Raw genomic sequence first — 126,442 nt, 5'->3', positions numbered from 1 at the left:
AAAATGCTACAGTCTGATTGGTCCTAGAACAATAGGATCCAACATGCAGCAGTCTGATTGGTCCGCAGGAGCCACTCAATCCAGCTCCAGGTGGAAGTGAATCCACAACCTGATTGGGCTACAGGAGAATCCCAGAATTAGCCAATCACGTGCAGCCCATTGTGTAAATAATGTATATAAAGCAGATATTGTGGGGGAACTTTCATTCCTCGCTACTATGAGCTGAATATAGAGCATGAAATCCACTCTCGACTCCGAGTATATTTCAGGGGAAGAGCTGTTTGGGATATTTCCTGCTTGTGAATTATTATTTGTGTGTGTGTGTGTGTGTGTGTGTGTGTGTGTGTGTAAAAAACATGCCTAAAGCTTTAAATCTGGGATGGGCATGGAAGTTCCGAGGTGGGCCACCAGGTGGCACTGCAGGCCACGCTCCAGCTGCTGCTGCTGCTGCTACAGGTGCCAGTAAGTCTCGCATTTTCAACCTCTTCCTCCTCCATTGCACTAGCTAAATGATTCCTTGCTGGACTCCCATCGCTGAGGCCAAATGTACCTTTACCGAGCAAAATATCCTTTTGAATTATACACCCAGCACATGGAACCTGACCAAGGGGCAATACAAGTGGACTCTCTGTGCCCTTACCACAGTAAAAAGACTGATACTGGTGAGCTGGAAAAATAAAAATGCGTCTCCCTTCTATGATTGGATTGAGGACTTCTACAAACTCACCACATCTGAACAACCTGCAGATAAACGCAGACTTGCCATGGACAAATTCAATGATACAGTGGTACCTCGGGTTAACATACACTTCAGGTTACAGACTCTGCTGGTAGCCTTTTTAGCCTCGGGTGAGAAGAGCTTTGCGCCCGGGACGGGGAAATGGGAGTCAACAGACACTCAAGGAATAGTTTCAGAGAAAAGCTTTATTCTGCCATCCGGGGTGGCAGAAGGAGCAAGTGTGATAGATTCACAAAAGAAGCATGAGTTCACAGCCATTTGCGCAGAGCATATATTCCCCTCCCAGTTCCCTCCCCTTTCTCCTCCTCCTCAAGAGCCCTGCCCCATTGTGATGAAATTCCAGTGCCTGTCTTCGGAGAACTTCCTGACATTAGTGACAAAGATGCCTCCAGTGCTGAAGGACATGAAGAAGAAGTGGTTCTTGAAGATGATGCTCCACATCCATTTTCCCAAAAGGAGTTGAATGATCTAGTTCGCGACCTCAGCTTGTCAAAGGACTCTGCCGAACTGTTGGCATCCAGATTGGTTTTTTTTTTTAATATTTTTATTGAATTTTTAAGAGAAGAAGATAGCAAAACATATATCAGACACAAAACACATAGCTATCAACAATATATAAAGAAGAAAAGAAAAAACTCACAGTTTTCCATACATATTTTCCATAACCAACTGGACTTCCTCACAATAAAAAAATTCCTTCCAGTAGCACCTTAAAGACCAACTAAGTTAGTTCTTGGTATGAGCTTTCGTGTGCATGCACACTTCTTCAGATACACTTTTGACTATGGCAGACCAACACGGCTACCTATCTACTACTGGACTTCCTCACATTTCCCTTTCCTGCGTTCTCCATAGAAAAGTTATGTTTAGCAAATTATTACCTTCTTTCCAATTTTATGTTCTAATTCTAATGTATTATGCCTCTATTAAGTATTTCCATCAAATATTTAAGTGCTTAGTTTTGGCATAACTTTACTTCAAATCTCATCTTTGTATTTCAACTTATTCTCATCCATATCTCATTTAAACTTCTGATGCCATAGTCTTTCCTTTCATGCACCTTCTTAACATTCATGCAATTTATATAATTTTTGTAAATAGTCTTTAAACTTCTTCCAGTCCTCTTCCACCTCCTCTTTTCCCAGGTCTCGAATTCTGCCAGTCATCTCAGCCAGCTCCATGTAGTCTATCAGTTGCGTTTGCCATTCTTCCAGTGTGGGTAAATCTTGTAACTTCCAGTATTTTGCAATGAGTATTCTTGCTGCTGTTGTTGCATACATTAAAAAAACTCTGTCTTTTTTTAACACCTTCTGGTCGACAATACCCAAAAGGAAGGCCTCTGGCTTCTTAGGGAAGGTATACTTAAATACCTTTTTTAACTCATTGTAAATCACTTCCCAGAAGGCCTTCACTTTCGGGCAGGTCCACCACAGGTGAAAAAACGTTCCTTCAGTCTCCTTACATTTCCAACATTTGTTATCATGCAGGTGATATATTTTTGCAAGCTTGACTGGGGTCATGTACCACCTGTATATCATTTTCATAATATTTTCTTTCAAAGCATTACATGCCGTAAACTTCACACCGGTGGTCCATAACCTTTCCCAGTCAGCAAACATGATGTTATATCCAATATCCTGTGCCCATTTTATCATAGCTGATTTAACTGTTTCATCTTGTGTGTTCCATTTCAACAGCAGATTATACATTCTTGAAATTACCTTGGTCTTAGGTTCTAACAATTCTGTTTCTAATTTCGATTTTTCCACCTGGAATCCTATCTTTTTATCCATATTGAAAACCTCCTTAACCTGGGCATAATGTAACCAATCTCGCACTTTACCCTCCAGTTTCTCCAAGCTCCGCAACCTCCAGGTTTCTCCGACCTTTTAAATTATTTCCCAATATTTCGGCCATTCAGCCTCCATATTGAGTCTTTTCTGAGCCTTAGCCTCCATAGGTGACAACCACCTTGGAGTCTTGTTTTCTAACAAATCCTTGTATTTTGACCAGACATTAAATATTGCTTTCCTGACAATATGGTTCTTGAAAGTTTTATGAATCTTTACCTTGTCGTACCACAAATAAGCATGCCAACCAAAAGCATTATTAACCCCCTCCAGATCCAGGACATCAGTGTTCTCAAGGAGTAACCAATCTTTCATCCAGCAGAAAGCTGCAGCTTCATAATACAACCTTAAATCCGGCAGGGCAAACCCCCCTCTTTCCTTTGCATCGGTCAAAATTTTAAATTTTATTCTGGGCTTTTTGCCCTGCCAGATAAACTTAGAAATATCTTTCTGCCACTTTCCAAAACATTCCACTCTGTCCACGATCTGTAGGGCCTGAAACAAGAACAACATTTTTGGCAACACATTCATCTTTATAGCGGCTATTCGGCCCAACAAGGAAAGTTTCAATCTTGTCCAAATTTCTAAGTCTTTTTTAATTTCTGACCAACATTTTTCATAGTTATCTTTAAACAAATTCAAATTTTTCGCAGACAAGTTGACCCCTAGGTATTTCACTTTTTTAACCACATTTAAATCAGTCTCCTTCTGAAACCTCTCTGTTTCCATGGATGTCAAATTTTTTTCCAACACCTTAGTTTTCTGCTTGTTTAATTTAAATCCCGCCAACCGACCAAATTCATGAATCAATTCTAAAGCTCTTTTCGTACTAGATTCTGTCTCCTGTGATGTTAAAACCAAGTCATCTGCAAACGCCTTTAATTTGTACTGTTTGGCTCCGACCTGTATCCCTTCCACCAACCGGTCCCCTCTAATCATGTTCAAAAGAACCTCCAGAACCGAGATAAATAACAGAGGGGAGATAGGGCAACCTTGTCGTGTTCCTTTTTCAATCATAAACTCTTCTGTCACCACATTGTTAACTATCAGTTTAGCTTTTTGCTCTGAATAAATTGCCTCTATTCCATTTTCGAACCCCCGTCCCACTCCCATCCCTTCCAAATTTTTCTTCATAAACTTCCATGAAATATTATCAAATGCTTTCTCCGCATCTATAAAAATTAACACTGCTTTAGTATTGATATTCGTCTGTAAAAGTTCCAAAATGTCAATAATGTTCCTCGTGTTATCAAACAAATGTCTACCTGGGAGAAAGCCTGCCTGATCTTTATGAATTACTTCGTTTAGCACTTTTTTAAATCTACTTGCCAAAATGCCAGCAAAAATTTTGTAATCCACATTCAGGAGCGAAATGGGACGGTAGTTCTTAAGTTGGGTCTTTTCAGCTTCCGATTTAGGTATCAATGTGATGAAAGCTTCTTTCCACGATTCCGGTGCCTTCTTCCCCTCCAAGATCTCATTACAAACCTCCAAAAGTGGTTGTGTCAGATAGTCTTTCAATGTCTTATAATATTTTGAGGTAAGTCCATCTGGCCCTGGAGACTTGCCAAGTTGCATATTCTGAATGGCACCTTCAATTTCTTGTTGTGTTATTTTGCAATTTAGGATTGACCTCTTTTCCTGAGTTAATTTTGGTAGTCCATTCTTCTTTAGAAATTGATCAATCTCTGTTTCTTTTTGTGGCCCTTGCATATAGAGTTGTTTAAAGTATCTCTGGAAACACTTTCTAATCTCTTCGGGGTTTTGTATATTTCTCCCTTCATTTTCTAAATTTGTCACCGTGTTCAGTTTTTGTCTCTTCTTCAGCTGCCATGCTAGCAGCTTCCCACATTTATTTGCTGACTCAAATGTCTTTTGTTTCATTAATTTGATTTTCCACTCCACTTCTTGATTTACCAATTTGGTATATTGAGCTTGATGAAATTTAATTTCTCTCAAAATCTCCTGCGACTTTGGTTTCAGTCTCAACTTTTTTTCTCCTTCTCTTATTTTCTCCAAAATCTTATCTTTTCTCTCATTCTGTGCTTTTTTCTTAATGGAGTTCTGTTGTATCAAAAAACCCCTCATAACAGCTTTGCTTGCGTCCCAGATTACTCTTTTTTCCACTGTAGTGTTCAGATTTATTTCAAAATAGTCTCTTAATGTCTTTTGGGCCTTCTTAATACCTTCCTGATCTCTAAACAAGGTGTCATTCATTCTCCATCTGAAGGAGCCGGTTGGAGTTAGTCTCATTTCCATTTTCATAGCGTTATGGTCGGAGCAAGTTTTTGGGCAGATTTCCACTTTTCTAGTCTTCGGTGCCAGTCCTCGAGTTATCCATATTTGGTCGATTCTTGTCCATGACAGATGAGCTTCAGAGAAGAATGTTCCTTCTCTTCCTAGGGGGTTCTTTGTCCTCCAAATGTCAATCAAGTCCAGATTGTCAGTTAGCTCAAAAAAAGTTTTAGGTAGTCTGCTGTCTTTTGTCAAGTTTTGGTTTTGTGATTTGTCCATGTTGGTAGATACCACCCCATTCATATCTCCCATCATGATGATGTTATTGTAATCCAAAAAATCCAGCAATGTCTCATGCAGCTTCTTATAAAATTCTGACTTCCCCTCATTTGGAGCATAAATTCCCAATATCAAAACCTTTTCGCCTTGTGCTTGTATCTCAATTGCCAAGATTCTTCCTTGCTCATCTTTAAATAAAAATTTTGGTGCTAGGCTCTCCTTTGCGTAAATCACCACTCCTCTTTTCTTGACTCTGTCCGATGATATAAACTCTTGGCCTCATCTCTGGTTGACTAACACTTTCCTGTGGAGCCTAGTCACATGCGTTTCCTGCAAGCAGATAATGTCCCGTTGCTCTTTCCTTCATATGGGAAATATTCTTCTCCTTTTTTCCGGGGAGTTACCACCGTTGATGTTCCAACTAAGAACCCAAAGATTGGAGACTGTTCATTGACAGCAGCAAGCGATCACTGAAATGTGTTCTGCTACACAACGGCAACCAGTTTGCCTCTATACCCCTGGCTCACTCGACTACACTGAAGGAGAACTATGAAGCAGTGGAGTATGTGCTGGAGAAAATTGGTTATGGTCAGCATAAGTGGTTTATTTGTGTTGACCTGAAGATGGTGAACTTTTTGTTGGGACAACAGTCTGGCTTCAACAAGTACCCATGTTTTCTGTGCATGTGGGATAGTAGGGACCGTGCTCAGCATTACACGAAGAAGGACTGGCCTCTGCGGGAGGAATTGGTGCCTTGCAAAGAAAGGAACATCATCAACGACCCTCTGGTGGACAGAGACAGAATACTCTTCCCACCGCTGCACATCAAGCTCGGCTTAATCAAGCAGTTCACCAAAGGCTCTGGACAAGGATGGTGACTGCTTCACTTGTGGCAGGATTGACCATGGAGAAGTTGAAAGCTGGCATCTTTGACGGTCCTCAGATCCGTCAGCTCATCAGAGATCCAGAGTTCCGAAACTCAATGAACGAAATGGAACTGGAAGCGTGGAAGGCATTTGTTCTGGTAGTGAAGAACTTTCTAAGCAACAATAAGGTCAGAAACTATGCAGAACTTGTCAACAACATGCTGACTGCTTTCAGAAACCTGGGCTGCAACATGAGCGTCGAGATGCACTACCTATTTTCACATATGGACCGGTTTCCTGAGAACCTGGGTTCAATGAGTGACGAGCAGGGGGAGAGATTCCATCAGGACATGAAAGAGATGGAGACCAGGTATCAGGGTCGCCCGGACGCAGTCATGATGGCTGACTACTGTTGGACTCTGAAGAGAGACCTCCCTGCCGCTGAGCATTCCAGGAGTTACAAGAAACGGAAGTTCAAGCCCTGAAGTTTGAAAAATGGTGAAGCAACATGCAACTTATGTGTACTTACCTTTCTCAATGCCCAGCATTCAGTTTACAGTAATCGATGTTTCTATCAGGTAATCAATATATGTTGTTGGAAAAACATTATTTTCTCTTAAAAACATATTTAGGATGATATGTCTTGACAAAAATGAGCTGATAATGCCACAAAATGTAATCGATTTTGTCACAAGATCTGATTTTTTACAAATCAACAAAGCACAACAACCTGACCTGATGGAGAGAAACGGATGCCATTTCCTGATTCAGCAGTGCAAAAAGACCCTAAATCAATTGTAGAAATCTAGACAACATTCAAAAGGTAAAAAATTGTTGCCCAGTGTATAATTTAACATCTTTTGGGGGCAATTCCAAACCTGTTATTCCAAGAAGAAAGGCCTCTGGTTTCTTTATAAATGTATATTTCAACATTTTTTTCAATTCATTATAAATCTTTTCCCAGAAGTCTTTCACCTTGGGGCAGGTCCACCACATATGATAGAAAGTACCTTCATTTTCTTTACATTTCCAGCAATGGTTATCACAGTTATGTTAATTCTTTGCTAATTTAACAGGGGTCAGATACCATCTATACATCATTTTCATTATGTTTTCCTTTAGTACAGTACATGCAGTGAACTTGACCCCTTTCTTCCACAATCTTTCCCAATCCTCAAACATTATGTTATGTCCTACATGTCTTGCCCAATCTATCATCACTGATTTAACTTGTTCATCCTTCGTATGCCACTCTAACAATGGGAAATGTAGTGTTTTCAAAGCCCCCCCCCCCCAATGCTGCAGGGGGCATTCTCTGGGTGTTTGGTGCTGCTTTGGAGTGAATCAGATGACATTGGACCTTTGGAGAAATCGTGACCTGTGGGTTAGGGCACTGACGCCTCATTTTTTGGGGGGGCGCCATAAAACGTGGGGTTTTCACTGCCGTGGATCACAAAACGGCTGCTGTTTTGTGCAAAGCTGGTAGACTGAGAAACTTGTATTTTATTCTTATTTTTAAAAAAGATAAACTAAAGGTGTGTGCTTACAGGTAAACAGATACCAGTGTGCATGCCCATTATGACCTCAGGCAAGAATCAAGAAAATACAGGTGGTCCCTCTTAACTGACATTCTGAACTGAACAGAACTGAAGGGAGGGGCTGGTTCTGGAGCACAGCTGTTTAGATTGGGTTTGGGTGGATGTGAAGAGGATGCCTCCAACTTCTTGGGCTTTGCTTCTCAACTTATTCTGCCTTCTGGGACCCCCCAGCCCAAGACCAACCACCTCTTGAATAGGTGAGCATGCAGATATTTTGGAATGTGAGTGTGGGGCAGGATGACCGCGTATGAAAGCTCCTTTGAGCACAAGTGCTGGCCCCCCTTTTCTCTCCCATGGAGGCCCTGAACTGGCCAGCTCCTTGTTCAGGGTCAAAAAAGGGAGAGAAAAGGGAACCTCAGTTACTCTTTGCCTTCTGAGGACAATGTCTCACTCCCAGAGCCCCAAGACTTACGGCTGCTGCTCTATCAGCCTCAGGACATCCAAGGGATCATGAGCAAAGCACACAAGCCCTGCCCGCCAGATGTGAAGCACTCTACGGAGAGAATTTGGGTTTTTTAACTGGCTGAACAGAGTTTCAGCCGTTGGGGAATTTGATTTCTTAAACATACACCTTCCCCTTCCTTGTGTCCCTGGGGAGAAAAGCCAATCCTGCTTTCTTCCTTTGGTAATTTAATCAGAGGAAATAACTCTTTCAATGGTCTAATAGATTTGCTGAATCATGAATTCTGTACATGCACAGAGGCTATACCTCTTGAAACCCCAAAGATGGGCAAGATGGGGCATTTCTCTCCACTTGGCTCCACCGGATATTGCTGATGGCCAATGAAAGCCCAAGTAGGGATTCCTAGTGGGGGATGTTGCTGTGGTATATTGGAGGAGCAGGGCCAGGAGGCTAACTTGGACACCTGAGAACACAAAAAAGCAGCAGCAAAACAACTACATGTTTCCTTTTAAATGGGCCTTCCTGCTGAGTGTAAAGCATAGATCCTCATTTTTTAAGGGAAAGGGGAGAGAAGGCTTCTCCCAAAGTCTTAGAAGGCCACAAATAATGTAACAATAGAACAAAACAAATGTGCCGTTTCATGTGATACAGAATCCTATGTTCAAATCTGTTAGATTGAGAAATTTGTACTAAATAAGAAAAAAAAATTAAAGGTGTGTGCTTGCAGGTAAACAGATTGGAGATTTTCTGCAAGATCTTGTGAGATCTCATTGAAGTCTTGCAAGATGTCCAGGAGAGCAAAATATGTATTGAGATTTGGGAGAGATCTTGCATGCTCTTTCAGGGACCAAAGCCATCACTGCTGCAGCGCCAAAGGCAGGTGGCTAAGGGGTGGTGAGTGTCCCACGGGGCGAAATGGGATGTACCCCCCCTCAAGCTCAGGATTCCAGAACTAACAACTGTCAGTTGGGAGGGCCGGAAGGCAAGGACCCACAGCCCAGGTGGGGCTCACTAGCTTGGGGAGGAGGTGTGTGATTCCTCAGCTGGAGTAGATGCAGGACAGTTGAGGCTCACATGCCTCATCACGGCAGAAGCTATCACTGGAAAGCTGTCCTGGCCAGGCCTGTGTCCTTTGGCTCCAGTTGGGAGTGAGACGGATGACGTCTGATTTTTGGCGAAATATTTTTTTTTAAAAAAAAAGGTGGAGGCCAAGGCTCGAAAAAGACCCAATATGGAGGCCTACTGGCCGAAATATTGGGAAATAATTGAAAGAATTGGAGACAAATGGAAATTGCAGAGCCAAGATAAATTAAAAAATAAGGTGCGAGATTGGTTACATTATGCTCAAATTCAAGAGGTTTTTAAAATGGATAAAAAAGTTGGTTTCCAGGTGGAAAAATCGAAATTGGAGACAGAATTGTTAGAACCAAAGACTAAGATACTATCGAGAATGTATAACTTGCTGCTTAAGTGGAATACACAGGATGAGACAGTTAAATCTGCCATGATAAAATGGGCACAGGATGTTGGACATAACATTATGTTTGAAGACTGGGAAAGGTTATGGAACACCGGAATGAAATTCACGGCATGTAGTGCCTTGAAGGAAAATATTATGAAAATGATATACCGGTGGTACATGACCCCAGTCAAGTTAGCTAAGATATATCATCTGTCTGACAACAAATGTTGGAAATGTAAGGAGGCAGAAGGGACTTTTTTTCACCTCTGGTGGACCTGTCCAAAAGTGAAGGCCTTCTGGGAAATGATATATAATGAATTGAAAAAGGTATTTAGGTATACCTTCCCCAAGAAACCAGAGGCCTTCCTGCTGGGCATGGTGGACCAGAAGGTGTTAAAGAAGGACAGAACTTTGTTTATGTATGCTAGTACAGCAGCAAGAATACTCATCGCAAAGCATTGGAAGACACAAGATTTACCCACGCTGGAGGAATGGCAGACGCAGTTGATGGACTATATGGAATTAGCCGAAATGACTGGCAGAATCCGAGATTTGGACGAAGAAACAATTGAGGTGGATTGGAAAAAATTTAAAGATTATTGACAAAAATACTATAAGTTGTATGAATCTTGAGATAGTGCACGATTAGAAAATGTTATGCTATAGCAATATGATTAAGTAAACGGTAAAATAAGTTATAAAAGAGAAAAAGAGACAATGTGAATCAAACATATTATGTTTATTTTAAAGGTATTAAAACTGAGTTACAACATAATGAATTTGGAAACATAATAATTGAAAGTTACAATAAGGTATGAAACAAGGTAACAAATTGCTGACATTGTTTAATATAAAGAACGCAGATCTGGAAGGTGTGGGGAAGTCGAACAGGGATTTATGGACAGTTGAATTATTACATATTCATAATCTTTTTTGTATCTTTTTGTTAAAAAAAAAATTGTTTCTTGCTTTGTTTTTTTTTGTATTTTCTGGAATGTATAAAAAACATTATAAAAAAAAATAAAAAATATGATTTTCAAGTTTATACATTTCAATAATTTTGCAGTCATTTTAACATTTCAAAACTTGACTTCCTTCCCCCTCTTTCTGCAGTTCTTTAAATTGATTCTTCATATCTTATGCATATCGAAATTACCTCAATTTCTTGATTTATGCATCTGCTTTAAATAGATAATCTTATTCAACTGCAGGTTATTCCAATAATCCTGCCAATGTTCTTATCTGTTTACAGTTTGTAACTATTCATTCAACCATTTCCATTCTTTAATAAAAAGTTTGTTCTCTTGCTCCTAGAAACGGTCAGCATGTGACAGAGGCCACATCATGGGAACGGTTTGACTGGCCACCTAAACCAGGTGAGAGCAGCCAAAGAGTCTCAAATGCACAGGAACTTCCCCTGTGTGCAAAGACAGGCTCCAGAAGATTGAGCGGACAAGACCAAGCGTGGGCCCAGTGGTCAAGAAGGTGGTTTCTGCAATGCTGTGGAGGGAAGTGAGGGGCAGATGGGGCTCATCCACCTAGAAAGATAGCCCATCAAGGAGAAGGAAAACTCTGATCCTAATTTGCCTTGTGGGATATCTTTGGGAGCTGAAAAGGCTAAGGAGTAAAGCCTACACAAATCTGGAGTGGAGTCCCTCAGGCGGTTGGATGGCGCCGTTTACAACCCCTTCTGACATCTCCTGCAGCCCAACTGGTGCCTAACTCTGCTTTCCTTGGAGACACATCTGCAAAGCCAAGAGAGGGAGTCTTGTCATCTGGGAAGCCCAGGACCTCCAGACACACTGCCCAGTCTTGCTCCCTGGAGAGGTCACTTTGGGACTGCTGACACCGTTGCTTGACTTTTGACCTCACCCCTGGAGACGCACTCCATTGCGTCTCAAGACAGACAAATGCCAACATTAAAAAACTATTTGAAAGAATTTTATTTCATTCACAAAAGACAATCTGGCATGTGATTAGGACAGTGGTTTTCAGACAACGGGTGACACGTTTATTGATCCAGTTTGGAAGTCTCTGTCTTGTCTTCGCACATGCACAGTTCCATCTAGGAGCAACAACAAGGGAAGGAGCCAAACTGTTGACTCCTGCAGCGAGACTCAGGATTTCCACTCATGCTCACAAACGTAGGAAAAAGCACCGCCTAGGATAAAAGGATGATCACAGAATAGCATGTTTGTAAAGGAACTTGATTAGAATAATAATGATGATGATGATTTTTATTTTATTTTTCTATTTGGGTTTGTGGGGAAGGGGGGAACTGGGTCTTGGTGGGGAGGGAGATCTGTGCTGGAGTTGCTGGCCTCACTGCTGTCGCTGCCCGGAAGAGAGAAGAAGAGAAAATACTTTTAATCTTTCCATTTATTATTATGTTGACAACCCATCTTTCCTTCAAGGATCTCCAGGTGGCTTACGCTATTCTCCCTTTCTTTAATTACATTTACTTCCTCATTCCATTTCTCTTCCAATATCTCTTCCTCCTCCTCCTCGCAGACCAGGGGGTGGATTTTAGGGGCACGACAGCAGGAGGCCAGCAGCTCGCACAGCCTGCCACACTGGCCATTCTCTCTTTCAACAGCCTTGGAGAACAACTGAGTAGGCATCTAGAGTGTCAACTGAACAGGCATGTGGATCAGCTAGTCACTGGGCACAGTCTATTCTTTTGGAGGGGGCTTTCCCCAGTTTCCATTTATAAGAAGTTTGAAAGGTTGCCTCTTTATAAAGTCTGTTTCCTTGTGACGAGAGACCACACTGGAGACTCAGTGTTTTTGAAATATATCAAGGTAAAGGGACTCCTGACCATTAGGTCCAGTCGTGGCCGACTCTGGGGTTGCAGCGCTCATCTCGCTTTATTGGCGGACCGGTCATGAACAGCTTCCGGGTCATGTTGCCAGCATGACTAAGCTGCTTCTGAACCGGAGCAGCGCACGGAAACGCCCTTTACCTTCCCACCGTAGCGGTACCTATTTATCTACTTGCACATTGACGTGCTTTCGAACTGCTAGGTTGGCAGGAGCAGGGACCGAGCAACGGGAGTTCACTCCGTCATGGGGATTCGAACTGCCAGCCTTCTGATAGGCAAGTCCTAGGCTCTGTGGTTTAACCCACAGCGCCACCCACATCCCTATTATTTATTTATTTAGATACTTGGGTTTTGGGCGAAGGGAGAACTGGGTCTTGGAGTGGGGTAGAGCTGTACTGGAGCTGCTGGTCTCACTGCTATCGCTGCCTGAAGAGAAATGAAGAGAAATGAAGAGAAATGAAGAGAAATGAAGAGAAAGAATTCTTAATTTTTTCATTGATTACTACATTGATGGCCCATCTTTCCTGCAAGGATCTCCAGGTGGCTTGCGTTATTCTCCCTTCCTCCCTTCCTCATCCCATCCCTGAACTCTTCTTGAATCAGGGAGCTGCCTCCCCCCATCCCAGTGATCCAGATTCTCTCTGGCCTCCCTGTTCCTCAAGAACAAAGATCAACACTCCCCATCTATAGATCGGTGGCATCCATCCCCTGGTCGCTTGGTCTTACATAAATTGTTTTCACCTTCACTAAAGATTCCTTCTGATCTTCATAACCATCACTTCATCCTCCCATTTCTCTTCCAATATCTCTTCCTCCTCCTCCTCACAGACCAGGGGATGGATCTTTGGCACGTGACAGCAGGAGACCAGCAGCTCACGCAGCCAATCTTTATAAACTAATCTAACCATGACTTGGTTCCCTATGTTTCTGAATCTTGAGGGATAGTAAAAGAAACAGAATGCAGAAGGAATTAGGAATTAGGAATCCTACTTATACTTTATATGAAGAAAGTCTCTTCATTACACCAGAAAACGTATTTCCTTTCTCACAAACTACCTCCTCAAGCTAAAGATGCTCTTCTTTAATTTTATAGTCCCTTTCCTCTTTTGTGCAGTTCTGCCCCTCCTTTCACCACTTTTCTTCTCTTCCCGATTCTCCAATTAGTCCAGCCGTTTCTCCTAGACCACGCTATGCCATCTTTGCCATCTTTATAGGTTAGTGTTTAATATAAGTTCAATATTAAAAGTGTTGCCTTCTCTTTTACCTTTGTTTTCCAGTAACTTCCACTCTTTTACCACAAATAGCGCTGACAATCCAAGTCTTTTAACTCAGTCTCTTTTGCTGGGCTCATGCCACTTCAAAGTAAAAAACAAGTTAAGTCCTTGAATTCCGCTTCTTTTAATGGGCTAGTACTGCTGCTGCAGAGTGAAATTTGAATCTGTCTTCCTTTTCTTACTGATACTTGTTAGAGAAATCTTTGCTTATGCTTACGTATAATGAGAAAGATTTCCAATATGTTTAAGATAAAATCTCCCGTTCTTTACTCTTTATGTGCTAGTCTTTTGGGTCTGTTTCTGAGCAGTTCAGTTTGTATAAATAAGTCTCACAGACCCTCTTCTCCTCAAGCTCTCCTTGTTAGCTGCCGTTCTTACCCTTTGCGACTTTGAGGCTTGCTGCTGAGGATTGCTCGTGTCCTTGCGTCTAGGTACTCTCTGTCGACTCACCTCCTGGTTAGGACGTGGGCTTCGAAGGGTTCCTTTTTTGACACTGCCGGACAATGTCAGCCCTGGGCCATGCCCAGAGCCTTTTTGGGGGTCGTGTAGCCTCCGCGTTGCCCCCCAAAGTTCCCTCTAACAGCTGCTAGGCGCGGAGAACCCGCGAAGCACATCCACAACGGAGGGCGGAAAAACTGGAAGCCCTTACATACCAGGTTTGGGAGGTGGATTTGGTCTGCGATAGGCTTTTTCCGTAGGGACACGGGTGGCCACAGAGCCTAGGGCTTGCTGATCAGAAGGTCGGCAGTTCGAATCCCCGCGACGGGGTGAGCTCTCGCTGCTCGGTCCCAGCACCTGCCAACCTAGCAGTTCGAAAGCACAAAGTCGAAGTAGATAAATACCGTATTTTTCGCTCTATAGGACGCAATTTCCCCCCTCCAAAAATTAAGGGGAAATGATCAAAGCAGCAGAAATAAGAGATGATTGGATCCCTTTAAGAGCTCAAAGCATGGGTACCCCCAACAAAAATTTAAAATTCGGATTTGTAATTTGGAACTAATGTGATTTGATTGGTTTGCTAATAAAAAATATATTATAAAAAAAACAAAAATTAAGGGAAAATTTGTGTGCGCCCTATGGAGTGAATGCAGGCTGCGCAGCTAAGCCCAAAGCCAGAGCAGGCAGAAGGAGCGCTGCACAGCGCTCCGTCTCGCTGTTCTAGCTTGGGGTTAGCTGCGCAAAGCCTCCGTGAAGGCCCCCTGCTGCCCTGCGAAGGCTTCAAAGGCCGTCCCCGAAGCCAGAACAGTGAGGCGGAGCGCAGCGCAGCGCTCCGTCTAACTGTTCTAGCTTGGGGATGGCTGCGCAAAGCCTCCGCAGGACACCGGGGTGCCTGCAGAGGCTTCAAAGGCTGCACCCGTTGGCTTCAGGCAGCTATCCGCAAGCTTTCGGAGCGCAGCAGGAGTTCCCACTGTACTTCAAAGGCTTGCGGATATCCACCTGAAGTCACCTAGCAGTTCAAAAGTGGAAGTAGATAAATACCGTATTTTTCACTCTATAGGACGCACTTTTCCCCCTCCAAAAATTAAGGGGAAATGATCAAAGCAGCAGAAATAAGAGATGATTGGATCCCTTTCTGAGCTCGAAGCATGGGTACCCCAACCAAAATTTAAAATTCGGTTTTGTAATTTGGAACTATTGTGATTTGATTGGTTTGCTAATAAAAAATATATTATAAAAAAAACAAAAATTAAGGGAAAAATTGTTTTGCGCCCTATGGAGTGAATGCAGGCTGCGCAGCTAAGCCCAAAGCCAGAGCAGGCAGAAGGAGCGCTGCGCGGTGCTCCGTCTCACTGTTCTAGCTTGGGGATGGCTGCACAAAGCCTCCGCAGGGCAGCGGGGTGCCTTCAGCCCGCTGCTCTGCGGAGGCTTCAAAGGCTGCGCTCTGGGGGCTTCAGGCAGCTATCCGCAAGCCATCCAAGCGCAGCAGGAGTTCCCGCTATACTTCAAAGGCATGCGGATAGCCGCCTGAAGCCTGGAGAGCGAGAGGGGTCGGTGCAGTTTTCCCTCTCTGCGCAGCACCCCTTCAGCGAAGCGGGAGGAGAAATGGAAGGGGCTCCATTTCTCCTGCCGCTTCGCTGAAGGGACACTGAGCAGAGAGGGAGAGAATCCCCCCCCCCGTTCTCCCCCTCCTATAATCCGGTGCGTCTTATGGTCCGGTGCGTCCTATAGAGCCAAAAATACGGTAGGTGCCGTTCTGTCGGGAAGGTAAACAGCCTTTCCGTGCACTGCTCTGCTTTTGCCAGAAGCGGCTTCGTCATCCTGGCCACATGACCCGGAAGCTGTACGCCGGCTCCCTCAGCCTATCGTGCGAGATGAGCGCGCAACCCTAGAGTCGTCCGTGACTGGACCTAACGGTCAAGGGTCCCTGTACCTTTACCTAGGCTTTTTCCAGATCTGCCTTACTGCCCTATGTTTCTAAATCTTGAGGGAGAGCAAAAGAAGCAGAATGCAGAAAGAATTAGACATCCTACTTACACTCAAGAAGAAGAAATCTTTATTTTGCCGGAAAACATCATTACTTCTCACAAACCACCTCCTTTCTCCTGAACTATCCTCAAGTAGTTGCTCTTCCCAAAGTCCTCAGCCAAGTCACTCAGCAGGGGGACGTGTCACAATGGAGGCCCTGACCCTGTTGCTTTAGCTACCTTGCTTAACAATGTGAATTGTTCCCCTTAACATTAATTTTTCAAATATATCTTCCAGTGGGTTTTTATTTTTTTTATTTAGGAAGGATCTAGAGCTGGCTTCATCCAGCACGGTGCATTTCTGGACAGGACAGGAAACACCTTGCAAACACACACTTTTCAACATGGCGGTGTCACCAAGGAAAAACACTCCTGGCCTAGACTATGGCTGCTGTTTCTCAATTCATAGTAAAAAATGACCCTTCTCAACATCCTGTAATAATCTGTCCAGTATTAGGATGGACAGGAGCAGGACTTCACCCTTAGACCCCCTGATCCCCCTGTTACTTTCTGTTTCTGCCCAGTGTCTTCTGCCAATCAACAGCTTTCCTTAGCTTGCAAGGAAGTGAAATGTTATGAGTTACTTGGTGCCAGACTCCCCTTTGCCATGAGTTTCTGGGTGCCAGGCACTGAACCCCTGGACACTGAACATCGGGGGAATTGATCTAAGCTGTACCCCAAGCACTACATTTGATTGTTGGTTATTAGAAACTGATTGAAACCATTTTATTTCATTCACAAAAGAAATTTTGACATGTGATTATGATAACAGTTTATATAATAAAGGTGACACGTTTATTGATCCTTTTTGTAAGTTATTATTTGTCTACTTTAATGTATTTTATATATATATATTAATCAGTAAGGGGGTGGGGTGGGAAGCAGTTTTGCATATGAAAGTGGTGGATGGCTGTCATTAATCCAGATCAATTTCATAGAATCATAGAAACTTATAGCTGGAAGGGACACCAAGGGTCATCTAGTCCAGCCCCCTGTGATGCAGCAATCTCAGCAAAAGCATCCATGGCAGATGGCCAGCCAACCTCTGCTTAGTAACCTCCAAGGAAGGAGAGTCCACCACCTCTCCTGGGAATCTGTTCCAATGCCAAACAGCCCTTACTGCCAGAAAGTTTTTATGAATGTTTAGTTGGAATCTCCTTTCTTATAACTTGAATCCATGGGTTCGAGTCCTACCATCTAGAGCAGGAGAAAAGAAGCTTGTTCCCTCTTCCATGTGACAGCCCTTCAGATATTGGAAGATGGCTGTCAGATCTCCTCTCAGTTTCCTCTTTTCCAGCCCAAACCTCCCCAGCTCCTTCAAGTGTTTCTCTTCCATCTTAGTTTCCAGACCCTTGGTTGTCTTGGTTGCCCTCCTCTGCACACATTCCAGCTTGTCAACATCCTTCCTAAATGATGGTGCCCAGAACTGGACACAGGACTCCAGGTGTGGCCTGACCAAGGTAGGAGAGAGTAGGACTTGGACTTCCTTTCATCGGGACCCTGGACTTCCATAGATGCAATCTAGAACAGCGTTACCATTTTCTGCTGCTGCACATTCCTTGTGGCTGAGGCTCAGGGTAACGCCCCCGGGACCTTTCAGTTCATGGTGTCCATGGAGGCGCAGGTCAATTCTGTGTCCAGGGCAGCTTTTGACCAGCTTCATCTAGTACGCAGGCTGAGACCCTATCTGCCTGCGGATTGCCTCGCCAGAGTGGTGCATGCTCTGGTTATCTCCCGCTTGGACTACTGCAATGCGCTCTACGTGGGGCTACCTTTGAAGGTGACCCGGAAACTACAACTAATCCAGAATGTGGCAGCTAGACTGGTGACTGGGAGTGGCCCCCAAGACCTACATTGGCTCTCAGTATGTTTCCGGGCACAATTCAAAGTGTTGGTGCTGACCTTTAAAGCCCTAAACGGCCTCAAAGGCCCAGTATACCTGAAGGAGCGCCTCCACCCCCATCATTCTGCCTGGACACTGAGGTCCAGCGCTGAGGGCCTTTTGGCGGTTCCTTCCCTACGAGAAGCCAAGTTACAGAGTAGTGGTGCCTGCCCTGTGGAACCCCCTCCCACCAGATGTCAAAGAGATCAACAGCTACCTGACATTTAGAAGACATCTGAAGGCAGCCCTGTTCTGGGAAGCTTTGAATGTTTGAGAGACTTTTTTATTTTAATATTTTGTTGGAAGCCGCCCAGAGTGGCTGGGTATAAATAATAAATTATTATTATTATATTATGATGATGACTGTGAGGTGTTACAAGTCATTAACTTCAAGCCACACTGCCATGCCTTTGAAGACACAAACCACCCCAGCTTTTCAGAGCTGGCTATCATGGCTTCTTTAATCTTTGTGTATTGCTCCACCATGTGGCTGAATCATATAAAGCACTGACTTTTACATATCTCTTGACCTCTAATTGCAAGAAGATCTCGTTAACTTGGATTATAATCTTTATAAATTGGAGTTGTGGAGCAGGTCCTCGAGAGGGGGGGGGGTTCCCACCATTCCTCCTCAGTCCAGCCCCTGACCACCATGTGGGTTACAGCGATAAGGGCTCATTTTGTGGGGCGATGTGAAACGTAGTGTTTTCACCCCCAAACCTTGCAGGGGGCATTCTCTGGGTGTTTGGCGCCACTTTGGAGTGAATCGGACAACGTCTGACTTTTGGAGAAATTGGGATCGAATGAGTTAGGGCGCCAAAGGCTCATTTTTGGGGGTGCCATGAAATGTGGGGTTTTCACCGCCAAACATTTCAGGGGGTCTTTAGCAGGTGTTTGCCGTTGCTTTGTTGTGAATCCTAAGACATCGGGTTTTCAGCAAAATCGTGGCCACCATATCTATCCTGACAGATGATTTGGCCTGTCACCCTTGTGTGGAAGTAAAGGATGAGATTCCCCTACTATTCCGCCTGGGGTCTCCAATGTGGTGCACCCTGCCTCCACTCACACTATTCCTATGCTGGGGGATTTGGGGGTGGTTTGTGGGGATGTTATGTACTGAGTTGAATAGGATCCAAAATGCTACAGTCTGGGACTTCCGGAGGCGGCGCGAAATAAGCAATGGCGGTCCTCTTTGCGCTGCGAAGAGGGGCTCCGCAGAAAAGGGTCGTTCGTTGCGGAAAAGCGACGACCCGTTAAGATAAACCACGAGCAGAGTGAGCTCGTGGCCGTGGGACTCGGCGGGCACCTAAAGCGACCCCCAAAACGAAGAAGGGACCCCGTAAGGGGCTCCGGAAGCGCGGAGGGGAAGCGGTGCTGTGGGTTCATCGCTCTTTCTGCGGGAGTGAAGCCGCGCGGCTGTTGCTGCTGAGCGCCGACCTTTCTTCCTTAATATTGGATTACAAATCAACTACTCGTGAGTAAGAGTTACTTGAAATTGGATTACAAATTTATGAATTTGGCTGAAAGCGGGAGACGAGAAAAAGGAAGTCCGTCTCCCGGCAAGGCTTACAGATCAAAGGCAAAGAGCTGACAAGCTGGAGGCAGCGGAAGGGACTTTTAAAAAAAGGGAATATCGTGCATTTGAGTTGGTATTTGAAAGGAAAGGCAAGTCTTTTTTCTTTTGCTTTCGGGATAATTTAAGCTGGGAACTTTCCTCCCTTTGTGGACTTTGTAACCTTAAGAGTCCAGACCTCGGGCTGACGGAGGGGAAAAGAGCTGTCTTTGCGGATACAGTATATATTCGGATTTGCTACACTGTTACATTTGGGCGATGTTGGAAGAGATAATTAAGTAACTGTAACTTGCACCCGTGAGAAGCAAATAAACTGCAACTTGGAAGGCTCTGTAAGTGGAAAAGCCTGCGGAAAAAGTTTTAAGAACTATTGCAGAGTTATTATTTAAACGCAGGGACTTCAATGGCGGCTAAGTTTCTTTCTTTCTTTCCTGAACTGCAACAATACTCCCTCTAGTGGAACTTGGGATTTATTAATTCCTGGGAACTAACTTTGTTTTGACTCTCTGCTGTTTTGATATCTAATCTGAGGAACTGTCCCTCTCATGGAACAATAGACAAGTTGACCTTGGCGCTTTGACGGGTGTGGAATGAGTGGTCCTCCGAAAACAAGAGCTGCAAAAGCGAAAGCAGGGAAAGGCCAGCTTGTGCAAACAACATTGACTTCTCAGTCGCGCAGATCATCAGTCCCTGCGGTCCTTGAATCTTTAACAACAACAGATGTGCTGAAGGAAACTGAACAGCCAACAACAGAGGATATGGCTGCAGGGGGATCTGATACCCTTCTAAAGGAAATGCTACAACAATTTGCAATTCTAAACAAGAAGGTGGATGATCAGACAGCAAAAATTGATTTAGCCACATCCTCTATTACTAAACTATCTGAACAAGTGGCACAACATTCTCAAGCAATTGCGGATTTAAAAGACGCCACTTCTGAGAATCGGAAACTGGACGAGGCTGCTAGTTTGAAGGCGGACCAAGCGAATCAGAAAGTGGACGAATTGAAAGGAGAGGTAAAGCCATTACACAAGCACATCAGTGACCAGCAGGCCTACCTGTCATTGGCGGAATTGAGAAATCGGGAAAATAACTTAAGATTACGATCTATCCCAGAGCTTGAAAAGGAAGACCTGACAGGCTATCTGACAACAGAATTTGCTAAGTTCTGGGGTATAGAAGAAGATAAGGATTTCAAAATTACAACTGCGTTTAGACTGGGAAGAGTAGCAAAGAGAGACAGACCCAGAGATTGTCTGATTATTTTGAGGACTAAACAGGAGAGAGACAAAATACTTGACCTCCATTTCAAGAAAGCACTTGAGATCCAGGACAGAAGAGCAGAGATCTACAAGGATATACCAAAACAACTCTTGGATCTCAGAGCTATTTACACTGACCTAGCTAGACTTTTGAGAAGCAACGGGATATCATACAGGTGGGAGTTCCCACAAGGTTTATCATTTAACTACAAAGGAAAGAAAGTTAAAATTAAAACTACAGAAGACAACCAGAAGTTCCTGCACGACCACGGAGAAGATCTTCAGAAGGGAGCAGTAGCTTCTTGGCCACCGGCACCGCCTGGAATAGTACCAACACCTACACCCTCGGGTTCGGAAGAAAAGAAGGACACCCCAGAATAGAAACACGAGATTAATCCAGGATGTCTCTGCAGCTATACAGTTGGAACATTAATGGAGCAAATTCCCCGGAGAAAAGGAAAAGGATCTTTCATATTTTAAAAAAAGAACATTTGGACTTAATTTGCTTGCAGGAAACACACGTGACAAGACTCCATAGGAAAGTGCTAATCAATAAAAGACTAGGCCAAGAATTTATCTCATCAGACAGAGTCAAAAAGAGAGGCGTGGTGATCTATGCAAAGGAGAACTTGTCACCGAAATTTTTGTTCAAAGATGAACAAGGAAGAATTTTGGCAATTGAAATACAAACGCAAGGAGAAAAAGTTTTGATATTAGGAATTTATGCACCAAACGAGGGGAAATCGGAATTCTACAAAAAGCTGCATGAGACCTTGCTGGACTATATGGACTATTCGAACATCATTATGATGGGAGATATGAATGGGGTGGTTTCTACCCTTATGGATAAGTCGCAAAATCAAAATTTGACTAAGGATGGCAGACTACCAAAAACCTTTTTTGAACTAACAGACAATATGGATTTGATCGATATTTGGCGGACAAGGAACCCCCTAGGTAAAGAAGGAACTTTCTTTTCTGAGGCCCACCTGTCATGGACAAGAATCGACCAAATTTGGACAACTAGAGGGCTGGCACCAAAGACTATAAGAGTGGAGATCTGCCCAAAGACTTGCTCCGACCACAATGCCCTGAAAATGGAAGTGAGATTTACTCCAGCCGGCTCCTTTAGATGGAAAATGAATGACAGCCTATTTAGAGATCAAGAGTTGGTAAAGAAGGCCCAAAAAACTTTAAAGGATTACTTTGAAATTAATTTGAACACCTCGCTGGAAAAAAGAACGATCTGGGACGCAAGCAAAGCTGTAATGAGAGGGTTTCTGATACAACAAAACACGATTAAGAAAAAACTCTGGAATGGAAAAAAGGATAAAATATTAGAGAAGATAAGAGATGGAGAGAAAAGACTGAGATCCAACCCAAAATCAAAAGAGATTCTGCGAGAAATTAAATTCCACCAGTCACAATATATGAAATTGATAAATCAAGAAGTGGAATGGAAAATTAAACAAATGAAACAAAGATCTTTTGAGTCAGCGAACAAGTGCGGGAAACTGCTGGCATGGCAGTTGAAAAAAAGACAAAAAATGAACTATGTTACCAATCTAGAGGTGGAAGGGAAAAATATCCAGAAACCAGTTGAAATTAGAAGGTGTTTCCAGAAGTATTTTAAAAAGTTGTTTGCTCAAGGGCCTGAGGAAATATCTGAGATAGACCAGTTTTTGAAACTTAATGGCCTACCTAAACTATCTCAGGAGAAGAGATCAATCTTGAACTGTAAGATAACACAACAGGAAATTGAGGATGCCATTCAGAATATGCAGTTGGGCAAGTCTCCAGGCCCAGATGGACTTACCTCCAAGTACTATAAGACGTTGAAAGACTATTTGATACAACCACTAATGGAGGTGTGTAACCAGATTATGGGGGGAGGAAGGGCACCGGAAACGTGGAAAGAAGCCTTCATCACATTGATACCCAAAGTGGAAACTGAAAAGACTCAACTAAGAAACTACCGTCCCATCTCACTCCTAAATGTGGATTACAAAATATTTGCAGACATTTTGGCAAATAGATTTAAAAAGATTTTAAATGAAGTAATTCATAAGGACCAAGCAGGCTTTCTCTCTGGTAGACATTTGTTTGACAACACTAGGAATATTATAGATATTCTAGAACTTTTGCAAACAAATATTAACACCAAAGCAGTCTTAATTTTTATTGACGCAGAGAAGGCCTTTGACAACATTTCTTGGAAATTTATGAAGAAAAACCTGGAAGGGATGGGAGTGGGACGGGGGTTTGAAAATGGCATAGAAGCAATTTATTCAGAACAAAAAGCTAAGTTGATAGTGAACAATGTGGTGACAGAGGAGATCCACATTGAAAAAGGAACACGCCAGGGGTGCCCTCTATCCCCTCTATTATTTATATCAGTCCTGGAGGTGCTGTTGAACATGATCAGGAGGGACCGGCAAATACAAGGGATACAGGTCGGAGTGAAACAATACAAACTGAAAGCATTTGCAGATGACTTGGTTTTGACATTACAGGAGCCAGAATCTAGTACAAAAAGAGTTTTAGAACTGATTCAAGATTTTGGTCGGGTGGCAGGATTTAAATTGAATAAACAAAAAACTAAAGTTTTGGGGAAAAATTTGACACCTTCAGAAACAGAGGGGTTTCAGAAGGAAACAGAGCTAACTGTGGTTAAAAAAGTGAAGTACCTGGGGGTAAACCTGACGTCTAAAAATTTGAATCTGTTTAAAGATAACTTTGAAAAATGTTGGTTAGAAATTAAGAAAGATTTAGAAACTTGGTCACGATTGAAGCTTTCCTTGCTGGGCCGAATTGCGGCTGTAAAAATGAACGTTTTGCCAAAGATGTTGTTTTTGTTTCAAACCTTGCAGATCGTGGACAGAGTGGAATGTTTTAGAAAGTGGCAGAAGGATATTTCAAAGTTTGTTTGGCAGGGCAAAAAGCCCCGAATTAAGTTTAAAATACTAACTGATGCAAAAGAAAGAGGGGGGTTTGCCCTGCCAGACTTAAGGTTATACTACGAAGCTGCAGCCTTCTGCTGGATGAAAGATTGGATTTTATTAGAGAACACAGATGTCCTAGATCTGGAAGGTTTTAATAACTCGATAGGCTGGCATGCGTATTTGTGGTATGGCAAGGTAAAAACACATGGAATGTTCAAAAACCATATTGTCAGGAAAGCAATTTTCATGGTCTGGATGAAATACAAAGACTTATTGGAAAGTAAGACCCCGAGGTGGCAGTCACCAATAGAGGCCAAGGCTCAGAAAAAACCCAATATGGAGGCCGGATGGCCGAAATATTGGGAAATAATAGAAAAAATTGGAGATAATTGGAGGTTGCAGAGCTTTGAAAAATTAAAGGATAAGGTGCAAGACTGGTTTCACTATGCCCAAATTAATGAGGTGGTTAAGCTGGACAAAAAAACAGGTTTCCAGGTGGAAAAATCGAAACTTGAGACAGAGTTGTTAGAACCAAAGACCAAGGTTTTATCGAGAATGTATAACTTGCTGCTTAAATGGAACACTCAGGATGAGACAGTTAAGTCAGCCATGATAAAGTGGGCTCAAGACATTGGGTACAACATTATGTCTGATGACTGGGAAAAGTTATGTACCACTGGTATTAAATTTACGGCATGTAATGCCTTGAAAGAAAATATTATGAAAATGATATATAGGTGGTACATGACACCAGTCAAGCTTGCAAAGATATACCATCTGTCTGATAATAAATGTTGGAAGTGCAAGGAGGCTGAAGGGACATTCTTTCACCTTTGGTGGACTTGTCCAAGAGTGAAGGCCTTCTGGGAAATGATCTATAATGAGTTAAAAAAGGTGTTTAAGTACACCTTTCCCAAGAAACCGGAGGCCTTCCTCTTGGGCATTGTGGGCCAAAAGGTGTTAAAGAAGGATAGAACATTTTTTATGTATGCAACTACTGCAGCAAGAATTCTTATCGCTAAACATTGGAAGACTCAAGATTTGCCCACACTGGAAGAGTGGCAAACGCAATTGATGGACTACATGGAATTGGCCGAGATGACTGTCAGGATTCGAGATCTGGGAGAAGAAGCAATGGAGGAGGACTGGAAAAAATTTAAGGACTACTTACAAAAATTTTATAAGTTATATGAACTATAGGAATTTGCACGATCCGGAAGGTTAGCCCCAGCAACGAGAGTGGAATATATATGAAATTAGATAATAATTATGAAAGAACCAAGGTTTAAAGGTGTTTTTTTTTAAAAAAAAAAAAAAGATGAGTAATTTGGATAATAAGTAATTTAAACCTAAAATGTATTTGAAGTTACAAAAGAAACACACGAAATAAGGTTATAATTTGCTGTCAAATTTATTGTTGAGAATGCACTGTGCGGGAGATGTCCGTTGGTGGATTGAAAAAAGATTTGGAAATGGTCTGTTCTTTTTTTTTCTATCTTCTCTTTTCTTGTTGATTTCTTCTGTGCTGTTTATTTCTATCTGAAAAAATGCAATAAAAAATATTATAAAAAAACAAAAAAAACAAAATGCTACAGTCTGATTGGTCCTAGAACAATAGGATCCAACATGCAGCAGTCTGATTGGTCCGCAGGAGCCACTCAATCCAGCTCCAGGTGGAAGTGAATCCACAACCTGATTGGCCTACAGGAGAATCCCAGAATTAGCCAATCACGTGCAGCCCATTGTGTAAATAATGTATAAAAAGCAGATATTGTGGGGGAACTTTCATTCCTCGCTACTATGAGCTGAATATAGAGCATGAAATCCACTCTCGACTCCGAGTATATTTCAGGGGAAGAGCTGTTTGGGATATTTCCTGCTTGTGAATTATTATTTGTGTGTGTGTGTGTGTGTGTGTGTGTGTGTGTGTGTAAAACACATGCCTAAAGCTTTAAATCTGGGATGGGCATGGAAGTTCCGAGGTGGGCCACCAGGTGGCACTGCAGGCCATGCTCCAGCTGCTGCTGCTACAGGTGCCAGTAAGTCTCCCATTTTCAACCTCTTCCTCCTCCTTTGCACTAGCTAAATGATTCCTTGCTGGACTCCCATCGCTGAGGCCAAATGTACCTTTACCGAGCCAAATATCCTTTCGAATTATACACCCAGCACATGGAACCTGACCAAGGGGCAATACAAGTGGACTCTCTGTGCCCTTACCACAGTAAAAAGACTGATAATGGTGAGCTGGAAAAATAAAAATGCGTCTCCCTTCTATGAATCATAGAATCATAGAATCATAGAATCATAGAGTTGGAAGAGACCACAAGGGCCATCGAGTCCAACCCCCTGCCAAGCAGGAAGCACCATCAGAGCACTCCTGACATATGGTTGTCAAGCCTCTGCTTAAAGACCTCCAAAGTAGGAGACTCCACCACACTCCTTGGCAGCAAATTCCACTGTCGAACAGCTCTTACTGTCAGGAAGTTCTTCCTAATGTTTAGGTGGAATCTTCTTTCTTGATTGGATTGAGGACTTCTACAAACTCACCACATATGAACAACCTGCAGATAAACGCAGACTTGCCATGGACATATTCAATGATACAGTGGTACCTCGGGTTAACATACACTTCAGGTTACAGACTCTGCTGGTAGCCTTTTTAGCCTCGGGTGAGAAGAGCTTTGCGCCCGGGACGGGGAAATGGGAGTCAACAGACACTCAAGGAATAGTTTCAGAGAAAAGCTTTATTCTGCCATCCGGGCAGAATAGATTCACAAAAGAAGCATGAGTTCACAGCCATTTGCGCAGAGCATATATTCCCCTCCCAGTTCCCTCCCCTTTCTCCTCCTCCTCAAGAGCCCTGCCCCATTGTGATGAAATTCCAGTGCCTGTCTTCGGAGAACTTCCTGACATTAGTGACGAAGATGCCTCCAGTGCTGAAGGACACGAAGAAGAAGTGGTTCTTGAAGATGATGCTCCACATCCATTTTCCCAAAAGGAGTTGAATGATCTAGTTCGCGACCTCAGCTTGTCAAAGGACTCTGCCAAACTGTTGGCATCCAGATTGAAGGGGGGAAAACTCCTCTCTGACATCAGCTTCTTCCGCAACAGGCATCAAGAGTACCTCCGTTTTTTCTCAGAAGAGAAGGACTTGGTGTACTGTGCAGATATTGCGCAGCTTCTGCTCAAGCTTGGAGTGCCACAGTACGAACCCAAAGATTGGAGACTGTTCATTGACAGCAGCAAGCGATCACTGAAATGTGTTCTGCTACACAACAGCAACCAGTTTGCCTCTATACCCCTGGCTCACTCGACTACACTGAAGGAGAACTATGAAGCAGTGAAGTATGTGCTGGAGAAAATTGGTTATGGTCAGCATAAGTGGTTTATTTGTGTTGACCTGAAGATGGTGAACTTTTTGTTGGGACAACAGTCTGGCTTCAACAAGTACCCATGTTTTCTGTGCATGTGGGATAGTAGGGACCGTGCTCAGCATTACACGAAGAAGGACTGGCCTGTGCGGGAGGAATTGGTGCCTTGCAAAGAAAGGAACGTCATCAACGACCCTCTGGTGGACAGAGACAGAATACTCTTCCCACCGCTGCACATCAAGCTCGGCTTAATCAAGCAGTTCACCAAAGGCTCTGGACAAGGATGGTGACTGCTTCACTTGTGGCAGGATTGACCATGGAGAAGTTGAAAGCTGGCATCTTTGACGGTCCTCAGATCCGTCAGCTCATCAGAGATCCAGAGTTCAGAAACTCAATGAACGAAATGGAACTGGAAGCGTGGAAGGCATTTGTTCTGGTAGTGAAGAACTTTCTAAGCAACAATAAGGTCAGAAACTATGCAGAACTTGTCAACAACATGCTGACTGCTTTCAGAAACCTGGGCTGCAACATGAGCGTCAAGATGCACTACCTATTTTCACATATGGACCGGTTTCCTGAGAACCTGGGTTCAGTGAGTGACGAGCAGGGGGAAAGATTCCATCAGGACATGAAAGAGATGGAGACCAGGTATCAGGGTCGCTGGGACGCAGTCGTGATGGCTGACTACTGTTGGACTCTGAAGAGAGACCTCCCTGCCGCTGAGCATTCCAGGAGTTCCAAAAAATGGAAGTTCAAGCCCTGAAGTTTGAAAAATGGTGAAGCAACATGCAACTTATGTGTACTTACCTTTCTCAATGCCCAGCATTCAGTTTACAGTAATCGATGTTTCTATCAGGTAATCAATAGATGTTGTTGGAAAAACATTATTTTCTCTTAAAAACATATTTAGGATGATATGTCTTGACAAAAATCAGCTGATAATGCCACAAAATGTAATCGATTTTGTCACAAGATCTGATTTTTTACAAATCAACAAAGCACAACAACCTGACCTGATGGAGAGAAACGGATGCCATTTCCTGATTCAGCAGTGCAAAAAGACCCTAAATCAATTGTAGAAATCTAGACAACATTCAAAAGGTAAAAAATTGTTGCCCAGTGTATAATTTAACATCTTTTGGGGGCAATTCCAAACCTGTTATTCCAAGAAGAAAGGCCTCTGGTTTCTTTATAAATGTATATTTCAACATTTTTTCCAATTCATTATAAATCTTTTCCCAGAAGTCTTTCACCTTGGGGCAGGTCCACCACATATGATAGAAAGTACCTTCGTTTTCTTTACATTTCCAGCAATGGTTATCACAGTTATGATAAATCTTTGCTAATTTAACTGGGGTCGGATACCATCTATACATCATTTTCATTATGTTTTCCTTTAGTACATTACATGCAGTGAACTTGACCCCTTTCTTCCACAATCTTTCCCAATCCTCAAACATTATGTTATGTCCTACATGTCTTGCCCAATCTATCATCACTGATTTAACTTGTTCATCCTTCGTATGCCACTCTAACAATGGGAAATGTAGTGTTTTCAAAGCCCCCCCCCCAATGTTTCAGGGGGCATTCTCTGGGTGTTTGGTGCTGCTTTGGAGTGAATCAGATGACATTGGACCTTTGGAGAAATCGTGACCCTGTGGGTTAGGGCACTGACGCCTTATTTTTTTGGAGGGGGCGCCATAAAACGTGGGGTTTTCACTGCCATGGATCACAAAACGGCTGCTGTTTTGTGCAAAGCTGGTAGATTGAGAAACTTGTATTTTATTTTTATTTTTAAAAAGATAAACTAAAGGTGTGTGCTTACAGGTAAACAGATACCAGTGTGCATGCCCATTATGACCTCAGGCAAGAATCAAGAAAATACAGGTGGTCCCTCTTAACTGACATTCTGAACTGAACATAACTGAAGGGAGGGGCTGGTTCTGGAGCAAAGCTGTTTAGATTGGGTTTGGGTGGATGCGAAGAGGATGCCTCCAACTTCTTGGGCTTTGCTTCTCAACTTATTCTGCCTTCTGGGACCCCCCAGCCCAAGACCAACCACCTCTTGGATAGGTGAGCATGCAGATATTTTGGAATGTGAGTGTGGGGCAGGATGACCGCGTATGAAAGCTCCTTTGAGCACAAGTGCTGGCCCCCATTTTCTCTCCCATGGAGGCCCTGAAATGGCCAGCTCCTTGTTCAGGGCCTCCAAGGGAGAGAAAAGGGAACCTCAGTTACTCTTTGCCTTCTGAGGACACTGTCTCACTCCCAGAGCCCCAAGACTTACGGCTGCTGCTCTAACAGCCTCAGGACATCCAAGGGATCATGAGCAAAGCACACAAGCCCTGCCCGCCAGATGTGAAGCACTGTACAGAGAGAATTTGGGTTTTTTAACTGGCTAAACAGAGTTTCAGCCCTTGGGGAATTTGATTTCTTAAGCATACACCTTCCCCTTCCTTGTGTCCCTGGTGAGAAAAGCCAATCCTGCTTTCTTCCTTTGGTAATTTAATCAGAGGAAATAACTCTTTCCATGGTCTAATAGATTTGCTGAATCATGAATTCTGTACATGCACAGAAGCTATACCTCTTGAAACCCCAAAGATGGGCAAGATGGGCCATTTCGCTCCACCTGGCTCCACCGGATATTGCTGATGGCCAATGAAAGCCCAAGTAGGGATTCCTAGTGGGGGATGTTGCTGTGGTATAGTGGAGGAGCAGGGCCAGGAGGCTAACTTGGACACCTGAGAACACAAAAAAGCAGCAGCAAAACAACTACATGTTTCCTTTTAAATGGGCCTTCCTGCTGAGTGTAAAGCATAGATCCTCATTTTTTAAGGGAAAAGGGAGAGAAGGCTTCTCCCAAAGTGTTAGAAGGCCACAAATAATGTAACAATAGAACAAAACAAATGTGCCGTTTCATGTGATACAGAATCCTATGTGCAAATCTGTTAGATCGAGAAATTTGTACTAAATAAGAAAAAATAAATAAAGGTGTGTGCTTGCAGGTAAACAGATTGGAGATTTTCTGCAAGATCTTGTGAGATCTCATTGAAGTCTTGCAAGATGTCTAGGAGAGCAAAATATGTATTGAGATTTGGGAGAGATCTTGCATGCTCTTTCAGGGACCAAAGCCATCACTGCTGCAGCGCCAAAGGCAGGTGGCTAAGGGGTGGTGAGTGTCCCACGGGGCGAAATGGGATGTACCCCCCCTCAAGCTCAGGATTCCAGAGCTAACAACTGTCAGTTGGGAGGGATGGAAGGCAAGGACCCACAGCCCAGGTGGGGCTCACTAGCTTGGGGAGGAGGTGTGTGATTCCTCAGCTGGAGTAGATGCAGGACAGTTGAGGCTCACATGCCTCATCACGGCAGAAGCTATCACTGGAAAGCTGTCCTGGCCAGGCCTGTGTCCTTTGGCTCCAGTTGGGAGTGAAACGGATGATGTCTGATTTTTGGCGAAATAATTTTTTTTTAAAAAAATTATGATTTTCAAGTTTATACATTTCAATAATTTTGCAGTCATTTTAACATTTCAAAACTTGACTTCCTTCCCCCTCTTTCTGCAGTTCCTTAAATTGATTCTTCATATCTTATGCATATCCAAATTACCTTAATTTCTTCATTTATGCATCTGCTTTAAATAGATAATCTTATTAAACTGCAGGTTATTCCAATAATCCTGCCAATGTTCTTATCTGTTTACAGTTTGTAACTATTCATTAAACCATTTCCATTCTTTAATAAAACGTTTGTTCTCTTGCTCCTAGAAACAGTCAGCATGTGACAGAGGCCACATCCTGGGAACCGTTTGACTGGCCACCTAAACCAGGTGAGAGCAGCCGAAGAGTCTCAAATGCACAGGAACTTCCCCTGTGTGCAAAGACAGGCTCCAGAAGATTGAGCGGACAAGACCAAGCGTGGGCCCAGTGGTCAAGAAGGTGGTTTCTGCAATGCTGTGGAGGGAAGTGAGGGGCAGATGGGGCTCATCCACCTATAAAGATAGCCCATCGAGGAGAAGGAAAACTCTGATCCTAATTTGCCTTGTGGGATATCTTTGGGAGCTGAAAAGGCTAAGGAGTAAAGCCTACACAAATCTGGAGTGGAGTCCCTCAGGCGGTTGGATGGCGCTTTCCTTGGAGACACATCTGCAAAGCCAAGAGAGGGAGTCTTGTCATCTGGGAAGCCCAGGACCTCCAGACACACTGCCCAGTCTTGCTCCCTGGAGAGGTCACTTTGGGACTGCTGACACTGTTGCTTGACTTTTGACCTCACCCCTGGAGGTGCACTCCATTGCTTCTCAAGACAGACAAATGCCAACATTAAAAAACTATTTGAAAGAATTTTATTTCATTCACAAAAGACAATCTGGCATGTGATTAGGACAGTGGTTTTCAGACAACGGGTGACACGTTTATTGATCCAGTTTGGAAGGCTCTGTCTTGTCTTCGCACATGCGCAGTTCCATCTAGGAGCAACAACAAGGGAAGGAGCCAAACTGTCGACTCCTGCAGCGAGACTCAGGATTTCCACTCATGCTCACAAACGTAGGAAAAAGCACCGCCTAGGATAAAAGGATGATCACAGAATAGCATGTTTGTAAAGGAACTTGATTAGAATAATAATGATGATGATGATTTTTTATTTTTTATTTTCTATTTGGGTTTGTGGGGAAGGGGGGGACTGGGTCTTGGTGGGGAGGGAGATCTGTGCTGGAGTTGCTGGCCTCACTGCTGTCGCTGCCCGGAAGAGAGAAGAAGAGAAAATATTTTTAATCTTTCCATTTCTTATTATGTTGACAACCCATCTTTCCTTCAAGGATCTCCAGGTGGCTTACGCGATTCTCCCTTTCTTTCATTATATTTACTTCCTCATTCCATTTCTCTTCCAATATCTCTTCCTCTTCCTCCTTGCAGACCAGGGGGTGGATTTTAGGGGCACGACAGCAGGAGGCCAGCAGCTCGCACAGCCTGCCACACTGGCCATTCTCTCTTTCAACAGCCTTGGAGAACAACTGAGTAGGCATCTAGAGCATCAACTGAACAGGCATGTGGATCAGCTAGTCACTGGACACAGTCTATTCTTTTGGAGGGGGCTTTCCCCAGTTTCCATTTATAAGAAGTTTGAAAGGTTGCCTCTTTATAAAGTCTGTTTCCCTGTGACGAGAGACCACACTGGAGACTCCGTGTTTTTGAAATATATAAAGGTAAAGGGACTCCTGACCATTAGGTCCAGTCGTGGCCGACTCTGGGGTTGCAGCGCTCATCTTGCTTTATTGGCGGACCGGTCATGTACAGCTTCCGGGTCATGTGGCCAGCATGACTAAGCTGCTTCTGAACCAGAGCAGCGCACGGAAATGCCCTTTACCTTCCCGCCGTAGCGGTACCTATTTATCTACTTGCACTTTGACGTGCTTTTGAACTGCTAGGTTGGCAGGAGCAGGGACCGAGCAACGGGAGTTCACTCCGTCATGGGGATTCGAACCGCCAGCCTTCTGATAGGCAAGTCCTAGGCTCTGTGGTTTAACCCACAGCGCCACCCGCATCCCTATTATTTATTTATTTAGATACTTGGGTTTGGAGCGAAGGGAGAACTGGGTCTTGGAGTGGGGTGGAGCTGTACTGGAGCTGCTGGCCTCACTGCAATTGCTGCCTGGAAGAGAAATGAAGAGAAAAAATTCTTAATTTTTTCATTGATTACTACATTGATGACCCATCTTTCCTGCAAGGATCTCCAGGTGGCTTGCGTTATTCTCCCTTCCTCCCTTCCTCATCCCATCCCTGAACTCTTCTTGAATCAGGGAGCTGCCTCCCCCCATCCCAGTGATCCAGATTCTCTCTGGCCTCCCTGTTCCTCAAGAACAAAGATCAACACTCCCCATCTATATATCGGTGGCATCCATCCCCTGGTCGCTTGGTCTTACATAAATTGTTTTCACCTTCACTAAAGATTCCTTCTGATCTTCATAACCATCACTTCATCCTCCCATTTCTCTTCCAATATCTCTTCCTCCTCCTCCTCACAGACCAGGGGATGGATCTTTGGCACATGACAGCAGGAGACCAGCAGCTCACGCAGCCAATCTTTATAAACTAATCTAACCATGACTTGGTTCCCTATGTTTCTGAATCTTGAGGGATAGTAAAAGAAACAGAATGCAGAAGGAATTAGGAATTAGGAATCCTACTTATACTTTATATGAAGAAAGTCTCTTCATTACACCAGAAAACATATTTCCTTTCTCACAAACTACCTCCTCAAACTAAAGAGGCTCATCTATAATTTTATAGTCTCTTTCCTCTTTTGTGCAGTTCTGCCCCTCCTTTCGCCACTTTTCTTCTCTTCCCGATTCTCCAATTAGTCCAGCCGTTTCTCCTAGACCACGCTATGCCATCTTTGCCATCTTTATAGGTTAGTGTTTAATATAAGTTCAATATTACAAGTGTTGCCTTCTTTTTTACCTTTGTTTTCCAGTAACTTCCACTCTTTTACCCCAAACAGCGCTGACAATCCAAGTCTTTTAACTCAGTCTCTTTCGCTGGGCTCACGCCACTTCAAAGTAAAAAACAAGTTAAGTCCTTGAATTCAGCTTCTTTTAATGGGCTAGTACTGCTGCTGCAGAGTGAAATTTGAATCTGTCTTCCTTTTCTTACTGGTACTTGTTAGAGAAATCTTTGCTTATGGTTACGTATAATGAGAAAGATTTCCAATATGTTTAAGATAAAATCTCCCGTTCTTTACTCTTTATGTGCTAGTCTTTTGGGTCTGTTTCTGAGCAGTTCAGTTTGTATAAATAAGTCTCACAGACCCTCTTCTCCTCAAGCTCTCCTTGTTAGCTGCCGTTCTTACCCTTTGGGACTTTGAGGCTTGCTGCTGAGGATTGCTCATGTCCTTGTGTCTAGGTACTCTCTGTCGACTCACCTCCTGGTTAGGACGTGGGCTTCGAAGGGTTCCTTTTTTGACGCTGCCGGACAATGTCAGCCCTGGGCCATGCCCAGAGCCTTTTTGGGGGTTGTGTAGCCTCCGCGTTGCCCCCCAAAGTTCCCTCTAACAGCTGCTAGGCGTGGAGAACCCGCGAAGAACATCCACAACGGAGGGCGGAAAAACCGGAAGCCCTTACATACCAGGTTTGGAAGGGGGATTTGGTCTGCGATAGGCTTTTTCCGTAGGGACACGGGTGGCCACAGAGCCTAGGGCTTGCTGATCAGAAGGTCGGCAGTTCGAATCCCCGCGACGGGGTGAGCTCCCGCTGCTCGGTCCCAGCACCTGCCAACCTAGCAGTTCGAAAGCACAAAGTGGAAGTAGATAAATACCGTATTTTTCGCTCTATAGGACGCAATTTCCCCCCTCCAAAAATTAAGGGGAAATGATCAAAGCAGCAGAAATAAGAGATGATTGGATCCCTTTAAGAGCTCAAAGCATGGGTACCCCCAACAAAAATTTAAAATTCGGTTTTGTAATTTGGAACTAATGTGATTTGATTGGTTTGCTAATAAAAAATATATTATAAAAAAAACAAAAATTAAGGGAAAATTTGTGTGCGCCCTATGGAGTGAATGCAGGCTGCGCAGCTAAGCCCAAAGCCAGAGCAGGCAGAAGGAGCACTGCGCAGCGCTCCGTCTCACTGTTCTAGCTTGGGGATGGCTGCGCAAAGCCTCCGCAGGACAGTGGGGTGCCTTCACCCCGCTGCTCTGCAGAGGCTTCAAAGGCTGCACCCGTTGGCTTCAGGCAGCTATCCGCAAGCTTTCAGAGCGCAGCAGGAGTTCCCGCTGTACTGTGATTTGATTGGTTTGCTAATAAAAAATATAGTATAAAAAAAAACAAAAATTAAGGGAAAATTTGTGTGCGCCCTATGGAGTGAATTCAGGCTGCGCAGCTAAGCCCAAAGCCAGAGCAGGCAGAAGGAGCGCTACGCAGCGCTCCGTCTCGCTGTTCTAGCTTGGGGTTAGCTGCGCAAAGCCTCCGCAGGGCAGCGGGGTGAAGGCACCCTGCTGCCCTGCGGAGGCTTCAAAGGCTGTGCTCTGGGGGCTTCAGGCAGCTATCCGTAAGCCTTCCAAGCGCAGCAGGAGTTCCCGCTGCACTCAGAAGGCTTGCGGATAGCCGTCTGAAGCCTGGAGAGCGAGAGGGGTCGGTGCACAGTTTTCCCTCTCTGAGCAGCGCCCCTTCAGTGAAGCGGGAGGAGAAATCGAAGGGGCTCCGTTTCTCCTGCCACTCCCGCTGAAGGGACACTGAGCAGAGAGGGAGAGAATTCCCCCCCCCCCGTTCTCCCCCTCCTATGATCCGGTGCGTCTTATGGTCCGGTGCGTCCTATAGAGCGGAAAATACGGTAGGTGCCGTTCTGTCGGGAAGGTAAACAGCCTTTCCGTGCACTGCTCTGTTTTTGCCAGAAGCAGCTTCGTCATCCTGGCCACATGACCCGGAAGCTGTACGCCGGCTCCCTCAGCCTATAGAGCGAGATGAGCGCGCAACCCTAGAGTCGTCCGCGACTGGACCTAATGGTCAGGGGTACCTGTACCTTTACCTAGGCTTTTTCCAGATCTGCCTTACTGCCCTATGTTTCTAAATCTTGAGGGAGAGCAAAAGAAGCAGAATGCAGAAAGAATTAGACATCCTACTTACACTCAAGAAGAAGAAATCTTTATTTTGCCGGAAAACATCATTACTTCTCACAAACCACCTCCTTTCTCCTGAACTATCCTCAAATAGTTGCTCTTCCCAAAGTCCTCAGCCAAGTCACTCAGCAGGGGGACGTGTCACAATGGAGGCCCTGACCCTGTTGCTTTAGCTACCTTGCTTAACAATGTGAATTGTTCCCCTTAACATTAATTTTTCAAATATATCTTCCAGTGGGTTTTTATTTTTTTTTATTTAGGAAGGATCTAGAGCTGGCTTCATCCAGCACAGTGCATTTCTGGACAGGACAGGAAACACCTTGCAAACACACACTTTTCAACATGGCGGTGTCACCAAGGAAAAACACTCCTGGCCGAGACTATGGCTGCTGTTTCTCAATTCATAGTAAAAAATGACCCTTCTCAACATCCTGTAATAAACTGTCCAGTATTAGGATGGACAGGAGCAGGACTTCACCCTTAGACCCCCTGATCCCCCTGTTACTTTCTGTTTCTGCCCAGTGTCTTCTGCCAATCAACAGCTTTCCTTAGCTTGCAAGGAAGTGAAATGTTATGAGTTACTTGGTGCCAGACTCCCCTTTGCCATGAGTTTCTGGGTGCCAGGCACTGAACCCCTGGACACTGAACATCTGGGGAATTGATCTAAGCTGTACCCCAAGCACTACATTTGATTGTTGGTTATTAGAAACTGATTGAAACCATTTTATTTCATTCACAAAAGAAATTTTGACATGTGATTATGATAACAGTTTATATAATAAAGGTGACACGTTTATTGATCCTTTTTGTAAGTTATTATTTGTCTACTTTAATGTATTTTATATATATATATTAATCAGTAAGGGGGTGGGGTGGGAAGCAGTTTTGCATATGAAACTGGTGGATGGCTGTCATTAATCCAGATGAATTTCATAGAATCATAGAAACTTATAGCTGGAAGGGACCCCAAGGGTCATCTAGTCCAACCCCCAGTGATGCAGCAATCTCAGCAAAAGCATCCATGGCAGACGGCCATCCAACCTCTGCTTAGTAACCTCCAAGGAAGGAGAGTCCACCACCTCTCCTGGGAATCTGTTCCAATGCCAAACAGCCCTTACTGTCAGAAAGTTTTTATGAATGTTTAGTTGGAATCTCCTTTCTTATAACTTGAATCCATGGGTTCGAGTCCTACCATCTAGAGCAGGAGAAAAGAAGCTTGTTCCCTCTTCCATGTGACAGCCCTTAAGATATTTGAAGATGGCTGTCAGATCTCCTCTCAGTTTCCTCTTTTCCAGGCCAAACCTCCCCAGCTCCTTCCAGTGTTTCTCTTCAAGCTTAGTTTCCAGACCCTTGGTTGTCTTGGTTGCCCTCCTCTGCACACATTCCAGCTTGTCAACATCCTTCTTGCCCAGGATGATGGTGCCCAGAACTGGACACAGGAATCCAGGTGTGGCCTGACCAAGGTAGGAGAGAGTAGGACTTGGACTTTGTTTCATCAGGACCCTGGACTTCCATAGATGCAATCTAGAACAGCGTTACCATTTTCTGCTGCTGCACATTCCTTGTGGCTGAGGCTCAGGGTAACGCCCCCGGGACCTTTCAGTTCATGGTGTCCATGGAGGCGCAGGTCAATTCTGTGTCCAGGGCAGCTGTTGACCAGCTTCATCTAGTACGCAGGCTGAGACCCTATCTGCCTGTGGATTGCCTCGCCAGAGTGGTGCATGCTCTGGTTATCTCCCGCTTGGACTACTGCAATGCGCTCTACGTGGGGCTACCTTTGAAGGTGACCCGGAAACTACAACTAATCCAGAATGTGGCAGCTAGACTGGTGACTGGGAGTGGCCCCCAAGACCTACATTGGCTCTCAGTATGTTTCCGGGCACAATTCAAAGTGTTGGTGCTGACCTTTAAAGCCCTAAACGGCCTCAAAGGCCCAGTATACCTGAAGGAGCGCCTCCACCCCCATCGTTCTGGCTGGACACTGAGGTCCAGCGCTGAGGGCCTTTTGGCGGTTCCCTCCCTACGAGAAGCCAAGTTACAGGGTAGTGGTGCCTGCCCTGTGGAACCCCCTCCCACCAGATGTCAGAGAGATCAACAGCTACCTGACATTTAGAAGACATCTGAAGGCAGCCCTGTTCTGGGAAGCTTTGAATGTTTGACAGACTTTTTTATTTTAATATTTTGTTGGAAGCCGCCCAGAGTGGCTGGGTATAAATATTAAATTATTATTATTATATTATGATGATGACTGTGAGGTGTTACAAGTCATTAACTTCAAGCCACACTGCCATGCCTTTGAAGACACAAACCATCCCAGCTTTTCAGAGCTGGCTATCATGGCTTCTTTAATCTTTGTGTATTGCTCCACCATGTGGCTGAATCATATAAAGCTCGTTAACTTGGATTATAATCTTTATAAATTGGAGTTGTGGAGCAGGTCCTCGAGAGGGGGGGGGCTCCCACCATTCCTCCTCAGTCCAGCCCCTGACAACCAAGTGGGTTACGGTGTCGAGGGCTCATTTTGTGGGGCGATGTGAAACGTAGTGCTTTCACCCCCAAACCTTGCAGGGGGCATTCTCTGGGTGTTTGGCGCCACTTTGGAGTGAATTGGACAACGTCTGACTTTTGGAGAAATTGGGATCCCGTGAGTTAGGGCGCCAAAGGCTCGTTTTTTTGGGTGCCATGAAATGTGGGGTTTTCACTGCCAAACATTTCAGGGGGTCTTTAGCAGGTGTTTGCCGTTGCTTTGTTGTGAATCCTAAGACATCGGGTTTTCAGCGAAATCGTGGCCACCATATCTATCCTGACAGATGATTTGGCCTGTCACCCTTGTGTGGAAGTAAAGGATGAGATTCCCCTACTACTCCGCCTGGGGTCTCCAATGTGGTGCACCCAACCTCCACTCACACTATTCCTATGCTGGGGAATTGTGTGGGGCAACTTAAGATTTATCTGTGAAAGAGGACTTAGTATTTTTCTTGCTTTTTAGTGTAATGTACTATGAAAAGCTCTTAATGGAATTTTCTTTTTTAAATGGAATTTTAATGGAATTTTCTTTTTTCTTTTTTGTTATTACCCTGTTTGCCAGTGTTTGTCCCTGGTAATTAACTGCCCTGATGTCTTTGTAAAACAGAAAAACAACTAAAAACCCACAATGATTTCACTGTGCACACAAGGTGTGTTTGAAAGTGAATGTGAGTTACAAGAGATGCTAACCCACTTGTTCTAAAGTGAAAGCCTTCTGGGACATAATATACAACGAGGTAAAAACGGTTTTGAAATATAATTTTAATAAAAAACCAGAGGCATTTTAATTAGGCTTAATTGGTGAGGAAATACATAAAAGTGATGTAAACATGTGTATGTATGCCAAAACGGCTGCAAGGACACTTCTGGGTCAGAAATGGAAGCAGCAGGAACTTCCAACACTGGAAGATTGGCAGGTCAAGATGATGGAGTACGGAGAGATGGCCAAGTTGACGGGGAAGATCCGGAATCAGCGTGACGAACTGTTTCGTAAGGACTGGAACAAATTTATATTTTCTATGAAAGAAAATTGTAAACATTTGAAAATGTTTGTAGGCTTGAATTGAAAGGCTCTGTAATGTAAATATAAGGAACTGATTTACCGATAAAAAGGTGAAATATTATAATTTGACAAGGGTAAATAAGTGCTTATAGAAATGCGAAGAATATGGAAAGTTATGTGGAAGTCAGAAAGAGGGAGGGAAGGAGGTCGATGCTCTTACAGAGTAATATATTAAGTCATAGAATTATGTAACAAAATGTGAATATGTGGAAAACTCAATAAAAAATATTTTTTTAAAAAATACAAGAGATGCTAGCCCTTTCTCCCTGCCTCTAGTATAGGAGCCAACTCCTAGGGACCAAGGTCACTTCAGCCCACCCCCCATAAAATATTTGAGGGGGCCCGCCTTCCCCCAAAGTTGATGGGCATTGCCATTCAAATGGTATGTGTGCACCATGTCATGTGATCGATTACACAGGACGGGGTTTACCTGGTCCCCCCACCTGATATTTTATTCAACTTGCCACCCCCTGGTCTCTAGGCCTTCACAGCACAATCCTACGCCTGCTTGCTGAGTCCCGTGAGCCTTACTCCCAATGCAAAAAGGCAGAGACACCCCTGGATTACTCAGTAGAACATATACATGGGGGAAAACAGAACTTCACTAGACTCCCTTACACCCCACTGCACGTTCTTCCCCTATTTATTTTGAATTGCTTAGGGGGAGGCAACCTAATATTTTGACTGCTTTAGGGCCTCTAAAGGTCTTCATCTTCATGAAAGGAAGAAGTGAAATACTAAGGGCTGCCTATTTCAGGGAAAGGGCAAGGGAAGGGGGTGCTTCTACAAGTTTCACTGGGACCCAGAGGTGTGGATTGTAGTTCTGCGTAGGGATTCTAGCTGCAGCTAGCAGCAACTGACAAATTGGTCCATTTCAGTGTCCATCCATTTCTCATTTTCCCAGTCTTAGATTTGATCCTCCACATTTCTGCAGTACTTTCCATTTTTAAAGAGGAGTCCTCATGCAAATCCAGTGCTGCATGCAATTTTCGTAATGTTCGCATTTATGCAAGCACCTTTCCTGAATATAATGCATGCTTGTATGTTCTGTTTCTACACACACGCATTGTAGAGGTGCTTGGCTGCTTAACATGGCGGACTCAGAGACTACTTCGATGATGGAGGGCTTAACACCCAGCGCCTCACACACACCCCGCTTCCATGGAGGCAGGAATGGGCTCGGGAGATGATTGCGGGTCTCCTTTCTAATCGATACCCCTCAACAAGGTATGGAAGGCAATTCAGCCTCAGGCTACCCCCCTCCCCTCTTCCAGAGTCTCCTGCGAATGGGTGAGATGCTGCCATTGCCACAGACTGGAACAAGAAGCCCACTCCGCCACTGTTAGTGAGTGAAGCAAGCAGGGGCGTAAGCCCTGGTATTATAATATAATTGCAGTATTGGATCAGCACAGCTACCCAGATTATTGGACTCTCCTTGTTAGCATGGCTATATGACAGCTGTCCTGATGAGATTCTGTCCTTTAAAATATACTGTACTACAGCACCAGTGGTTATAGCGACAGTTCAAATCAAACTGATAATGGCTACAGTTTAATATGCAGAAGCACATATAAGCATATTCAGGATGGAACATAAAAAGGAGGAAGAATATGCCTCTTTTAGAAAGGATTTCCTCATAAACAAAACTTGCTGCTCCAAAATGTTTCAACATGGAATGCTTCTTTTCTGGAATTCAGACTCTTGGGGCTTATCCAGTTACCTTCCTCTGCCTTTTCCAGGAACAGTCCAAGCTTACCCTGTGATCTGCCATGTTAAGTTGTGGGTGAACATATCAGTGATTCTTCAAACAGCTCTTGTTTATTCACAGGCCAGAACAGAACTGAACTGAAGGGTTCAGCCAACCTGCTTATATAGAGCTCCAGTATCACACAACTGTAACAACTTTCTTTAACTATCCAATCACTGAACATCACTTTCAATCCCTTATTTGCATATGTGGACCTGAGTGAAAACTATCTACAGTATCCCCCTCCTGGCCCAGGGTGAGAACTTCAGTACATAACACACCATTTGTTCCGATTGAGCTTTAAAGAGTGGATTTTTGTGAAGAAAGCTCTGGGGCAAAAACCAGCAACAACAGTGCTCAATCAATGCTTTTAAGCATGGACTCTGCCTGGAAAGTGTGTGGCAAAAGGCAAGTGTGGATAAGCCCTCAATTTCATACACACACATACCTCAGTTTTCTCACTACCCCCCTCCAAAACACTCCATTCCCAGCTCAGTTCTCGTTGAACTACTTTTGGGGGAAGTCCCCCCTCCCGCAAAAAAAAAATAAAAGATTTGTGTACTCTTGCAAACCTTGTGCATGTTCACAAACCCAAGTCTGATTATCTTTCCCTCTTGCATGCTGTTTTGACTACCTAAGGCCTGGGGCTCAGAGACTTGAGATCATCACTGTCAGTCATGATGGAACTGTGCCAGGGCTCTCCTTTAAGGCACTAGCATCCCCTGGTGTACATTTGTGTACCATCTCTGCCAAACCCATACACAAATTCAGCCAATTTGTGGTGCAGCAGAAAAGGGGAAGATCTACTGCACAATCAGAACTGCTTGCAAAATCTTCCAACCTTCCCATACTTCTCTGAGGGTGGGTAAGTAGGTGTGCTGTTTTGGATACTGCCTTCAGATGTGCAGTGGCAAAGGGGAGCTCAATCTATTAGCGGCTCAGGCCAAGTTCTCACAAACAGCAGCTGAGGAGGCAAACATGTTTCTGGGCTGCTCCACTTTAGATTGTAGGTGGGATTCCCGAGGTTGAGAGCTGCTACAGACAAAATATATAGACAGAGATTAATTCTGTACATAGAAAAAATTTATCAGGGGAAACTGAGGCTGCATTCAGACCTGGGGTTTATAAAGTTACTGCTTCTGCACCAATTTCTAATGCTCTTTTTACACTCTAGTATCTTGTTGCGTTATGAAACTGTGGCTTTTTGATCAATATACATTTCTGTGTGCTGCTCTGGTTTGCCAGAAGCAGCTTAGTCCTGCTGGCCACATGACCCGGAAGCTGTACGCTGGCTCCCTCGGCCAGTAAAGTGAGATGAGCACCGCAACCCCAGAGTCATCCGCGACTGGACCTAACGGTCAGGGGTCCCTTTACCTTTACTTACCAGAATTGTATGTATACAGGGGCAGGGGCGCCGACTTATAAAAAATATTGGGGGGGCCCATACCGGGGTCCTGCCCCGGGAAGTTTTCTAAATTTTAGATGAATTGCCACTCTCAAAATGGCCGCCGGGAATCACGTGGACCAACCCAAGATGGCGCCTGCCTCCCTTGCGGCCTGCTTGTCTGCGAGAAACCAGGGGCCTAGATGAGAAACGAGGTCAGAAGCGAGGGATAAGTTCCGGGAAAGATGAACAGAAGCCCGAGCGAGAGTAACAGCGACGGAGAAGGAAGACCTCCAAACCGCTGCTGCTGGGGGAACGAAAGGGCCGAGCCCCGGGCTGCCCCGACCTTAAGTGAACCTGTGAGGGCCCGCCCTTTGCGGCAGCCGATTGGCTGCCGCCGTGGGCGGTGAATATTAATGAGCTAGGGGGAATCCCCGCTTCTCACGGGGCTGACGCCAGCCCCGCATGATTGTTGATGGGTCGAGAGCCCGCAATAATTTTCTTAAATTATTGGGGGGCAGAGCCCCCCCCAAACGAATTTTTGAGGGGGCTCGGGCCCCCTCAAGCCCCATGGAGTCGGCGCCTATGTACAGGGGTGGCGCTGTGGTCTAAACCACAGAGCTTAGGGCTTGCAGATCAGAAAGTTGGCGGTTTGAATCCCTGCAATGGGGTGAGCTCCCATTGCTCCGTCCTAGCTCCTGCCCACCTAGCAGTTCCAAAGCACGTCAAGTGAAAGATAAGTAGGTACCGCTCCAGTAGGAAGGTAAACAGCGCTTCCGTGTGCTGCTCTGGTTTCACCAGAAGCGGCTTAGTCATGCTGGTCACATGACCCAGAAGCTGTCTGAGGACAAATGCCGGCTCCTCGGCCAGTAAAGTGAGTCATCCGCGGCCGGAAGAAGATTGGAAAATTTAAAGTTTTTATTAAAGTATATACTAAGTTTAAAGCTTATATGAAAATAACAAAACAAAAAAAAATTGAGGGATAGAAAAACGGTGGATTGACACTTCATGGATTTAGCAGAAATGTTATGAGAAGTTAAGCATCTATAAGTTTTAGCTTTAAGGTTAAAATAAGGTTAAGAAAATTATGTTATGTATGAGATTATGATAGAGATTGAATTATGATAGAGATTTAAAAGAAAGATGGAAAGGATTTGCTGAAATTACCAAATAGAAGTGGAATACAAGAAGGGAGGTGAGAGGAAGTCGGGGAAACAAGTGAATGAAAGAAAGGTTGTGTTTTGAAATGTTTTCTTTTTTTTCTTGTATTGTGTTACTGATTTGGTTTGTTTTATCCTTGTTGTGTTTTTCTTTTTTTGATTTGTTAAAAGTAATAAAGATCATTTTTTTAAAAAAAATAATGTATATAAAGCAGATATTGTGGGGGAACTTTCATTCCTCGCTACTATGAGCTGAATATAGAGCATGAAATCCACTCTCGACTCCGAGTATATTTCAGGGGAAGAGCTGTTTGGGATATTTCCTGCTTGTGAATTATTATTTGTGTGTGTGTGTGTGTGTGTGTGTGTGTGTGTGTGTGTGTAAAACACATGCCTAAAGCTTTAAATCTGGGATGGGCATGGAAGTTCCGAGGTGGGCCACCAGGTGGCACTGCAGGCCATGCTCCAGCTGCTGCTGCTGCTGCTACAGGTGCCAGTAAGTCTCGCATTTTCAACCTCTTCCTCCTCCATTGCACTAGCTAAATGATTCCTTGCTGGACTCCCATCGCTGAGGCCAAATGTACCTTTACCGAGCAAAATATCCTTTCGAATTATACACCCAGCACATGGAACCTGACCAAGGGGCAATACAAGTGGACTCTCTGTGCCCTTACCACAGTAAAAAGACTGATACTGGTGAGCTGGAAAAATAAAAATGCGTCTCCCGTCTATGATTGGATTGAAGACTTCTACAAACTCACCACATATGAACAACCTGCAGATAAACGCAGACTTGCCATGGACAAATTCAATGATACAGTGGTACCTCGGGTTAACATACACTTCAGGTTACAGACTCTGCTGGTAGCCTTTTTAGCCTCGGGTGAGAAGAGGGGAAATGGGAGTCAACAGACACTCAAGGAATAGTTTCGGAGAAAAAGCTTTATTTCTACCATCCATGAACTGGTAGAAGGAGCAAGTGTGATAGATTCACAAAACAAGCACGGGTTCCCAGTCATTTGCACAGAGTATATATTCCCCTTCCAGTTCCCTCCCCTTTCTCCTCCTCCTCCGGAGTCCTGCCCCATGACAAGTTTCCTGAGCATGAACAGAAAGCTCCTGTCTTGGGACTCTCTTGGACTCTTGGCGCCCTTCCCAGGAAAGGGGGATGAGAAGCCTTGCTTTCAGCATGTCCAAGAGATGTTTCTTTTCTCTTGCTCTATTGGCACAGTTCCCAGAAAGAAAAGTTGCAAGGTGAATGTACCTTTTGGCAAGGTCAGCTAGCCTGAGAAGCGACCTTTGTTACAGCAGAGCGAAATGCTTCTGATGCTTAGCTAATGCCTTTTAGCTGCTGAGAAAATGATTTTGAGAAGCTTTGAGAAGCCTTGAGCCTGCTTTGGGGGGGGGTGACTTCGGGCCTAGGTGGGGTCACCTGTCCTCACCTCCTTCATGCTAACCCAGAAATAATACCTCGGGTTAAGAACGTTGCTTCAGGATGAGAACAGAAATCGTGCTCCGTCGGTGTGGCAGCAGCAGGAGGCCCCATTTGCTAAAGTGGGGCTTCAGGTTAAGAACCCGGTCTTAACAGTGAGTCCGTAAGTGACTGTGGAGGCCAATTCTGGATCCCCACGTCCTTCCACAGTGGGGACATTGGATTCCGGGTGGGAGTTGATCACTGTGAGGGTTTGCCAAGCGTGCCTTCCTCTTAGCACATGTCTTCCTTTTGTCCTGAGTTCGAGCGTCTTCAAAGCACATGACACCTTTGGTAAAAGCTGTTCTCCAATTGGGGCACTCGCAGGCTAGTGTTTCCCAGTTGTCGGTGTTTATACTACATTTTTAAAGATTTGCCTTGAGAGAGTCTTTAAACCTCTTTTCTTGACCACTAGCATTACGCTTTCCATTTCCAAGTTTGGAATAGAGTAGTTTCTTTGGAAGACAAGAATCAGGCATCTGAACAACATGACCAGTCCAATGAAGTTGATGTTGAAGAATCATTGCTTCGACACAGGTGATCTTTGCTTTTTCCAGTACAGTCATACCTCATGTTACGTTTGCTTCATGTTACCTTTTTTCAGGTTGGGTCCCGCGGTGACCCGGAAGTACCGGAAAGGGTTACCTCCGTGTTTTGCCACTCGCGCATGCGTAGAAGCGCTAAATCGTGTCAACATGATTCATGGTGTCAACATGACTGTGATGTGTTACAAGTCATTAACTCCAAGCCTCATGGCCATGCCTCAGAAAACACAAACCACCCCAGCTTTTCAGAGCTGGCTATCGTGGCTTTAATCTTTGTGCATTGCTACACCTGATGGCTGAACCGTATAAAGCACTGACTTTTATATATCTATTTTCACTGCCAAATGTTGCAGGGGGCCATTTTCCGCAGTTTGGCGCTGCTTTAGAGTTAATCGGATGACGTCAGGTTTTCGGTTAGAGCGCCAAAGGCTCATTTTGTGGGGCGCTGTGAAATGTGCGGTTTTCCCTGCTAAACATTGCACGGGCCATTTTGCCAGTGCTCTGCGCAGGAATCCCTTTCCCATAATATACATTTTAGACAGCACTTTTACAGTATGCAACAGGTCTCTCTCCATTTGTGATATTTGGCAAAATCTTGATCCTGAGGGTTAGGGCGCTGAGGGCTGATTTTGTGGGGTGCAGGAAAACATAGTGTTTTCACTGCCAAATGTTGCATGGGGCCTTGTTACAACAGCATATGGCTCTGCTTTGGAGTTAGTCGGACAACCCTTGATTTTTGGCCAAATCTTGAAACTACTGTTTAGTGTGCTGATGGCTCATTTTGGGGGGGGGAGCTGTGAAACGTCTTTTTACAGGGGCTCTTCCTGGAGCACCGCTTTGGAGTTAATCGGATAATGTCATATTTCTGGCGAAATCTTTACCCTGCAGGTAAGGGTGTCGAGGGCTCATATTGTGGGGCGCCATGAAACGTAGTTTTTTCACTGCCAAATGTCACATGGGGCCTTCTCCAAGCATTTGGCGAAACATAGTGTTTTCTCGACAAACGTTGCAGAGGCTTTCCCCCGCAGCTCAGCACCCTTTGTAATCATTCGCCGGACCTTGGATTTTTGACGATATCTTAACCCAGCAGGTTAGGGCACTCAGGGCTCGTTTTGTGGGGTGCTGGGAAATGTAGTATTTTCTTTTTTTCCCAAAAAATTTTTATTGGTTTTTTCACAAAAATTTAAACACAGAGACAGATAGACAAACAAACATAAATCATAACCTTGTTAAGACTAATCTAATTAACATTGTTAAGTGACTTCCTCGTATCCCCCTGGTTGGATTTCAGTGCATATCATTTTAACGGTTTTCCAAATCAATATTTTTATAAAATTAATTTAATCACTTAACATCTTTCTTACTTCCCAGTTCAGTACTAAACATATTAATTCGTCACATATTACATATTTAAATCCTACGCCAATCCGCTATATGCAAGCTTTTTCCAATTAATTTAACTTAACATATTTAACTAAATAGTCATTAAATTTCGTCCATTCTTCCTGATACTCCTCCTCCTTCTGGTCAGGGACTCTTCCAGTCCGATCGGCTAGCTCCAAAAAATCCATCATCTTTATCTGCCATTCTTCCACTGTTGGTACTTCTTGCGTTTTCCAGTTCTTAGCTAACAAAATTCTTGCTGCAGTTGTGGCATACAGAAATAATTTAACATCTTTTTGGGGCAATTCCAAACCTGTTATTCCAAGAAGAAAGGCCTCTGGTTTCTTTATAAATGTATATTTCAACATTTTTTTCAATTCATTATAAATCTTTTCCCAGAAGTCTTTCACCTTGGGGCAGGTCCACCACATATGATAGAAGGTACCTTCTTTTTCTTTACATTTCCAGCAATGGTTATCACAGTTATGATAAATCTTTGGTAATTTAACAGGGGTCAGATACCATCTATACATCATTTTCATTATGTTTTCCTTTAGTACAGTACATGCAGTAAACTTGACCCCTTTCTTCCACAATCTTTCCCAATCCTCAAACATTATGTTATGTCCTACATGTCTTGCCCAATCTATCATCACTGATTTAACTTGTTCATCCTTCATATGAAGCCTCATTTTTTGGGGGGGGGCGCCATAAAACGTGGGGTTTTCACTGCCATGGATCACAAAACGGCTGCTGTTTTGTGCAAAGCTGGTAGACTGAGAAACTAGTATTTTATTTTTATTTTTAAAAAGATAAACTAAAGGTGTGTGCTTACAGGTAAACAGATACCAGTGTGCATGCCCATTATGACCACAGGCAAGAATCAAGAAAATACAGGTGGTCCCTCTTAACTGACATTCTGAACTGAACAGAACTGAAGGGAGGGGCTGGTTCTGGAGCCAAGCTGTTTAGATTGGGTTTGGGTGGATGCGAAGAGGATGCCTCCAACTTCTTGGGCTTTGCTTCTCAACTTATTCTGCCTTCTGGGACCCCCCAGCCCAAGACCAACCACCTCTTGGATAGGTGAGCATGCAGATATTTTGGAATGTGAGTGTGGGGCAGGATGACCGTGTATGAAAGCTCATTTGAGCACAAGTGCTGGCCCCCCTTTTCTCTCCCATGGAGGCCCTGAACTGGCCAGCTCCTGGTTCAGGGCCTCCAAGGGAGAGAAAAGGGAACCTCAGTTACTCTTTGCCTTCTGAGGACAATGTCTCACTCCCAGAGCCCCAAGACTTACGGCTGCTGCTCTATCAGCCTCAGGACATCCAAGGGATCATGAGCAAAGCACACAAGCCCTGCCCGCCAGATATGAAGCACTGTACAGAGAGAATTTGGGTTTTTTAATTGGCTGAACAGAGTTTCAGCCCTTGGGGAATTTGATTTCTTAAGCATACACCATCCCCTTCCTTGTGTCCCTGGTGAGAAAAGCCAATCCTGCTCTCTTCCTTTGGTAATTTAATCAGAGGAAAGAACTCTTTCCATGGTCTAATAGATTTGCTGAATCATGAATTCTGTACATGCACAGAGGCTATACCTCTTGAAACCCCAAAGATGGGCAAGATGGGGCATTTCTCTCCACCTGGCTCCACCGGATATTGCTGATGGCCAATGAAAGCCCAAGTAGGGATTCCTAGTGGGGGATGTTGCTGTGGTATAGTGGAGGAGCAGGGCCAGGAGGCTAACTTGGACACCTGAGAACACAAAAAAGCAGCAGCAAAACAACTACATGTTTCCTTTTAAATGGGCCTCCCTGCTGAGTGTAAAGCATAGATCCTCATTTTTTAAGGGAAAAGGGAGAGAAGGCTTCTCCCAAAGTGTTAGAAGGCCACAAATAATGTAACAATAGAACAAAACAAATGTGCCGTTTCATGTGATACAGAATCCTATGTGCAAATCTGTTAGATTGAGAAATTTGTACTAAATAAGAAAAATAAATAAAGGTGTGTGCTTGCAGGTAAACATATTGGAGATTTTCTGCAAGATCTTGTGAGAGCTCACTGAAGTCTTGCAAGATGTCTAGGAGAGCAAAATATGTATTGAGATTTGGGAGAGATCTTGCATGCTCTTTCAGGGACCAAAGCCATCACTGCTGCAGCGCCAAAGGCAGGTGGCTAAGATGTGGTGAGTGTCCCACGTGGCAAAATGGGATGTACCCCCCCCCTCAAGCTCAGGATTCCAGAACTAACAACTGTCAGTTGGGAGGGATGGAAGGCAAGGACCCACAGCCCAGGTGGGGCTCACTAGCTTGGGGAGGAGGTGTGTGATTCCTCAGCTGGAGTAGATGCAGGACAGTTGAGGCTCACATGCCTCATCACCGCAGAAGCTATCACTGGAAAGCTGTCCTGGCCAGGCCTGTGTCCTTTGGCTCCAGTTGGGAGTGAGACGGATGACGTCTGATTTTTGGCGAAATATTTTTTTTAAAAAAAAATATGATTTTCAAGTTTATACATTTCAATAATTTTGTAGTCATTTTAACATTTCAAAACTTGACTTCCTTCCCCCTCTTTCTGCAGTTCTTTAAATTGATTCTTCATATCTTATGCATATCCAAATTACCTCAATTTCTTCATTTATGCATCTGCTTTAAATATATAATCTTATTCAACTACAGGTTATTCCAATAATCCTGCCAATGTTCTTATCTGTTTACAGTTTGTAACTATTCATTCAACCATTTCCATTCTTTAATAAAAAGTTTGTTCTCTTGCTCCTAGAAACGGTCAGCATGTGACAGAGGCCACATCCTGGGAACGGTTTGACTGGCCACCTAAACCAGGTGAGAGCAGCCAAAGAGTCTCAAATGCTCAGGAATTTCCCCTGTGTGCCAAGACAGGCTCCAGAAGATTGAGCGGACAAGACCAAGCGTGGGCCCAGTGGTCAAGAAGGTGGTTTCTGCAATGCTGTGGAGGGAAGTGAGGGGCAGATGGGGCTCATCCACCTATAAAGATAGCCCATCGAAGAGAAGGAAAACTCTGATCCTAATTTGCCTTGTGGGATATCTTTGGGAGCTGAAAAGGCTAAGGAGTAAAGCCTACACAAATCTGGAGTGGAGTCCCTCAGGCGGTTGGATGGCGCCGTTTACAACCCCTTTTGACATCTCCTGCAGCCCAACTGGTGCCTAACTCTGCTTTCCTTGGAGACACATCTGCAAGCCCAGGACCTCCAGACACATTGCCCAGTCTTGCTCCCTGGAGAGGTCACTTTGGGACTGCTGACACCGTTGCTTGACTTTTGACCTCACCCCTGGAGGCGTACTCCATTGCTTCTCAAGACAGACAAATGCCAACATTAAAAAACTATTTGAAAGAATTTTATTTCATTCACAAAAGACAATCTGGCATGTGATTAGGACAGTGGTTTTCAGACAACGGGTGACACGTTTATTGATCCAGTTTGGAAGTCTCTGTCTTGTCTTCGCACATGCGCAGTTCCATCTAGGAGCAACAACAAGGGAAGGAGCCAAACTGTCAACTCCTGCAGCGAGACTCAGGATTTCCACTCATGCTCACAAACGTAGGAAAAAGCACCGCCTAGGATAAAAGGATGATCACAGAATAGCATGTTTGTAAAGGAACTTGATTAGAATAATAATGACGATGATTATTTTTATTTTATTTTTCTATTTTGGGTTTGTGGGGAAGGGGGGGATTGGGTCTTGGTGGGGAGGGAGATCTGTGCTGGAGTTGCTGGCCTCACTGCTGTCGCTGCCCGGAAGAGAGAAGAAGAGAAAATATTTTTAATCTTTCCATTTATTATTATGTTGACAACCCATCTTTCCTTCAAGGATCTCCTGGTGGCTTACGCTATTCTCCCTTTCTTTAATTATATTTACTTCCTCATTCCATTTCTCTTCCAATATCTCTTCCTCCTCCTCCTTGCAGACCAGGGGGTGGATTTTAGGGGCACAACAGCAGGAGGCCAGCAGCTCGCACAGCCTGCCACACTGGCCATTCTCTCTTTCAACAGCCTTGGAGAACAACTGAGTAGGCATCTAGAGCGTCAACTGAACAGGCATGTGGATCAGCTAGTCACTGGACACAGTCTATTCTTTTGGAGGGGGCTTTCCCCAGTTTCCATTTATAAGAAGTTTGAAAGGTTGCCTCTTTATAAAGGCTGTTTCCTTGTGACGAGAGACCACACTGGAGACTCAGTGTTTTTGAAATATATAAAGGTAAAGGGACTCCTGACCATTAGGTCCAGTCGTGGCCGACTCTGGGGTTGCAGCGCTCATCTCGCTTTATTGGTGGACCGGTCATGAACAGCTTCCGGGTCATGTGGCCAGCATGACTAAGCTGCTTCTGAACCAGAGCAGCGCACGGAAACGCCCTTTACCTTCCCGCCATAGTGGTACCTATTTATCTACTTGCACTTTGACGTGCTTTTGAACTGCTAGGTTGGCAGGAGCAGGGACCGAGCAATGGGAGTTCACTCAGTCATGGGGATTCGAACCGCCAGCCTTCTGATAGGCAAGTCCTAGGCTCTGTGGTTTAACCCACAGCGCCACCCGCATCCCTATTATTTATTTATTTAGATACTTGGGTTTTGGGCGAAGGGAGAACTGGGTCTTGGAGTGGGGTAGAGCTGTACTGGAGCTGCTGGCCTCACTGCTATCGCTGCCTGGAAGAGAAATGAAGAGAAATGAAGAGAAATGAAGAGAAAGAATTCTTAATTTTTTCATTGATTACTACATTGATGACCCATCTTTCCTGCAAGGATCTCCAGGTGGCTTGCGTTATTCTCCCTCCCTCCCTCCCTTCCTCATCCCATCCCTGAACTCTTCTTGAATAAGGGAGCTGCCTCCCCCCATCCCAGTGATCCAGATTCTCTCTGGCCTCCCTGTTCCTCAAGAACAAAGATCAACACTCCCCATCTATAGATCGGTGGCATCCATCCCCTGGTCGCTTGGTCTTACATAAATTGTTTTCACCTTCACTAAAGATTCCTTCTGATCTTCATAACCATCACTTCATCCTCCCATTTCTCTTCCAATATCTCTTCCTCCTCCTCCTCACAGACCAGGGGATGGATCTTTGGCACGTGACAGCAGGAGACCAGCAGCTCACGCAGCCAATCTTTATAAACTAATCTAACCATGACTTGGTTCCCTATGTTTCTGAATCTTGAGGGATAGTAAAAGAAACAGAATGCAGACGGAATTAGGAATCCTACTTATACTTTAGATGAAGAAAGTCTCTTCATTACACCAGAAAACGTATTTCCTTTCTCACAAACTACCTCCTCAAACGAAAGATGCTCATCTTTAATTTTATAGTCCCTTTCCTCTTTTGTGCAGTTCTGCCCCTCCTTTCGCCACTTTTCTTCTCTTCCCGATTCTCCAATTAGTCCAGCCGTTTCTCCTAGACCAAGCTAGTCCATCTTTGCCATCTTTATAGGTTAGTGTTTAATATAAGTTCAATATTAAAAGTGTTGCCTTCTCTTTTACCTTTGTTTTCCAGTAACTTCCACTCTTTTACCACAAACAGCGCTGACAATCCAAGTCTTTTAACTCAGTCTCTTTCGCTGGGCTCACGCCACTTCAAAGTAAAAAACAAGTTAAGTCCTTGAATTCCGCTTCTTTCAATGGGCTAGTACTGCAGCTGCAGAGTGAAATTTGAATCTGTCTTCCTTTTCTTACTGGTACTTGTTAGAGAAATCTTTGCTTATGCTTACGTATAATGAGAAAGATCTCCGTCTCACTGTTCTAGCTTGGGGATGGCTGCGCAAAGCCTCCGCAGGACAGCGGGGTGCCTTCACCCCGCTGCTCTGCAGAGGCTTCAAAGGCTGCACTCCGTTGGCTTCAGGCAGCTATCCGCAAGCTTTCGGAGCGCAGCAGGAGTTCCCGCTGTACTTCGAAGGCTTGCGGATAGCCACCTGAAGTCACCTAGCAGTTCGAAAGTGGAAGTAGATAAATACCGTATTTTTCACTCTATAGGACACACTTTTCCCCCTCCAAAAATTAAGGGAAAATGATCAAAGCAGCAGAAATAAGAGATGATTGGATCCCTTTCTGAGCTCAAAGCATGGGTACCCCCAACCAAAATTTAAAATTCGGTTTTGTAATTTGGAACTATTGTGATTTGATTGGTTTGCTAATAAAAAATATATAATAAAAAAAAACAAAAATTAAGGGAAAATTTGTGTGCGCCCTATGGAGTGAATGCAGGCTGCGCAGCTAAGCCCAAAGCCAGAGCAGGCAGAAGGAGCGCTGCGCGGTGCTCCGGCTCACTGTTCTAGCTTGGGGATGGCTGCACAAAGCCTCCGCAGGACAGCGGGGTGCCTTCACCCCGCTGCTCTGTGGAGGCTTCAAAGGCTGCACTCTGGGGGCTTCAGGCAGCTATCCGCAAGCCTTCCAAGCGCAGCAGGAGTTCCCGCTGCACTCAGAAGGCTTGCGGATAGCCGTCTGAAGCCTGGAGAGCGAGAGGGGTCGGTGCACAGTTTTCCCTCTCTGCGCAGCGCCCCTTCAGAGAAGCGGGAGGAGAAATGGAAGGGGCTCCATTTCTCCTGCCGCTTCGCTGAAGGGACACTGAGCAGAGAGGGAGAGAATCCCCCCCCTGTTCTCCCCCTCCTATAATCCGGTGCGTCTTATGGTCCGGTGCGTCCTATAGAGCCAAAAATACGGTAGGTGCCATTCTGTCGGGAAGGTAAACAGCCTTTCCGTGCACTGCTCTGCTTTTGCCAGAAGCAGCTTCGTCATCCTGGCCACATGACCCGGAAGCTGTACGCCGGCTCCCTCAGCCTATAGGGCGAGATGAGCGCGCAACCCTAGAGTCGTCCGCGACTGGACCTAACGGTCAGGGGTCCCTGTACCTTTACCTAGGCTTTTTCCAGATCTGCCTTACTGCCCTATGTTTCTAAATCTTGAGGGAGAGCAAAAGAAGCAGAATGCAGAAAGAATTAGACATCCTACTTACACTCAAGAAGAAGAAATCTTTATTTTGCCGGAAAACATCATTACTTCTCACAAACCACCTCCTTTCTCCTGAACTATCCTCAGATAGTTGCTCTTCCCAAAGTCCTCAGCCAAGTCACTCAGCAGGGGGACGTGTCACAATGGAGGCCCTGACCCTGTTGCTTTAGCTACCTTGCTTAACAATGTGAATTGTTCCCCTTAACATTAATTTTTAAAATATATCTTCCCGTGGGTTTTTATTTTTTTTATTTAGGAACGCTCTAGAGCTGGCTTCATCCAGCACGGTGCATTTCTGGACAGGACAGGAAACACCTTGCAAACACACACTTTTCAACATGGCGGTGTCACCAAGGAAAAACACTCCTGGCCTAGACTATGGCTGCCTTTTCTCAATTCATAGTAAAAAATGACCCTTCTCAACATCCTGTAATAATCTGTCCAGTATTAGGATGGACAGGAGCAGGACTTCACCCTTAGACCCCCTCATCCCCCTGTTTCTTTCTGTTTCTGCCCAGTGTCTTCTGCCAATCAAAAGCTTTCCTTAGCTTGCAAGGAAGTGAAATGTTATGAGTTACTTGGTGCCAGACTCCCCTTTGCCATGAGTTTCTGGGTGCCAGGCACTGAACCCCTGGACACTGAACATCTGGGGAATTGATCTAAGCTGTACCCCAAGCACTACATTTGATTGTTGGTTATTAGAAACTGATTGAAGCCATTTTATTTCATTCACAAAAGAAATTTTGACATGTGATTATGATAACAGTTTATATAATAAAGGTGACACGTTTATTGATCCTTTTTGTAAGTTATTATTTGTCTACTTTAATGTATTTTATATATATATATTAATCAGTAAGGGGGTGGGGTGGGAAGCAGTTTTGCATATGAAACTGGTGGGTGGCTGTCATTAATCCAGATCAATTTCATAGAATCATAGAAACTTATAGCTGGAAGGGACCCCAAGAGTCATCTAGTCCAACCCCCTGGGATGCAGCAATCTCAGCAAAAGCATCCATGGCAGACGGCCACCCAACCTCTGCTTAGTAACCTCCAAGGAAGGAGAGTCCACCACCTCTCCTGGGAATCTGTTCCAATGCCAAACAGCCCTTACTGTCAGAAAGTTTTTATCAATGTTTAGTTGGACTACTGCAATGCGCTCTACGTGGGGCTACCTTTGAAGGTGACCCGGAAACTACAACTAATCCAGAATGCGGCAGCTAGACTGGTGACTGGGAGTGGCCCCCAAGACCTACATTGGCTGTCAGTATGTTTCCGGGCACAATTCAAAGTGTTGGTGCTGACCTTTAAAGCCCTAAACGGCCTCAAAGGCCCAGTATACCTGAAGGAGCGCCTCCACCCCCATCATTCTGCCTGGACACTGAGGTCCAGCGCTGAGGGCCTTTTGGCGGTTCCCTCCCTACGAGAAGCCAAGTTACAGGGTAGTGGTGCCTGCCCTGTGGAACCCCCTCCCACCAGATGTCAAAGAGATAAATAGCTACCTGACATTTAGAAGACATCTGAAGGCAGCCCTGTTCTGGGAAGCTTTGAATGTTTGACAGACTATTTTATTTTAATATTTTGTTGGAAGCCGCCCAGAGTGGCTGGGTATAAATATTAAATAATTATTATTATTTTATGATGATGACTGTAAGGTGTTACAAGTCATTAACTTCAAGCCACACTGCCATGCCTTTGAAGACACAAACCACCCCAGCTTTTCAGAGCTGGCTATCATGGCTTCTTTAATCTTTGTGTATTGCTCCACCATGTGGCTGAATCATATAAAGCACTGACTCTTACATATCTCTTGACCTCTAATTGCAAGAAGATCTCGTTAACTTGGATTATAATCTTTATAAATTGGAGTTGTGGAGCAGGTCCTCGAGAGGGGAGGGCTCCCACCATTCCTCCTCAGTCCAGCCCCTGACAACCATGTGGGTTACGGCGTCGAGGGCTCATTTTGTGGGGCGATGTGAAACGTAGTGTTTTCACCCCCAAACCTTGCAGGGGGCATTCTCTGGGTGTTTGGCGCCACTTTGGAGTAAATCGGACAACGTCTGACTTTTGGAGAAATTGGGATCCCGTGAGTTAGGGCGCCAAAGGCTCATTTTTGGGGGTGCCATGAAATGTGGGGTTTTCACTGCCAAACATTTCAGGGGGTCTTTAGCAGGTGTTTGCCGTTGCTTTGTTGTGAATCCTAAGACATTGGGTTTTCAGCGAAATCGTGGCCACCATATCTATCCTGACAGATGATTTGGCCTGTCACCCTTGTGTGGAAGTAAAGGATGAGATTCCCCTACTACTCCGCCTGGGGTCTCCAATGTGGTGCACCCAGCCTCCTCTCACACTATTCCTATGCTGGGGATTTGGGGGTGGTTTGTGGGGATGTTATGTACTGAGTTGAATAGGATCCAAAATGCTACAGTCTGATTGGTCCTAGAACAATAGGATCCAACATGCAGCAGTCTGATTGGTCCTAGAACAATGCAGCAGTCTGATTGGTCCGCAGGAGCCACCCAATCCAGCTCCAGGTGGAAGTGAATCCACAACCTGATTGGCCTACAGGAGAATCCCAGAATTAGCCAATCACGTGCAGCCCATTGTGTAAATAATGTATATAAAGCAGATATTGTGGGGGAACTTTCATTCCTCGCTACTATGAGCTGAATATAGAGCATGAAATCCACTCTCGACTCCGAGTATATTTCAGGGGAAGAGCTGTTTGGGATATTTCCTGCTTGTGAATTAGTGTGTGTGTGTGTGTGTGTGTGTGTGTGTGTGTGTAAAACACATGCCTAAAGCTTTAAATCTGGGATGGGCATGGAAGTTCCGAGGTGGGCCACCAGGTGGCACTGCAGGCCATGCTCCAGCTGCTGCTGCTGCTGCTCCAGGTGCCAGTAAGTCTCGCATTTTCAACCTCTTCCTCCTCCATTGCACTAGCTAAATGATTCCTTGCTGGACTCCCATCGCTGAGGCCAAATGTACCTTTACCGAGCAAAATATCCTTTCGAATTATACACCCAGCACATGGAACCTCACAAAGGGGCAATACAAGTGGACTCTCTGTGCCCTTACCACAGTAAAAAGACTGATACTGGTGAGCTGGAAAAATAAAAATGTGTCTCCCTTCTATGATTGGATTGAAGACTTCTACAAACTCACCACATATGAATAGATTTTTTTTATTAGGAATTTTTATAACAACAAAGACAAAACAAAACAATACCATAAACACAACAAACATATAACAAGTACAATTTCAAAATCTTATTTTCTTATACCTTACTTCCCCGACTTCCTCATACCTCCCCTTTCTGTATTCCAATTTCTAATCAGCTATTCAGCAAGTCCTTCCCTTATTTTGACTTAAATTTTGATTTTACTCTCTTTAACTTATCCAATACTGCTGATAACCACTTATTTTCAAATCCAACGTCATTTTAACATTCATTAATTTTACAAAATCTCTTTAAATAGTCCTTAAATTTCTTCCAATCTTCTTCCGCCGTTTCTCTTCCCTGGTTTCGGATTCTGCTCGTCATCTCTGCCAGACCCATGTAGTCAATCACCTTCATCTGCCATTCTTCCAAGGTGGGTAGATCTTGTGTCTTCCAGTACTTTGCGAAGAGTATTCTTGCTGCTGTTGTAGCATACATAAAGAAAGTCATATCCTTCTTTAACACCCCCTGGCTGACAATACCCAAGAGAAAGGCCTCTGGTTTCTTCGGGAAGGTATATTTAAACACCTTTTTCAACTCATTATATATCATTTCCCAGAAAGCCTTAATCTTAGGGCATGTCCACCAAAGGTGAAAGAATGCACCTTCATTTTCTTTACATTTCCAACACTTGTTATCAGGCAAATGGTAGATTTTTGCAAGCTTGACTGGGGTCATGTACCACCTATAAATCATTTTCATAACATTTTCTCTTAAGGCATTACATGCCGTAAATTTCATCCCGGTGGTCCACAACTTTTCCCAGTCAGCAAACATAATGTTATGACCAATGTCCTGAGCCCACTTAATCATTGCCGATTTAACCGTTTCATCCTGAGTATTCCATTTCAGCAGCAAGTTATACATTTTTGATAAATTTTTAGTACTGGATTCTAACAACTCAAACTCCAATTTTGATTTTTTCACCTGAAAGCCAATTTTCCTGTCCATCTTAAAGACCTCTATTATTTGGTAATAGTGAAGCCAATCTCTCACTTTCCCTTTTAGTTTCTCAAAACTCTGCAATTTTGATCTGTCCCCTTCGTGTTCTAAAATTTCACAGTATCTCGGCCATCTAGATTCCATATTAAGCTTCTTAACAGCCTTAGCTTCCATTGGTGACAACCATCTTGGGGTTCTATTTTCCAACAAATCTTTGTATCTAGTCCAAACATTAAATAGTGCTTTCCTGACAATATGTTTTTTAAAACCTTTATGAGCTTTAACCTTGTCATACCACAGATATGCACGCCACCCAAAAATGTTATTAAAACCTTCCAAATCCAAAATGTCTGTGTCAGGGAACTGACATCAGAGGGAAAGGAGGTGATAGGGCTCCCAGAGACTGGGAGAGACTCAACAGCCAAAGCAGGGACCAGCAGGGGGAGCGCGGGGTCTCGGGAGGAGGATCTCAGGGATACTGAGAGAGATGCAGCAACGCAGGCAGGAAGCAGGGGGGAGAAAGGGGTGAGAGACACGTCCAGTGAAAATAGTGGGGAGGTGTCAGAAGCAATTGCAGGGAGACCCATGCTTCGTCGGAAGCTGTCACGTCGTGAGTCCAGGAGACGTGTTTCCGTTAAGGAACTTCTTTGTTGGAGGCGTTTCCGCAAACAGCCACTGTCGGACACTAACAGTGACTAGAGCAGACATGTCTGAGGAGCTCTGTCACACACAGAGGTTTGTGGGGCCGCACAAACTCTGAAGGGGCACCCTTTTAAGCACAAGCAGCTAATCATCCCCTGATAGCAGTCCGACAGTCTTTGTACGCTGCCTGTGCAGGAGAAAGCATCATGAGCGACCCAGCCGGAGCAGGGGGAGGAGCTGATCCAAGCTTGGAAGAAAGATGCCGAGCATTGGAGGTCCAACTGGCGCTGCAGACGGCGAGGCTCGAGGAGAGGAGGGCTCAAGATGCAGACAAGAAGGGGAGAACCACTCAGTTCCCCAGAAAGGTACCAGGATTGGTGCAGAAGTTTGGGGGGGACCCCAAGGATTACCATGCCTTTAGGACTGAAATGCAATATGCCCTGAATGTCCAGTTTGATGAGTTCCCTGATGAGGAATCTCGAGTTGCTTTTGTAATTGGGCATCTTGAGAAGGGCGCGCGGGACTGGGTTCGACCCCTGATGGCAACGCACAACGATATCCTAAAGGACACTATGAAATTTTTTCGTGCAATGGATATCATGTTTTCCAGCGACGTTGAGGAAGGGTTGGTGCGCAGACAGTTAATGGCTTGCAAGCAGGGAAGCAGATCTGTCCGTGAGTACTGGACTGAATTTACCATGCTGATTCACAGATTGGGGTGGGATTTATCGGCAGCACCCATTCAGATGCTATTTGAAGAAGGTCTTTCTTCAGCTGTGAAAGACGAGCTAGCCAGGAGCCCCAGGGCGGTGTCTATGGATCAGCTGACCAAATCTGCGCTGACCATTGGAGCGCGCCAGGAGGCAAGAGCCTTAGAGAGGCGGGAAGGAAGAGGGGAACGTTGGAAGGAGTTACGCATTCCAGACATTCCTGAGCCAGCTTTCCCGCCGGCAGAGCCGATGGAAATCGGAACAGCCCGCGCGCGCGCAGTTTCAAAGCCCAGTGAGGGGGCGAAGAAGGAGGGAAAGGGAGCCCGGAAATGCTATCTCTGCCAACAGCCAGGCCACTTTGCCAGAGTCTGCCCCCAGAGGAAGGAATGGCAAGGAATGGTGGGGGCTGTTGAGGGGGAAGAGCAGGGAGAAACGGAGCAGGTAAAAGCCAACGCCTGGTTGCCATCAGGGCACTGCAGCCAGGCCAAAGAGCAGTGAAAGTGCCCCTTCCCCAAGTGCCAGTGCCAGAAGCTCCTCGACCGGCCCTAGTGATTGAAGTGTCGCTAGAGCTGCAAAATGGACACCCCCTAAAAATAAAGGCACTGTTGGACTCAGGCAGCTCCTGCAATTTTATGAGCAAGGAGTTTGCTGCTGAACACCAGATACAGACTATCCCTTTAAGCAACCCCCTGCAGGTGACCACGATTGATGGCAGGGAACTGTTGGGAGGAGGAGTCAGCTTGCAGACCATCCCAATGATAATGAGGGTGGCAAGGCACACAGAACTGATAGCTTTCAATGTGGCCACCTTGGGAGGTGCTCCCATTATTTTGGGAATGAGCTGGCTAGCCCTACATGATCCGCTGGTGGGCTGGCATCAAAGAGTGGTTTCCTTCGGTTCCGCACATTGCTTAGAACACTGCAGGGGGGAAAAGGGGTCAGCAGGGGCCCAAGCCACCCTGGCAGGGACTGAAGTAGTGGAGAAGGGAAAGGTGCCACCACAGTATGCTGATCTCAGCGACGTGTTCAGCGAGAAGGAAGCTGACCAACTACCTCCGCATAGACCCTTTGATTGCCAGATCAATTTACTCCCTGGAGCACAGCTTCCTGTAGGCAAGTTGTATGCCATGTCAGACAGGGAAATGCAGGAGTTGCGAGCGTTCATTGACAAGAACCTGAAGAGGGGCTTCATCAGAGAGTCCAAAGCAGCGGGGGGTAGCCCAGTGTTTTTTGTGGATAAAAAAAACACGGACAAGCCGAGACTGGTATGTGACTTTCGGGCCCTAAATGCAGTGACAGAGCCGGCGGCTTTTCCTATGCCCAGGATTGATGATATTTTGACCAGGGTGCGGAAGGGAAAGATTTTTACAAAGCTGGACCTAAGGGGGGCGTACAACCTGATACGTATAAGGAAAGGGGATGAATGGAAGACCACCATGTTCACCCCTTTGGGGGCATTTGAATACTTAGTTATGCCTTTTGGATTACAAACAGGCTCCGCGTGTTTTCAAGCTTTCATGAACCACGTACTGGGGCCTTTGCTCTACAAGAATTGCGTGGCCTTCTTAGATGACGTGTTGGTGTATTCGGAGAATGAGGAGCAACATGTGAGAGACGTTAGAGAAGTGTTGAGCAGGCTGCAAGCCAACAGACTGTGGGTGAAACTGGAGAAGTGTCAGTTTCATACCAAGGAGGTGGAATTCCTGGGGTACCGCTTGTCAGATAAGGGGTTGGCCATGGATCCCGGCAAGGTTCAAGCGGTGCTGGAATGGAAAACACCCAAGACCAAGAAGGATGTGCAGAGGTTCCTAGGGTTTGGAAACTTTTATCGTAAGTTCATCCGCAACTTCGCCCACCTGACGGCGCCCATCACGGACTGTCTCAGCAGCAAAAAGAAGTTTGTTTGGACGGGGGAGGCGGAGCGAGCGTTTGAGGAACTGAAAAGGGCCTTCGCCTCTGGCGAACAACTTCTACATGTGGATTTACAAAAAAAGCTGAGGGTCGAAACAGACGCGTCGGACAGAGCTATAGGGGCGGTGCTTCTTCTGCAGCCGGGGAAGGAGGGGTCTGAGTGGCGACCGTGTGCCTTCTTTTCGCGGAAGCTGAACAAGTCTGAGAGGAACTACACGGTGTACGACCGGGAACTTCTTGCAATTTATGAGGCCTTCCGGAGATGGAGGCACCTACTAATTGGTGCACAACAGAAGGTGCAAGTGTGCACGGACCATAAGAATCTAGAGTATTGGAGAACTGCGCGAGTGCTCAACCAACGGCAGTTGAGATGGGCCCAGGAGTTCTCCAAATTTAACTTTGAGATTTGTTACGTACCAGGCCCGGAGAACGTTAGGGCGGACGCTCTCTCACGCAAACCTGAATATTTGGAGGGAGAGGGTGTACCCGAAGAGACCCATGTCATTCCCGAGGACCGCTGGGTGTGTGGGGCGGCATTGGTGGGGCAAAGGGAACTGGTAGAGGGAACGGGGCAGGATGAATACGCCCAGGACAAACTCAGGAGTCTTAGGAGGGAGGGAGACAAACCCGGGGGTTTTGAGGAGAGAAATGGGGCGTTGTACTACAAGGGAGCGTTATACATACCTGAAGGGGAATTGAGGGAAAAGGTACTCAAGCAACTGCACGATAACCCCACAGCAGGGCATTTTGGGCAACACAAAACCATGTGGCTGGTTACCAGGGAATTCTGGTGGCCCAAGGTCAGGGAAGATGTGCGTGAATATGTGAGAGGGTGTGACCGATGCCAACGAGCCAAGGGGGAGAGGCGGGCACCGGCAGGTTTATTAGAACCACTACCCACGCCGGAAAGACCGTGGGAGGCAGTGGCAATAGATTTTATGACTGATCTGCCCAGGTCCAAAGGGAAAACAGCCATTATGGTGGTGGTAGATCTGTTAACCAAGATGGCCCACTTTATAGCCTGCTCACATGCGGTCACAGCAGAAGAAACCGCCAAATTGTTTGTGGAAAATGTGTTTAGGTTGCATGGCGCCCCCTTGAGGGTGGTTTCGGACCGAGGGAAACAATTTACTTCCAGGTTCTGGAGGAAGCTCATGAGCTTACTGCAGGTAGAGGTTAATTTCTCTACTGCCCGTCATCCAGAAACCAACGGGCAGGCGGAAAGAGCTAATGGTGTCCTCCAGCAATATTTGAGGTGTTATGTTAATGACAGAGAGAATGATTGGGTGGAGAAGCTGGCGTTGGCAGAATTTGCTTACAACAATGCAGAGAACGTGTCCACGGGGATGAGCCCTTTTTTGGCCAATCACGGGTGTCATCCCCGAGCCTTCCCAGGGGGGGAGGGGGAGAACTGGAGCGTTCCAGCAGCAGAACAGTTCGTTGAAGAAATGGAAGCGATCCATCGCCAACTCCAACTTAATTTAAACCGGGCGAAGGAGGAATATAAGAGGCAGGCAGACAAAACCAGAAGGGAAGGGGAAAGCATTAGGGTGGGAGACCAGGTGTGGCTGTCCACCCAAGGGTTACCATTTAAAGGAGGTTGTAAGAAGTTAAGACCCAAAAGACTGGGCCCATTTGAAGTCACGCAACAGGTCAACCCAGTGGCTTTCAGACTCCGGTTACCGAACCACATGAAGTTGCACCCAGTGTTCCACAGATCGTTGCTGTCACCGTATATAGGGGACAGAGAGGGGAGGGTCAATAGGGGACCAGCGATGGAGGAAAAAGAACACAGCTACCATGCAGCGGAGATCCTAGATTCCAGGTGGAGGGGAGAGCAAGTAGAGTATTTGGTAATGTGGGAAGGGGAACCGGAGTCGGAAAACACCTGGGTCAGGGCAGAGGATGTAGATGACGAGGTTCTAATTGAAACTTTTCATCAGAGATTCCCTCGAAAACCCCAGCCAGTGGCGAGGTTCCGGAGGGAATACTTCGCCACCACAGACGAAGAAGAGGAGTTGGAGGGGTTCTCTGATTCCGAGGTGGAGGAGGATTCAGCGAGTCGGAACAAAGACCGATGGAGGGAGATGTTCGAGACGTCGGAAGATGAAGAGGATTCGTTTCGGGGTTTCAGATCCTCACCGCCCAGAGGAGAGGGAGGGGGCGGGGGGGAAGGGGGCCCTGGAGGGGAGGTGGATGTCAGGGAACTGACATCAGAGGGAAAGGAGGTGATAGGGCTCCCAGAGACTGGGAGAGACTCAACAGCCAAAGCAGGGACCAGCAGGGGGAGCGCGGGGTCTCGGGAGGAGGATCTCAGGGATACTGAGAGAGATGCAGCAACGCAGGCAGGAAGCAGGGGGGAGAAAGGGGTGAGAGACACGTCCAGTGAAAATAGTGGGGAGGTGTCAGAAGCAATTGCAGGGAGACCCATGCTTCGTCGGAAGCTGTCACGTCGTGAGTCCAGGAGACGTGTTTCCGTTAAGGAACTTCTTTGTTGGAGGCGTTTCCGCAAACAGCCACTGTCGGACACTAACAGTGACTAGAGCAGACATGTCTGAGGAGCTCTGTCACACACAGAGGTTTGTGGGGCCGCACAAACTCTGAAGGGGCACCCTTTTAAGCACAAGCAGCTAATCATCCCCTGATAGTCTGTATTCTCAAGAAGTAGCCAGTCCTTCAGCAGCAGAATGCTGCCGCTTCATAGTAAAGTTTGAAGTCTGGCAGGGCAACCCCCCCCCTTTCCTTAGCATCAGTTAAAATCTTAAACTTAATTCTGGGCTTCTTGCCCTGCCAGACAAACCTAGATATATCTTTCTGCCACTTCTTGAAACAGTCCATCTTGTCAATAATCTGCAATGTTTGAAAAAAAACAACAACATTCTTGGCAATACATTCATCTTTATAACCGCAATTCGACCCAACAAGGAAAGCTTCAAGTTCGACCAGATTTCTAGATCTTTTTTCACTTCTGTCCAAACTTTCTCATAGTTATCTTTAAATAAATTCACATTCTTAGCTGTCATGTTTATGCCCAAATACTTCACTTTCTTAACCACATTTAACCCTGTCTCATTCTGAAACCTTTCTTTTTCAAAAGGTGTTAAATTTTTCTCCAATACCTTAGTTTTTAATTTGTTCAATTTAAATCCTGCGACATGGCCAAATTCTTGTATTAATTCCAATACCCTTTTCGTACTAGCGTCCGGTTCTTGTAATGTAAGTACCAGGTCATCTGCAAACGCTCTCAATTTGTATTGTTTAGCTCCGACCTGAATCCCTTTTACCAACTGGTCCCTTCTAATCCTGTTAAGCAAAACCTCCAGGACTGATATAAAAAGTAATGGAGAGATTGGGCACCCCTGACGTGTTCCTTTTTCTATCTTGAACTCTTCTGTAAGCACATTATTTACAATTAATTTTGCTTTCTGTTCAGAGTATATTGCACCTATACCATTTTCAAACCCTTGGCCTACCCCCATCCCCTGGAGATTCTTCATCATAAAACTCCAAGAAATGTTGTCAAAGGCTTTCTCGGCATCCACAAATATCAAAACTGCCTTAGTGTTAATGTCCACTTCCAACTTTTCCAAAATGTCAATTATATTCCTTACATTGCCCGACAAGTGTCTTTTCGGGAGAAAGTCCGCTTGATCTCCATGAATCTCCTCCATCAAAACTCTTTTCAATCTCTTTGCTAAAATGTCAGCAAAAATTTTATAATCCACATTTAATAACGAGATGGGTCGGTATAAACTCACCACATATGAACAACCTGCAGATAAACGCAGACTTGCCATGGACAAATTCAATGATACAGTGGTACCTCGGGTTAACATACACTTCAGGTTACAGACTCTGCTTGTAGCCTTTTTAGCCTCGGGTGAGAAGAGCTTTGCGCCCGGGACGGGGAAATGGGAGTCAACAGACACTCAAGGAATAGTTTCAGAGAAAAGCTTTATTCTGCCATCCGGGGTGGCAGAAGGAGCAAGTGTGATAGATTCACAAGACAAGCATGAGTTCACAGCCATTTGCGCAGAGCATATATTCCCCTTCCAGTTCCCTCCCCTTTCTCCTCCTCCTCAAGAGCCCTGCCCCATTGTGATGAAATTCCAGTGCCTGTCTTCGGAGAACTTCCAGACATTAGTGACGAAGATGCCTCCAGTGCTGAAGGACATGAAGAAGAAGTGGTTCTTGAAGATGATGCTCCACATCCATTTTCCCAAAAGGAGTTGAATGATCTAGTTCGCGACCTCAGCTTGTCAAAGGACTCTGCCGAACTGTTGGCATCCAGATTGAAGGGGAAAAAAACTCCTCTCTGACATCAGCTTCTTCCGCAACAGGCATCAAGAGTACCTCCATTTTTTCTCAGAAGACAAGGACTTGGTGTACTGTGCAGATATTGCGCAGCTTCTGCTCAAGCTTGGAGTGCCACAGTAAACCCAAAGATTGGAGACTGTTCATTGACAGCAGCAAGCGATCACTGAAATGTGTTCTGCTACACAACGGCAACCAGTTTGCCTCTATACCCCTGGCTCACTCGACTACAGTGAAGGAGAACTATGAAGCAGTGAAGTATGTGCTGGAGAAAATTGGTTATGGTCAGCATAAGTGGTTTATTTGTGTTGACCTGAAGATGGTGAACTTTTTGTTGGGACAACAGTCTGGCTTCAACAAGTACCCATGTTTTCTGTGCATGTGGGATAGTAGGGACCGTGCTCAGCATTACACGAAGAAGGACTGGCCTGTGCGGGAGGAATTGGTGCCTTGCAAAGAAAGGAACGTCATCAACGACCCTCTGGTGGACAGAGACAGAATACTCTTCCCACCGCTGCACATCAAGCTCGGCTTAATCAAGCAGTTCACCAAAGGCTCTGGACAAGGATGGTGACTGCTTCACTTGTGGCAGGATTGACCATGGAGAAGTTGAAAGCTGGCATCTTTGACGGTCCTCAGATCCGTCAGCTCATCAGAGATCCAGAGTTCCGAAACTCAATGAACGAAATGGAACTGGAAGCGTGGAAGGCATTTGTTCTGGTAGTGAAGAACTTTCTAAGCAACAATAAGGTCAGAAACTATGCAGAACTTGTCAACAACATGCTGACTGCTTTCAGAAACCTGGGCTGCAACATGAGCGTCAAGATGCACTGCCTATTTTCACATATGGACCGGTTTCCTGAGAACCTGGGTTCAATGAGTGACGAGCAGGGGGAGAGATTCCATCAGGACATGAAAGAGATGGAGACCAGGTATCAGGGTCGCTGGGACGCAGTCATGATGGCTGACTACTGTTGGACTCTGAAGAGAGACCTCCCTGCCGCTGAGCATTCCAGGAGTTCCAAGAAACAGAAGTTCAAGCCCTGAAGTTTGAAAAATGGTGAAGCAACGTGCAATTTATGTGTTCTTACCTTTATCAATGCCCACCATTCAGTTTACAGTAATCGATGTTTCTATCAGGTAATCAATAGATGTTGTTGGAAAAACATTATTTTCTCTTAAAAACATATTTAGGATGATATGTGTTGACAAAAATCAGCTGATAATGCCACAAAATGTAATCGGTTTTGTCACAAGATCTGATTTTTTACAAATCAACATAGCACAACAACCTGACCTGATGGAGAGAAACGGATGCCATTTCCTGATTCAGCAGTGCAAAAAGACCCTAAATCAATTGTAGAAATCTAGACAACATTCAAAAGGTAAAAAATTGTTGCCCAGTGTATAATTTAACATCTTTTGGGGGCAATTCCAAACCTGTTATTCCAAGAAGAAAGGCCTCTGGTTTCTTTATAAATGTATATTTCAACATTTTTTTCAATTCATTATAAATCTTTTCCCAGAAGTCTTTCACCTTGGGGCAGGTCCACCACATATGATAGAAGGTACCTTCTTTTTCTTTACCTTTCCAGCAATGGTTATCACAGTTATGATAAATCTTTGATAATTTCACAGGGGTCAGATACCATCTATACATCATTTTCATTGTGTTTTCCTTTAGTACAGTACATGCAGTGAACTTGACCCCTTTCTTCCACAATCTTTCCCAATCCTCAAACATTATGTTATGTCCTACATGTCTTGCCCAATCTATCACCACTGATTTAACTTGTTCATCCTTCGTATGCCACTCTAACAATGGGAAATGTAGTGTTTTCAAAGCCCCCCCCCCCAATGTTTCAGGGGGCATTCTCTGGGTGTTTGGTGCTGCTTTGGAGTGAATCAGATGACATTGGACCTTTGGAGAAATCGTGACCCTGTGGGTTAGGGCACTGAAGCCTCATTTTTTGGGGGGGCGCCATAAAACGTGGGGTTTTCACTGCCATGGATCACAAAACGGCTGCTCTTTTGTGCAAAGCTGGTAGATTGAGAAACTTGTATTTTATTTTTATTTTTAAAAAGATAAACTAAAGGTGTGTGCTTACAGGTAAACAGATACCAGTGTGCATGCCCATTATGACCTCAGGCAAGAATCAAGAAAATACAGTTGGTCCCTCTTAACTGACATTCTGAACTGAACAGAACTGAAGGGAGGGGCTGGTTCTGGAGCCAAGCTGTTTAGATTGGGTTTGGGTGGATGCGAAGAAGATGCCTCCAACTTCTTGGGCTTTGCTTCTCAACTTATTCTGCCTTCTGGGACCCCCCAGCCCAAGACCAACCACCTCTTGGATAGGTGAGCATGCAGATATTTTGGAATGTGAGTGTGGGGCAGGATGACCGCGTATGAAAGCTCCTTTGAGCACAAGTGCTGGCCCCCCTTTTCTCTCCCATGGAGGCCCTGAACTGGCCAGCTCCTTGTTCAGGGCCTCCAAGGGAGAGAAAAGGGAACCTCAGTTACTCTTTGCCTTCTGAGGACAATGTCTCACTCCCAGAGCCCCAAGACTTACGGCTGCTGCTCTAACAGCCTCAGGACATCCAAGGGATCATGAGCAAAGCACACAAGCCCTGCCCGCCAGATGTGAAGCACTGTACAGAGAGAATTTGGGTTTTTTAACTGGCTGAACAGAGTTTCAGCCCTTGGGGAATTTGATTTCTTAAACATACACCTTCCCCTTCCTTGTGTCCCTGGGGAGAAAAGCCAATCCTGCTTTCTTCCTTTGGTAATTTAATCAGAGGAAGTAAACTCTTTCAGTGGTCTAATAGATTTGCTGAATCATGAATTCTGTACATGCACAGAGGCTATACCTCTTGAAACCCCAAAGATGGGCAAGATGGGGCATTTCTCTCCACCTGGCTCCACCGGATATTGCTGATGGCCAATGAAAGCCCAAGTAGGGATTCCTAGTGGGGGATGTTGCTGTGGTATAGTGGAGGAGCAGGGCCAGGAGGCTAACTTGGACACCTGAGAACACAAAAAAGCAGCAGCAAAACAACTACATGTTTCCTTTTAAATGGGCCTTCCTGCTGAGTGTAAAGCATAGATCCTCATTTTTTAAGGGAAAGGGGAGAGAAGGCTTCTCCCAAAGTGTTAGAAGGCCACAAATAATGTAACAATAGAACCAAACAAATGTGCCGTTTCATGTGATACAGAATCCTATGTGCAAATCTGTTAGATTGAGAAATTTGTACTAAATAAGAAAAAAAAATTAAAGGTGTGTGCTTGCAGGTAAACAGATTGGAGATTTTCTGCAAGATCTTGTGAGATCTCATTGAAGTCTTGCAAGATGTCCAGGAGAGCAAAATATGTATTGAGATTTGGGAGAGATCTTGCATGCTCTTTCAGGGACCAAAGCCATCACTGCTGCAGCGCCAAAGGCAGGTGGCTAAGGGGTGGTGAGTGTCCCACGGGGCGAAATGGGATGTACCCCCCCCCCCTCAAGCTCAGGATTCCAGAACTAACAACTGTCAGTTGGGAGGGACGGAAGGCAAGGACCCACAGCCCAGGTGGGGCTCGCTAGCTTGGGGAGGAGGTGTGTGATTCCTCAGCTGGAGTAGATGCAGGACAGTTGAGGCTCACATGCCTCATCACCGCAAAAGCTATAACTGGAAAGCTGAATTATGATTTTCAAGTTTATACATTTCAATAATTTTGCAGTCATTTTAGCATTTCAAAACTTGACTTCCTTCCCCCTCTTTCTGCAGTTCTTTAAATTGATTCTCCATATCTTATGCATATCCAAATTACCTCAATTTCTTCATTTATGCATCTGCTATAAATAGATAATCTTATTCAACTGCAGGTTATTCCAATAATCCTGCCAATGTTCTTATCTGTTTACAGTTTGTAACTATTCATTCAACCATTTCCATTCTTTAATAAAAAGTTTGTTCTCTTGCTCCTAGAAACGGTCAGCATGTGACAGAGGCCACATCCTGGGAACGGTTTGACTGGCCACCTAAACCAGGTGAGAGCAGCCAAAGAGTCTCAAATGCTCAGGAATTTCCCCTGTGTGCCAAGACAGGCTCCAGAAGATTGAGCGGACAAGACCAAGCGTGGGCCCAGTGGTCAAGAAGGTGGTTTCTGCAATGCTGTGGAGGGAAGTGAGGGGCAGATGGGGCTCATCCACCTATAAAGATAGCCCATCGAAGAGAAGGAAAACTCTGATCCTAATTTGCCTTGTGGGATATCTTTGGGAGCTGAAAAGGCTAAGGAGTAAAGCCTACACAAATCTGGAGTGGAGTCCCTCAGGCGGTTGGATGGCGCCGTTTACAACCCCTTCTGACATCTCCTGCAGCCCAACTGGTGCCTAACTCTGCTTTCTTTGGAGACACATCTGCAAAGCCAAGAGAGGGAGTCTTGTCATCTGGGAAGCCCAGGACCTGCAGACACACTGCCCAGTCTTGCTCCCTGGAGAGGTCACTTTGGGACTGCTGACACCGTTGCTTGACTTTTGACCTCACCCCCAGAGGCGCACTCCATTGCTTCTCAAGACAGACAAAAGACAGCATTAAAAAACTATTTGAAAGAATTTTATTTCATTCAAAAAAGACAATCTGGCATGTGATTAGGACAGTGGTTTTCAGACAACGGGTGACACGTTTATTGATCCAGTTTGGAAGTCTCTGTCTTGTCTTCGCACATGCGCAGTTCCATCTAGGAGCAACAACAAGGGAAGGAGCCAAACTGTCAACTCCTGCAGCGAGACTCAGGATTTCCACTCATGCTCACAAACGTAGGAAAAAGCACCGCCTAGGATAAAAGGATGATCACAGAATAGCATGTTTGTAAAGGAACTTGATTAGAATAATAATGATGATGATGATTTTTATTTTATTTTTCTATTTGGGTTTGTGGGGAAGGGGGGAACTGGGTCTTGGTGGGGAGGGAGATCTGTGCTGGAGTTGCTGGCCTCATTGCTGTCGCTGCCCGGAAGAGAGAAGAAGAGAAAATATTTTTAATCTTTCCATTTCTTATTCTGTTGACAACCCATCTTTCCTTCAAGGATCTCCAGGTGGCTTACGCTATTCTCCCTTTCTTTAATTATATTTACTTCCTCATTCCATTTCTCTTCCAATATCTCTTCCTCCTCCTCGCAGACCAGGGGGTGGATTTTAGGGGCATGACAGCAGGAGGCCAGCAGCTCGCACAGCCTGCCACACTGGCCATTCTCTCTTTCAACAGCCTTGGAGAACAACTGAGTAGGCATCTAGAGCGTCAACTGAACAGGCATGTGGATCAGCTAGTCACTGGGCACAGTCTATTCTTTTGGAGGGGGCTTTCCCCAGTTTCCATTTATAAGAAGTTTGAAAGGTTGCCTCTTTATAAAGTCTGTTTCCTTGTGACGAGAGACCACACTGGAGACTCAGTGTTTTTGAAATATATAAAGGTAAAGGGACTCCTGACCATTAGGTCCAGTCGTGGCCGACTCTGGGGTTGCAGCGCTCATCTCGCTTTATTGGCGGACCGGTCATGAACAGCTTCCGGGTCATGTGGCCAGCATGACTAAGCTGCTTCTGAACCAGAGCAGCGCACGGAAACGCCCTTTACCTTCCCGCCGTAGTGGTACCTATTTATCTACTTGCACTTTGATGTGCTTTTGAACTGCTAGGTTGGCAGGAGCAGGGACCGAGCAACGGGAGTTCACTCTGTCGTGGGGATTCGAACCGCCAGCCTTCTGATAGGCAAGTCCTAGGCTCTGTGGTTTAACCCACAGCGCCACCCGCATCCCTATTATTTATTTATTTAGATACTTGGGTTTGGAGCGAAGGGAGAACTGGGTCTTGGAGAGGCGTAGAGCTGTACTGGAGCTGCTGGCCTCACTGATATCGCTGCCTGGAAGAGAAATGAAGAGAAATGAAGAGAAATGAAGAGAAATGAAGAGAAATGAAGAGAAATGAAGAGAAAAAATTCTTAATTTTTTCATTGATTACTACATTGATGGCCCATCTTTCCTGCAAGGATCACCAGGTGGCTTGCGTTATTCTCCCTTCCTCCCTTCCTCATCCCATCCCTGAACTCTTCTTGAATCAGGGAGCTGCCTCCCCCCATCCCAGTGATCCAGATTCTCTCTGGCCTCCCTGTTCCTCAAGAACAAAGATCAACACTCCCCATCTATAGATCGGTGGCATCCATCCCCTGGTCGCTTGGTCTTACATAAATTGTTTTCACCTTCACTAAAGATTCCTTCTGATCTTCATAACCATCACTTCATCCTCCCATTTCTCTTCCAATATCTCTTCCTCCTCCTCCTCACAGACCAGGGGATGGATCTTTGGCACATGACAGCAGGAGACCAGCAGCTCACGCAGCCAATCTTTATAAACTAATCTAACCATGACTAGGTTCCCTATGTTTCTGAATCTTGAGGGATAGTAAAAGAAACAGAATGCAGAAGGAATTAGGAATCCTACTTATACTTTATATGAAGAAAGTCTCTTCATTACACCAGAAAACGTATTACCTTTCTCCCAAACTACCTCCTCAAGCTAAAGATGCTCATCTTTAATTTTATAGTCCCTTTCCTCTTTTGTGCAGTTCTGCCCCTCCTTTCGCCACTTTTCTTCTCTTCCCGATTCTCCAATTAGTCCAGCCATTTCTCCTAGACCACGCTGTGACATCTTTGCCATCTTTATAGGTTAGTGTTTAATATAAGTTCAATATTACAAGTGTTGCCTTCTCTTTTACCTTTGTTTTCCAGTAACTTCCACTCTTTTACCCCAAACAGCGCTGACAATCCAAGTCTTTTAACTCAGTCTCTTTTGCTGGGCTCATGCCACTTCAAAGTAAAAAACAAGTTAAGTCCTTGAATTCCGCTTCTTTTAATGGGCTAGTACTGCTGCTGCAGAGTGAAATTTGAATCTGTCTTCCTTTTCTTACTGGTACTTGTTAGAGAAATCTTTGCTTATGCTTACTTATAATGAGAAAGATTTCCAATATGTTTAAGATAAAATCTCCCGTTCTTTACTCTTTATGTGCTAGTCTTTTGGGTCTGTTTCTGAGCAGTTCAGTTTGTATAAATAAGTCTCACAGACCCTCTTCTCCTCAAGCTCTCCTTGTTAGCTGCCGTTCTTACCGTTTGGGACTTTGAGGCTTGCTGCTGAGGATTGCTCGTGTCCTTGCGTCTAGGTACTCTCTGTCGACTCACCTCCTGGTTAGGACGTGGGCTTTGAAGGGTTCCTTTTTTGACGCTGCCGGACAATGTCAGCCATGGGCCACGCCCAGAGCCTTTTTGGGGGTCGTGTAGCCTCCGCGTTGCCCCCCAAAGTTCCCTCTAACAGCTGCGAGGCGCGGAGAACCCGCAAAGCACATCCACAACGGAGGGCGGAAAAACCGGAAGCCCTTACATACCAGGTTTGGGAGGGGGATTTGGTCTGCGATAGGCTTTTTCCGTAGGGACACGGGTGGCCACAGAGCCTAGGGCTTGCTGATCAGAAGGTCGGCAGTTCGAATCCCCGCGACGGGGTGAGCTCCCTCTGCTCGGTCCCAGCACCTGCCAACCTAGCAGTTCGAAAGCACAAAGTGGAAGTAGATAAATACCATATTTTTCGCTCTATAAGACGCAATTTCCCCCCTCCAAAAATTAAGGGGAAATGATCAAAGCAGCAGAAATAAGAGATGATTGCATCCCTTTAAGAGCTCAAAGCATGGGTACCCCCAACAAAAATTTAAAATTCGGTTTTGTAATTTGGAACTAATGTGATTTGATTGGTTTGCTAATAAAAATATATTATAAAAAAAACAAAAATTAAGGGAAAATTTGTGTGCGCCCTATGGAGTGAATGCAGGCTGCGCAGCTAAGCCCAAAGCCAGAGCAGGCAGAAGGAGCACTGCGCAGCGCTCCATCTCGCTGTTCTAGCTTGGGGTTAGCTGCGCAAAGCCTCCGCAGGGCAGCAGAGTGAAGGCCCCCTGCTGCCCTGCGAAGGCTTCAAAGGCCGTCCCCGAAGCCAGAACAGTGAGGCGGAGCGCTGCACAGCGCTCCGTCTCACTGTTCTAGCTTGGGGATGGCTGCGCAAAGCCTCCGCAGGACAGCGGGGTGCCTTCACCCCGCTGCTCTGCAGAGGCTTCAAAGGCTGCACTCCGTTGGCTTCAGGCAGCTATCCGCAAGCTTTCGGAGCGCAGCAGGAGTTCCCGCTGTACTTCGAAGGCTTGCGGATAGCCACCTGAAGTCACCTAGCAGTTCGAAAGTGGAAGTAGATAAATACCGTATTTTTCACTCTATAGGACACACTTTTCCCCCTCCAAAAATTAAGGGAAAATGATCAAAGCAGCAGAAATAAGAGATGATTGGATCTCTTTCTGAGCTCGAAGCATGGGTACCCCCAACCAAAATTTAAAATTCGGTTTTGTAATTTGGAACTATTGTGATTTGATTGGTTTGCTAATAAAAAATATATTATAAAAAAAACAAAAATTAAGGGAAAATTTGTGTGCGCCCTATGGAGTGAATGCAGGCTGCGCAGCTAAGCCCAAAGCCAGAGCAGGCAGAAGGAGCGCTGCGCGGTGCTCCGGCTCACTGTTCTAGCTTGGGGATGGCTGCACAAAGCCTCCGCAGGGCAGCGGGGTGCCTTCAGCCCGCTGCTCTGCGGAGGCTTCAAAGGCTGCACTCTGGGGGCTTCAGGCAGCTATCCGTAAGCCATCCAAGCGCAGCAGGAGTTCCCGCTGCACTCAGAAGGCTTGCGGATAGCCGTCTGAAGCCTGGAGAGCGAGAGGGGTCGGTGCACAGTTTTCCCTCTCTGCGCAGCGCCCCTTCAGCGAAGCGGGAGGAGAAATGGAAGGGGCTCCACTGAGCAGAGAGGGAGAGAATTCCCCCCCCCCGTTCTCCCCCTCCTATTATCCTGTGCGTCTTATGGTCCGGTGCGTCCTATAGAGCCAAAAATACGGTAGGTGCCGTTCTGTCGGGAAGGTAAACAGCCTTTCCGTGCACTGCTCTGCTTTTGCCAGAAGCGGCTTCGTCATCCTGGCCACATGACCCGGAAGCTGTACGCCGGCTCCCTCAGCCTATAGGGCGAGATGAGCGCGCAACCCTAGAGTCGTCCGCGACTGGACCTAACGGTCAGGGGTCCCTGTACCTTTACCTAGGCTTTTTCCAGATCTGCCTTACTGCCCTATGTTTCTAAATCTTGAGGGAGAGCAAAGGAAGCAGAATGCAGAAAGAATTAGACATCCTACTTACACTCAAGAAGAAGAAATCTTTATTTTGCCGGAAAACATCATTACTTCTCACAAACCACCTCCTTTCTCCTGAACTATCCTCAAGTAGTTGCTCTTCCCAAAGTCCTCAGCCAAGTCACTCAGCAGGGGGACGTGTCACAATGGAGGCCCTGACCCTGTTGCTTTAGCTACCTTGCTTAACAATGTGAATTGTTCCCCTTAACATTAATTTTTCAAATATATCTTCCCGTGGGTTTTTATTTTATTTATTTAGGAAGGATCTAGAGCTGGCTTCATCCAGTACGGTGCATTTCTGGACAGGACAGGAAACACCTTGCAAACACACACTTTTCAACATGGCGGTGTCACCAAGGAAAAACACTCCTGGCCTAGACTATGGCTGCTGTTTCTCAATTCATAGTAAAAAATGACCCTTCTCAACATCCTGTAATAATCTGTCCAGTATTAGGATGGACAGGAGCAGGACTTCACCCTTAGACCCCCTCATCCCCCTGTTTCTTTCTGTTTTTGCCCAGTGTCTTCTGCCAATCAAAAGCTTTCCTTAGCTTGCAAGGAAGTGAAATGTTATGAGTTACTTGGTGCCAGACTCCCCTTTGCCATGAGTTTCTGGGTGCCAGGCACTGAACCCCTGGACACTGAACATCGGGGGAATTTATCTAAGCTGTACCCCAAGCACTACATTTGATTGTTGGTTATTAGAAACTGATTGAAGCCATTTTATTTCATTCACAAAAGAAATTTTGACATGTGATTATGATAACAGTTTATATAATAAAGGTGACACGTTTATTGATCCTTTTTGTAAGTTATTATTTGTCTACTTTAATGTATTTTTTATATATATTAATCAGTAAGGGGGTGGGGTGGGAAGCAGTTTTGCATATGAAACTGGTGGATGGCTGTCATTAATCCAGATCAATTTCATAGAATCATAGAAACTTATAGCTGGAAGGGACACCAAGGGTCATCTAGTCCAAGCCCCTGGGATGCAGCAATCTCAGCAAAAGCATCCATGGCAGACGGCCAGCCAACCTCTGCTTAGTAACCTCCAAGGAAGGAGAGTCCACCACCTCTCGTGGGAATCTGTTCCAATGCCAAACAGCCCTTACTGTCAGAAAGTTTTTATGAATGTTTAGTTGGAATCTCCTTTCTTATAACTTGAATCCATGGGTTCGAGTCCTACCATCTAGAGCAGGAGAAAAGAAGCTTGTTCCCTCTTCCATGTGACAGCCCTTAAGATATTGGAAGATGGCTGTCAGATCTCCTCTCAGTTTCCTCTTTTCCAGGCCCAACCTCCCCAGCTCCTTCAAGTGTTTCTCTTCCATCTTAGTTTCCAGACCCTTGGTTGTCTTGGTTGCCCTCCTCTGCACACATTCCAGCTTGTCAACATCCTTCTTGTATGATGATGCCCAGAATTGGACACAGGACTCCAGGTGTGGCCTGACCAAGGTAGGAGAGAGTAGGACTTGGACTTCGTTTCATCAGGACCCTGGACAGCCCTGTTCTGGGAAGTTTTGAATGTTTGAGAGACTTTTTTATTTTAATATTTTGTTGGAAGCCGCCCAGAGTGGCTGGGTATAAATAATAAATTATTATTATTATATTATGATGATGACTGTGAGGTGTTACAAGTCATTAACTTCAAGCCACACTGCCATGCCTTTGAAGACACAAACCACCCCAGCTTTTCAGAGCTGGCTATCATGGCTTCTTTAATCTTTGTGTATTGCTCCACCATGTGGCTGAATCATATAAAGCACTGACTTTTACATATCTTTTGACCTCTAATTGCAAGAAGATCTCGTTAACTTGGATTATAATCTTTATAAATTGGAGTTGTGGAGCAGGTCCTCGAGAGGGGGGGGGGCTCCCACCATTCCTCCTCAGTCCAGCCCCTGACAACCATGTGGGTTACGGCGTCGAGGGCTCATTTTGTGGGGCGATGTGAAACGTAGTGTTTTCACCCCCAAACCTTGCAGGGGGCAGTCTCTGGGTGTTTGGCGCCACGTTGGAGTGAATCGGACAACGTCTGACTTTTGGAGAAATTGGGATCCCGTGAGTTAGGGCGCCAAAGGCTCATTTTTGGGGGTACCATGAAATGTGGGGTTTTCACCGCCAAACATTTCAGGGGGTCTTTAGTAGGTGTTTGCCGTTGCTTTGTTGTGAATCCTAAGACATCGGTTTTTCAGCGAAATCGTGGCCGCCATATCTATCCTGATAGATGATTTGGCCTGTCACCCTTGTGTGGAAGTAAAGGATGAGATTCCCCTACTACTTTGCCTGGGGTCTCCAATGTGGTGCACCCAGCCTCCTCTCACATTATTCCTATGCTGGGGGATTTGGGGGTGGTTTGTGGGGATGTTATGTACTGAGTTGAATAGGATCCAAAATGCTACAGTCTGATTGGTCCTAGAACAATAGGATCCAACATGCAGCAGTCTGATTGGTCCGCAGGAGCCACTCAATCCAGCTCCAGGTGGAAGTGAATCCACAACCAGATTGGGCTACAGGAGAATCCCAGAATTAGCCAATCACGTGCAGCCCATTGTGTAAATAATGTATATAAAGCAGATATTGTGGGGGAACTTTCATTCCTCGCTACTATGAGCTGAATATAGAGCATGAAATCCACTCTCGACTCCGAGTATATTTCAGGGGAAGAGCTGTTTGGGATATTTCCTGCTTGTGAATTATTATTTGTGTCTGTGTGTGTGTGTGTGTGTGTGTGTGTAAAACACATGCCTAAAGCTTTAAATCTGGGATGGGCATGGAAGTTCCGAGGTGGGCCACCAGGTGGCACTGCCGGCCATGCTCCAGCTGCTGCTGCTGCTGCTGCTGCTACAGGTGCCAGTAAGTCTCCCATTTTCAACCTCTTCCTCCTCCATTGCACTAGCTAAATGATTCCTTGCTGGACTCCCATCGCTGAGGCCAAATGTACCTTTACCGAGCAAAATATCCTTTCGAATTATACACCCAGCACATGGAACCTGACAAAGGGGCAATACAAGTGGACTCTCTGTGCCCTTACCACAGTAAAAAGACTGATACTGGTGAGCTGGAAAAATAAAAATGCGTCTCCCTTCTATGATTGGATTGAGGACTTCTACAAACTCACCACATCTGAACAACCTGCAGATAAACGCAGACTTGCCATGGACAAATTCAATGATACAGTGGTACCTCGGGTTAACATACACTTCAGGTTACAGACTCTGCTGGTAGCCTTTTTAGCCTCGGGTGAGAAGAGCTTTGCGCCCGGGACGGGGAAATGGGAGTCAACAGACACTCAAGGAATAGTTTCAGAGAAAAGCTTTATTCTGCCATCCGGGGTGGCAGAAGGAGCAAGTGTGATAGATTCACAAAAGAAGCATGAGTTCACAGCCATTTGCGCACAGCATATATTCCCCTCCCAGTTCCCTCCCCTTTCTCCTCCTCCTCAAGAGCCCTGCCCCATTGTGATGAAATTCCAGTGCCTGTCTTCGGAGAACTTCCTGACATTAGTGACGAAGATGCCTCCAGTGCTGAAGGACACGAAGAAGAAGTGGTTCTTGAAGATGATGCTCCACATCCATTTTCCCAAAAGGAGTTGAATGATCTAGTTCGCGACCTCAGCTTGTCAAAGGACTCTGCCGAACTGTTGGCATCCAGATTGGTTTTTTTTTAAATATTTTTATTGAATTTTTAAGAGAAGAAGATAGCAAAACATATATCAGACACAAAACACATAGCTATCAACAATATATAAAGAAGAAAAGAAAAAACTCACAGTTTTCCATACATATTTTCCATAACCAACTGGACTTCCTCACATTTCCCTTTCCTGCATTCTCCATAGAAAAGTTATGTTTAGCAAATTATTACCTTCTTTCCAATTTTATGTTCTAATTCTAATGTATTATGCCTCTAGTAAGTATTTCCATCAAATATTTAAGTGCTTAGTTTTGGCATAACTTTACTTCAAATCTCATCTTTGTATTTCAACTTATTCTCATCCATATCTCATTTAAACTTCTGATGCCATAGTCTTTCCTTTCATGCACCTTCTTAACATTCATGCAATTTATATAATTTTTGTAAATAGTCTTTAAACTTCTTCCAGTCCTCTTCCACCTCCTCTTTTCCCAGGTCTCGAATTCTGCCAGTCATCTCAGCCAGCTCCATGTAGTCTATCAGTTGCGTTTGCCATTCTTCCAGTGTGGGTAAATCTTGTAACTTCCAGTATTTTGCAATGAGTATTCTTGCTGTTGTTGCATACATTAAAAAAACTCTGTCTTTTTTTAACACCTTCTGGTCGACAATACCCAAAAGGAAGGCCTCTGGCTTCTTAGGGAAGGTATACTTAAATACCTTTTTTAACTCATTGTAAATCACTTCCCAGAAGGCCTTCACTTTCGGGCAGGTCCACCACAGGTGAAAAAACGTTCCTTCAGTCTCCTTACATTTCCAACATTTGTTATCATGCAGGTGATATATTTTTGCAAGCTTGACTGGGGTCATGTACCACCTGTATATCATTTTCATAATATTTTCTTTCAAAGCATTACATGCCGTAAACTTCACACCGGTGGTCCATAACCTTTCCCAGTCAGCAAACATGATGTTATATCCAATATCCTGTGCCCATTTTATCATAGCTGATTTAACTGTTTCATCTTGTGTGTTCCATTTCAACAGCAGATTATACATTCTTGAAATTACCTTGGTCTTAGGTTCTAACAATTCTGTTTCTAATTTCGATTTTTCCACCTGGAATCCTATCTTTTTATCCATATTGAAAACCTCCTTAACCTGGGCATAATGTAACCAATCTCGCACTTTACCCTCCAGTTTCTCCAAGCTCCGCAACCTCCAGGTTTCTCCGACCTTTTCAATTATTTCCCAATATTTCGGCCATTCAGCCTCCATATTGAGTCTTTTCCGAGCCTTAGCCTCCATAGGTGACAACCACCTTGGAGTCTTGTTTTCTAACAAATCCTTGTATTTTGACCAGACATTAAATATTGCTTTCCTGACAATATGGTTCTTGAAAGTTTTATGAATCTTTACCTTGTCGTACCACAAATAAGCATGCCAACCAAAAGCATTATTAACCCCCTCCAGATCCAGGACATCAGTGTTCTCAAGGAGTAACCAATCTTTCATCCAGCAGAAAGCTGCAGCTTCATAATACAACCTTAAATCCGGCAGGGCAAACCCCCCTCTTTCCTTTGCATCGGTCAAAATTTTAAATTTTATTCTGGGCTTTTTGCCCTGCCAGATAAACTTAGAAATATCTTTCTGCCACTTTCCAAAACATTCCACTCTGTCCACGATCTGTAGGGCCTGAAACAAGAACAACATTTTTGGCAACACATTCATCTTTATAGCGGCTATTCGGCCCAACAAGGAAAGTTTCAATCTTGTCCAAATTTCTAAGTCTTTTTTAATTTCTGACCAACATTTTTCATAGTTATCTTTAAACAAATTCAAATTTTTCGCAGACAAGTTGACCCCTAGGTATTTCACTTTTTTAACCACATTTAAATCAGTCTCCTTCTGAAACCTCTCTGTTTCCATGGATGTCAATTTTTTTCCCAACACCTTAGTTTTCTGCTTGTTTAATTTAAATCCCGCCAACCGACCAAATTCATGAATCAATTCTAAAGCTCTTTTCGTACTAGATTCTGGCTCCTGTAATGTTAAAACCAAGTCATCTGCAAACGCCTTTAATTTGCACTGTTTGGCTCCGACCTGTATCCCTTCCACCAACCGGTCCCCTCTAATCATGTTCAAAAGAACCTCCAGAACCGAGATAAATAACAGAGGGGAGATAGGGCAACCTTGTCGTGTTCCTTTTTCAATCATAAACTCTTCTGTCACCACATTGTTAACTATCAGTTTAGCTTTTTGCTCTGAATAAATTGCCTCTATTCCATTTTCGAACCCCCGTCCCACTCCCATCCCTTCCAAATTTTTCTTCATAAACTTCCATGAAGTATTATCAAATGCTTTCTCCGCATCTATAAAAATTAACACTGCTTTAGTATTGATATTCGTCTGTAAAAGTTCCAAAATGTCAATAATGTTCCTCGTGTTATCAAACAAATGTCTACCTGGGAGAAAGCCTGCCTGATCTTTATGAATTACTTCGTTTAGCACTTTTTTAAATCTACTTGCCAAAATGCCAGCAAAAATTTTGTAATCCACATTCAGGAGCGGAATGGGACGGTAGTTCTTAAGTTGGGTCTTTTCAGCTTCCGATTTAGGTATCAATGTGATGAAAGCTTCTTTCCACGATTCCGGTGCCTTCTTCCCCTCCAAGATCTCATTACAAACCTCCAAAAGTGGTTGTGTCAGATAGTCTTTCAATGTCTTATAATATTTTGAGGTAAGTCCATCTGGCCCTGGAGACTTGCCAAGTTGCATATTCTGAATGGCACCTTCAATTTCTTGTTGTGTTATTTTGCAATTTAGGATTGACCTCTTTTCCTGAGTTAATTTTGGTAGTCCATTCTTCTTTAGAAATTGATCAATCTCTGTTTCTTTTTGTGGCCCTTGCGTATAGAGTTGTTTAAAGTATCTCTGGAAACACTTTCTAATCTCTTCGGGGTTTTGTATATTTCTCCCTTCATTTTCTAAATTTGTCACCGTGTTCAGTTTTTGTCTCTTCTTCAGCTGCCATGCTAGCAGCTTCCCACATTTATTTGCTGACTCAAATGTCTTTTGTTTCATTAATTTGATTTTCCACTCCACTTCTTGATTTACCAATTTGGTATATTGAGCTTGATGAAATTTAATTTCTCTCAAAATCTCCTGCGACTTTGGTTTCAGTCTCAACTTTTTTTCTCCTTCTCTTATTTTCTCCAAAATCTTATCTTTTCTCTCATTCTGTGCTTTTTTCTTAATGGAGTTCTGTTGTATCAAAAAACCCCTCATAACAGCTTTGCTTGCGTCCCAGATTACTCTTTTTTCCACTGTAGTGTTCAGATTTATTTCAAAATAGTCTCTTAATGTCTTTTGGGCCTTCTTAATAACTTCCTGATCTCTAAACAAGGTGTCATTCATTCTCCATCTGAAGGAGCCGGTTGGAGTTAGTCTCATTTCCATTTTCATAGCGTTATGGTCGGAGCAAGTTTTTGGGCAGATTTCCACTTTTCTAGTCTTCGGTGCCAGTCCTCGAGTTATCCATATTTGGTCGATTCTTGTCCAGGACAGATGAGCTTCAGAGAAGAATGTTCCTTCTCTTCCTAGGGGGTTCTTTGTCCTCCAAATGTCAATCAAGTCCAGATTGTCAGTTAGCTCAAAAAAAGTTTTAGGTAGTCTGCTGTCTTTTGTCAAGTTTTGGTTTTGTGATTTGTCCATGTTGGTAGATACCACCCCATTCATATCTCCCATCATGATGATGTTATTGTAATCCAAAAAATCCAGCAATGTCTCATGCAGCTTCTTATAAAATTCTGACTTCCCCTCATTTGGAGCATAAATTCCCAATATCAAAACCTTTTCGCCTTGTGCTTGTATCTCAATTGCCAAGATTCTTCCTTGCTCATCTTTAAATAAAAATTTTGGTGCTAGGCTCTCCTTTGCGTAAATCACCACTCCTCTTTTCTTGACTCTGTCCGATGATATAAACTCTTGGCCTCATCTCTTGTTGACGAACACTTTCCTGTGGAGCCTAGTCACATGCGTTTTCTGCAAGCAGATAATGTCCCGTTGCTCTTTCCTTCATATGTGAAATATTCTTCTCCTTTTTTCCGGGGAGTTACCACCGTTGATGTTCCAACTAAGAACCCAAAGATTGGAGACTGTTCATTGACAGCAGCAAGCGATCACTGAAATGTGTTCTGCTACACAACGGCAACCAGTTTGCCTCTATACCCCTGGCTCACTCGACTACACTGAAGGAGAACTATGAAGCAGTGGAGTATGTGCTGGAGAAAATTGGTTATGGTCAGCATAAGTGGTTTATTTGTGTTGACCTGAAGATGGTGAACTTTTTGTTGGGACAACAGTCTGGCTTCAACAAGTACCCATGTTTTCTGTGCATGTGGGATAGTAGGGACCGTGCTCAGCATTACACAAAGAAGGACTGGCCTGTGCGGGAGGAATTGGTGCCTTGCAAAGAAAGGAACGTCATCAACGACCCTCTGGTGGACAGAGACAGAATACTCTTCCCACCGCTGCACATCAAGCTCGGCTTAATCAAGCAGTTCACCAAAGGCTCTGGACAAGGATGGTGACTGCTTCACTTGTGCCAGGATTGACCATGGAGAAGTTGAAAGCTGGCATCTTTGACGGTCCTCAGATCCGTCAGCTCATCAGAGATCCAGAGTTCCGAAACTCAATGAACGAAATGGAACTGGAAGCGTGGAAGGCATTTGTTCTGGTAGTGAAGAACTTTCTAAGCAACAATAAGGTCAGAAACTATGCAGAACTTGTCAACAACATGCTGACTGCTTTCAGAAACCTGGGCTGCAACATGAGCGTCAAGATGCACTACCTATTTTCACATATGGACCAGTTTCCTGAGAACCTGGGTTCAATGAGTGACGAGCAGGGGGAGAGATTCCATCAGGACATGAAAGAGATGGAGACCAGGTATCAGGGTCGCTGGGACGCAGTCATGATGGCTGACTACTGTTGGACTCTGAAGAGAGACCTCCCTGCCGCTGAGCATTCCAGGAGTCCCAAGAAACGGAAGTTCAAGCCCTGAAGTTTGAAAAATGGTGAAGCAACATGCAATTTATGTGTACTTACCTTTATCAATGCCCACCATTCAGTTTACAGTAATCGATGTTTCTATCAGGTAATCAATAGATGTTGTTGGAAAAACATTATTTTCTCTTGAAAACATATTTAGGATGATATGTGTTGACAAAAATCAGCTGATAATGCCACAAAATGTAATCGATTTTGTCACAAGATCTGATTTTTTACAAATCAACAAAGCACAACAACCTGACCTGATGGAGAGAAACGGGTGCCATTTCCTGATTCAGCAGTGCAAAAAGACCCTAAATCAATTGTAGAAATCTAGACAACATTCAAAAGGTAAAAAATTGTTGCCCAGTGTATAATTTAACATCTTTTGGGGGCAATTCCAAACCTGTTATTCCAAGAAGAAAGGCCTCTGGTTTCTTTATAAATGTATATTTCAACATTTTTTTCAATTCATTATAAATCTTTTCCCAGAAGTCTTTCACCTTGGGGCAGGTCCACCACATATGATAGAAAGTACCTTCGTTTTCTTTACCTTTCCAGCAATGGTTATCACAGTTATGATAAATCTTTGATAATTTAACAGGGGTCAGATACCATCTATACATCATTTTCATTATGTTTTCCTTTAGTACAGTACATGCAGTGAACTTGACCCCTTTCTTCCACAATCTTTCCCAATCCTCAAACATTATGTTATGTCCTACATGTCTTGCCCAATCTATCACCACTGATTTAACTTGTTCATCCTTCGCATGCCACTCTAACAATGGGAAATGTAGTGTTTTCAAAGCCCCCCCCCAATGTTTCAGGGGGCATTCTCTGGGTGTTTGGTGCTGCTTTGGAGTGAATCAGATGACATTGGACCTTTGGAGAAATCGTGACCCTGTGGGTTAGGGCACTGACGCCTCATTTGGGGGGGCGCCATAAAACGTGGGGTTTTCACTGCCGTGGATCACAAAACAGCTGCTGTTTTGTGCAAAGCTGGTAGACTGAGAAACTAGTATTTTATTCTTATTTTTAAAAAGATAAACTAAAGGTGTGTGCTTACAGGTAAACAGATACCAGTGCGCATGCCCATTATGACCTCAGGCAAGAATCAAGAAAATACAGGTGGTCCCTCTTAACTGACATTCTGAACTGAACAGAACTGAAGGGAGGGGCTGGTTCTGGAGCAAAGCTGTTTAGATTGGGTTTGGGTGGATGCGAAGAGGATGCCTCCAACTTCTTGGGCTTTGCTTCTCAACTTATTCTGCCTTCTGGGACCCCCCAGCCCAAGACCAACCACCTCTTGGATAGGTGAGCATGCAGATATTTTGGAATGTGAGTGTGGGGCAGGATGACCGCGTATGAAAGCTCATTTGAGCACAAGTGCTGGCCCCCCTTTTCTCTCCCATGGAGGCCCTGAACTGGCCAGCTCCTGGTTCAGGGCCTCCAAGGGAGAGAAAAGGGAACCTCAGTTACTCTTTGCCTTCTGAGGAAAATGTCTCCCTCCCAGAGCCCCAAGACTTACGGCTGCTGCTCTAACAGCCTCAGGACATCCAAGGGATCATGAGCAAAGCACACAAGCCCTGCCCGCCAGATGTGAAGCACTGTACAGAGAGAATTTGGGTTTTTTAACTGGCTGAACAGAGTTTCAGCCCTTGGGGAATTTGATTTCTTAAACATACACCTTCCCCTTCCTTGTGTCCCTGGGGAGAAAAGCCAATCCTGCTTTCTTCCTTTGGTAATTTAATCAGAGGAAAGAACTCTTTCCATGGTCTAATAGATTTGCTGAATCATGAATTCTGTACATGCACAGAGGCTATACCTCTTGAAACCCCAAAGATGGGCAAGATGGGGCATTTCTCTCCACCTGGCTCCACCGGATATTGCTGATGGCCAATGAAAGCCCAAGTAGGGATCCTAGTGGGGGATGTTGCTGTGGTATAGTGGAGGAGCAGGGCCAGGAGGCTAACTTGGACACCTGAGAACACAAAAAAGCAGCAGCAAAACAACTAAATGTTTCCTTTTAAATGGGCCTCCCTGCTGAGTGTAAAGCATAGATCCTTATTTTTTAAGGGAAAAGGGAGAGAAGGCTTCTCCCAAAGTGTTAGAAGGCCACAAATAATGTAACAATAGAACAAAACAAAGGTGCCGTTTCATGTGATACAGAATCCTATGTGCAAATCTGTTAGATTGAGAAATTTGTACTAAATAAGAAAAAATAAATAAAGGTGTGTGCTTGCAGGTAAACAGATTGGAGATTTTCTGTAAGATCTTGTGAGATCTCATTGAAGTCTTGCAAGATGTCTAGGAGAGCAAAATATGTATTGAGATTTGGGAGAGATCTTGCATGCTCTTTCAGGGACCAAAGCCATCACTGCTGCAGCGCCAAAGGCAGGTGGCTAAGGGGTGGTGAGTGTCCCACGGGGCGAAATGGGATGTACCCCCCCCTCAAGCTCAGGATTCCAGAACTAACAACTGTCAGTTGGGAGGGACGGAAGGCAAGGACCCACAGCCCAGGTGGGGCTCGCTAGCTTGGGGAGGAGGTGTGTTATTCCTCAGCTGGAGTAGATGCAGGACAGTTGAGGCTTACATACCTCATCACTGCAAAAGCTATAACTGGAAAGCTGTCCTGGCCAGGCCTGTGTCCTTTGGCTCCAGTTGGGAGTGAAACGGATGACGTCTGATTTTTGGCGAAATATTTTTTTTTAAAAAAATTATGATTTTCAAGTTTATACATTTCAATAATTTTGCAGTCATTTTAACATTTCAAAACTTGACTTCCTTCCCCCTCTTTCTGCAGTTCTTTAAATTGATTCTTCATATCTTATGCATATCCAAATTACCTCAATTTCTTCATTTATGCATCTGCTTTAATAGATAATCTTATTAAACTGCAGGTTATTCCAATAATCCTGCCAATGTTCTTATCTGTTTACAGTTTGTAACTATTCATTCAACCATTTCCATTCTTTAATAAAAAGTTTGTTCTCTTGCTCCTAGAAATGGTCAGCATGTGACAGAGGCCACATCCTGGGAACGGTTTGACTGGCCACCTAAACCAGGTGAGAGCAGCCAAAGAGTCTCAAATGCTCAGGAACTTCCCCTGTGTGCCAAGACAGGCTCCAGAAGATTGAGCGGACAAGACCAAGCGTGGGCCCAGTGGTCAAGAAGGTGGTTTCTGCAATGCTGTGGAGGGAAGTGAGGGGCAGATGGGGCTCATCCACCTATAAAGATAGCCCATCGAGGAGAAGGAAAACTCTGATCCTAATTTGCCTTGTGGGATATCTTTGGGAGCTGAAAAGGCTAAGGAGTAAAGCCTACACAAATCTGGAGTGGAGTCCCTCAGGCGGGTGGATGGCGCCGTTTACAACCCCTTCTGACATCTCCTGCAGCCCAACTGGTGCCTAACTCTGCTTTCCTTGGAGACACTTCTGCAAGGCCAAGAGAGGGAGTCTTGTCATCTGGGAAGCCCAGGACCTCCAGACACACTGCCCAGTCTTGCTCCCTGGAGAGGTCACTTTGGGACTGCTGACACCGTTGCTTGACTTTTGACCTCACCCCTGGAGGCGCACTCCATTGCTTCTCAAGACAGACAAATGCCAACATTAAAAAACTATTTGAAAGAATTTTATTTCATTCACAAAAGACAATCTGGCATGTGATTAGGACAGTGGTTTTCAGACAACGGGTGACACGTTTATTGATCCAGTTTGGAAGTCTGTCTTGTCTTCGCACATGCGCAGTTCCATCTAGGAGCAACAACAAGGGAAGGAGCCAAACTGTCGACTCCTGCAGCGAGACTCAGGATTTCCACTCATGCTCACAAACGTAGGAAAAAGCACCACCTAGGATAAAAGGATGATCACAGAATAGCATGTTTGTAAAGGAACTTGATTAGAATAATGATGATGATGATGATGATTTTTATTTTATTTTTCTATTTGGGTTTGTGGGGAAGGGGGGGACTGGGTCTTGGTGGGGAGGGAGATCTGTCCTGGAGTTGCTGGCCTCACTGCTGTCGCTGCCCGGAAGAGAGAAGAAGAGAAAATATTTTTAATCTTTCCATTTATTATTATGTTGACAACCCATCTTTCCTTCAAGGATCTCCAGGTGGCTTACGCTATTCTCCCTTTCTTTAATTACATTTACTTCCTCATTCCATTTCTCTTCCAATATCTCTTCCTCCTCCTCCTCGCAGACCAGGGGGTGGATTTTAGGGGCACGACAGCAGGAGGCCAGCAGCTCGCACAGCCTGCCACACTGGCCATTCTCTCTTTCAACAGCCTTGGAGAACAACTGAGTAGGCATCTAGAGCGTCAACTGAACAGGCATGTGGATCAGCTAGTCACTGGGCACAGTCTATTCTTTTGGAGGGGGCTTTCCCCAGTTTCCATTTATAAGAAGTTTGAAAGGTTGCCTCTTTATAAAGTGTGGTCTCCTTGTGACGAGAGACCACACTGAAATATATAAAGGTAAAGGGACCCCTGACCATTAGGTCCAGTCGTGGCCGACTCTGGGGTTGCAGCGCTTTATTGGCGGACCGGTCATGAACAGCTTCCGGGTCATGTGGCCAGCATGACTAAGCTGCTTCTGAACCAGAGCAGCGCACGGAAACGCCCTTTACCTTCCCGCCAGAGCATTACCTTTTTATGTACTTGCCCTTTGACGTGCTTTCGAACTGCTAGGTTGGCAGGAGCAGGGACCGAGCAACGGGAGTTCACTCCGTCGTGGGGATTCGAACCGCCGACCTTCTGATAGGCAAGTCCCAGGCTCTGTGGTTTAACCCACAGCGCCACCCGCACCCCTATTATTTATTTACTTAGATACTTGGATTTTGGGCGAAGGGAGAACTGAGTCTTGGAGCCGGGTAGAGCTGTACTGGAGCTGCTGGCCTCACTGCTATCACTGCCTGAAGAGAAATGAAGAGAAAAGATTCTTAATTTTTTCATTAATTATTACATTGATGACCCATCTTTCCTGCAAGGATCTCCAGGTGGCTTGCGTTATTCTCCCTTCCTCCCTTCCTCATCCCATCCCTGAACTCTTCTTGAATGAGGGAGCTGCCTCCCCCCACCCTCAGTGATCCAGATTCTCTCTGGCCTCCCTGTTCCTCCTGAACAAAGATCAACACTCACCATTGGTAGTAGCATCTGTGGTATCCATCCTCTGGTCCCTTGGCCTTACGTAGATCGTTCTCACCTTTACCCTTCTTTCCTTTCCATCCTTCATTACACTCACTGTGTCCTCCTCCTCACAGACCAGGGGATGGATTTTTGTGGCACGACAGCAGGAGACCAGCAGCTCACCCAGCCTTCTCAGACTGCAGAATCTAGGGAAGAAGAGGGGAAATAGTCAGGAAATGGGTTCTAGATGCTTCCTTGATCCTCTTTATCTGGCAGATAAACCTACTTTCCGAAACCTCTCATGGCGATTGCAGCAAGCAGCTGAAACCAGAGAGGAGGGCATCTTGTCAAGAGACCCTCCAGAACTGGGAGATCCCTTTCTTGTGGTGATGCCCGCAAGGGAGAAGGCAAGCCATTTCCCTCAAAGGATCTAAGAGGGTCCTGAGGTCAATCTTTAAAAATTAATCTAACCATGATATGGTTCCTTATATATCTGAATCTTGAGGGATAGCAAATGAAGCAAAATGCAGGAAGAATAAGAGATCCTACGTATACACGAGATGAATAAATTGTCATTTTTCAGAAAACACAATTCACACCAACAACCTATTTTATTTGAACTATCCTCAAATAGTTGCTCTTCCCAAAGTTGTCAGCCAAGTCAGTCAGCCGGAGAACGTGTCACAATGGAGGACATGACACCGTCACTTTAGCTACCTGGCTTTACAAGGGACATGGCTCCCTTTAATGTTCATTTTTAAAAATATATATTTTAGTGGGTTAAGCAGTTTTGCTTTGTTTATTTTAAAAAGTTCGATACCTCTTCCTTTTCATGTAGCACAGTGATTTGGGCATTCTACTTACGCTTTAGATGAAGAAAGTCAATTCGTTGCGCTAAAAAACATGTTTGCTTCCTCAAAATCTTCCTCCTCTCGTCTGAACTATCCTCAAATAGTTTCTCATCCCAAAGTCCTCATCCCATCCCTGAATTCTTCTTGAATGAGGGAGCTGCCTCCCCGCTCCCCAGCGAGCGGGATTTTCTCTGGCCTCCCTGTTCCTGATGAACAAAGATCAACACTCACCATCTAAATTGGTATCAGTGGCATCCATCCCCTGGTCGCTTGGTCTTACATAAATTATTTTCACCTTCACTAAAGATTCCTTCTGATCTTCATAACCATCACTTCATCCTCCCATTTCTCTTCCAATATCTCTTCCTCCTCCTCCTCACAGACCAGGGGATGGATCTTTGGCACGTGACAGCAGGAGACCAGCAGCTCACGCAGCCAATCTTTATAAACTAATCTAACCATGACATGGTTCCCTATGTTTCTGAATCTTGAGGGATAGTAAAAGAAACAGAATGCAGAAGGAATTAGGAATCCTACTTATACTTTAGATGAAGAAAGTCTCTTCATTACACCAGAAAACGTATTTCCTTTCTCACAAACCACCTCCTCCTTCTCCTAGACCACGCTACGCCATCTTTGCCATCTTTATAGGTTAGTGTTTAATATAAGTTCAATATTAAAAGTGTTGCCTTCTCTTTTACCTTTGTTTTCCAGTAACTTCCACTCTTTTACCCCAAACAGCGCTGACAATCCAAGTCTTTTAACTCAGTCTCTTTCGCTGGGCTCACGCCACTTCAAAGTAAAAAACAAGTTAAGTCCTTGAATTCCGCTTCTTTTAATGGGCTAGTACTGCAGCTGCAGAGTGAAATTTGAATCTGTCTTCCTTTTCTTACTGGTACTTGTTAGAGAAATCTTTGCTTATGGTTACGTATAATGAGAAAGATTTCCAATATGTTTAAGATAAAATCTCCCGTTCTTTACTCTTTATGTGCTAGTCTTTTGGGTCTGTTTCTGAGCAGTTCAGTTTGTATAAATAAGTCTCACAGACCCTCTTCTCCTCAAGCTCTCCTTGTTAGCTGCCGTTCTTACCCTTTGGGACTTGGAGGCTTGCTGCTGAGGATTGCTCGTGTCCTTGCGTCTAGGTACTCTCTGTCGACTCACCTCCTGGTTAGGACGTGGGCTTCGAAGGGTTCCTTTTTTGACGCTGCCGGACAATGTCAGCCCTGGGCCACGCCCAGAGCCTTTTTGGGGGTCGTGTAGCCTCCGCGTTGCCCTCCAAAGTTCCCTCTAACAGCTGCTAGGCACGGAGAACCCGCGAAGCACATCCACAACGGAGGACGGAAAAACCGGAAGCCCTTACATACCAGGTTTGGAAGGGGGATTTGGTCTGCAATCGGCTTTTTCCGTAGGGACACGGGTGGCCACAGAGCCTAGGGCTTGCTGATCAGAAGGTCGGCAGTTCGAATCCCCATGACGGGGTGAGCTCCTGCTGCTCGGTCCCAGCACCTGCCAACCTAGAAGTTCGAAAGCACAAAGTGGAAGTAGATAAATACCGTATTTTTCACTCTATAGGAAGCAATTTCCCCCCTCCAAAAATTAAGGGGAAATGATCAAAGAGGCAGAAATAGGAGATGATTGGATCCCTTTAAGAGCTCAAAGCATGGGTACCCCCAACAAAAATTTAAAATTCGGTTTTGTAATTTGGAACTAATGTGATTTGATTGGTTTGCTAATAAAAAATATATTATAAAAAAAACAAAAATTAAGGGAAAATTTGTGTGCGCCCTATGGAGTGAATGCAGGCTGCGCAGCTAAGCCCAAAGCCAGAGCAGGCAGAAGGAGCGCTGCGCAGCGCTCCGTCTCGCTGTTCTAGCTTGGGGTTAGCTGCGCAAAGCCTCCGCAGGGCAGCAGGGTGAAGGCCCCCTGCTGCCCTGCGAAGGCTTCAAAGGCCGTCCCCGAAGCCAGTACAGTGAGGCGGAGCACTACGCAGCGCTCCGTCTCACTGTTCTAGCTTGGGGATGGCTGCGCAAAGCCTCTGCAGGACAGCGGGGTGCCTTCACCCCGCTGCTCTGCAGAGGCTTCAAAGGCTGCACCCGTTGGCTTCAGGCAGCTATCCGCAAGCTTTCGGAGCGCAGCAGGAGTTCCCGCTGTACTTCGAAGGCTTGCGGATAGCCACCTGAAGTCACCTAGCAGTTCAAAAGTGGAAGTAGATAAATACCGTATTTTTCACTCTATAGGACGCACTTTTCCCCCTCCAAAAATTAAGGGGAAATGATCAAAGCAGCAGAAATAAGAGATGATTGGATCCCTTTAAGAGCTCGAAGCATGGGTACCCCCAACCAAAATTTAAAATTCGGTTTTGTAATTTGGAACTATTTTGATTTGATTGGTTTGCTAATAAAAAATATATTATAAAAAAAACAAAAATTAAGGGAAAAATTGTTTTGCGCCCTATGGAGTGAATGCAGGCTGCGCAGCTAAGCCCAAAGCCAGAGCAGGCAGAAGGAGCGCTGCACAGCGCTCCGTCTCGCTGTTCTAGCTTGGGGTTAGCTGCGCAAAGCCTCCGCAGGGCAGCCGGGTGAAGGCCCCCTGCTGCCCTGCGAAGGCTTCAAAGGCCGTCCCCGAAGCCAGAACAGTGAGGCGGAGCTCACTGCACGGTGCTCCGTCTCACTGTTCTAGCTTGGGGATGGCTGCACAAAGCCTCCGCAGGGCAGCAGGGTGGAGAGCGATGCTCCGTCTCACTGCGCGGTGCTCCGTCTCACTGTTCTAGCTTGGGGATGGCTGCACAAAGCCTCCGCAGGGCAGCGGGGTGGAGAGCCTGGAGAGCGAGAGAGGTCGGTGCACAGTTTTCCCTCTCTGCGCAGCGCCCCTTCAGTGAAGCGGGAGGAGAAATCGAAGGGGCTCCGTTTCTCCTGCCGCTTCGCTGAAGGGACACTGAGCAGAGAGGGAGAGAATTCCCCCCCCCCGTTCTCCCCCTCCTATGATCCGGTGCGTCTTATGGTCCGGTGCGTCCTATAGAGCGAAAAATACGGTAGGTGCCGTTCTGTCGGGAAGGTAAACAGCCTTTCCGTGCACTGCTCTGCTTTTGCCAGAAGCGGCTTCGTCATCCTGGCCACATGACCCGGAAGCTGTACGCCGGCTCCCTCAGCCTATAGAGCGAGATGAGCGCGCAACCCTAGAGTCGTCCGTGACTGGACCTAACGGTCAGGGGTCCCTGTACCTTTACCTAGGCTTTTTCCAGATCTGCCTTACTGCCCTATGTTTCTAAATCTTGAGGGAGAGCAAAAGAAGCAGAACGCAGAAAGAATTAGACATCCTACTTACACTCAAGAAGAAGAAATCTTTATTTTGCCGGAAAACATCATTACTTCTCACAAACCACCTCCTTTCTCCTGAACTATCCTCAAGTAGTTGCTCTTCCCAAAGTCCTCAGCCAAGTCACTCAGCAGGGGGACGTGTCACAATGGAGGCCCTGACCCTGTTGCTTTAGCTACCTTGCTTAACAATGTGAATTGTTCCCCTTAACATTAATTTTTCAAATATATCATCCAGTGGGTTTTTATTTTATTTATTTAGGAAGGATCTAGAGCTGGCTTCATCCAGCACGGTGCATTTCTGGACAGGACAGGAAACACCTTGCAAACACACACTTTTCAACATGGCGGTGTCACCAAGGAAAAACACTCCTGGCCGAGACTATGGCTGCTGTTTCTCAATTCATAGTAAAAAATGACCCTTCTCAACATCCTGTAATAATCTGTCCAGTATTAGGATGGACAGGAGCAGGACTTCACCCTTAGACCCCCTCATCACCCTGTTTCTTTCTGTTTCTGCCCAGTGTCTTCTGCCAATCAACAGCTTTCCTTAGCTTGCAAGGAAGTGAAATGTTATGAGTTACTTGGTGCCAGACTCCCCTTTGCCATGAGTTTCTGGGTGCCAGGCACTGAACCCCTGGACACTGAACATCGGGGGAATTTATCTAAGCTGTACCCCAAGCACTACATTTGATTGTTGGTTATTAAAAACTGATTGAAACCATTTTATTTCATTCACAAAAGAAATTTTGACATGTGATTATGATAACAGTTTATATAATAAAGGTGACACGTTTATTGATCCTTTTTGTAAGTTATTATTTGTCTACTTTAATGTATTTTTTATATATATATTAATCAGTAAGGGGGTGGGGTGGGAAGCAGTTTTGCATATGAAACTGGTGGATGGCTGTCATTAATCCAGATCAATTTCATAGAATCATAGAAACTTATAGCTGGAAGGGACACCAAGGGTCATCTAGTCCAACCCCCTGTGATGCAGCAATCTCAGCAAAAGCATCCATGGCAGACGGCCATCCAACCTCTGCTTAGTAACCTCCAAGGAAGGAGAGTCCACCACCTCTCGTGGGAATCTGTTCCAATGCCAAACAGCCCTTACTGTCAGAAAGTTTTTATGAATGTTTAGTTGGAATCTCCTTTCTTATAACTTGAATCCATGGGTTCGAGTCCTACCATCTAGAGCAGGAGAAAAGAAGCTTGTTCCCTCTTCCATGTGACAGCCCTTAAGATATTTGAAGATGGCTGTCAGATCTCCTCTCAGTTTCCTCTTTTCCAGGCCAAACCTCCCCAGCTCCTTCCAGTGTTTCTCTTCAATCTTAGTTTCCAGACCCTTGGTTGTCTTGGTTGCCCTCCTCTGCACACATTCCAGCTTGTCAACATCCTTCTTGTATGATGATGCCCAGAACTGGACACAGGACTCCAGGTGTGGCCTGACCAAGGTAGGAGAGAGTAGGACTTGGACTTCCTTTCATCGGGACCCTGGACTTCCATAGATGCAATCTAGAACAGCGTTACCATTTTCTGCTGCTGCACATTCCTTGTGGCTGAGGCTCAGGGTAACGCCCCCGGGACCTTTCAGTTCATGGTGTCCATGGAGGCGCAGGTCAATTCTGTGTCCAGGGCAGCTGTTGAGCAGCTTCATCTAGTACGCAGGCTGAGACCCTATCTGCCTGCGGATTGCCTCGCCAGAGTGGTGCATGCTCTGGTTATCTCCCGCTTGGACTACTGCAATGCGCTCTACGTGGGGCTACCTTTGAAGGTGACCCGGAAACTACAACTAATCCAGAATGCGGCAGCTAGACTGGTGACTGGGAGTGGCCCCCGAGACCTACATTGGCTCCCAGTATGTTTCCGGGCACAATTCAAAGTGTTGGTGCTGACCTTTAAAGCCCTAAACGGCCTCAAAGGCCAGTATACCTGAAGGAGCGCCTCCACCCCCATCATTCTGCCTGGACACTGAGGTCCAGCGCTGAGGGCCTTTTGGCGGTTCCCTCCCTACGAGAAGCCAAGTTACAGGGTAGTGGTGCCTGCCCTGTGGAACCCCCTCCCACCAGATGTCAAAGAGATCAACAGCTACCTGACATTTAGAAGACATCTGAAGGCAGCCCTGTTCTGGGAAGCTTTGAATGTTTGACAGACTTTTTTATTTTAATATTTTGTTGGAAGCCGCCCAGAGTGGCTGGGTATAAATAATAAATTATTATTATTATATTATGATGATGACTGTGAGGTGTTACAAGTCATTAACTTCAAGCCACACTGCCATGCCTTTGAAGACACAAACCATCCCAGCTTTTCAGAGCTGGCTATCATGGCTTCCTTAATCTTTGTGTATTGCTCTACCATGTGGCTGAATCATATAAAGCACTGACTTTTACATATCTCTTGACCTCTAATTGCAAGAAGATCTCGTTAACTTGGATTATAATCTTTATAAATTGGAGTTGTGGAGCAGGTCCTCGAGGGGGGGGGGCTCCCACCATTCCTCCTCAGTCCAGCCCCTGACAACCATGTGGGTTACGGCGTCGAGGGCTCATTTTGTTTTTGCTGCTGCTGCTACAGGTGCCAGTAAGTCTCGCATTTTCAACCTCTTCCTCCTCCTTTGCACTAGCTAAATGATTCCTTGCTGGACTCCCATCGCTGAGGCCAAATGTACCTTTACCGAGCAAAATATCCTTTCGAATTATACACCCAGCACATGGAACCTGACAAAGGGGCAATACAAGTGGACTCTCTGTGCCCTTACCACAGTAAAAAGACTGATACTGGTGAGCTGGAAAAATAAAAATGTGTCTCCCTTCTATGATTGGATTGAAGACTTCTACAAACTCACCACATATGAACAACCTGCAGATAAACGCAGACTTGCCATGGACAAATTCAATGATACAGTGTTACCTCGGGTTAACATACACTTCAGGTTACAGACTCTGCTGGTAGCCTTTTTAGCCTCGGGTGAGAAGAGCTTTGCGCCCGGGACGGGGAAATGGGAGTCAACAGACACTCAAGGAATAGTTTCAGAGAAAAGCTTTATTCTGCCATCCAGGGTGGCAGAAGGAGCAACTGTGATAGATTCACAAAAGAAGCATGAGTTCACAGCCATTTGCGCAGAGCATATATTCCCCTCCCAGTTCCCTCCCCTTTCTCCTCCTCCTCAAGAGCCCTGCCCCATTGTGATGAAATTCCAGTGCCTGTCTTCGGAGAACTTCCTGACATTAGTGACAAAGATGCCTCCAGTGCTGAAGGACACGAAGAAGAAGTGGTTCTTGAAGATGATGCTCCACATCCATTTTCCCAAAAGGAGTTGAATGATCTAGTTCGCGACCTCAGCTTGTCAAAGGACTCTGCCGAACTGTTGGCATCCAGATTGTTTTTTTTAAAAAAATATTTTTATTGAATTTTTAAGAGAAGAAGATAGCAAAACATATATCAGACACAAAACACATAGCTATCAACAATATATAAAGAAGAAAAGAAAAAACTCACAGTTTTCCATACATATTTTCCATAACCAACTAGACTTCCTCACATTTCCCTTTCCTGCGTTCTCCATAGAAAAGTTATGTTTAGCAAATTATTACCTTCTTTCCAATTTTATGTTCTAATTCTAATGTATTATGCCTCTAGTAAGTATTTCCATCAAATATTTAAGTGCTTAGTTTTGGCATAACTTTACTTCAAATCTCATCTTTGTATTTCAACTTATTCTCATCCATATCTCATTTAAACTTCTGATGCCATAGTCTTTCCTTTCATGCACCTTCTTAACATTCATGCAATTTATATAATTTTTGTAAATAGTCTTTAAACTTCTTCCAGTCCTCTTCCACCTCCTCTTTTCCCAGGTCTCGAATTCTGCCAGTCATCTCAGCCAGCTCCATGTAGTCTATCAGTTGCGTTTGCCATTCTTCCAGTGTGGGTAAATCTTGTAACTTCCAGTATTTTGCAATGAGTATTCTTGCTGCTGTTGTTGCATACATTAAAAAAACTCTGTCTTTTTTTAACACCTTCTGGTCGACAATACCCAAAAGGAAGGCCTCTGGCTTCTTAGGGAAGGTATACTTAAATACCTTTTTTAACTCATTGTAAATCACTTCCCAGAAGGCCTTCACTTTCGGGCAGGTCCACCACAGGTGAAAAAACGTTCCTTCAGTCTCCTTACATTTCCAACATTTGTTATCATGCAGGTGATATATTTTTGCAAGCTTGACTGGGGTCATGTACCACCTGTATATCATTTTCATAATATTTTCTTTCAAAGCATTACATGCCGTAAACTTCACACCGGTGGTCCATAACCTTTCCCAGTCAGCAAACATGATGTTATATCCAATATCCTGTGCCCATTTTATCATAGCTGATTTAACTGTTTCATCTTGTGTGTTCCATTTCAACAGCAGATTATACATTCTTGAAATTACCTTGGTCTTAGGTTCTAACAATTCTGTTTCTAATTTCGATTTTTCCACCTGGAATCCTATCTTTTTATCCATATTGAAAACCTCCTTAACCTGGGCATAATGTAACCAATCTCGCACTTTACCCTCCAGTTTCTCCAAGCTCCGCAACCTCCAGGTTTCTCCGACCTTTTCAATTATTTCCCAATATTTCGGCCATTCAGCCTCCATATTGAGTCTTTTCTGAGCCTTAGCCTCCATAGGTGACAACCACCTTGGAGTCTTGTTTTCTAACAAATCCTTGTATTTTGACCAGACATTAAATATTGCTTTCCTGACAATATGGTTCTTGAAAGTTTTATGAATCTTTACCTTGTCGTACCACAAATAAGCATGCCAACCAAAAGCATTATTAACCCCCTCCAGATCCAGGACATCAGTGTTCTCAAGGAGTAACCAATCTTTCATCCAGCAGAAAGCTGCAGCTTCATAATACAACCTTAAATCCGGCAGGGCAAACCCCCCTCTTTCCTTTGCATCGGTCAAAATTTTAAATTTTATTCTGGGCTTTTTGCCCTGCCAGATAAACTTAGAAATATCTTTCTGCCACTTTCCAAAACATTCCACTCTGTCCACGATCTGTAGGGCCTGAAACAAGAACAACATTTTTGGCAACACATTCATCTTTATAGCGGCTATTCGGCCCAACAAGGAAAGTTTCAATCTTGTCCAAATTTCTAAGTCTTTTTTAATTTCTGACCAACATTTTTCGCAGACAAGTTGACCCCTAGGTATTTCACTTTTTTAACCACATTTAAATCAGTCTCCTTCTGAAACCTCTCTGTTTCCATGGATGTCAAATTTTTTTCCAACACCTTAGTTTTCTGCTTGTTTAATTTAAATCCCGCCAACCGACCAAATTCATGAATCAATTCTAAAGCTCTTTTCGTACTAGATTCTGGCTCCTGTAATGTTAAAACCAAGTCATCTGCAAACGCCTTTAATTTGTACTGTTTGGCTCCGACCTGTATCCCTTCCACCAACCGGTCCCCTCTAATCATGTTCAAAAGAACCTCCAGAACCGAGATAAATAACAGAGGGGAGATAGGGCAACCTTGTCGTGTTCCTTTTTCAATCATAAACTCTTCTGTCACCACATTGTTAACTATCAGTTTAGCTTTTTGCTCTGAATAAATTGCCTCTATTCCATTTTCGAACCCCCGTCCCACTCCCATCCCTTCCAAATTTTTCTTCATAAACTTCCATGAAATATTATCAAATGCTTTCTCCGCATCTATAAAAATTAACACTGCTTTAGTATTGATATTCGTCTGTAAAAGTTCCAAAATGTCAATAATGTTCCTCGTGTTATCAAACAAATGTCTACCTGGGAGAAAGCCTGCCTGATCTTTATGAATTACTTCGTTTAGCACTTTTTTAAATCTACTTGCCAAAATGCCAGCAAAAATTTTGTAATCCACATTCAGGAGCGAAATGGGACGGTAGTTCTTAAGTTGGGTCTTTTCAGCTTCCGATTTAGGTATCAATGTGATGAAAGCTTCTTTCCACGATTCCGGTGCCTTCTTCCCCTCCAAGATCTCATTACAAACCTCCAAAAGTGGTTGTGTCAGATAGTCTTTCAATGTCTTATAATATTTTGAGGTAAGTCCATCTGGCCCTGGAGACTTGCCAAGTTGCATATTCTGAATGGCACCTTCAATTTCTTGTTGTGTTATTTTGCAATTTAGGATTGACCTCTTTTCCTGAGTTAATTTTGGTAGTCCATTCTTCTTTAGAAATTGATCAATCTCTGTTTCTTTTTGTGGCCCTTGCGTATAGAGTTGTTTAAAGTATCTCTGGAAACACTTTCTAATCTCTTCGGGGTTTTGTATATTTCTCCCTTCATTTTCTAAATTTGTCACCGTGTTCAGTTTTTGTCTCTTCTTCAGCTGCCATGCTAGCAGCTTCCCACATTTATCTGCTGACTCAAATGTCTTTTGTTTCATTAATTTGATTTTCCACTCCACTTCTTGATTTACCAATTTGGTATATTGAGCTTGATGAAATTTAATTTCTCTCAAAATCTCCTGCGACTTTGGTTTCAGTCTCAACTTTTTTTCTCCTTCTCTTATTTTCTCCAAAATCTTATCTTTTCTCTCATTCTGTGCTTTTTTCTTAATGGAGTTCTGTTGTATCAAAAACCCCCTCATAACAGCTTTGCTTGCGTCCCAGATTACTCTTTTTTCCACTGTAGTGTTCAGATTTATTTCAAAATAGTCTCTTAATGTCTTTTGGGCCTTCTTAATAACTTCCTGATCTCTAAACAAGGTGTCATTCATTCTCCATCTGAAGGAGCCGGTTGGAGTTAGTCTCATTTCCATTTTCATAGCGTTATGGTCGGAGCAAGTTTTTGGGCAGATTTCCACTTTTCTAGTCTTCGGTGCCAGTCCTCGAGTTATCCATATTTGGTCGATTCTTGTCCAGGACAGATGAGCTTCAGAGAAGAATGTTCCTTCTCTTCCTAGGGGGTTCTTTGTCCTCCAAATGTCAATCAAGTCCAGATTGTCAGTTAGCTCAAAAAAAGTTTTAGGTAGTCTGCTGTCTTTTGTCAAGTTTTGGTTTTGTGATTTGTCCATGTTGGTAGATACCACCCCATTCATATCTCCCATCATGATGATGTTATTGTAATCCAAAAAATCCAGCAATGTCTCATGCAGCTTCTTATAAAATTCTGACTTCCCCTCATTTGGAGCATAAATTCCCAATATCAAAACCTTTTCGCCTTGTGCTTGTATCTCAATTGCCAAGATTCTTCCTTGCTCATCTTTAAATAAAAATTTTGGTGCTAGGCTCTCCTTTGCGTAAATCACCACTCCTCTTTTCTTGACTCTGTCCGATGATATAAACTCTTGGCCTCATCTCTGGTTGACTAACACTTTCCTGTGGAGCCTAGTCACATGCATTTCCTGCAAGCAGATAATGTCCCGTTGCTCTTTCCTTCATATGGGAAATATTCTTCTCCTTTTTTCCGGGGAGTTACCACCGTTGATGTTCCAACTAAGAACCCAAAGATTGGAGACTGTTCATTGACAGCAGCAAGCGATCACTGAAATGTGTTCTGCTACACAACGGCAACCAGTTTGCCTCTATACCCCTGGCTCACTCGACTACACTGAAGGAGAACTATGAAGCAGTGGAGTATGTGCTGGAGAAAATTGGTTATGGTCAGCATAAGTGGTTTATTTGTGTTGACCTGAAGATGGTGAACTTTTTCTTGGGACAACAGTCTGGCTTCAACAAGTACCCAGGTTTTCTGTGCATGTGGGATAGTAGGGACAGTGCTCAGCATTACACAAAGAAGGACTGGCCTCTGCGGGAGGAATTGGTGCGTTGCAAAGAAAGGAACGTCATCAACGACCCTCTGGTGGACAGAGACAGAATACTCTTCCCACCGCTGCACATCAAGCTCGGCTTAATCCAGCAGTTCACCAAAGGCTCTGGACAAGGATGGGGACTGCTTCACTTGTGCCAGGATTGACCATGGAGAAGTTGAAAGCTGGCATCTTTGACGGTCCTCAGATCCGTCAGCTCATCAGAGATCCAGAGTTCAGAAACTCAATGAACGAAATGGAACTGGAAGCGTGGAAGGCATTTGTTCTGGTAGTGAAGAACTTTCTAAGCAACAATAAGGTCAGAAACTATGCAGAACTTGTCAACAACATGCTGACTGCTTTCAGAAACCTGGGCTGCAACATGAGCGTCGAGATGCACTACCTATTTTCACATATGGACCAGTTTCCTGAGAACCTGGGTTCAATGAGTGACGAGCAGGGGGAGAGATTCCATCAGGACATGAAAGAGATGGAGACCAGGTATCAGGGTCGCTGGGACGCAGTCATGATGGCTGACTACTGTTGGACTCTGAAGAGAGACCTCCCTGCCGCTGAGCATTCCAGGAGTTCCAAGAAACGGAAGTTCAAGCCCTGAAGTTTGAAAAATGGTGAAGCAACGTGCAATTTATGTGTACTTACCTTTATCAATGCCCACCATTCAGGTTACACTAATCGATGTTTCTATCAGGTAATCAATAGATGTTGTTGGAAAAACATTATTTTCTCTTAAAAACATATTTAGGATGATATGTGTTGACAAAAATCAGCTGATAATGCCACAAAATGTAATCGATTTTGTCACAAGATCTGATTTTTTACAAATCAACAAAGCACAACAACCTGACCTGATGGAGAGAAACGGATGCCATTTCCTGATTCAGCAGTGCAAAAAGACCCTAAATCAATTGTAGAAATCTAGACAACATTCAAAAGGTAAAAAATTGTTGCCCAGTGTATAATTTAACATCTTTTGGGGGCAATTCCAAACCTGTTATTCCAAGAAGAAAGGCCTCTGGTTTCTTTATAAATGTATATTTCAACATTTTTTTCAATTCATTATAAATCTTTTCCCAGAAGTCTTTCACCTTGGGGCAGGTCCACCACATATGAGAAAAAGTAACTTCGTTTTCTTTACATTTCCAGCAATGGTTATCACAGTTATGATAAATCTTTGCTAATTTAACTGGGGTCGGATACCATCTATACATCATTTTCATTATGTTTTCCTTTAGTACAGTACATGCAGTGAACTTGACCCCTTTCTTCCACAATCTTTCCCAATCCTCAAACATTATGTTATGTCCTACATGTCTTGCCCAATCTATCATCACTGATTTAACTTGTTCATCCTTCGCATGCCACTCTAACAATGGGAAATGTAGTGTTTTCAAAGCCCCCCCCCCAATGTTTCAGGGGGCATTCTCTGGGTGTTTGGTGCTGCTTTGGAGTGAATCAGATGACATTGGACCTTTGGAGAAATCGTGACCCTGTGGGTTAGGGCACTGACGCCTCATTTTTTTGGAGGGGGCGCCATAAAACGTGGGGTTTTCACTGCCATGGATCACAAAACGGCTGCTGTTTTGTGCAAAGCTGGTAGACTGAGAAACTTGTATTTTATTTTTATTTTTAAAAAGATAAACTAAAGGTGTGTGCTTACAGGTAAACAGATACCAGTGTGCATGCCCATTATGACCTCAGGCAAGAATCAAGAAAATACAGTTGGTCCCTCTTAACTGACATTCTGAACTGAACAGAACTGAAGGGAGGGGCTGGTTCTGGAGCCAAGCTGTTTAGATTGGGTTTGGGTGGATGCGAAGAGGATGCCTCCAACTTCTTGGGCTTTGCTTCTCAACTTATTCTGCCTTCTGGGACCCCCCAGCCCAAGACCAACCACCTCTTGGATAGGTGAGCATGCAGATATTTTGGAATGTGAGTGTGGGGCAGGATGACCGCGTATGAAAGCTCATTTGAGCACAAGTGCTGGCCCCCCTTTTCTCTCCCATGGAGGCCCTGAAGGGAGAGAAAAGGGAACCTCAGTTACTCTTTGCCTTCGGAGGACAATGTCTCACTCCCAGAGCCCCAAGACTTACGGCTGCTGCTCTAACAGCCTCAGGACATCCAAGGGATCATGAGCAAAGCACACAAGCCCTGCCCGCCAGATGTGAAGCACTGTACAGAGAGAATTTGGGTTTTTTAACTGGCTGAACAGAGTTTCAGCCCTTGGGGAATTTGATTTCTTAAACATAGGCCTTCCCCTTCCTTGTGTCCCTGGGGAGAAAAGCCAATCCTGCTTTCTTCCTTTGGTAATTTTATCAGAGGAAATAAACACTTTCCATGGTCTAATAGATTTGCTGAATCATGAATTCTGCACATGCACAGAGGCTATACCTCTTGAAACCCCAAAGATGGGCAAGATGGGGCATTTCTCTCCACCTGGCTCCACCGGATATTGCTGGTGGCCAATGAAAGCGCAAGTAGGGATTCCTAGTGGGGGATGTTGCTGTGGTATAGTGGAGGAGCAGGGCCAGGAGGCTAACTTGGACACCTGAGAACACAAAAAAGCAGCAGCAAAACAACTACATGTTTCCTTTTAAATGGGCCTCCCTGCTGAGTGTAAAGCATAGATCCTCATTTTTTAAGGGAAAAGGGAGAGAAGGCTTCTCCCAAAGTGTTAGAAGGCCACAAATAATGTAACAATAGAACAAAACAAATGTGCCGTTTCATGTGATACAGAATCCTATGTGCAAATCTGTTAGATTGAGAAATTTGTACTAAATAAGAAAAAATAAATAAAGGTGTGTGCTTGCAGGTAAACAGATTGGAGATGTTCTGCAAGATCTTGTGAGATCTCATTGAAGTCTTGCAAGATGTCTAGGAGAGCAAAATATGTATTGAGATTTGGGAGAGATCTTGCATGCTCTTTCAGGGACCAAAGCCATCACTGCTGCAGCGCCAAAGGCAGGTGGCTAAGGGGTGGTGAGTGTCCCACGGGGCGAAATGGGATGTACCCCTCCCCTCAAGCTCAGGATTCCAGAACTAACAACTGTCAGTTGGGAGGGACGGAAGGCAAGGACCCACAGCCCAGGTGGGGCTCGCTAGCTTGGGGAGGAGGTGTGTGATTCCTCAGCTGGAGTAGATGCAGGACAGTTGAGGCTCACATGCCTCATCACCGCAAAAGCTATAACTGGAAAGCTGAATTATGATTTTCAAGTTTATACATTTCAATAATTTTGCAGTCATTTTAGCATTTCAAAACTTGACTTCCTTCCCCCTCTTTCTGCAGTTCTTTAAATTGATTCTTCATATCTTATGCATATCCAAATTACCTCAATTTCTTCAATTATGCATCTGCTTTAAATAGATAATCTTATTAAACTGCAGGTTATTCCAATAATCCTGCCAATGTTATTATCTGTTTACAGTTTGTAACTATTCATTCAACCATTTCCATTCTTTAATAAAAAGTTTGTTCTCTTGCTCCTAGAAACGGTCAGCATGTGACAGAGGCCACATCCTGGGAACGGTTTGACTGGCCACCTAAACCAGGTGAGAGCAGCCAAAGAGTCTCAAATGCTCAGGAACTTCCCCTGTGTGCAAAGACAGGCTCCAGAAGATTGAGCGGACAAGACCAAGCGTGGGCCCAGTGGTCAAGAAGGTGGTTTCTGCAATGCTGTGGAGGGAAGTGAGGGTCAGATGGGGCTCATCCACCTATAAAGATAGCCCATCGAAGAGAAGGAAAACTCTGATCCTAATTTGCCTTGTAGGATATCTTTGGGAGCTGAAAAGGCTAAGGAGTAAAGCCTACACAAATCTGGAGTGGAGTCCCTCAGGCGGTTGGATGGCGCCGTTTACAACCCCTTCTGACAACTCCTGCAGCCCAACTGGTGCCTAACTCTGCTTTCCTTGGAGACACATCTGCAAAGCCAAGAGAGGGAGTCTTGTCATCTGGGAAGCCCAGGACCTGCAGACACACTGCCCAGTCTTGCTCCCTGGAGAGGTCCCTTTGGGACTGCTGACACCGTTGCTTGACTTTTGACCTCACCCCCAGAGGCGCACTCCATTGCTTCTCAAGACAGACAAATGCCAACATTAAAAAACTATTTGAAAGAATTTTATTTCATTCACAAAAGACAATCTGGCATGTGATTAGGACAGTGGTTTTCAGACAACGGGTGACACGTTTATTGATCCAGTTTGGAAGGCTCTGTCTTGTCTTCGCACATGCGCAGTTCCATCTAGGAGCAACAACAAGGGAAGGAGCCAAACTGTCAACTCCTGCAGCGAGACTCAGGATTTCCACTCATGCTCACAAACGTAGGAAAAAGCACCGCCTAGGATAAAAGGATGATCACAGAATAGCATGTTTGTAAAGGAACTTGATTAGAATAATAATGATGATGATGATTTTTATTTTATTTTTCTATTTGGGTTTGTGGGGAAGGGGGGAACTGGGTCTTGGTGGGGAGGGAGATCTGTGCTGGAGTTGCTGGCCTCATTGCTGTCGCTGCCCGGAAGAGAGAAGAAGAGAAAATATTTTTAATCTTTCCATTTCTTATTCTGTTGACAACCCATCTTTCCTTCAAGGATCTCCAGGTGGCTTACGCTATTCTCCCTTTCTTTAATTATATTTACTTCCTCATTCCATTTCTCTTCCAATATCTCTTCCTCCTCCTCCTCGCAGACCAGGGGGTGGATTTTAGGGGCACGACAGCAGGAGGCCAGCAGCTCGCACAGCCTGCCACACTGGCCATTCTCTCTTTCAACAGCCTTGGAGAACAACTGAGTAGGCATCTAGAGCGTCAACTGAACAGGCATGTGGATCAGCTAGTCACTGGGCACAGTCTATTCTTTTGGAGGGGGCTTTCCCCAGTTTCCATTTATAAGAAGTTTGAAAGGTTGCCTCTTTATAAAGGCTGTTTCCTTGTGACGAGAGACCACACTGGAGACTCAGTGTTTTTGAAATATATCAAGGTAAAGGGACTCCTGACCATTAGGTCCAGTCGTGGCCGGCTCTGGGGTTGCAGCGCTCATCTCGCTTTATTGGCGGACCGGTCATGAACAGCTTCCGGGTCATGTGGCCAGCATGACTAAGCTGCTTCTGAACCAGAGCAGCGCACGGAAACGCCCTTTACCTTCCCGCCGTAGTGGTACCTATTTATCTACTTGCACTTTGACGTGCTTTTGAACTGCTAGGTTGGCAGGAGCAGGGACCGAGCAACGGGAGTTCACTCTGTCGTGGGGATTCGAACCGCCAGCCTTCTGATAGGCAAGTCCTAGGCTCTGTGGTTTAACCCACAGCGCCACCCGCATCCCTATTATTTATTTATTTAGATACTTGGGTTTGGAGCGAAGGGAGAACTGGGTCTTGGAGAGGCGTAGAGCTGTACTGGAGCTGCTGGCCTCACTGCTATCGCTGCCTGGAAGAGAAATGAAGAGAAATGAAGAGAAATGAAGAGAAAAAATTCTTAATTTTTTCATTGATTACTACATTGATGGCCCATCTTTCCTGCAAGGATCTCCAGGTGGCTTGCGTTATTCTCCCTTCCTCCCTTCCTCATCCCATCCCTGAACTCTTCTTGAATCAGGGAGCTGCCTCCCCCCATCCCAGTGATCCAGATTCTCTCTGGCCTCCCTGTTCCTCAAGAACAAAGATCAACACTCCCCATCTATAGATCGGTGGCATCCATCCCCTGGTCGCTTGGTCTTACATAAATTGTTTTCACCTTCACTAAAGATTCCTTCTGATCTTCATAACCATCACTTCATCCTCCCATTTCTCTTCCAATATCTCTTCCTCCTCCTCCTCACAGACCAGGGGATGGATCTTTGGCACGTGACAGCAGGAGACCAGCAGCTCACGCAGCCAATCTTTATAAACTAATCTAACCATGACTAGGTTCCCTATGTTTCTGAATCTTGAGGGATAGTAAAAGAAACAGAATGCAGAAGGAATTAGGAATCCTACTTATACTTTATATGAAGAAAGTCTCTTCATTACACCAGAAAACGTATTTCCTTTCTCACAAACTACCTCCTCAAGCTAAAGATGCTCATCTTTAATTTTATAGTCCCTTTCCTCTTTTGTGCAGTTCTGCCCCTCCTTTCGCCACTTTTCTTCTCTTCCCGATTCTCCAATTAGTCCAGCCGTTTCTCCTAGACCACGCTATGCCATCTTTGCCATCTTTATAGGTTAGTGTTTAATATAAGTTCAATATTAAAAGTGTTGCCTTCTCTTTTACCTTTGTTTTCCAGTAACTTCCACTCTTTTACCGCAAACAGCGCTGACAATCCAAGTCTTTTAACTCAGTCTCTTTCACTGGGCTCACACCACTTCAAAGTAAAAAACAAGTTAAGTCCTTGAATTCCGCTTCTTTTCATGGGCTAGTACTGCAGCTGCAGAGTGAAATTTGAATCTGTCTTCCTTTTCTTACTGGAAATTGTTAGAGAAATCTTTGCTTATGGTTACGTATAATGAGAAAGATTTCCAATATGTTTAAGATAAAATCTCCCGTTCTTTACTCTTTATGTGCTAGTCTTTTGGGTCTGTTTCTGAGCAGTTCAGTTTGTATAAATAAGTCTCACAGACCCTCTTCTCCTCAAGCTCTCCTTGTTAGCTGCCGTTCTTACCCTTTGGGACTTTGAGGCTTGCTGCTGAGGATTGCTCGTGTCCTTACGTCTAGGTACTCTCTGTCGACTCACCTCCTGGTTAGGACGTGGGCTTCGAAGGGTTCCTTTTTTGACGCTGCCGGACAATGTCAGCCCTGGGCCACTCCCAGAGCCTTTTTTGGGGTTGTGTAGCCTTCGCGTTGCCCCCCAAAGTTCCCTCTAACAGCTGCTAGGCGCGGAGAACCCGCGAAGCACATCCACAACGGAGGGTGGAAAAACCGGAAGCCCTTACATACCAGGTTTGGAAGGGGGATTTTGTCTGCGATAGGCTTTTTCCGTAGGGACACGGGTGGCCACAGAGTCTAGGGCTTGCTGATCAGAAGGTCGGCAGTTTGAATCCCCACGACGGGGTGAGCTCCCGCTGCTCGGTCCCAGCACCTGCCAACCTAGCAGTTCGAAAGCACAAAGTGGAAGTAGATAAATACCATATTTTTCGCTCTATAAGACGCAATTTCCCCCCTCCAAAAATTAAGGGGAAATGATCAAAGCAGCAGAAATAAGAGATGATTGGATCCCTTTAAGAGCTCAAAGCATGGGTACCCCCAACAAAAATTTAAAATTCGGTTTTGTAATTTGGAACTAATGTGATTTGATTGGTTTGCTAATAAAAAATATATTATAAAAAAAAACAAAAATTAAGGGAAAATTTGTGTGCGCCCTATGGAGTGAATGCAGGCTGCGCAGCTAAGCCCAAAGCCAGAGCAGGCAGAAGGAGCGCTGCGCAGCGCTCCGTCTCGCTGTTCTAGCTTGGGGTTAGCTGCGCAAAGCCTCCGCAGGGCAGCAGAGTGAAGGCCCCCTGCTGCCCTGTGGAGGCTTCAAAGGCCGTCCCTGAAGCCAGAACAGTGAGGCGGAGCGCTGCACAGCGCTCCGTCTCACTGTTCTAGCTTGGGGATGGCTGCGCAAAGCCTCCGCAGGACAGCGGGGTGCCTTCACCCCGCTGCTCTGCAGAGGCTTCAAAGGCTGCACTCCGTTGGCTTCAGGCAGCTATCCGCAAGCTTTCGGAGCGCAGCAGGAGTTCCCGCTGTACTTCGAAGGCTTGCGTATAGCCACCTGAAGTCACCTAGCAGTTCGAAAGTGGAAGTAGATAAATACCGTATTTTTCACTCTATAGGACACACTTTTCCCCCTCCAAAAATTAAGGGAAAATGATCAAAGCAGCAGAAATAAGAGATGATTGGATCCCTTTCTGAGCTCAAAGCATGGGTACCCCCAACCAAAATTTAAAATTCGGTTTTGTAATTTGGAACTATTGTGATTTGATTGGTTTGCTAATAAAAAATATATTATAAAAGAAACAAAAATTAAGGGAAAATTTGTGGCGCACTATGGAGTGAATGCAGGCTGCGCAGCTAAGCCCAAAGCCAGAGCAGGCAGAAGGAGCGCTGCGCGGTGCTCCGGCTCACTGTTCTAGCTTGGGGATGGCTGCACAAAGCCTCCGCAGGGCAGCGGGGTGTCTTCACCCCGCTGCTCTGTGGAGGCTTCAAAGGCTGCGCTCTGGGGGCTTCAGGCAGCTATCCGCAAGCCTTCCAAGCGCAGCAGGAGTTCCCGCTGCACTCAGAAGGCTTGCGGATAGCCGTCTGAAGCCTGGAGAGCGAGAGGGGTCGGTGCACAGTTTTCCCTCTCTGCGCAGCGCCCCTTCAGCGAAGCGGGAGGAGAAATGGAAGGGGCTCCATTTCTCCTGCCGCTTCGCTGAAGGGACACTGAGCAGAGAGGGAGAGAATCCCCCCCCTGTTCTCCCCCTCCTATAATCCGGTGCGTCATATGGTCCGGTGCGTCCTATAGAGCCAAAAATACGGTAGGTGCCGTTCTGTCGGGAAGGTAAACAGCCTTTCCGTGCACTGCTCTGCTTTTGCCAGAAGCGGCTTCGTCATCCTGGCCACATGACCCGGAAGCTGTACGCCGGCTCCCTCAGCCTATCGTGCGAGATGAGCGCGCAACCCTAGAGTCATCCGCGACTGGACCTAACGGTCAAGGGTCCCTGTACCTTTACCTAGGCTTTTTCCAGATCTGCCTTACTGCCCTATGTTTCTAAATCTTGAGGGAGAGCAAAAGAAGCAGAATGCAGAAACAATTAGACATCCTACTTACACTCAAGAAGAAGAAATCTTTATTTTGCCGAAAAACATCATTACTTCTCACAAACCACCTCCTTTCTCCTGAACTATCCTCAAGTAGTTGCTCTTCCCAAAGTCCTCAGCCAAGTCACTCAGCAGGGGGACGTGTCACAATGGAGGCCCTGACCCTGTTGCTTTAGCTACCTTGCTTAACAATGTGAATTGTTCCCCTTAACATTAATTTTTCAAATATATCTTCCTGTGGGTTTTTATTTTTTTTATTTAGGAAGGCTCTAGAGCTGGCTTCATCCAGCACGGTGCATTTCTGGACAGGACAGGAAACACCTTGCAAACACACCCTTTTCAACATGGCGGTGTCACCAAGGAAAAACACTCCTGGCCTAGACTATGGCTGCTGTTTCTCAATTCATAGTAAAAAATGACCCTTCTCAACATCCTGTAATAATCTGTCCAGTATTAGGATGGACAGGAGCAGGACTTCACCCTTAGACCCCCTCATCCCCCTGTTTCTTTCTGTTTCTGCCCAGTGTCTTCTGCCAATCAACAGCTTTCCTTAGCTTGCAAGGAAGTGAAATGTTATGAGTTACTTGGTGCCAGACTCCCCTTTGCCATGAGTTTCTGGGTGCCAGGCACTGAACCCCTGGACACTGAACATCGGGGGAATTGATCTAAGCTGTACCCCAAGCACTACATTTGATTGTTGGTTATTAAAAACTGTTTGAAACCATTTTATTTCATTCACAAAAGAAATTTTGACATGTGATTATGATAACAGTTTATATAATAAAGGTGACACGTTTATTGATCCTTTTTGTAAGTTATTATTTGTCTACTTTAATGTATTTTATATATATATATTAATCAGTAAGGGGGTGGGGTGGGAAGCAGTTTTGCATATGAAACTGGTGGATGGCTGTCATTAATCCAGATCAATTTCATAGAATCATAGAAACTTATAGCAGGAAGGGACACCAAGGGTCATCTAGTCCAACCCCCTGGGATGCAGGAATCTCAGCAAAAGCATCCATGGCAGACGGCCATCCAACCTCTGCTTAGTAACCTCCAAGGAAGGAGAGTCCACCACCTCTCGTGGGAATCTGTTCCAATGCCAAACAGCCCTTACTGTCAGAAAGTTTTTATGAATGTTTAGCTGGAATCTCCTTTCTTATAACTTGAATCCATTGGTTCGAGTCCTACCATCTAGAGCAGGAGAAAACAAGCTTGTTCCCTCTTCCATGTGACAGCCCTTAAGATATTGGAAGATGGCTGTCAGATCTCCTCTCAGTTTCCTCTTTTCCAGGCCAAACCTCCCCAGCTCCTTCAAGTGTTTCTCTTCAATCTTAGTTTCCAGACCCTTGGTTGTCTTGGTTGCCCTCCTCTGCACACATTCCAGCTTGTCAACATCCTTCTTAAATGATGGTGCCCAGAACTGGACACAGGACTCCAGGTGTGGCCTGACCAAGGTAGGAGAGAGTAGGACTTGGACTTCCTTTCATCGGGACCCTGGACTTCCATAGATGCAATCTAGAACAGCGTTACCATTTTCTGCTGCTGCACATTCCTTGTGGCTGAGGCTCAGGGTAACGCCCCCGGGACCTTTCAGTTCATGGTGTCCATTGAGGCGCAGGTCAATTCTGTGTCCAGGGCAGCTGTTGACCAGCTTCATCTAGTACGCAGGCTGAGACCCTATCTGCCTGCGGATTGCCTCGCCAGAGTGCTGCATGCTCTGGTTATCTCCCGCTTGGACTACTGCAATGCGCTCTACGTGGGGCTACCTTTGAAGGTGACCCGGAAACTACAACTAATCCAGAATGCGGCAGCTAGACTGGTGACTGGGAGTGGCCCCCAAGACCTACATTGGCTCTCAGTATGTTTCCGGGCACAATTCAAAGTGTTGGTGCTGACCTTTAAAGCCCTAAACGGCCTCAAAGGCCCAGTATACCTGAAGGAGCGCCTCCACCCCCATCGTTCTGCCTGGACACTGAGGTCCAGCGCTGAGGGCCTTCTGGCGGTTCCCTCCCTACGAGAAGCCAAGTTACAGGGTAGTGGTGCCTGCCCTGTGGAACCCCCTCCCACCAGATGTCAAAGAGATCAACAGCTACCTGACATTTAGAAGACATCTGAAGGCAGCCCTGTTCTGGGAAGCTTTGAATGTTTGAGAGACTTTTTTATTTTAATATTTTGTTGGAAGCCGCCCAGAGTGGCTGGGTATAAATAATAAATTCTTATTATTATATTATGATGATGACTGTGAGGTGTTACAAGTCATTAACTTCAAGCCACACTGCCATGCCTTTGAAGACACAAACCACCCCAGCTTTTCAGAGCTGGCTATCATGGCTTCTTTAATCTTTGTGTATTGCTCCACCATGTGGCTGAATCATATAAAGCACTGACTTTTACATATCTCTTGACCTCTAATTGCAAGAAGATCTCGTTAACTTGGATTATAATCTTTATAAATTGGAGTTGTGGAACAGGTCCTCGAGAGTGGGGGGGGGGCCTCCCACCATTCCTCCTCAGTCCAGCCCCTGACAACCATGTGGGTTACGGCGTCGAGGGCTCATTTTGTGGGGCGATGTGAAACGTAGTGTTTTCACCCCCAAACCTTGCAGGGGGCATTCTCTGGGTGTTTGGCGCCACTTTGGAGTGAATCGGACAACGTCTGACTTTTGGAGAAATTGGGATCCAATGAGTTAGGGCGCCAAAGGCTCATTTTTGGGGGTGCCATGAAATGTGGGGTTTTCACCGCCAAACATTTCAGGGGGTCTTTAGCTGGTGTTTGCCGTTGCTTTGTTGTGAATCCTAAGACATTGGGTTTTCAGCGAAATCGTGGCCACCATATCTATCCTGACAGATGATTTGGCCTGTCACCCTTGTGTGGAAGTAAAGGATGAGATTCCCCTACTATTCCGCCTGGGGTCTCCAATGTGGTGCACCCAGACTCCACTCACACTATTCCTATGTTGGGAAATTTGGGGGTGGTTTGTGGGGATGTTATGTACTGAGTTGAATAGGATCCAAATTGCTACAGTCTGATTGGTCCTAGAACAATAGGATCCAACATGCAGCAGTCTGATTGGTCCGCAGGAGCCACTCAATCCAGCTCCAGGTGGAAGTGAATCCACAACCTGATTGGCCTACAGGAGAATCCCAGAATTAGCCAATCACGTGCAGCCCATTGTGTAAATAATGTATAAAAAGCAGATATTGTGGGGGAACTTTCATTACTCGCTACTATGAGCTGAATATAGAGCATGAAATCCACTCTCGACTCCGAGTATATTTCAGGGGAAGAGCTGTTTGGGATATTTCCTGCTTGTGAATTATTATTTGTGTCTGTGTGTGTGTGTGTGTGTGTGTGTGTGTGTGTGAAACACATGCCTAAAGCTTTAAATCTGGGATGGGCATGGAAGTTCCGAGGTGGGCCACCAGGTGGCACTGCAGGCCATGCTCCAGCTGCTGCTGCTGCTGCTACAGGTGCCAGTAAGTCTCGCATTTTCAACCTCTTCCTCCTCCTTTGCACTAGCTAAATGATTCCTTGCTGGACTCCCATCGCTGAGGCCAAATGTACCTTTACCGAGCAAAATATCCTTTCGAATTATACACCCAGCACATGGAACCTGACCAAGGGGCAATACAAGTGGACTCTCTGTGCCCTTACCACAGTAAAAAGACTGATACTGGTGAGCTGGAAAAATAAAAATGCGTCTCCCTTCTATGATTGGATTGAGGACTTCTACAAACTCACCACATATGAACAACCTGCAGATAAACGCAGACTTGCCATGGACAAATTCAATGATACAGTGGTACCTCGGGTTAACATACACTTCAGGTTACAGACTCTGCTTGTAGCCTTTTTAGCCTCGGGTGAGAAGAGCTTTGCGCCCGGGACGGGGAAATGGGAGTCAACAGACACTCAAGGAATAGTTTCAGAGAAAAGCTTTATTCTGCCATCCGGGGTGGCAGAAGGAGCAAGTGTGATAGATTCACAAAAGAAGCATGAGTTCACAGCCATTTGCGCAGAGCATATATTCCCCTCCCAGTTCCCTCCCCTTTCTCCTCCTCCTCAAGAGCCCTGCCCCATTGTGATGAAATTCCAGTGCCTGTCTTCGGAGAACTTCCTGACATTAGTGACGAAGATGCCTCCAGTGCTGAAGGACACGAAGAAGAAGTGGTTCTTGAAGATGATGCTCCACATCCATTTTCCCAAAAGGAGTTGAATGATCTAGTTCGCGACCTCAGCTTGTCAAAGGACTCTGCCAAACTGTTGGCATCCAGATTGAAGGGGAAAAAACTCCTCTCTGACATCAGCTTCTTCCGCAACAGGCATCAAGAGTACCTCCGTTTTTTATCAGAAGAGAAGGACTTGGTGTACTGTGCAGATATTGCGCAGCTTCTGCTCAAGCTTGGAGTGCCACAGTACGAACCCAAAGATTGGAGACTGTTCATTGACAGCAGCAAGCGATCACTGAAATGTGTTCTGCTACACAACGGCAACCAGTTTGCCTCTATACCCCTGGCTCACTCGACTACAGTGAAGGAGAACTATGAAGCAGTGAAGTATGTGCTGGAGAAAATTGGTTATGGTCAGCATAAGTGGTTTATTTGTGTTGACCTGAAGATGGTGAACTTTTTTTGGTACTACAGTCTGGCTTCAACAAGTACCCATGTTTTCTGTGCATGTGGGATAGTAGGGACCGTGCTCAGCATTACACGAAGAAGGACTGGCCTGTGCGGGGGGAATTGGTGCCTTGCAAAGAAAGGAACGTCATCAACGACCCTCTGGTGGACAGAGACAGAATACTCTTCCCACCGCTGCACATCAAGCTCGGCTTAATCAAGCAGTTCACCAAAGGCTCTGGACAAGGATGGTGACTGCTTCACTTGTGGCAGGATTGACCATGGAGAAGTTGAAAGCTGGCATCTTTGACGGTCCTCAGATCCGTCAGCTCATCAGAGATCCAGAGTTCGGAAACTCAATGAAGGAAATGGAACTGGAAGCATGGAAGGCATTTGTTCTGGTAGTGAAGAACTTTCTAAGCAACAATAAGGTCAGAAACTATGCAGAACTTGTCAACAACATGCTGACTGCTTTCAGAAACCTTGGCTGCAACATGAGCGTCAAGATGCACTGCCTATTTTCACATATGGACCGGTTTCCTGAGAACCTGGGTTCAATGAGTGACGAGCAGGGGGAGAGATTCCATCAGGACATGAAAGAGATGGAGACCAGGTATCAGGGTCGCTGGGACGCAGTCATGATGGCTGACTACTGTTGGACTCTGAAGAGAGACCTCCCTGCCGCTGAGCATTCCAGGAGTTCCAAAAAACGGAAGTTCAAGCCCTGAAGTTTGAAAAATGGTGAAGCAACATGCAATTTATGTGTACTTAACTTTTTCAATGCCCACCATTCAGTTTACAGTAATCGATGTTTCTATCAGGTAATCATTATATGTTCTTGGAAAAACATTATTTTCTCTTAAAAACATATTTAGGATGATATGTGTTGACAAAAATCAGCTGATAATGCCACAAAATGTAATCGATTTTGTCACAAGATCTGATTTTTTACAAATCAACATAGCACAAAAACCTGACCTGAAGGAGAGAAACGGATGCCATTTCCTGATTCAGCAATGCAAAAAGACCCTAAATCAATTGTAGAAATCTAGACAACATTCAAAAGGTAAAAAATTGTTGCCCAGTGTATAATTTAACATCTTTTGGGGGCAATTCCAAACCTGTTATTCCAAGAAGAAAGGCCTCTGGTTTCTTTATAAATGTATATTTCAACATTTTTTTCAATTCATGATAAATCTTTTCCCAGAAGTCTTTCACCTTGGGGCAGGTCTACCACATATGATAGAAAGTACCTTCGTTTTCTTTACATTTCCAGCAATGGTTATCACAGTTATGATAAATCTTTACTAATTTAACAGGGGTCAGATACCATCTATACATCATTTTCATTATGTTTTCCTTTAGTACACTACATGCAGTGAACTTGACCCCTTTCTTCGACAATCTTTCCCAATCCTCAAACATTATGTTATGTCCTACATGTCTTGCCCAATCTATCATCACTGATTTAACTTGTTCATCCTTCGTATGCCACTCTAACAATGGGAAATGTAGTGTTTTCAAAGCCCCCCCCCAATGTTGCAGGGGGCATTCTCTGGGTGTTTGGTGCTGCTTTGGAGTGAATCAGATGACATTGGACCTTTGGAGAAATCGTGACCCTGTGGGTTAGGGCACTGAAGCCTCATTTTTGGGGGGGTGCGCCATAAAACGTGAGGTTTTCACTGCCATGGATCACAAAACGGCTGCTGTTTTGTGCAAAGCTGGTAGATTGAGAAACTTGTATTTTATTGTTATTTTTAAAAAGATAAACTAAAGGTAAACAGATACCAGTGTGCATGCCCATTATGACCTCAGGCAAGAATCAAGAAAATACAGGTGGTCCCTCTTAACTGACATTCTGAACTGAACAGAACTGAAGGGAGGGGCTGGTTCTGGAGCAAAGCTGTTCAGATTGGGTTTGGGTGGATGCGAAGAGGATGCCTCCAACTTCTTGGGCTTTGCTTCTCAGCTTATTCTGCCTTCTGGGACCCCCCAGCCCAAGATCAACCACCTCTTGGATAGGTGAGCATGCAGATATTTTGGAATGTGAGTGTGGGGCAGGATGACCACGTATGAAAGCTCATTTGAGCACAAGTGCTGGCCCCCCTTTTCTCTCCCATGGAGGCCCTGAACTGGCCAGCTCCTTGTTCAGGGCCAAAAAAGGGAGAGAAAAGGGAACCTCAGTTACTCTTTGCCTTCTGAGGACAATGTCTCACTCCCAGAGCCCCAAGACTTACGGCTGCTGCTCTAACAGCCTCAGGACATCCAAGGGATCATGAGCAAAGCACACAAGCCCTGCCCGCCAGATGTGAAGCACTCTCCTGAGAGAATTTGGGTTTTTTAATTGGCCCTGCTCCTCCAAAATACCACAGAGTTTCAGCCCTTGGGGATTTTGATTTCTTAAACGTACACCTTCCCCTTCCTTGTGTCCCTGGGGAGAAAAGCCAATCCTGCTTTATTCCTTTGGTAATTTTATCAGAGGAAATAAACTCTTTCAGTGGTCTAATAGATTTGCTGAATCATGAATTCTGTTCATGCACAGAGGCTATACCTCTTGAAACACCAAAGATGGGCAAGATGGGGCATTTCTCTCCACCTGGCTCCACCGGATATTGCTGATGGCCAATGAAAGCCCAAGTAGGGATTACTAATGGGGGATGTTGCTGTGGTATAGTGGAGGAGCAGGGCCAGGAGGCTAACTTGGACACCTGTGAACACAAAAAAGCAGCAGCAAAACAACTACATATTTCCTTTTAAATGGGCCTCCCTGCTGAGTGTAAAGCATAGATCCTCCTTTTTTAAGGGAAAAGGGAGAGAAGGCTTCTCCCAAAGTGTTAGAAGGCCACAAATAATGTAACAATAGAACAAAACAAATGTGCCGTTTCATGTGATACAGAATCCTATGTGCAAATCTGTTAGATTGAGAAATTTGTACTAAATAAGAAAAAATAAAGGTGTGTGCTTGCAGGTAAACAGATTGGAGATTTTCTGCAAGATCTTGTGAGATCTCATTGAAGTCTTGCAAGATGTCCAGGAGAGCAAAATATGTATTGAGATTTGGGAGAGATCTTGCATGCTCTTTCAGGGACCAAAGCCATCACTGCTGCAGCGCCAAAGGCAGGTGGCTAAGGGGTGGTGAGTGTCCCACGGGGCGAAATGGGATGTACCCCCCCTCAAGCTCAGGATTCCAGAACTAACAACTGTCAGTTGGGAGGGACGGAAGGCAAGGACCCACAGCCCAGGTGGGGCTCGCTAGCTTGGGGAGGAGGTGTGTGATTCCTCAGCTGGAGTAGATGCAGGACAGTTGAGGCTCACATGCCTCATCACCGCAAAAGCTATAACTGGAAAGCTGAATTATGATTTTCAAGTTTATACATTTCAATAATTTTGCAGTCATTTTAGCATTTCAAAACTTGACTTCCTTCCCCCTCTTTCTGCAGTTCTTTAAATTGATTCTCCATATCTTATGCATATCCAAATTACCTCAATTTCTTCATTTCTGCATCTGCTATAAATAGATAATCTTATTAAACTGCAGGTTATTCCAATAATCCTGCCAATGTTCTTATCTGTTTACAGTTTGTAACTATTCATTCAACCATTTCCATTCTTTAATAAAAAGTTTGTTCTCTTGCTCCTAGAAACGGTCAGCATGTGACAGAGGCCACATCCTGGGAACGGTTTGACTGGCCACCTAAACCAGGTGAGAGCAGCCAAAGAGTCTCAAATGCACAGGAACTTCCCCTGTGTGCAAAGACAGGCTCCAGAAGATTGAGCGGACAAGACCAAGCGTGGGCCCAGTGGTCAAGAAGGTGGTTTCTGCAATGCTGTGGAGGGAGGTGAGGGGCAGATGGGGCTCATCCACCTATAAAGATAGCCCATCGAAGAGAAGGAAAACTCTGATCCTAATTTGCCTTGTGGGATATCTTTGGGAGCTGAAAAGGCTAAGGAGTAAAGCCTACACAAATCTGGAGTGGAGTCCCTCAGGCGGTTGGATGGCGCCGTTTACAACCCCTTCTGACAACTCCTGCAGCCCAACTGGTGCCTAACTCTGCTTTCCTTGGAGACACATCTGCAAAGCCAAGAGAGGGAGTCTTGTCATCTGGGAAGCCCAGGACCTGCAGACACACTGCCCAGTCTTGCTCCCTGGAGAGGTCCCTTTGGGACTGCTGACACCGTTGCTTGACTTTTGACCTCACCCCCAGAGGCGCACTCCATTGCTTCTCAAGACAGACAAATGACAACATTAAAAAACTATTTGAAAGAATTTTATTTCATTCAAAAAAGACAATCTGGCATGTGATTAGGACAGTGGTTTTCAGACAACGGGTGACACGTTTATTGATCCAGTTTGGAAGTCTCTGTCTTGTCTTCGCACATGCGCAGTTCTATCTAGGAGCAACAACAAGGGAAGGAGCCAAACTGTCAACTCCTGCAGCGAGACTCAGGATTTCCACTCATGCTCACAAACGTAGGAAAAAGCACCGCCTAGGATAAAAGGATGATCACAGAATAGCATGTTTGTAAAGGAACTTGATTAGAATAATAATGATGATGATGATTTTTATTTTATTTTTCTATTTGGGTTTGTGGGGAAGGGGGGAACTGGGTCTTGGTGGGGAGGGAGATCTGTGCTGGAGTTGCTCGCCTCATTGCTGTCGCTGCCCGGAAGAGAGAAGAAGAGAAAATATTTTTAATCTTTCCATTTCTTATTCTGTTGACAACCCATCTTTCCTTCAAGGATCTCCAGGTGGCTTACGCTATTCTCCCTTTCTTTCATTATATTTACTTCCTCATTCCATTTCTCTTCCAATATCTCTTACTCCTCCTCCTCGCAGACCAGGGGGTGGATTTTAGGGGCACGACAGCAGGAGGCCAGCAGCTCGCACAGCCTGCCACACTGGCCATTCTCTCTTTCAACAGCCTTGGAGAACAACTGAGTAGGCATCTAGAGCGTCAACTGAACAGGCATGTGGATCAGCTAGTCACTGGGCACAGTCTATTCTTTTGGAGGGGGCTTTCCCCAGTTTCCATTTATAAGAAGTTTGAAAGGTTGCCTCTTTATCAAGTCTGTTTCCTTGTGACGAGAGACCACACTGGAGACTCAGTGTTTTTGAAATATATCAAGGTAAAGGGACTCCTGACCATTAGGTCCAGTCGTGGCCGGCTCTGGGGTTGCAGCGCTCATCTCGCTTTATTGGCGGACCGGTCATGAACAGCTTCCGGGTCATGTGGCCAGCATGACTAAGCTGCTTCTGAACCAGAGCAGCGCACGGAAACGCCCTTTACCTTCCCGCCGTAGTGGTACCTATTTATCTACTTGCACTTTGACGTGCTTTTGAACTGCTAGGTTGGCAGGAGCAGGGACCGAGCAACGGGAGTTCACTCTGTCGTGGGGATTCGAACCGCCAGCCTTCTGATAGGCAAGTCCTAGGCTCTGTGGTTTAACCCACAGCGCCACCCGCATCCCTATTATTTATTTATTTAGATACTTGGGTTTGGAGCGAAGGGAGAACTGGGTCTTGGAGAGGCGTAGAGCTGTACTGGAGCTGCTGGCCTCACTGCTATCGCTGCCTGGAAGAGAAATGAAGAGAAATGAAGAGAAATGAAGAGAAAAAATTCTTAATTTTTTCATTGATTACTACATTGATGGCCCATCTTTCCTGCAAGGATCTCCAGGTGGCTTGCGTTATTCTCCCTTCCTCCCTTCCTCATCCCATCCCTGAACTCTTCTTGAATCAGGGAGCTGCCTCCCCCCATCCCAGTGATCCAGATTCTCTCTGGCCTCCCTGTTCCTCAAGAACAAAGATCAACACTCCCCATCTATAGATCGGTGGCATCCATCCCCTGGTCGCTTGGTCTTACATAAATTGTTTTCACCTTCACTAAAGATTCCTTCTGATCTTCATAACCATCACTTCATCCTCCCATTTCTCTTCCAATATCTCTTCCTCCTCCTCCTCACAGACCAGGGGATGGATCTTTGGCACGTGACAGCAGGAGACCAGCAGCTCACGCAGCCAATCTTTATAAACTAATCTAACCATGACTAGGTTCCCTATGTTTCTGAATCTTGAGGGATAGTAAAAGAAACAGAATGCAGAAGGAATTAGGAATCCTACTTATACTTTATATGAAGAAAGTCTCTTCATTACACCAGAAAACGTATTTCCTTTCTCACAAACTACCTCCTCAAGCTAAAGATGCTCATCTTTAATTTTATAGTCCCTTTCCTCTTTTGTGCAGTTCTGCCCCTCCTTTCGCCACTTTTCTTCTCTTCCCGATTCTCCAATTAGTCCAGCCGTTTCTCCTAGACCACGCTATGCCATCTTTGCCATCTTTATAGGTTAGTGTTTAATATAAGTTCAATATTAAAAGTGTTGCCTTCTCTTTTACCTTTGTTTTCCAGTAACTTCCACTCTTTTACCGCAAACAGCGCTGACAATCCAAGTCTTTTAACTCAGTCTCTTTCACTGGGCTCACACCACTTCAAAGTAAAAAACAAGTTAAGTCCTTGAATTCCGCTTCTTTTCATGGGCTAGTACTGCAGCTGCAGAGTGAAATTTGAATCTGTCTTCCTTTTCTTACTGGAAATTGTTAGAGAAATCTTTGCTTATGGTTACGTATAATGAGAAAGATTTCCAATATGTTTAAGATAAAATCTCCCGTTCTTTACTCTTTATGTGCTAGTCTTTTGGGTCTGTTTCTGAGCAGTTCAGTTTGTATAAATAAGTCTCACAGACCCTCTTCTCCTCAAGCTCTCCTTGTTAGCTGCCGTTCTTACCCTTTGGGACTTTGAGGCTTGCTGCTGAGGATTGCTCGTGTCCTTACGTCTAGGTACTCTCTGTCGACTCACCTCCTGGTTAGGACGTGGGCTTCGAAGGGTTCCTTTTTTGACGCTGCCGGACAATGTCAGCCCTGGGCCACTCCCAGAGCCTTTTTTGGGGTTGTGTAGCCTTCGCGTTGCCCCCCAAAGTTCCCTCTAACAGCTGCTAGGCGCGGAGAACCCGCGAAGCACATCCACAACGGAGGGCGGAAAAACCGGAAGCCCTTACATACCAGGTTTGGAAGGGGGATTTTGTCTGCGATAGGCTTTTTCCGTAGGGACACGGGTGGCCACAGAGTCTAGGGCTTGCTGATCAGAAGGTCGGCAGTTTGAATCCCCACGACGGGGTGAGCTCCCGCTGCTCGGTCCCAGCACCTGCCAACCTAGCAGTTCGAAAGCACAAAGTGGAAGTAGATAAATACCATATTTTTCGCTCTATAAGACGCAATTTCCCCCCTCCAAAAATTAAGGGGAAATGATCAAAGCAGCAGAAATAAGAGATGATTGGATCCCTTTAAGAGCTCAAAGCATGGGTACCCCCAACAAAAATTTAAAATTCGGTTTTGTAATTTGGAACTAATGTGATTTGATTGGTTTGCTAATAAAAAATATATTATAAAAAAAACAAAAATTAAGGGAAAATTTGTGTGCGCCCTATGGAGTGAATGCAGGCTGCGCAGCTAAGCCCAAAGCCAGAGCAGGCAGAAGGAGCGCTGCACAGCGCTCCGTCTCGCTGTTCTAGCTTGGGGTTAGCTGCGCAAAGCCTCCGCAGGGCAGCAGAGTGAAGGCCCCCTGCTGCCCTGTGGAGGCTTCAAAGGCCGTCCCTGAAGCCAGAACAGTGAGGCGGAGCGCTGCACAGCGCTCCGTCTCACTGTTCTAGCTTGGGGATGGCTGCGCAAAGCCTCCGCAGGACAGCGGGGTGCCTTCACCCCGCTGCTCTGCAGAGGCTTCAAAGGCTGCACTCCGTTGGCTTCAGGCAGCTATCCGCAAGCTTTCGGAGCGCGGCAGGAGTTCCCGCTGTACTTCGAAGGCTTGCGTATAGCCACCTGAAGTCACCTAGCAGTTCGAAAGTGGAAGTAGATAAATACCGTATTTTTCACTCTATAGGACACACTTTTCCCCCTCCAAAAATTAAGGGAAAATGATCAAAGCAGCAGAAATAAGAGATGATTGGATCCCTTTCTGAGCTCAAAGCATGGGTACCCCCAACCAAAATTTAAAATTCGGTTTTGTAATTTGGAACTATTGTGATTTGATTGGTTTGCTAATAAAAAATATATTATAAAAGAAACAAAAATTAAGGGAAAATTTGTGGCGCCCTATGGAGTGAATGCAGGCTGCGCAGCTAAGCCCAAAGCCAGAGCAGGCAGAAGGAGCGCTGCGCGGTGCTCCGGCTCACTGTTCTAGCTTGGGGATGGCTGCACAAAGCCTCCGCAGGGCAGCGGGGTGCCTTCACCCCGCTGCTCTGTGGAGGCTTCAAAGGCTGCGCTCTGGGGGCTTCAGGCAGCTATCCGCAAGCCTTCCAAGCGCAGCAGGAGTTCCCGCTGCACTCAGAAGGCTTGCGGATAGCCGTCTGAAGCCTGGAGAGCGAGAGGGGTCGGTGCACAGTTTTCCCTCTCTGCGCAGCGCCCCTTCAGCGAAGCGGGAGGAGAAATGGAAGGGGCTCCATTTCTCCTGCCGCTTCGCTGAAGGGACACTGAGCAGAGAGGGAGAGAATCCCCCCCCCCGTTCTCTCCCTCCTATAATCCGGTGCGTCTTATGGTCCGGTGCGTCCTATAGAGCCAAAAATACGGTAGGTGCCGTTCTGTCGGGAAGGTAAACAGCCTTTCCGTGCACTGCTCTGCTTTTGCCAGAAGCGGCTTCGTCATCCTGGCCACATGACCCGGAAGCTGTACGCCGGCTCCCTCAGCCTATCGTGCGAGATGAGCGCGCAACCCTAGAGTCGTCCGCGACTGGACCTAACGGTCAGGGGTCCCTGTACCTTTACCTAGGCTTTTTCCAGATCTGCCTTACTGCCCTATGTTTCTAAATCTTGAGGGAGAGCAAAAGAAGCAGAATGCAGAAACAATTAGACATCCTACTTACACTCAAGAAGAAGAAATCTTTATTTTGCCGGAAAACATCATTACTTCTCACAAACCACCTCCTTTCTCCTGAACTATCCTCAAGTAGTTGCTCTTCCCAAAGTCCTCAGCCAAGTCACTCAGCAGGGGGACGTGTCACAATGGAGGCCCTGACCCTGTTGCTTTAGCTACCTTGCTTAACAATGTGAATTGTTCCCCTTAACATTAATTTTTCAAATATATCTTCCTGTGGGTTTTTATTTTTTTTATTTAGGAAGGATCTAGAGCTGGCTTCATCCAGCACGGTGCATTTCTGGACAGGACAGGAAACACCTTGCAAACACACACTTTTCAACATGGCGGTGTCACCAAGGAAAAACACTCCTGGCCTAGACTATGGCTGCTGTTTCTCAATTCATAGTAAAAAATGACCCTTCTCAACATCCTGTAATAATCTGTCCAGTATTAGGATGGACAGGAGCAGGACTTCACCCTTAGACCCCCTCATCCCCCTGTTTCTTTCTGTTTCTGCCCAGTGTCTTCTGCCAATCAACAGCTTTCCTTAGCTTGCAAGGAAGTGAAATGTTATGAGTTACTTGGTGCCAGACTCCCCTTTGCCATGAGTTTCTGGGTGCCAGGCACTGAACCCCTGGACACTGAACATCGGGGGAATTGATCTAAGCTGTACCCCAAGCACTACATTTGATTGTTGGTTTTAGAAAACTGATTGAAACCATTTTATTTCATTCACAAAAGAAATTTTGACATGTGATTATGATAACAGTTTATATAATAAAGGTGACACGTTTATTGATCCTTTTTGTAAGTTATTATTTGTCTACTTTAATGTATTTTTTATATATATTAATCAGTAAGGGGGTGGGGTGGGAAGCAGTTTTGCATATGAAACTGGTGGATGGCTGTTATTAATCCAGATCAATTTCATAGAATCATAGAAACTTATAGCTGGAAGGGACACCAAGGGTCATCTAGTCCAACCCCCTGTGATGCAGCAATCTCAGCAAAAGCATCCATGGCGGACGGCCATCCAACCTCTGCTTAGTAACCTCCAAGGAAGGAGAGTCCACCACCTCTCCTGGGAATCTGTTCCAATGCCAAACAGCCCTTACTGTCAGAAAGTTTTTATGAATGTTTAGTTGGAATCTCCTTTCTTATAACTTGAATCCATGGGTTCGAGTCCTACCATCTAGAGCAGGAGAAAACAAGCTTGTTCCCTCTTCCATGTGACAGCCCTTAAGATATTGGAAGATGGCTGTGAGATCTCCTCTCAGTTTCCTCTTTTCCAGGCCAAACCTCCCCAGCTCCTTCAAGTGTTTCTCTTCAATCTTAGTTTCCAGACCCTTGGTTGTCTTGGTTGCCCTCCTCTGCACACATTCCAGCTTGTCAACATCCTTCTTAAATGATGGTGCCCAGAACTGGACACAGGACTCCAGGTGTGGCCTGACCAAGGTAGGAGAGAGTAGGACTTGGACTTCCTTTCATCGGGACCCTGGACTTCCATAGATGCAATCTAGAACAGTGTTACCATTTTCTGCTGCTGCACATTCCTTGTGGCTGAGGCTCAGGGTAACGCCCCCGGGACCTTTCAGTTCATGGTGTCCATTGAGGCGCAGGTCAATTCTGTGTCCAGGGCAGCTGTTGACCAGCTTCATCTAGTACGCAGGCTGAGACCCTATCTGCCTGCGGATTGCCTCGCCAGAGTGCTGCATGCTCTGGTTATCTCCCGCTTGGACTACTGCAATGCGCTCTACGTGGAGCTACCTTTGAAGGTGACCCGGAAACTACAACTAATCCAGAATGCGGCAGCTAGACTGGTGACTGGGAGTGGCCCCCAAGACCTACATTGGCTCTCAGTATGTTTCCGGGCACAATTCAAAGTGTTGGTGCTGACCTTTAAAGCCCTAAACGGCCTCAAAGGCCCAGTATACCTGAAGGAGCGCCTCCACCCCATCATTCTGCCTGGACACTGAGGTCCAGCGCTGAGGGCCTTTTGGCGGTTCCCTCCCTACGAGAAGCCAAGTTACAGGGTAGTGGTGCCTGCCCTGTGGAACCCCCTCCCACCAGATGTCAAAGAGATAAATAGCTACCTGACATTTAGAAGACATCTGAAGGCAGCCCTGTTCTGGGAAGCTTATAATGTTTGACAGACTATTTTATTTTAATATTTTGTTGGAAGCCGCCCAGAGTGGCTGGGTATAAATAATAAATTATTATTATTATATTATGATGATGACGGTGAGGTGTTACAAGTCATTAACTTCAAGCCACACTGCCATGCCTTTGAAGACACAAACCACCCCAGCTTTTCAGAGCTGGCTATCATGGCTTCTTTAATCTTTGTGTATTGCTCCACCATGTGGCTGAATCATATAAAGCACTGACTTTTACATATCTCTTGACCTCTAATTGCAAGAAGATCTCGTTAACTTGGATTATAATCTTTATAAATTGGAGTTGTGGAGCAGGTCCTCGAGGGGGGGGGCTCCCACCATTCCTCCTCAGTCCAGCCCCTGACAACCATGTGGGTTACGGCGTCGAGGGCTCATTTTGTGGGGCGATGTGAAACGTAGTGTTTTCACCCCCAAACCTTGCAGGGGGCATTCTCTGGGTGTTTGGCGCCACTTTGGAGTGAATTGGACAACGTCTGACTTTTGGAGAAATTGGGATCCCGTGAGTAAGGGCACCAAAGGCTCGTTTTTTGGGGTGCCATGAAATGTGGGGTTTTCACCGCCAAACATTTCAGGGGGTCTTTAGCAGGTGTTTGCCGTTGCTTTGTTGTGAATCCTAAGACATCGGGTTTTCAGCGAAATCGTGGCCGCCATATCTATCCTGATAGATGATTTGGCCTGTCACCCTTGTGTGGAAGTAAAGGATGAGATTCCCCTCCTATTCCGCCTGGGGTCTCCAATGTGGTGCACCCAGCCTCCACTCACACTATTCCTATGCTGGGGGATTTGGGGGTGGTTTGTGGGGATGTTATGTACTGAGTTGAATAGGATCCAAAATGCTACAGTCTGATTGGTCCTAGAACAATAGGATCCAACATGCAGCAGTCTGATTGGTCCGCAGGAGCCACTCAATCCAGCTCCAGGTGGAAGTGAATCCACAACCTGATTGGGCTACAGGAGAATCCCAGAATTAGCCGATCACGTGCAGCCCATTGTGTAAATAATGTATATAAAGCAGATATTGTGGGGGAACTTTCATTCCTCGCTACTATGAGCTGAATATAGAGCATGAAATCCACTCTCGACTCCGAGTATATTTCAGGGGAAGAGCTGTTTGGGATATTTCCTGCTTGTGAATTAGTGTGTGTGTGTGTGTGTGTGTGTGTGTGTGTGTGTAAAACACATGCCTAAAGCTTTAAATCTGGGATGGGCATGGAAGTTCCGAGGTGGGCCACCAGGTGGCACTGCAGGCCATGCTCCAGCTGCTGCTGCTGCTGCTCCAGGTGCCAGTAAGTCTCCCATTTTCAACCTCTTCCTCCTCCATTGCACTGGCTAAATGATTCCTTGCTGGACTCCCATCGCTGA

At 45.1% G+C, this 126,442-nt stretch overlaps 3 long non-coding RNA genes across 3 annotated transcripts; 2 read left to right on the top strand and 1 right to left on the bottom strand.

The window, feature by feature from the left end:
- Positions 1-31,162: 31,162 nt before the first annotated feature.
- Positions 31,163-118,571, top strand: LOC309535743. Its single transcript, XR_014221374.1, has 2 exons — positions 31,163-31,299; positions 118,207-118,571. It is a non-coding gene; the product is annotated as an uncharacterized lncRNA (long non-coding RNA).
- Positions 38,897-42,448, bottom strand: LOC309535233. The gene is made up of 2 exons (XR_014221144.1): positions 42,349-42,448; positions 38,897-39,171 (listed from the first exon to the last, which is right to left on the bottom strand). It is a non-coding gene; the product is annotated as an uncharacterized lncRNA (long non-coding RNA).
- LOC309534727 lies at positions 84,708-87,452 on the top strand. The gene is made up of 2 exons (XR_014220841.1): positions 84,708-84,845; positions 86,535-87,452. It is a non-coding gene; the product is annotated as an uncharacterized lncRNA (long non-coding RNA).
- Positions 118,572-126,442: the final 7,871 nt, after the last annotated feature.

Source organism: Podarcis vaucheri (genome assembly GCF_965113315.1).
Source record: "Podarcis vaucheri genome assembly, chromosome: 6".
Taxonomy (NCBI): Eukaryota; Metazoa; Chordata; class Lepidosauria; order Squamata; family Lacertidae; genus Podarcis; species Podarcis vaucheri.
Note: the sequence above shows the minus strand (reverse complement) of the source record. Positions and strands in the feature narration are given on the sequence as shown.